The sequence below is a fragment of the Mytilus trossulus genome, chromosome 6 (genome assembly GCF_036588685.1).
Source record: "Mytilus trossulus isolate FHL-02 chromosome 6, PNRI_Mtr1.1.1.hap1, whole genome shotgun sequence".
NCBI lineage: Eukaryota > Metazoa > Mollusca > Bivalvia > Mytilida > Mytilidae > Mytilus > Mytilus trossulus.
This window is the reverse complement of record NC_086378.1, coordinates 5,545,711-5,689,889: the sequence shown is the minus strand read 5'-3', so window position 1 is coordinate 5,689,889 and position 144,179 is coordinate 5,545,711. Positions and strand designations below refer to the sequence as shown.

General features: G+C 32.0%; 7 protein-coding genes and 1 non-coding gene across 13 annotated transcripts in view; 4 read left to right on the top strand and 4 right to left on the bottom strand.

The window, feature by feature from the left end:
* The window catches only part of LOC134722285 (uncharacterized), an 11,945-nt gene extending 2,208 nt beyond the window's left edge, over nt 1-9,737 (bottom strand). The window contains exons 1-9 of the mRNA XM_063585895.1: nt 9,674-9,737; nt 7,417-7,701; nt 6,885-7,181; nt 4,399-4,710; nt 4,029-4,175; nt 3,127-3,178; nt 2,036-2,103; nt 1,602-1,653; nt 603-691 (exon numbers count right to left, since the gene is read on the bottom strand). Coding sequence (XP_063441965.1) covers nt 603-691; nt 1,602-1,653; nt 2,036-2,103; nt 3,127-3,178; nt 4,029-4,175; nt 4,399-4,710; nt 6,885-7,181; nt 7,417-7,701; nt 9,674-9,737 — 1,366 coding nt within the window. The remainder of the gene's footprint in view (nt 1-602; nt 692-1,601; nt 1,654-2,035; nt 2,104-3,126; nt 3,179-4,028; nt 4,176-4,398; nt 4,711-6,884; nt 7,182-7,416; nt 7,702-9,673) is intronic.
* Nucleotides 9,738-12,363: 2,626 nt separating this feature from the next.
* On the bottom strand, nt 12,364-12,498 carry LOC134724076 (U8 small nucleolar RNA). Its single transcript, XR_010108395.1, has one exon. It is a non-coding gene; the product is annotated as a U8 small nucleolar RNA (small nucleolar RNA).
* A 4,207-nt stretch (nt 12,499-16,705) lies between these two features.
* On the top strand, nt 16,706-19,801 carry LOC134723157 (monocarboxylate transporter 14-like). The gene is made up of 3 exons (XM_063586795.1): nt 16,706-16,965; nt 18,001-18,611; nt 19,346-19,801. The coding sequence occupies exons 1-3, from the start codon at nt 16,736-16,738 to the stop codon at nt 19,549-19,551; spliced, it is 1,047 nt and encodes a 348-aa protein (XP_063442865.1). The 5' UTR covers nt 16,706-16,735; the 3' UTR covers nt 19,552-19,801.
* An 11,571-nt stretch (nt 19,802-31,372) lies between these two features.
* On the top strand, nt 31,373-36,537 carry LOC134722284 (monocarboxylate transporter 12-B-like). The gene is made up of 6 exons (XM_063585894.1): nt 31,373-31,730; nt 32,222-32,335; nt 32,710-32,853; nt 33,912-34,185; nt 34,642-35,264; nt 36,290-36,537. Exons 1-6 carry the CDS (start codon nt 31,373-31,375, stop codon nt 36,535-36,537), a joined length of 1,761 nt encoding a protein of 586 aa, XP_063441964.1.
* Nucleotides 36,538-40,043: 3,506 nt separating this feature from the next.
* Nucleotides 40,044-60,246, top strand: LOC134720646 (transmembrane protein 145-like). Of its 5 annotated transcripts, XM_063583030.1 has the most exons (15): nt 40,044-40,316; nt 41,437-41,511; nt 43,784-43,858; nt 44,143-44,343; nt 45,407-45,497; nt 46,114-46,185; nt 47,256-47,405; nt 48,786-48,958; nt 49,388-49,560; nt 51,872-51,992; nt 55,940-55,999; nt 56,486-56,728; nt 57,745-57,777; nt 58,193-58,221; nt 59,499-59,766. In XM_063583030.1, the coding sequence occupies exons 1-14, from the start codon at nt 40,221-40,223 to the stop codon at nt 58,214-58,216; spliced, it is 1,587 nt and encodes a 528-aa protein (XP_063439100.1). In that variant the 5' UTR covers nt 40,044-40,220; the 3' UTR covers nt 58,217-58,221; nt 59,499-59,766. The 5 variants fall into 5 exon arrangements, with proteins under 5 accessions (XP_063439100.1, XP_063439097.1, XP_063439101.1 ...); XM_063583027.1 differs by lacking the exon at nt 58,193-58,221 and having other exon boundaries at nt 40,046-40,316; nt 59,499-60,246; XM_063583031.1 differs by lacking the exon at nt 57,745-57,777 and having other exon boundaries at nt 40,046-40,316.
* A 4,777-nt stretch (nt 60,247-65,023) lies between these two features.
* Nucleotides 65,024-84,829, bottom strand: LOC134720645 (cystathionine beta-synthase-like). Of its 2 annotated transcripts, none has more exons than XM_063583025.1 (16): nt 84,681-84,828; nt 82,295-82,441; nt 81,359-81,465; nt 80,364-80,498; nt 79,353-79,432; nt 76,677-76,811; nt 74,292-74,361; nt 73,769-73,860; nt 72,997-73,122; nt 72,390-72,474; nt 71,883-71,994; nt 71,424-71,504; nt 67,850-67,984; nt 67,075-67,183; nt 66,680-66,764; nt 65,024-65,982 (listed from the first exon to the last, which is right to left on the bottom strand). In XM_063583025.1, the coding sequence occupies exons 2-16, from the start codon at nt 82,432-82,434 to the stop codon at nt 65,885-65,887; spliced, it is 1,590 nt and encodes a 529-aa protein (XP_063439095.1). In that variant the 5' UTR covers nt 82,435-82,441; nt 84,681-84,828; the 3' UTR covers nt 65,024-65,884. The 2 variants fall into 2 exon arrangements, with proteins under 2 accessions (XP_063439095.1, XP_063439094.1); XM_063583024.1 differs by having other exon boundaries at nt 65,025-65,982; nt 82,295-82,444; nt 84,681-84,829.
* Nucleotides 84,830-85,033: 204 nt separating this feature from the next.
* On the top strand, nt 85,034-130,982 carry LOC134720644 (fibroblast growth factor receptor-like). Its single transcript, XM_063583023.1, has 15 exons — nt 85,034-85,119; nt 100,576-100,612; nt 108,202-108,579; nt 109,109-109,411; nt 109,957-110,250; nt 110,466-110,558; nt 112,009-112,097; nt 112,702-112,836; nt 115,914-116,076; nt 118,005-118,115; nt 121,101-121,291; nt 125,500-125,613; nt 126,530-126,641; nt 129,148-129,244; nt 129,926-130,982. Exons 1-15 carry the CDS (start codon nt 85,111-85,113, stop codon nt 130,080-130,082), a joined length of 2,283 nt encoding a protein of 760 aa, XP_063439093.1. The 5' UTR covers nt 85,034-85,110; the 3' UTR covers nt 130,083-130,982.
* Nucleotides 89,538-100,516, bottom strand: LOC134723877 (uncharacterized). Its single transcript, XM_063587416.1, has 12 exons — nt 100,354-100,516; nt 97,489-97,693; nt 96,509-96,630; nt 95,959-96,099; nt 95,081-95,222; nt 94,394-94,507; nt 93,884-93,912; nt 92,843-93,320; nt 92,354-92,489; nt 91,403-91,693; nt 90,203-90,867; nt 89,538-89,635 (listed from the first exon to the last, which is right to left on the bottom strand). The coding sequence occupies exons 1-12, from the start codon at nt 100,378-100,380 to the stop codon at nt 89,538-89,540; spliced, it is 2,448 nt and encodes an 815-aa protein (XP_063443486.1). The 5' UTR covers nt 100,381-100,516.
* Nucleotides 130,983-144,179: the final 13,197 nt, after the last annotated feature.

Sequence of the window (144,179 nt, the reverse complement as noted above, 5' to 3'; positions counted from 1 at the left end):
TGATAAAACTAGCAATGGAATAGACTAAATCATCTTTCTCGTATTAACCAATCAAAATAAGACATTTTAACCATGAAATGTAATTAACAAAATTATAGATATTCTATTACATTTTAATGTTGTGTTTCCGTTGTGTCGTTTATTTTCTCTTATATTTGAGTGTGAATTTACATTACTATAAGACGCGTCACGGTACTTTTCTATTCAAAATTCATGTATTTGGTTTTTATGTTATATTTATTATTCTCATCGGATTTTGTCTAATGCTTAGTCCGTTTCTGTGTGTGTTACATTTTAATGTTGTGTTTCCCTCAGTTTTAGTTTGATACCCCGATTTTGTTTTTTGTCCATATATTTACGAGTTTTTAACAGCGGTATACTACTGTTGCCTTTATTTATCTTACGTTTTGATTTACTGTTGTGTTTATGTAACATTTCATACCCGTTTCTGTGTGTGTTACATTTTAATGTTGTGTCGTTGTTCTCCTCTCAAATTTAATACGTTTCCCTCAGTTTTAGTTTGTTACCAAAATTTTGCTTTTTGTCATTATATTTACGAGTTTTGAATAGCGGTTTACTAATGTTGCCTTTATTTATCTTACGTTTCGATTTACTGTTGTGTTTATGTAGCATTTCATAACTCTGCCCGGGATTCTTTACACCAACATCCTCATACGCCTCAGGTACATGACTACACAAACATTGAAAAATAAATAAAGATGTTTTAAGTTGATGTTGAATGAATTAATGTTTTTATTATTTCATGGTTCTACCTCACTATATACCAGAACCATTTTTTTTAAATTACTACATTACATTTTCATTTCACAGAACCCGTGTTCCCAATTAAAAAAGTCGATTCAGTTTCTAGTTGTTTCCTAGTATATATATATATATATACTGCAGTAGAAATGTTCTGTATCTCTTCGACTTGTGTGATAATTGGTCAATTTTGGATGCAACGAACAATAAAACTATGAAAAAGATAAAACTATGAAAGAACACTCAAGCCACGTACTTAAATACATAAATAAACAATACAGTATTCTTATAGTTATATTAGAAACAATGACTCATTATAAATAATCAGATGATATTTAAAATTTTTACAGACTTTCTGGACGATTCAGTTTGTCCTTCGTATACTGAATAAAATTGAGAAAAGACATTGGGAATGTGTCAAAGCGACAACAACCCGACCATAGAGAAGACAACAGCCGAAGGGCACCAATGGGTCTTCAATGTAGCGAGAAACTCCCGCACCCGTAAGCGTCCTTCAGCTGGCCCCTTAAAAATATGTATACCAGTACATTGATAATGGACGTCAAACTAAACTCCGAATTGTTTGGGAGTTGGGACAGGAGCAAAATTGCTGCGTGGTTAAACATGTTTATTAGATCTCAACTCTCCACTATATCTCTAGCCAATGTAGAAAAGTAAACGCATAACAATACGCACATTAATGAAATATGTTTTTTTTTTAAATAATATACTGTAATAAACTTCTGATGCAATTTCAATATTATGTTTCTAATACTTTTCATTCAAATTGAAGAATAAAATATGCATATCATGTGCTCTCTTACAGTTAAGAAGCTTACCAATTAACAACTTTTTTCTTCTTTGCTTTCTTTTCTCTCTTTTCTTTCTTTTCTGAGGGAATATGAAGGAGGCATAATCAAATGAACTTATATCCAGTTGCAGAATTATCTAAGAGTATGTTTTTTTTTTCGAAAAGGTTAAAATCTTTTTACTTTTAATTTCAAATCTTTTAAGTAAAATGTTTGAAGTTAAAGCAATCCATTTAACAAAGACTTTTTTTTCTTCAATTTAATACATATCTAGTATTCTTTTGGTCCTTAATAGCTTGCTGTTCGGTGTGAGTCAAACACTTATATTGAAGGTATAATGGTTTACTTTTATAAATTGTTTCTTTGATGGAGAGTTGTCTCAATGGCACTAATACCACATTTTCTTATATCTATATTATCCATAATTCAAATACACGTATCTATATGAGTGACATTATTCATACCTTGTTTCCATTTTGAATCATCGACTTCATCATAAACTACCGTTCCATCTGCCATTACACTTCTTACTCTGTAAAAATAAATGTGGATGTCTTAGTCGCACTTCATCAATGTTTAAAAGTACAATAACAAATCTAGCAAACTCCAAAGAAAATTCATATCGGAAAAGCCTTTCTCAAAACACAAAATCGAAAGCTCAAACACATAAGACGATGGGAAAAAAACTAAAGAATACACAGACGTAATAGGTTACAATTTCACAAATAGGGGTACAGCAGTCTACAATGTGTTCAAATCTTTTAATCAATATGAAAACAAACAAACATATCAACAAGTCCAAACAAAATGGCACTCTGCTTACTTGCTCATTGTACTGCAGGAAATTGCACTCTCTATTATACAAGAAAGACCATTGGCTGATAAAAAACAATTATGATTTTATCAGTCTCCAAAATACACCCCTTAAGACTTCAAGCGGTAATTTATCAGTATTTATAAGATATTTTTATGACATATTTACACAAAGGCATTCCGTGTAAAACTGCTGAAAATGGCCAGATTTGGTCAAACATATCAATTTGGGCAAGTAAATGCCACCATAATGTCTGAATAAAAGCGTCGCGACTATATCATTTCAACCCCTATTAAATACAATGAGCATAGGTTGAAAGGCATTTATAGATTTTTCTTTAATACTATCAGGAAAAAACCGACACTCCTCTAACATCCATTATAACACTGCAACACATCAACATATCAATTAGGTTTTTCTAAAGACAGGCTCAATTTGTTTTGCTGACCACTCAAAGAGTGCAATTATTTGAGTTCTTCAACCTACATTCGACTTTGTGCAAAAAATTCCCTCCGTGACCGAATTTGTTTCGTATTTATACATTCGACACGACCAAATGGACACCAATCTTTAGCATTGGTTTTATTGTCGGATGGGAGCTGTCAAGATGACAATATTTCTATACCTAAGTCGATCAATCGGACCATATCCGTCAACGACTTGCACAATAGTATAACATAAACCACACAGTTTCATTTCATTAAAAAACTCTTTAAAAAAACGAATATACATGATACATGCCTTGTTAATCTTCTTTCTTTTTGTGTTTCTTTAATTTTGTCACGAGAAGAATCTAAATTAAAAGAAAAGGATAAAATATCAATCAAACTTACATGTTTTGGTTTATCAAATTTAAACCAACTAATTATTTTGATAGGTAATGATTTGTCTTATGAAGATTTACCAGAAACCCTTATTGACATCAAGTACAAACATTCTATAATTATGCAAGAACGAATTGCAATTTTTCTGAGGAGAAGATACAGGTTGCCTCTAATTGGATTGTTTCCTCTTACATTCACTCCTTTTCATGGTTGTTTTCAAATGAATTGCATATGCACTTTTGATGAAATATTCTTCAAACTGTAGAATAAACCGTAATAAATCGGTTAGATGCGATCATCATGAACAAATGGTACTATAATGGTCAACATCTGAGAATGTTTTGGTTATAAATAACTTGGCGACTGCACTCGCATGTTTCTTGCTGAACGATTGCCTTAGAGATAACTGATAATGTTGATACATTTAAGGGCAACCGGGTAGATATTCTCACGTACGAAAAGTCATATTTATTAATAATATAAAGAGGCAGTGATACCCATAGGCTATAAGTGGTTCTGACAAAGAGTGGACAAATCAGATAGACTATATTTGCTTCAATCACAAGTTTTTTCATGATCATCTTTAAGTAAAAGAATGAATAAATATTTACCAAAATGAAGCATTTTATCAGAGAACTAAATGAATACTTCTAAAAGTGTCACCATATCGACACACATTATCCATTTTTATTCTAACATTAATAATCATTAAATAAATGTTGGTATTCCCGTTTGTGTAGCTTAAGCATATATTTTTTTATTTCAATTGTTTATACCATTTTCTCTTATCTTAAGATAAAGCATTATTAATGTTTGTACCAGAGCTTCCACAGCGACGAATGACTATCATAGCAACCGCCAGGACGACAACACAGACCACAATTCCAGCCACAACGATGATCACAACTTGAAGTTGAAATCCAAGTGACATAAACGAACACAGTAGTGGTTCTTCTGTCGATAATCCTATTAAAAGATAGACATCATTTCATTAAGGCCAATATCAATCAAAATTATAAACTCTCTTGAAAAAGACCCCCTATGAAGTATTGTTTCAGTTGACTTTTGAATGTTCCCTAAACATATTCTTTTTCTTGCAACTCATTTCGAAAAGAAGTCGAGCAAATCTTTGTTTTTTTGAATTTCATGACTTTTAAAAAGGAATTTCTATTAAGTATTTCGAATGTACCTGAATGGACCTCTGGCGTCTTTCTACTCGAAACATCTACTGTTCCATTGACCGATCCGTAATCGTTATTGATAACATATCTGTAATCCCCTGTGTTAGATACTGTGAACACAAGAACAGTGCCCTCTACCGGTACAATTTGTTTATGAATCAAGAATGGGATGTCCAGGTCAGTTTGAGAGAATTTGCTAAGTTCAATGCCATCACGGTAGAGTTTTTGTCGTGTAGCCAATGGATATGAATAGTACGATATCATAATATCATAACTGTTCGTGGCATTTACTATGCTATGTCCGATGACTACAGGATAATCTGTAAGATAGAAAAGATTTTTCGTCGAATCACGACTACAAATAGAAATAGGTTTACAGTTACAAATTTCAACGAAACCAAGGTGCAATGGTTACTAGTAATTAAGTCAAGTACATATATAAGTTCAGTATAGTAATTTCAAATAGATATCAAAGCGAGAAGTATCAGTTTTTTAAACAAAATTGGTATCACCGTCATGCACCATACTAAACAAATTTCATGCAAAGTTGTTTTCTCCTAAATCATTATCATCTGAAGTATACATACTTTAAAGGCATAGGGCATCGATGGCCGAGAAGTCTTATCGGGGCCTTTTACAGCTGACTATGCGGTATGGGATTTGCTCATTGTTGAAGGCCGTACGGTGACCTTTAGTTGTAAATGTCTGTGTCCTTTTGTGGATAGTTGTCTCATTGGCAATCATATCACATCTTCTTTTTTATATAAGTAGTTTAAATACTATTTCAGTAGCCAGTCAACACTGAGGTTGTTAGTTCAAATCCGACAACTAGCAGGGGTTTTCGGCACCAATCTTAATTGACAAACATTGTCAGCTTTTTTTCAAATGTATTGGAAATCCTCTTGAATTGAATTTAGCACTACAGAATAAGTGCTGTAAGTGTACTAATAAGGACCAACATATCCAGTCCATTATTTCAAAATAAACTTATGTTTCTAGATAATACAGGTACATTAGAGGAAGTGCAATAGATCTTACCTTGTTAAACTTATCTCATATTAATTTACAAATAGAATAGGTCAACATTTTAGAATATAAATCTGAGAATGGAAATTGGTTATATGTCAAAGAGACAACAACCTGACCACGGGGCAGACAAAAAAAAATGATTTTTTTTTTTTAACCTAGATAACATCTAGAACATGATTCGAAACACTTAACATTTCAGTCATATGGGGTAGTTTTGCATATCACTAAGAACACATTGCAGTGGTCGGTAAAAAGTAAAATCACAACAACACTGAACTTTAAGTAAAGTCCCGAATCAAAGTTTAAATATTCTGAAAACATATCTCTTAGTCAGCAGCATTTTAACTAAACTACGCAGGGATGACAAACATTTGTGAAATTTTGAATTGTAAAAGGGTCTGTATTTTGTCCTTTTCTTTTGATATTTTAACTTTTTTTGACATACAACGTTATTTACGAATTATTATCTCTTTTCCTGCTAATTTGCGAGTTTGGTGCAGGATTTATGACAAGCAAGCTGTCATCTTAGTTTTAATTTTTATGTCATGATTAGGAAGGAAATACGAGTTAAAAATGACACTGATCATATGAAACTCGAAGTAGGAAATTGAAATTTAAAGACGGAAATTCACAGTCATGATTTCTATCAAAATAAAACATTATATTTATCAAAAGTTTAAATAATGTTAATAATAATAGTTTGATATGTTCCTTACGTCGTAACTTCAATCCCCTTCCCTTTCATGAATGTGACCTACCGAATTAGACTATTTACCGGGTTTGTAATAAAATGAGCAACACGACGGGTGTCACAAGTTGAGCCAGATTTGCTTACCCTTCCAGAGATCACCCCTAGCTTTTTTGTGGAGTTCGTGCTACTTCGTCTTTAGTTTTCTATGTTGTGCCTTGTGTATTTTTCTGTTCCGTTCATCTTTTTCTTTTTTAGCCATGGTGTTGTAAGTTTATTTTCGATGAGTATACTTATTATCTATGAGTATACTTATTATCTATGAGTTTGAATGTCCTTCTAGTATTTTTCACCCCTGTTGTACGTGTCCTTTTCATATTGCTATTTATATGCTTAATAAAAACGATTACGAAATGACGTCATAGATGAATCTTTATGTTTACTTGACATGCGAATTTAATGAATAGCTGAAACAAAATAAGATAAAAAAGCTAAATATCGCGCTTTTTTTGGGTTAAATACTTTGTACATATATTTAAATGATTCCTTTTGTCTTGATTTGATTATTTCTATACATGATAGTTCTTGTATGAGTCTGCGTATTGTTGAAGGCCGTATTATGACCTATAGTTGTAAATGTCTCTGTCATTTGGTCTCTTATGGAGAATTGTCTCATTGGCTATCATAGCAAATCATCTTTTTTATATGGATATTATTCAGCAAATAACCTAATATATTGTATACACAAATTTATATGGCTAAACCCAAATATCTTACCTTTAACCTTAAAATCAACAGAGGCAACAGAAGTCAATGTATTATTGGGATGAGTGACATTGTTCCCGACTGTGCAGTAGTACGTCCCTGTATCCTGATAGGAACAGTGTGACAACTGCAGGTAAGAAATGTTGCCGGTGATAACACCCGGGAGGTGCCGAATAACGGTTCCACGAACACGATGTTCCCAGTCATTAAACTTATACTTTGCTGGTTTACCATCCGCTTCACAACTCAATCTGATATTCTGTAATCGGTTACAGACGTAAGACGGTTGCATATGAATAGTAGGTGGGTCTGCAACAACAAAAATAAGGGTTGACTACTAATATTCAGGATGATAATGTATTTATCAGTACATCAAATGATTATTTGCCATAGGCTGAACACAAACAAATACGTTCAGGAGTTACAAAAAAAGGTTAAGTCTCATTTGATATAAAAAAGTTGAATTCCAATAAGTTTGTTTTGGCTTATTCTTCTACTAATATATGATTTAATTTGCTTAGTCAACTATCAGAAAACTTCTTACACTTTGGTTGCAGCTTTATGGTTTTATTAAACCGAGATTTTTCGTGGCTTCCTGTTGTAGTTACTTCTACCTCACACTTGTAGACATTATATTTATCCGTCTTATTTACGATAAACTGTAGAATGTGCTGCTGTACAGTGGAATATGACCGTGTGACGTTAACATACCATTTAAAAGTACTAGTCTTGTTTACCTCAACCGGATATGAACAGGTTAAATATACTGGTTTACCAACAATAACTTCTGGTGTTACTACAATCTCCGGTTGCTGTGTCGATTCTATAACTGTACAAAAAAAGCAATATTGTTTCACTTTTTGAATTAGAACTGAAATAGAGATAAATTTAGAATGTGTCAAAGAGACAATAACCGGCCCAAAAAGAAGAAACAGCCGAAGGTTATCAAAGGGCTTTCAACAAAGCAAGAAAATACCTTACTCAAGACGGGCTTCAGCTGTTTCTGGCTAAAATGATATCTAATGATCCTAACTTATAAAAAAAACATAAGAATTAAACTGTTTTTGGTTTTTTTAACATTCTTCTTGAGTATATCTTGAAATTGAATAAAACTTTGAGGAATGCAAATGATAGATCAATTATGCCCCACTTTGAAATCTAGAAATATAAAAATACAAACCCTGAAAGCTGGAACTTATAAGTCCTATCACCAAATATACCAAACACATAATTTTTTTTCAATATAATTCAATAACACATCTTATCGACGGTTTTCGTGGTCAAACTAATGAAAATACAGGAAGTTTGAAGTGAAAGGTATTATATTTAATCATACTACCGATAGTCATAGTCATAGCTATGAGAAAGAAAGGCACATTTCTTAAAATTCTCAGTTTCTATTATAATTACAGTCACCTTTAAACAATCAAATCCAGGAAATATTTCTCCTGCACTTCGATCTGAACTCTTAAAAAGTTACCAGTACAATATTCAGAAGAAAGACATTTAAAATCTTATCGACCTTTTAAACTAGTGTTTTTGACTAAAAAAAACCTTGAAATTTCTTTTAAAAATTTAATCATTTCTTTTTTTTAATTATAAACATTTTGAGATCAAACTGAAAATAATGTCTCGATTTTAGAATAAAAATCGAACTTTTGATATTTAAAAAGTCAATACTTCAAATATTTTTCCCGATTTTAAATGTAAAAATTTCAAGTTAAGTAAATATTTTAGAGATATGAAAAGTAATTATTTCAAATTCAGTGATTCTGAAAGTAAAAAGATTGACCATGGAAAAAAAGGTCAATTTCTTTTTTTTGACATTTCTCATGTAAGTAATATGCGTTCGTATCATATAGCAATACCATCAATACAACAATGAATTAAAAGGAAAACATCATATAAAAGATAAAAAGGTAATTTGGGAAGTTTGTTGTAAGATAACACGGAAATAATTCAAAAGTCATATTTATACATGGCATAGTATTTTGAGTAGATGGTAAACTATCTCCTATTGTTATAAAAGAAGTAATCACGATATACTGAAAGACAGTCTGGATTGACATGACATTTTCGTTTTTACCTGTACATGAAATAGAAGATGTGGTATGATTGCCAATGAGACAACTATCCACAAAAGACCAAAATGACACAGACATTAACAACTATAGGTTGATGATTGTTTCACAAATGATATCGGATATGTTCCTTACGTCGTAACTACAATCCCCTTCCCTTTCATGAATGTGACCTACCGAATTAGACTATTTACAGGATTGGTTATCACATAAGCAACACGACGTGTGCCACATGTGAAGCAGGATCTGCTTCCTTTCCGGAGCACCTGAGATCACCCCTAGTTTTTGGTGGGGTTCGTGTTCTTTATTCTTTAGTTTTCTATGTTTTGTAATGTGTATTATTGTTTGTCTGTTTGTCTTTTTTTTATTTTTAACCATGGCGTTGTCAGTTTGTTTTAGATTTATGAGTTTGGCTGTCCCTTTGGTATCTTTCGTCCCTCTTTTATAAGCACTGGGTCGATGTCTCTGCTGGTGGACATTTTGTTCCCGAGGACATCATCCGCCCAGTAGCAAAACTACAATTGTATGAATTTACGAAGATCAAACAGGAAACTGTCTCGGATGTCACCCGGTATAAAAAGTTCCAAAACAGACGTCACCATGGACATGGTGTTTCGTCTGATACGGCAGGTGTCCCCTAATCACCAGACATGAGAAATATCTCAAACATGACTCATTCAGATCATCGTCCTAGTGACAATAGCAATATTTCACATATACAGCCATGTTCAGTTCTCCTTGAAGACATTTTGGTTTTTGATGACACAGTACAACATCGTCGCATTTCGAAATGTGATACCAAAGGCTGCCAAACCTGTGCAATTTTAATTACAGATGCTGAATTCACTAGCAATTTGACCAAGAAGTGATATTTTACCAGACGTTACGGTGATCTGAATTGTTAATCGTTAAATGTCGTCTAAGGATTATAGTGTTACCTTTGCGGATTTGAATACGTCGGTGAAACAAAAGGAAGGCTGAACAAACGTGTGTGCGGTCATAGATCAGACATTAACCTCAATGCTAACGACATTTTATACCAGCATTTCAATCAGCCCGATCATTCCATCGTTTCTATGACAGTTCGCATTATCGAAAAGATATACCATATCTCTAACCATCCCAATCTTTCAACGACTCTCCGTAGACAAAAAGAAGACTACTGGAATAGACAATTGGGAACTGCGACACCTAATGGTTGCAATGACAAAATTGATGGTAACGGTATTGTATCTGGTCCTTCGTGTAACTCGGTGAATGTGATGAATATTTTCAACTCGACTCCTCGACGTAGACGCAGTCATGATCATCGTCATTATACATCACCTTCTCTGCATGATGTCTCTTTTAATGACTTGCTGCCATTTATACAAAAGCCGTTAGGTATTCATCACATATCCGATATCATTGTGAAACGGTGATTCCATAACGGTCAACCAAATCGTGAGGCGTCCGAAAAATTTACGAAGTGATGATTTTAACTTCACCATTTGAAATTCTTGACTTAATATCTTCCTTGTGAGCAACAACCCTCTATCAAGAAAAATTATGATAGGAAAAACAAGCACGGGAATATTATATTAATAGGGAGATATACACACCGTATACAGGAGCTGCTGGAATGTTGCTACTTAGAAATGGAAAGTTCACAATTGGAATGCTGAAATCATTTCTTTTGTCGTAAAGTTTTGTTTTCAACCTACCCTAATTGTCAATTTCTAGATGTAGGTCAAATTAGGAGGAAGACTAAAGGTGTCAAACCGCCAATTAAAAGTCCCTATCTGTTCAACCAAATTTTACAATTTTCACAGCTTTCTAAATATTTTATTTTAAGTTTAACTTCATACAAACCAGGTATATCCTGAATCTTACATGTATCAGCTATCTACATGCCAATTTTCAACAGGTGTTTAAAATCATATAAAAAAGAAAAGGTGTTCCGAATAGAGGTACCACTAAAAATAACCCCTGGTTTTCTTGAAATTTTAAATTAGTATACTATGGAGTGCATTAATCCTCAATTTTGAATGCAATCTCATAAACAAGTAAATTTTAGCTCAAAATGGTCTAAATATATTTCTGTTTCACCAAAAGTTTCATTTCTGCCAATTTGTCGGTTAGTTTGAGTAAAAAATGACATCAAATGCACTATTTTTTGTCCTAGTAGGCCTACTTTCACATACGTTCTAAATTTGAGCGAGAAATTGGTGGTTTGACACCTTAAATAATATATATGGAGCATCCTTTAGCTCTAGTTCAATGGTAAAGATGCGTTCAACATAGTCACCAAATTTAGAATTATTTAGTGAAAAAACATCATCTTGAAAGCGGAAAGTAGAGTAAAAAGAAATTGCTTACCTCTGATCTTTCTTCCTAAGAAGTTCCTATATTTCTCCACTCTCAACAGTTGATTTTTAGATATTTAAAAAGCTCGGCAAGCCTCGCGCTTTAAATAATAAAATATTACTGTCCCAAGTGGAGAAATATCGTAATACACTTGTTGCAGTGTAGGCATTTATATTTTAAAATTGTCTAAGTGAGCACACTCCGTTATTTATTCGTTCAATATGCTTTCAATAATTATAAGATTAATTGTAAATATGCAACCGCCTACCCATCTGCTCAGCAAGGCCCACCACATGCTGGATATAATCTCAATTTTTCTCTTACTCGATATTCTTCACTAAAAAAACAAATGTTTTATTTTGTTTCCAAGCTTAAGGGCATACGATACAGTAACATTGGAGGTAATGACGTTGCTAACGTAAAATGTTATTTTCGCGACGTCAAACTGTGACATATCGGAAAAAGATGCATTTTTCGACTGATTTTTATCATTCAAACTGATTTTAATTGAAAACGAGTTCATGGACCCCTATTTTTCAAAACAGCAATCTGTGTCAATTTGCAGGGAGATTATATGACCCAAATTTTATAAAACTGTAAATAGAGGATTTTTTTAAATTTTGATAAAACATGCAGCATAAAATGACGCATTTTCCTCAATTCATGAACATTTGATAAATATGAGTTATTTCTGAATAAAAAATGCATAATTTTTAATGATACTTATAAAATACAGAAATTGCTGATCATTTAACATAAAACAATTTGTGTTTATACTTTATAACAAAAAAGTTATGTTTTTCTTTCGAAAAAGAAATTACGGCAACACATCTGAATTTTGAACAAATATACAAAATTTCGACCTCATTTTACTCAAAAAGTAGCACATGAAGGTATATTTTTTATTAAATATTTGATTTAATCAGATAAAAAATAGCCTATATGCAAATTTTCACGAACTTGTAAATACAGGATCAAAACTGTATCGTATGCCCTTACATCTGTTAGTGGTTTTTCATTGTTTAATTGATGAATATATTTGCATTCATCACACCAGGAAGATGATCAGACTAGGTCCACTGAGCGTTGCAAGTCCCAGTGAACCTGTGGGTTGTAAGTCACAGGTAACTCATCGCCCATTATCATCATGTGTCTGAAGGGCCGAAGCCCCGCAGGTAAGAATTAACTCTACCTGATGACAATGTAATGAAGTTAAATGTTCAATAAGTTCTATTACCTAATGACTTTGTTTATAGGTCTAATATGGATACAAACATTTCAAATAAAAAAGCAAATGCAATTTCATTATTTGTCCTTATCAATTTTTGAAATATTGTTTTGCACAAAGTATAGTTTGTTAATAAAATTTATATCATGTAATAATATAAATAATATATATAAACTATATTTTGTTCAGCGAAAATACAAGGGAATTAATCCAATTTGTATATGGAAATTACTTTAAATTTTACTTTGGAACATTACAATAACGACTGTGAAAATGCACATATTATTATTATAATCCCAATGTTTTCATTTTCATTGTTAGTATTTTTTCATTGAAAGGTTAACAACAAAACAATAAAAAAATGTGCAGAGGTAATACTGAGTGGATTATTATCTGATTTTACTTCTATAGTCAAAATCACCAGATTTTCTCTTTATCTAGTCCGAATCTATAAAAACTTTACGACATATTGTGATAATTTTAGCATTATTATTTATAACTTTCAATTTCTATATACAAAAACATTACAGCAGTGTCTACATATTGAGTATCTTTACCTATAGATACGATATGATGTCTGTAGCAAGTCAGGAATATGACAGTTGTTATCCATTCGTTTGATGTGTTTGGACTTTTGATTTTGCCTTTTGATTTTGGACTTTCCTTTTTGAATTCTCCTCGGAGTTCAGTATTTTTGTATTTTTACTCTTTTTTATAGACCAAGTATTTTCAATCATTATTTCATTGATATAGTTGCTGATTACATGGAAGCTAATCGACCATGAGTTCCAAGTGTTGAACATTATTTGAAGGTCATCACGGGTTAGTTGAAATATCTCCTTTACAGCAATATTTCCAATTGTCGTAACCACTATCTCGTCCTCTTTTCGTCATATGATACACCTCTAAATTAGACATATCAAGGAGATTTAAAATTACATGTGTAAAACGATCAGTCTCACTTGTAGAACAGGTTCTACTGAGCCTTCAGTTGCGCCATATATCAATCCGACTTTAAGGAGTCACAGTCTTCAGTTTTCTATAATGTTTTTGGTAAAACTATTGTTTATCTTATGGTCGTTTTTTGCTTAGGCGTTGTCAGTCTTTACGTAACATTGAAGTAAAGAATTGTACATAATGAACTGCTTCTTTACTTTTTTTAATGTGCTGGTAGTGATATTTTTGTGTCATGAACTAACGTGTCATATTTTTTCCTCAAAAGTAATTTTTGTTTAAATAACAACAGAAAAATTAAATGTTCGAGAACGTAAACACCAAGTTGTCGTCGTTTAAAAAAAATATATTTGCGTTGAAATAGGAACACAGATCTGTTTACACCTCATGTACTTTTAGATTTTATTGTAAAAAGTTGTTAACTAAATATCATATCACGTAATATTAAAATACAAGTTCACTTGTGACGACAAAGATAAGCTTTACCAGTTATCATGTACATACGACACAATTTGTTAAAATAATTTACAAGTGCATGTATATGTTCCTAAAATGCTGTATCTGAAGATTTGAGGCATGTCAATAAAATTAAAACAAACATTGACGTCGTGTTCTACGTGGATGAGACGTTGTTTGGTTTGGGTTGACTGATATTTTTGATTATATAAAAACGGTCTGAACTCATTTCGAATTTCAGAATTTCAGCAATGCATATAAATTCTATCGAGAACTTCGCACTCGCATAGTTTTCTTCACATATTCAAATCTTAGTGGATTTTTTAAAATGATAGCTTAATTAACTATATAAAAATTACATGTTCTCAAGTTTCAATGGATGTTTATTCCGGACATATAAATAAGGCATTTATTTGCGAAGATAAAACTTTTAATCAAAGACGTTCCAGTCAAGCTCATGTTAGACAAAGAAGTAAAAGTAGCGCGGACACGTCAATTGTTTACAAAAATAAACATGGCCAGAGAAGCAGAAGCTTCGGTTTTATTAACACGTCGAGGTATCATCAAAACCTGAGGGATACATGGACTGAGTTGCTCTTCTCTAAGGAGTCTATTCTACTCGAAGACGACAACGTAAACAGATCAGTAAACAAAGAGGTTCCAGATGGTGGATGGGGATGGATTGTTTTATTTAGCAGTTTTATGATACAATTCCTTGTAGTTGGTAAGAATATTAACTTTATAAGCACAAAGTGCATCGTAGACGTAAACTTATTAAAACACTTTCATTGCGTTCAAAATTCTGGTATATATCATGAGTTTATTTACAACCACTGGGTCGATGCCACTGCTGGTGGCGATTTATTTCTCCGAGGGTAATGGTATCACAAGCGTAGTAGTCAGCACTTTTTGTGCAGACATGAATTGTCATTGATATGGTTATATTTATAAATTTACTGTTAACAAATTTTTGAATTTTTTGAAATACTCATGCTTTTTTTTACCTCGGGCCTATATTACCTTAGCTGTATTTGGCAAAACTTTTAGGAATTTTGGTTTTTTAAATGCTCTTAAAATTTCGTATTTTATTTAGCCTTTTTAACTTTTTTTTGGATTCGAGCGTCACTGATGAGTCTTTTGAAGACAACGAAACGTGCGTCTGGCGTATATACTTAATTTAGTGCTGGTATGTATGATGAGTTTATTTATTTCTTTAATCGATAAATACAAATCAAAATTCTCATTTGAATTGTTCGTCATATATAAGTTACTCTTAGTTATTTTCTACGACAAGTTATTTAATATCTAAGTATGCATAGTAATGCTGTTTTATTCATGTTTTTTATATTTATATGGGATATATTGTTTATATTTATTTATGTCAATTTCAGGCCTCGACGGTGCATCTGGTATCTTGTTTTTAAAATTTACCGATAGATACAAACAATCGGCTGCACTAACAGCTTGGCTTGGGTCACTAGCAACGGCATTAAGACTGTCACTAGGTATGTTACTAATTACTAATTTACCACACAGGTATTATGCATTAGACCCCATATTATTATGTTTTAATATTGAAACTTAATGTGCACGACTCCCTTAACCACTGTAAATAACGTAGAGGTTATTCAGTGGTCAGTTTAAACTAAATTTCGTTCAAAATTTCAAGTCATTAAGCAAAAGAGTTGCCAGCGATAAGTTATCTCCCATAGTGCCATTCATTACATGGTTTTAGAAGATGCCACTGCTGATGGAGGTCACTTTAGTGTTGACATGAATTATCAATAATATGATCAACGGTAGAAGTTAACTATTTACAAAACTTTGATTTATTTTCTTTCCCCAGGAATAGATTATAAAAACTTTATTTGGCAAAACCATTAAGAATTTCTGGTCCTGTTCTGGCTTTTCAACGTCGTGTTTTATTTAGCTTCATTGTACGTTTGAGATTCGAATCTTCTATAGACTAAATGCGCGTCTGGCGTACACAATTTTAATACTTGTGTTTATGCAATGTTTACCGGCTGTGTTGCTGTAGTGTTTTGTAGAGTAGAAGGACCGGTAAATATAGTGTTCTCAAAATGAGATAATACAGTAGAAGATTTATGAAAACGGCACGAGATTCAGAAATCTAGGATACAATATTAAATGAAAAATTAATCAAGTTTAAGTTTTATCATGAAATTATCAATGCAAAAAGCCTAACGAAACAAGTTGTTTATATTATTGCATTGTTTGCCTATTTTACTCATCTCGTATCAAATTACTAGTGGTGTAAGCATGGCATCTATATTTGATAACTTTTTGCTAATATAAGTATTTGATCTTTTATTTTTACAGGTCCATTAGCAAGTGGTTTAAGCAATAGATTTACAGAGAGGGTCCTCATCATGGCAAGCGGAGTTATACTTTCATTATCTATGGTGTTGACGGGACTATCACCAAATGTTATTTATGTCTTCCTAAGCTTTGGAATATTGGGAGGTTTGTTATTTTTAATGACCGTCTAATGCAAGTTTTGATTCAACGATATTAAAACAATTTTTAAAACCACACAATAGAAACAACATTGATGTGGCAAAACAGACATTTATTTCTTATCATTATTATTATTGGATGGGATTCTTTTACTTTGTTTGTAGTGTAAAACGACGACAAATTATATGTTCGGTTATTACAACGTTGCAATGTTAATCTTATATTCTGTTCACTTGCATGCTTGAGTCCAATCATGTATTATATAATCTGATGTCATTTCAGGAATCGGAAGATCATTTGCTTTCTGTCCATCCATAGTAATGTTAGGCATATACTTTGAGCAAAAACTAGGTATGGTGACTGGACTATCAGGCACTGGTTGTGATGTAGGACGGTTTGCAATGTCCCTTTTGGTACCTCTATTGTTTAGATTCTTTGATTTCCAAGGAGCCTTTATTGTAATGGGAGGGATCGCTCTACAAATTGTTGTGATGGGAGCGCTGATGAGACCACTATTTGCTGACCAAAAGATCAGTGAATCCAATAAAGGGTAATTGTTAACTTTTGGCAGAATAATATACGCTTAAAATATTGTGTTTTGATTAATATTGATCCAAAACAATTATCTTCATATCTGTATATTTAATTTATGATCATTTTCTTTTTGTTGTGGCCTGTGTTATATTTTTTGTGTGAAAAAATATTCTTATCACTTTGGACGGAGTATGATATGGACAAGTGGTACGAAAACTGCGTTTATTGTATTTGTTTTTCGAGCATCTGCAGACATAATTCCGACTTTTTGCATTGGTTATTCGTTAGAGTTTTGATAATTTTTAAAGGTAAAGACGATGAAGATTTTGTTAATAGCGTATGTCATTTGTGATGACTGCAATAGACACTTCCATTTTTTTAATGGACATTATTCGAGGAATTTCATTGTACTTTCATGCATTTTTGTTATGCTAGGTTTGTAAGCACTCTTACGAATGTGGTCAACACGTCATAAAAGTTATTTACCGGTTTTACAAAATAAAACAATTCTAAAAACAATATTTCCAACGAAACCATTCCTGAAGAGTACGGCAACCAAAAATAAAAGTAGACTACAAATGTGTTTTTGAAAAAAACGTTAATTTCATGACACAACTGGTATTTAATACTATGTTTCATAATGTTATGACCCTAGTTGGAGTCTTTGTGAATATATAGAAAACGGGCACCAAAATACATTATAACAAAAGGTATTAAAGTTCTAGTGACATCATTTTAAGGAACTTAAATTATTTGCTGTTCAAAGTAGTTCTTGCGAATTACAAATGTTTGATATATACAACATGTGCACCATTTTTATTGTCTTATGAGATACACATTCTTTTCAACTGATTTCCAATGCTCATGATTGAAACTAAAGCTGGATTTTTTTAGTAAATAGATAATGTCACTTTCGTTTTCTTTTTATCTTTGTTCCATGGACTCCATGTCCTCTATTAAAAAAGTAGATTTTGGTGTCATTATATATCTTTGTATATATTTTTATTTCAATGTGAATTTTATATGTATTTTTTTTTTTATATATTTACAGATCGCGTATCCGACCAGAATTAAATAATAAATGTTGTAATAAGTCTTCTGTTGCTGTAACAATTCCTGAGAACAGTGTAACAAACGATGACATTAAAGACGAAATTGACACATGTGATGGGGATAAAACTCCACTATTCAACTTTTCCTTACTGAAAGAAATTAGATTTGTAGGATTTTGTATAACAATGCTTCTCACTACATTGGCAGAGCAATCTGCTTTTGTCTTTCTACCAGCATTTTCTGAGGAGATTGGTGTCCTTGGGAAAATTGGATCGGAATATACCTTAGCCATTACGTCCGTTTTTATAACTTTAGCTAAGATCATAGCTGGTTTCATATATGATTGTCGACTAGTTAGACCATACCGTGTATATTTTTTTAATGCTCTTATGTTTGGTCAGGTAACAGTTTCCTTTGTGATACCGTCAGTCAAAACATTTACACAACTATCTATTGCGTGCGCATTATATGGAATGTTTTCTGGGTTGTATACGGCACAAAAATCAGTGGTTATTGTGGATATTCTAGGCAGGGACAAGCTTAAATATTCTTATGGGATTCTAATGATGTTTCAAGGGATAGGTGTTCTCTTAGGACCCCCTCTTTCTGGTATGTATAGATAACATAAAAATAAGGCATTATGAACTCCGATTGTGTTATGAATTGTATCCATACTCCGTGTACAAGATAAACATAATTTGAAATCATTGACATGACTTAAAAGTGTGTGTTATGCGGTACAAAGCATCCGTGATTAACTTAGTGACTTGAATTTTCATCGGAGTAGTGTTTTTTTGTGTGGTGTTACCTTTAACCGTATGACGAGTGTCATTTTCTTAAAAAAAACAAAAACAAGACCTGTCCTTTCCCTTTTCGTAATGATGGGCTCATACTTCGAATTATGCCTATTTCAAAACATAGGTTATAAAAAAAACTTCAGAAAAAAACTTTACAAACCCTCTACAAAACACTTAAAGGCCATACATAGCAAAATATTGGCTGAAGTTCTTGAATTTGGAGTTAAGATTGACCGACTGAGAACAAACACCCGTTGTAATGCTCATGCATATGCCATCGTACGACCTTCGACAATGAGGAAACCCAATACCATATAGAAAGATAGGAACCCAGACGAGATAAAATGTGAAACAATTCTAAAGAAAAATGGTGACGGTAGGATTTATAACAAAATAATCAACGGCTAACAGCTATAACAGACAGCAACAAACGGCAGCACTGTCAAACGTGTTTGTGAGCGCTCTAATATATCTGTAGACCATATGACGATAAGATTATTATGAGTAACAAAACTGCAAATTTTAATCGTATTTCTTGTTTTGTAGGTCTGGTGAAGGATATAAATGGGCGGTATGACGTTGCATTTTACATTGGTGGTATTTGTATGTTGGTTGGATCTATGATTATGTTAATAAACAACGTTGTTTATTACGTTAGGTCAAAGAACAATAATATACATGTAGATAAACCTGGAAATCTTCCAAAGACAATTCAAATATCTATTTTACCAACTGACAACCTAAAATCATAAAAAAACAGAAGATGAGTTTTGATGAAATTACTGAAGGTCACTAGCCACAGCCTTAAGGTCATATAAGAGTTTGAAAGTAGTTGCTATTACAACAATTATCATGCAGTTAGAAGGTTGATTAAAACGTTTGATTAAAGATGTATGCATGAAGCTTGCAATGGGCAGCGTCGCTAATATGAATAAGAGGCTACAATTTGAAGTTAAAAGGTAACAACATGGAGCCAACAATGCGAAGAGTGGTTAACTTGAGGATGAGAATACATGAACGATGTGGTATTTCATGATATACATGTATATAAATAAAATATATTTATTAAATTTATAATGAATTAATTATTCAATTTCAATCGTTATACAAACAATAGCAACTTAAAACCAAACAAGAAAGAAATCAACTGTTCAACATTTTCTGTCAAAACAAGCCAGCTGGCAATGACATTTAACACACTTCACAAGGGGTTTTAAATTGGCCCTTATTCTTCTCTTTATTTCTTATATAGATATCCAAACTTTTATATGTTACCACTCTTAAAGTAGTACTGTATGATATTAAAAGCAGCAAGAAAGCTCTGACAAATAGGAAAATATTAATTTTAAATCGTTGTTTATTGTTAAGTGGAGTGTGTCTCATCACAGTCAGTTCTGCATTTATGGAAAAGGATGAACGAACGGACGGACACACAGTGCCGAAATTTAAAAAAAAAGTAAAATCCAAAAAAATTGAACTCCGACGAAAATTTAAAAAATCCCTACTCAAATTGCAAAATCAAAAGCTCCTGACTTGGTACAGACATTTTCTCATGTAGAAAATGATGTATTAAAACTTGATATATAGCTAGCTAAACCTCTCACTAATATGATAGTCGTATAAATGTTATCATATTGCAACAATGTGTGAACAAAATAAACAGACATGATAGGTAAAAATGTCAAAATAGGGATGCAGCAGTCATCGTTGGTGTTTTATCTTAATCACTATAAAAAAACCAGATATATTAGCAAACATTGACCATTACAAAATATAGAGCCACGTCAATTGGATACCACTAAAAGAAAGACTAGCAGTAAAAATAATATTTCTCCTTGCTTTCTTTAGTTGGTAATAAAAACTAAAAGGATCATCCTACATACTACAGGCCTTCTTTCGACCCTAGGTAAAACCCTCACTAAAGTAGCTTGTCCGTTTTGGCTATGCGGGATGTACAAGTATACATTCACGTTCAGTCGGAGTGGATGCATAAGATTGAGTGCCACAATCTCTGCATGTTTAGAACCTTCGTACCAAGTCTGTTGGTCGCTATTCCAATTCTGTTTCTATCTAGATAATACCCTAGTTATTGTCAAGAAAATTTCAAATGTGTTGATTATATACAATCATTTTATAAACATCTATGACAATGGGTATGACATCTCGACTGAAACTAAAACATACAACGAAAGAGAATATTCCATCTCTGCCCAAAACAAATTGAAATGTACTATGTTTCTCAACTTTATACTATTTTTTGTAATGTGTAGTAGTCTTTCTTATTAAAGTTGGTGGTTGGACTATGTTGAGTGAATATTCGGCCTATTCGGAACGAATGTTTGGGCGTACTAATGTAACCCCTCAAAAATAGACTGTCGGATAGAAATCTCTTATACCATTCGTTTAGTGATATTGTTACGGCCAGAAATCGCCTTTAAATTGTAGCCAACAAAAGACACAAATCAATACTAAAATTTAACAATATTTATTATACAAAAGTTTACAAGAAGTATTTTACAAATATTACTGTTAACTTAACTGTCAAAATATGAGTCCACTCTTTTATCTGTATCTGTATCCGGAAATCTTTCGGAATCCAATCTGAATATTATGTTCACTACTAAGGTCACAATCCAGTATGATGTTGTTTGTAGAATAAAGTGTCAATCCAAATGCTGTGAATACTAATGTCTATCAATGTCTATGTCCAGGTTTAATTATGAGAGTTTAACTTTAGTGTCTGTATATATAGTGTTATCATGGAAAATTCTAGAACACTCTATAATGGAACATTGTGGAAAATCCTGGAAAGTTACAACGGAAGTTTCTGGAATAACGTAGAAGTTTAAATTACGCATCTTTTATAAGGATCATTCTAGAAAGTTCCAATCAATCTGTGATTGTTCCAGTGATTCCTAAACTGCACAGTTATAAGATTATTTGGTAAACAACTATCAGGCCATACAACACAAATTAGGCCAACATAAATAAACATAATAATTACAATATCATAACACCTCCCCCCTTAAAAGAAGTTTTAGTGTAACAAAAACTTATCATGAATAATATGAAAAAAAATGCATTATATATACAAAGCGATTTAATAAGCTCTAGATAAAGCATCAGCTATTACATTATCTTTACCCTTAATATGTTTTACAATTACATCATATTCCTGTAACAATAAACTCCACCTAGTCAACCTCTGATTCTTGTTTCTCATTTTATGCATGAAGGTGAGAGGATTATGATCAGTATAAACAAGAATAGGATATACAGTGGGATTCAAATATACATCAAAATGTTGAAGTGCTGACAACATTGCAAAACACTCTTTTTCAATAGTTGAATAATTTTTCTGATGTTTATCTAATTTCTTAGAAAAATATGATATAGGTTTTTCAACATTATCATCTGTCTCTTGATATAAAACAGCTCCTATTCCTACATCGCTTGCATCAACGGCAAGTTTAAATTGTTTTTCAAAGTCTGGAGTAATCAGAACTGGACTATTAATTAAAAGTGATTTGCTATTTTCAAAAGCTTTTTGACAATTTTCGCTCCAGATAAATTTAGAATCTTTCCGTAAAAGATGAGTCAATGGTTGAACAACAGTAGCAAAATTTGAACAAAATTTTCTGTAAAATCCAATCTTGCCTAAATATCTCATAAGTTGTTTTCTATTTGTAGGAGGTGGAAATTTGGAAATAGCTTCCACTTTAGCCATAATAGGTTTTACTTGACCTTGGCCAACTGTATGCCCTAAATAATCAACAGTGGCCTGACAAAATTCACTTTTACCAAGATTAACAGTCAAATTTGATTTTGACAATCTATCAAAAGTATCATACAAATGTGTTAAATGCTGTTCCCAGCTATCACTACATACAATAAGATCATCAATATAAGCATAACAACAGTCTAAATCTTTTATAACATTATTGATCATTCTTTGAAATGTAGCTGGAGCACTTTTCATGCCAAATGGCATTACAGTATATTGAAATAAGCCATCTGGTGTAACAAAAGCTGATATTTCACGAGCTCTCTGTGTCAATGGAACTTGCCAATAACCTTTCAATAAATCAAATTTGCTCACAAATTTTGCCTGACCAATGTTGTCAATACAATCATCTATCCTTGGAATCGGATAGGAATCAGATTTTGAGACTGAATTTACTTTTCTGAAATCAGTCACGAAACGAAAGGTTTTATCTGGTTTTGGCACAAGTAGACAAGGAGAGCTCCATTCACTGTTACTCGGCTCAATAATATCATTGTTAAGCATATATTTAATTTCTTTTCTCATAACTTCAAGTTTGAGTGGATTGAGCCGGTAAGGATGTTGCTTAATTGGAGAAGCATCTCCTACATCAACATCATGACAAACAGCAGTGGTTTTGTTTGGCACATCTGGAAAAAGATTTTTAAAAGAAAATACCAAAGTTTTTATTTCTTCTCTACGATCAAAAGACAGATGTGCAACTTTTGAGTCTAAATTTGACAAAATTTCTGAATTTTTCAATCTAACTGTCTCTTCCATAGATTTAGAACTAAAAGGTTGTTCAATTACATCTGGTTTGTCATGATTGTTCTCAAATTGAACAATGCCTAAAGTGGCAACTGGTTTACTATCACATACATTTGTACGCTCAAAATATGGTTTTAACATATTAATATGACACACTCTATTTTGTTTGCGCCGACCTGGAGTTTTTACAATATAATTCAAATCATTAATTTTACTCTCTATTGTATAAGGACCACAATATTTAGCCTGTAAAGGATGTCCAGGGACTGGCAAAAATACAAGTACCTTATCACCAGGCTCAAAAACTCTGTCCCTGGCATCTTTATCATACCATATTTTCATCTTGTTCTGTACATTTTTTAAATTTTTCTGAGCAATTTGACAAGCAGTAAACAATTTTTCTTTAAATCTAGATACATAGTCTAAAAGATTCAAGTCAGTATGTTCAGTAAGCCACTTTTCCTTAATCAATTTTAACGGTCCCCTTACAGTATGACCAAATACCAATTCAAAGGGACTAAATCCAAGGGATTCTTGAACAGCCTCACGGACTGCAAAAAGTAGAAAGTGAACTCCATCATCCCAGTCTCTGTCAAATTGAAGACAAAAAGTTCTAATCATGGTCTTCAATGTTTGATGAAAACGTTCTAAGGCACCTTGAGATTCTGGATGATAAGCACTTGATCTGTACTGAGCAATCCCTAACTGGTACACGACTTGCTGAAATAAACCTGACATGAAATTTGATCCCTGGTCGGACTGTATAGACTTAGGAAGTCCTACTAATGTGAAAAATTTGATCAAAGCTTTGACGATAGTAGGTGTCTTGATATTTCTGAGCGGAATAGCTTCAGGAAAGCGAGTAGATGTACACATGATTGTCAATAAATATGCATTTCCAGTCTTGGTCTTTGGTAAAGGTCCAACGCAGTCAATTAAAACTCTGCTGAAAGGTTCGTCAAAGGCTGGAATAGGCAGAAGTGGTGCTGGTGATATTTTCTGGTTAGGCTTACCAACAACCTGGCATATATGACATGACTTGCAGTATTCTGCAACATCATTTCTAAGTTTAGGCCAGTAGAAATGCTGCAAAATCTTAAGGCAAGTCTTCCTGATACCTAAGTGTCCAGCCAAGGGGGTGTCATGGGCAAGACCAATAATTTCTTGCCTATAAACTTTAGGCACCACCACTTGGTATACCACTCTCCATTCCTCCTCTGGGGTAGCATCAGGAGGCCTCCACTTCCTCATTAAAATGCCGTCTTGATGGAAATAGCATTCAGCCTCTTTGTCTGCTTCCTCCTGTGGTTGAGCCCTCTGGCTGAGCTGAAGAACCTCAGGGTCTTTATGTTGTTCTTCGAGTAAATTCTTTCGGTCTAATGAATGGCTGTTTACATCTGGCCATGGCATAATAACATTTTTGTTAACACTAGGTGGTTTTATAATGGCCTTTTCTGGTTTACTAGGATCTGCAATATCAGCTATAAAAGTGTCAGAAAAGTCCATGTAATCAAATTTGTCTTCTTTCAAATTATCATCTTGTTGTTTTCTAGCCATCGCCCTAGTAACAACACAAGCTGGATACAATTCAGCATCATCTTCAGGTGATTTAAAATCCACCACCGGTTCACTGGTAACAATTGGTTCAGCAACCACTTTGTTCCTAGCTAGATCATTTCCTAGCAATAATGTAACACCCTCAACAGGGAGATTAGGACGAACACCCACAATAACTGGTCCAGTTATCAAATCTGACTTCAGATAAATTCGATGGAGAGGAACATCTATACAACCTAACTCTACACCTTGTAACAAAACGGAGGCACCAATAGAAGTCTTCTCGGACAAAGGCAACACACCTTCTAACAATAACGACTGAGAAGCTCCAGTGTCCCGTAAAATCTTAATAGGCTGAAGAGTGGTATCATCAACAATAGCAACAAACCCATCAGACATAAAGGGTTTGTATTCCTCCATATAATCACAAAAACTGGACTTAAAAGCCTGACGCGCAGGACATTCCAATGTACTGGTAATATAAGGTGTCGTACAAGCACTGGTCTTCGGCTTATTATCTCGTTCATTCTTCTTCTGGAGTCTAAAACAATCAGCCATCAGGTGACCAATCTTCTTACAATAAGCACAAGTCAGTGACTTCTTCTCAAAAGTATCAAATTTTGGACTAGACATGTTATAACTGGACTGACTCTTATTCTGTGGAACAGGCTTACTATCAGTATGATCAGTGCTTTGATTTTTGTAATTTCCACTGGAAGTATTAACATTTTGACCCTTGAAACTTCTTTTATGTGAAAGAGTATAATTATCTGAAATAACAGCTGCATCATGTATTGACTCAACAGTTTTGTCGTCTAAATGTGTTTTTAAGTCTAAATGAACACATTGTTTGAACTCTTCTAATAACATCAATTGTCTTAGGTTATCAAAATTGTTATCTGTTTTCTTTGACGTAAGCCATTTATCAAATAGATCTTCTTTTTCCCGAGCAAATTCCACATAGGTTTGCGAATCAAACTTTTTATAAGATCTAAATTTCTGTCTATATGCTTCTGGTACTAGCTCATAGGCTTTCAAAACTTCCTGTTTCATTGTGTCAAAATCAGAACTTTTTTCTGATGGAAGTGCGGAGTATATTTCAGCTGCCTTACCCTCAAAAACACTTTGCAGCATCGTAGTCCAATACGGCTTTGGCCATTTCAAATTATTTGCAATTTTCTCAAACTGTGGAAAATATTTATCAACTGTTTTTTCACAAAATTTCGGAACCAAACGTATATTTTTTGCTGCATCAAAATAATCTGATTTCGAGTGAACTTTAGTGTTGCTTTCTTCTTTGACCATTTCAATTTTCAGTTTTTCCATCTCTAGCCTTTCTCTCATTTCTAGTTCTTTTAATTTTAATTCATCTTCTTTTATTTTTTCCCTCTCCTTCATTTCCAGTTCTTTCAATTTAAATTCATCTTCTTTTTCTTTTTTATCCATTTCCAATCTTTCCTTCATTTCCAGTTCTTTTACTCTTATTTTCTCCATCTCTTTTATTTCCAGTTCTTTTAATTTAAGTTCATGTTCTAATTCAAGTTGTTTTAATTTAAAGGCATCAACATGTTCGACCTTAAGATCAAGAGCCTCTTCACCTAAAATTTCTTCGTCAACTAATTTGTCTATAACCAAATTTTTTATAATTTGTTTTCTCATAGATACTTTAAAAACTAATTTCAGTTGTTTAGCAAGCAACACTAATTCCTCTTTCTTTAAATTATCAAAACTCTCCAGGTCTGGCGTTTTCAAAAATTTACCAGCATCAAATGCCATTTTGTAGAATTTTGTTGGCTAGTTATAATAAAAATATTAAACAAATTTTGACTAAAATATTTTTAAGATATCCCGGACGAGCCCCCAATTTCTGTTACGGCCAGAAATCGCCTTTAAATTGTAGCCAACAAAAGACACAAATCAATACTAAAATTTAACAATATTTATTATACAAAAGTTTACAAGAAGTATTTTACAAATATTACTGTTAACTTAACTGTCAAAATATGAGTCCACTCTTTTATCTGTATCTGTATCCGGAAATCTTTCGGAATCCAATCTGAATATTATGTTCACTACTAAGGTCACAATCCAGTATGATGTTGTTTGTAGAATAAAGTGTCAATCCAAATGCTGTGAATACTAATGTCTATCAATGTCTATGTCCAAGTTTAATTATGAGAGTTTAACTTTAGTGTCTGTATATATAGTGTTATCATGGAAAATTCTAGAACACTCTATAATGGAACATTGTGGAAAATCCTGGAAAGTTACAACGGAAGTTTCTGGAATAACGTAGAAGTTTAAATTACGCATCTTTTATAAGGATCATTCTAGAAAGTTCCAATCAATCTGTGATTGTTCCAGTGATTCCTAAACTGCACAGTTATAAGATTATTTGGTAAACAACTATCAGGCCATACAACACAAATTAGGCCAACATAAATAAACATAATAATTACAATATCATAACAATATTTTCTAAACTAATGTCGACGTCACACATTGGCGTATAGAAATCACAATATGGCGTGCACCAAACGTTCAGAGAAAATTGACAAAGTCGGCATACGTTAGTTGAAGGCCAGAGAACGCTAGGCAATCGTTAAACGCGCGCTGCATAAGTTTGAGGTACGTCGAAATACATAGGTATACGATTAAAGAACGCTTCAACATGTGGAAATTGTTATGAAGCATAAACATATTCCTCCAACCAAAGCATGTGTACGCAATTCGCACGTTAAACATACGCTACAAGCGCGTTTAACACGATACAGATAAGTTTGAGACACGTTTAAAGCACGGTGTATACGCTTCAAGATCTTTCGACTTTAACTAAAACGTGTGCGGATGTGTTTGTATCAAACACCCCATAATAGAACGTCTAAGAAACGACTGGGACGCGTCTCAAATACGTTAAAGAAACTTTTTTCCTTCGTAGCGTGCATTCCATATACGTTAGACAAACTTCATGCATACGCCAACATACGTTTCTTGAACGCCCGATAAATGCTAAGTTACGCTTCTCGTACGCCAAATACACGTTTAAAGCTTGTTGTGCAAATATGATTGACAGGTTAAATGCATCCAAAACTAGATATCATTGAGATGGAAGCCATCTCTGTGGGCCCCGCTGTCAATAACGTGGGGTAATAGTGATAGTACTATTTCATAGTATAATAGTGATATGACTGCATGATGTGAACTAATTGTTGACTACTCTAAGGAGTCTCATGTGTGATTTCAATCTAAGATTTTAAGTTAAAACTGATAAATATTCTCATCTTACTTTCATAGTATAATAGTGATATGACTGCATGATGTGAACTAATTGTTGACTACTCTAAGGTGACTTCTGGATGTATGGATTGATGTTTGAACAATATGTTTAAAGGTGCTGCCCAATTGATATTTGTCACATATTTTTAGAATTATGCCTTCAATATATTATGACCCACCAAGTATAAAGTATGAAATATTAACGGTTCTCGAGAGGTAGAGCGGACACAATTTGTTAAGAACAACAAACGGATGGACAGACTGACAGACTGACCTTAGACCTAGGATGCATACATTATGACACATTCTCTGGTGTTGCTTTATATATATGTTAAGTTGAAAATGTTTGTCAGGTATAAAGTATGAAATAATAACAGCTGTCCTCTCAAAATATAGTGTGGATCAAATTTGTTAGCGATGGACAGATCAACAGACAGACAGACAGACCTTTGACCTAGGAAGTGGTACATACATCATGACACACCCTCTGGTGTTGGTTAAAATGGATGTCAAGTATAATATTTGAAATCATAATGGTTCTCAAGATATAGAGCGGACACAATCTTCACCACAGGACACAGGATTGTCAACTGAAACCAAAGTTTTTTTGACGTTGACCTTTGACCTAGGAAGTTGTACATACATCATGACACGCCCTCTGGTGGTGGTTAAAATGGATGTCAAGTATAAACTTTGAAATCATAACGGTTATCTAGATTTGGAGCGGACACAATCCCACAGGATACGGGGTTGTCAACTCTAAACCAAAGTTTTTGACCTTGACCTTTGACCTAGGAAGTTGAACATACATCATGACACGCCCTCTGGTGGTTGTTAAAATGGATGTCAAGTATAAACTTTGAAATCATAACCGTTATCTAGATTTGGAGCGGACACAATCCCACAGGACATGGGGTTGTCAACTCTAAACCAAAGTTTTTGACCTTGACCTTTGACCTAGGAAGTTGTACATACATCATGACACGCCCTCTGGTGGTTGTTGAAATGGATGTCAAGTATAAACTTTGAAATCATAACGGTTATCTAGATATGGAGCGGACACGATCTTCACCACAGGACAGGGGGTTGTCAACTAAAACCAAATTTTTTGACCTTGACCTTTGACCTAGAAAGTTGTACATACAACATGACACACCCTCTGGTGTTGGTTGATAATCATGTTAAGTATTAAGTATGAAATCATAATGGTTCTCTAGATATGGAGCGGACACGAAAGTGTTACGGACGGACGGACGGACGGACAGACGGACGGACGGAAAGACGGACGGACGGACGGACGGACGGACAGACTGATCACTATAGGGCGACCCGCCTTAGTCGGCGGGGCCCTAATTACTCGCGTATTGGCAGCGTACATTTTTTTTTAGAACCGAAGTATACAAACTACATATCATTTACTATAAGTCCAAGGAATGTTACATTTCTTTTGTTTCCACTCAGTTGTTAGTATGCTGATTGCATCAAGTAAGGATTTCATCCAGTTCTGTACATAAGTACGGTAAACAGTACGGCAGTTAATTAATTTTTTCAACGCAAACAACCTTCTTAACATAGTTAAATCTACAAAAAGGACAATTTACATTTTTTTATATTTTTTATTTAAACTATCAGTATCATTGCAATTGCATAGCATATTTCTTCATCTACAACGTCACCTTTAAGCATGTATTGTCGAAATGCGCATCTGGTGCAAGAAAATTGGTACCGTTAATGTTATTACTACCACTGGGTCGATGCCTCTGCTGGTGGACTATTAGTCCCCGAGGGTATCACCAGCCCAGTAGCCAGTACTTAGGTACTGGCATGAAAATACGGATTTTTTTTGTGTTATTAAAATTTGCTGTTTCAAAATATTAGAAATTATTATGAAGTAAGGAATGTATCTCCCTCATGCAAAACTCTGATACCTTTCACGGATTTGGCTATACTTTTTGGACCTTTTGGATTATAGCTCTTCATCTTTTATTTAAGCTTTGGATTTCAAATATTTTGGCCACGAGCATCACTGAAGAGACATGTATTGTCGAAATGCGCATCTGGTGCCAAAAAATTGGTACCGTTAATGTTATTAAGGCGTTTTGATACCTGTCATCAATTTTATGGTGAAAAGAAATGTTAAAAAAATAAATATGTCAACTTGTGATACTGCTGATTTTCGTCACTGACCACTTTGTTTATTGGAATTTTTTCTCAATTAACCACATTCTTACAATATATCCAGAGTGAACAATTATATATCATTCTATCAAGAACATTGATGTTGCAAGTTTGATGTAATTACGTGCATTGTTTCACTTTTTTTTCACTTTTTTCAGTCGGATTGTCTGGTAATTTATAACAGTTATATATAATGTTTACTAGATGTGATTCAATGTTTGTTGTATTTTACTGCAGCTGTATTCGTAAAAGGATAAATAAAAATTTCGCAAAAATTCGGTTCAAAATGGTACACACGATCGTCCTCGGGCTGTAATTAAGAGAATATTTTTTTGCTCCAAAGCACTGTAAGTTTGAAATTAAGAACAAAAATTATGGCGGTGTCTCTCTTTTTTCTTTTTCTTTCTTTTGAATGTAGAGAGGTTTTATTTCATGATCCATTTCCTCTCCATTAAAAAAATATGTAATTATCAACAGACATATTAAATGTACCAGAATCTAAACATTAAGTCCTCATCGTTTGTGGAAAATATTTGTGTGCTGACCTTGAAGCATAGTTCTGTTAACTAATTTTCTTTCTTGTTCTTGGGGAATTTATTGTAAAAGGTCGCTAGTTGCTTATTGAATTACGTAATACTGTAATACAATTTTACAAAAGCTGCGTAAGGTGTGACGACAAAGGTAAGTTTTAACAGATTTTCATGTACATACAACACATTTTTTGTACATTATACAAGTATGTCACTGCATTGCTGTAAATCTTGTATCGGAAGTTTTGAGCCATGTCAATTATATTTGAACACATATCTACATCTAAGTCGCGTAATTAACAGGAAAAACATTGTTTTTTTGGGTTGACAGATACTTCTGTTTACATCAACTTTCATCCACTCATTTCATTTTCAGAGTTTATAAAATGTATATAAATTCGATCTCATAATTTTTTTCTACTTTAAAAATCCGGAACACAAGATATTTTGTGATAGATGATTAACTGTTCAAATATCAAAAACAAACTTACTTAAGTAACAATGGATATTAATTCAGGACACATAAATCATTCATACATATGCGATACTAAATCTTTCAATCAAAAGCATCCCAGTCAAAATCAAGTTAGACAACGAAGTAGAAGTAGCGCGGATACCTCAATTGTTTACAAAAGTCCTCATCAACACGGACAGAGGAGTAGAAGTTTCGATTATATAAACACATCAAAGTATCATAAAAACCTGAGGGAACATTGGACTGGGTTCCTATTCTCTAAGGAGTTCCTCCCACTCGAGGAGAACGATAACCTAAATAAATCTAAAGACAAGGAGGTACCAGATGGCGGATGGGGATGGTTTATTTTACTCAGCAGTTTTATGATACAATTTATTGTAATTGGTAAGAATATTTGTTATTAAAGCATTGAGTGCTTCGTTATCCCTGTGTTATAAAACTTTGTTAAAGATTTCATCATTTTCAAACGTCAGAAGAGTTGAGTAATTTTTTAGAAATTGTCATGATGGAAATTCAGTACCGTTCAGACTAATGGCTTGAAGTCAGTTCAATATTGTTCAGTAGCCGTTCAGTTGGTGTTTTGTTAACAACTACTGCTGAACAGTCTAAACATACACCAACACATTGCAATTGACTGCAAGCGATTTTTTTAAACTGTATACTGACTTTAATAAGTGATACGTCTCACAATTGACCGAAAGATTGGCAGGATGAATCATTCCATGTTGAACATTTTAAGAGGTGTTAAGATCAAAATGACCATTTCAATTTACAGTTAATTGTGTGATTTGTCTTATTCTATTTTAATTTTGTGTAGTATTAACTATATGTTGTTTTATTTCATACAGGCTGAACTGTTTTCATGTCTATTTCAGGGTTTGACGGTGCATCTGGTATCCTGTTTCTGAAATTCACAGATAGATATAAACAATCGGCTGCAATCACAGCTTGGCTTGGTTCACTTGCAACGGCGTTAAGACTGTCTCTAGGTATGACACTTATTACTACAACACACAACACAGGCACATAGCTTAAAATTAAATAGACAAACAGACAAACAGCACACAAGACACAACATAGAGAAAAAAGACTAAGCAACTCAAACTCAACCAAATCTGGGAGTGGTGTGCTCCAAAAGAGCTCCACATGTGGACTTTAATTTTGATTCTCATTTAGTTTACATCACACTAAATTTTATTCATGTCGCAAACTAATATCAAAAGTTACTTATATTGTTTAAACACCTGTCCTTTCATAATCTTTTATTGCTGCTTATTTTGAAGTGGTATTGTTGTCGCAAGGAGACATTACCTGCATCTCCTTTTGATCACATTAGTATTATATATTTTTTTTATTTTTACAGGTCCTTTGGCTAGTGGTTTAAGCAATAGATTTACTGAGAGGGTCCTGATTATGGCCAGTGGAGTGATACTAGCATTATCTATGGTATTGACAGGGCTCTCGCCAAATGTTATATATGTCTTCCTGAGCTTTGGCATATGTGGAGGTTTGTTATAATTGTTATCTAGGTCAACATTAGAAATATCTGTGTTTCCCCTTCCCGACTGAGCTTTACAGGATATGGGTAGCTAGGTAGGCAAATTATTTTATTCTATTCCTTGATTTTGTTTTCTATATTTGATTTGAATAAAATTCAACAGGTTGGGCTCAAGTCAGGAAAAGTGAGGTATTCTCTGTATTTAGGGTACACCACAGGTTTCTTATGTATAAAAAACAGTATACAGCGACTTCTATTTTTCATATTCAATTTAATGGCATGAAATCTACAAAATTGCACCTTTTACAAGTGATAACTAAGTGTAACTCAAAACAAAAAAAATCCTTTGTTCGCCAAGTTATGCCTTGATCATCAATTATGAGCTGACAAAAAGGTGAGTTAATCCCGTGTGTATCAAAATTCAATGAATAGAAATTTTCAGTTATGGTCAGTTACTTTTTTGGATTCGAGCGTCACTGATGAGTCTGTTGTAGACGAAACGCGCGTCTGGCGTATATACTAAATTTAGTCCTGGTATCTATAATGGGTTTATTTACACACGGAATATGCAGCTTGGTCAATTGATTCCTTAGATTTGTATGTTTTGTTTTAGTTTAAAAAAAAACAAGGCTACACTTATTGATGTTTTGTCACTCCTGAAATACTTTTCAAATAAAAGTATTTACAAATTCGATTGAGCGATTAAGTGTTACCGTGCCTTTTTGTACATTTAATGATAGAAAATCAAGTTTAGAAAAAGGAAGTCCCTGTAGACTGATTTTTTTGTTGTTTTCGTGCTGTTTTTGTTTAGTCGTGAAGAAAACATTAATTAGGGTATCGAAATTTATACTGTAAACGACATTAAATAATGTTATTTCTATGCTTAGTTGACGTGCATGTTTATTATACATTTATTTTGATATGTATTCGTCTTTATGCGATCGAATTTGAATCCGGTTGCCTTCACACGTGATTTTGTAATATGTAATTGTAGTTCTAGATTAAATTTCGCATTCGATCAGTGATAAATAAAATCAATAATCGCACATTACATTTGTCTTTTTCAGGAATCGGCAGATCATTTGCTTACTGTCCAGCCATAGTTATGTTAGGCATATACTTTAAGAAAAAACAAGGTATAGTAACTGGAATTGCAGCTTCTGGTTGTGGAGTTGGACGGTTTGCAATGTCCCTTTTGGTACCGCTGTTGTTCAGATATTTTGACTTCCGAGGAGCCTTCATTTCAATGGGAGGCATTGCTTTACAGATTGTTGTAATGGGAGCACTGATGAGACCTCTATCTGTTACAAAAACTAAAATAATCAGCGAAGGCAACAAAGGGTATTTATCATTTTGTATGTAGAATACTATACTTCTTAAAAAAAAAATTTAACATTAAAAAATTGATACTGATATTAAATTACCAGACATGATGTATAATATATACAGCTGATGTTTACTAGGAAGCTACAAACAAACAAAAGATATATGCTATTACCTTTGAGAACATGGCCTGTTGGTATGAAACGAACAAAATTAAAAAAAACAAACCATGTGATAGAATGGATATGTCAATCAACAATCTGAACGACAAATTTTGTGAAGTATCAAGAAAATACATAGTAAACATTTATCTATGAGTTTGATTGTCCTTCTGGTATATTTTGTCCCTCTTTTACCTAAAACTTTTGTCATCAATTAAACATATTATACAAAAGTTGACAAGTTGTATGTTCTTTGTAAGTAAAAAGATATTTCCATGTTCATTATATATAAATTTTATTCATATCATTACAGATCAAATGTCCGTGCAGAATTAAATAATAATGGTTGCAACTTGTCTTCTGTTGCTGTTACAATACCTGAGGACAAGATACTAAACAATGAAATCAAAGAAAAAATTATATCCGAGAAAGATACAGGTGATGAGAATAAGACTCCAATATTTAACTTTGCCTTGCTGAAAGAAATGAGATTTCTAGGCTTTTGTATAACCATGTTACTATCTTCATTGGCAGAACAGTCAGCTTTTGTATTTCTACCAGCATTTTCTGAGGAAATTGGTGTCCTTGGAAACTTTAGTTCAGAATATACCCTAGCCATTACTTCGGTTTTTAATACTTTTGCTAAAGTTTTAGCTGGTTTTGTATTTGATTGTGGATTTGTTAGACCATACCGTGTTTATCTTTATAATGCATTAATGTTTGGTCTGGTTATAGTTTCATTTGCGATACCGTCAGTCAAAACATTTACCCAACTAGCTATAGCTTGTGCATTGTATGGCATGTTTTCTGGGTCATACACGGCACAGAAATCAGTGGTTATCGTGGATATTCTAGGCAGAGATAAACTTAAATACTCTTATGGAATCCTGATGATGTTCCAAGGTATCGGTGTGTTCATTGGACCTCCTTTATCTGGTATGTATATTTAGTTCCTTTATCTCTGATGAGTAGCTTTAAGAGAGACACGCCTTTGCATTAAAATTAAGCATTCTGACAGTCAGAATAACATTATCATAGTATTTGATTCGTTACATGTCTTTCGTGTATGAATATAATTTCCAGAGTGTCCGCATTTGTGACGGATGCTATTGTCATTTGATTACTAATGCAAGACTTCCTTTTCTGTTTGTAATAATCAGAAGCGTACACGTCAATTTATGTATAATCACATCATGTGTGAGGGTATCACCAATCCAGTAACCAGTAGGTCGGTACTCGCATGACAATACGGATTTTTTTTGTATTATTTAAATTTGCTGTTAGACGAAACGCGCGTCTGGCGTATACTAAATTTAGTCCTGGTATCTATGATGAGCCTACTTACCAAATATAGAATTAATTATAAATTAAGGAATGTATCTCCCGTATGCAAAACTCTGATTCCTTTCAAGGATTTGGCTATACTGTTTGGACCGTTTGGACTATAGCTCTTTAACTTTTATATAACTTTGGATTTCAAATAGTTTGGCCACGAGCATCACTGAAGAGACATGTATTGTCGAAATGCGCATCTGGTGCAGGAAAATTGGTACCGTTAATGTTATTATACAAAGGAAACAGCAGCTGGTACAGAAATTAAAAAAAAATATTGATAAACCGCCAACAAATTACAATAAAAAGAAAACAGTGAGAAAATTCATTACGTATTGTCAGCAATAAAAGGCCAAAAAATGAAAAAAACGTGAAATAATAAAAATGAAAAGCTAAATCTGATTTATTACAAACAAAAATGGTGTAACAGACAGCAACCAACGAAAATAATTGAATTACAAGTATCTGACATGGGTCATGTACATGTTGAGTGGGGCGTGATTTAACATGCTAAGACGCCTAGAGCTCAACTATCCCCTAAACAATACGATGATGGAAAGCTAATAAATAACAAGACTGTACCTATGAATTCCAGCATCAACTTAATAATTGTATTTCTTGTATTTTAGGTTTGGTTAAAGATATAAATGGACGGTATGACGTTGCATTTTACATTGGTGGTGTTGGTATGTTAGTTGGATCAATGATTCTTTTTATAAACAATGTTGTTCATTATGTCAAGTCAAAGAACAATACTACAAAGGGAGATAAACCCGGAACACTTCCACATAACAATAGTACAAATGAAGATAAACCCGGAACACTTCAAAAGACAATACAAATATCTGTTATACCAGCTGACAACTTGATATCTTGAAAACAAAAGAGATTGTTGATGAGATTTTGTTTAAGATTACATGTCATTATCTGAAGATCATGTACGAAACAACAGGCAGTAACCATGAAAACCAAATGCCATGAAGTCAGAATTAACTAGTTTGATAAAAGATTACAGCATGGAGCTCATTATTGAAAGTGACGCTTATATGAATGAGATAAAGACAAGGGATGGTAAATGGTTAAAATATGGTCCTAATAGTTGGAAGTGTGGTTAACATGAAAATAACAAATGAAAGATGTTGTAGTTTAATTATACATTAGGTTTTTTTATTACATTTATAATAAAGTATATTAATGAATATAACGTTGTGATAGTTACAATAGCAATTTCATTACCAGAAAAAGATCACTAGCTCGACTTTTCCTGTCAACAACAGACAATTAAACCTGACAATAGAAACATTACACAAGGGGTGTTCAAGAGTCCTTTGTCCATGGATGTATACAGAAATGCAGAACTCATACCTTTATATAGTAACATTCTTCAAACATAACTGTATGAAAGTTTAAATAGATACAACAAGGAAATTCTAAGATAAAGACATTGCGAATATGCCTTTTAAAATATTGAAAACAACACGTTATTAATTTCTTGCGTCCGAAGCGCTTATCTGGATTTACCTTCATCAGGAACGCTCAAAGCCAAACATTTGAAATCCGAAGATGTATAAGTACCGAAACCGTTGAAGAGCTGTTTGTCAAAAATACCTAAAATAAATAGCCAAATTCATCTAAAGCCAACTTTGCCTGAGGGAGTTGAAACCTTAGTTTAATTGTGCATTGACTTATAAAGTTGAAAACACACTTGGATAACTCTACTTAGCTCTTCAAAATGATTTTTTTCATGGCTTTTTGAAGTCAAACCTGTCTGACTCGGCCTCAATAATTTTGTCTCTGACAATCACTGCTCTCAATCACAATGCCTTGACCGACGTTGATAAACTACACATGAAGCCTTACCTGTACAAACATTATATGAACTCATAGTGGTTATATTTCTCTAGAATGATATCACCGAGTGAGTATTTCAATTTCGTTCCCGAGGGTATCACCAGCTCAGTAGTCAGCACGTCGGTGTTGACATGAATATCAATTATATGGTAATTTTTATAAATTTCCTGTTGCAAAACTCTTAGATTTTCGAAAAGTAAGGATTTTCTTATCCTAGGAATTGGCACAACTTTTTAAAATTTGTGGTTTAGTGTTCTTCAACATTGTACTTGTTTTGCTTTACAGCTGTTTTGATCTGGGCGTCACTAATGGGTCTTATGTAGACTTAACGCGCTTTATAGCTTGTTGTTCGGTGTGAGCCAAGGCTCCGTGTTGAAGGCCGTACTTTAACCTATAATGGTTTAATTTTTGAATTGTTGTTTGGATGGAGAGTTGTCTCATTGGCACTCACACCACATCTTCCTACATCTATAAACGCGCGTCTGATTAAAAACTATAATCCTGGTACCTTTGATAACTATTGGCCTTGTTATTTGTTCGCCTTGAACTATAATCATAAAAAAGGCGAACAAATAACCAGGCCAATACAGAAATACTCACGTAATAATATGATATTAGACCAGATTATAATCACTTGTGTGGTATGAATATGGCAGTAAGTAAATTCTTTTAAACCTAATTAAAATATTAATCTTTAAACAAAACAAGCAATCCTATTTTGTATACAATACTCACTGCTAAAAATAAACACTTTAATCATAGCATTAATCACTGGCAATCAGGTCATTCATAACTCTGACAGGAAAAATGCATTTAACTATGTACCTATATCTATGAAAATGTACTTACATTTATAAAGTAGAGGTCCCATCCAAAAGTTAGCAAATGTTCATGAATGTCAAGGTTACTAAGGAAACCATAGTTTAAACATGTGGCAATGCAAGGTCTTTGTCTGTTTGTTTTGTCTACACATCGTTGTCAACATAAATGAGTTTGCATACAAGTGAGAGGTTTAGCTAGCTATAAAATCAGGTTAAATTATGAATATTATACAATTACTGTCTTTTGGTAAGGTAAATATGTGGTTTAATTGACTTTTGAAAAACTGATATTCACTTCGGCCGTTGGCCTCAGTGAATATCAGTTTTTTAAAAGTCAATAAAACTACATATTTACCTTACCAAAAGACAGTAATTGTATAATATTCATAATTTATTCTATAACAGCTAACGAGAGAAGCAATATTTTCAAATTACATATAGTGCATTCATTAACATTAAATTAAAAACTTCGTTTTCTGCAAATTTTTCACCGTTTGTTCAATCAAATCAATGAAATACTGAAAAGCAAGGAAAAGAAGAATTATGTTCATCACCTTCAACTATACGTCATATATATAAAGAAACATAAACCAATTATAAACGACAACAGATATATAATTTTATTGATACATTTAAATTGATGTATTAAGAAAATTCACTGAAGCAAATGAAATGAAAATTTAACCTTTAAATTGATACTGTACATGTAAGATTGAGTTGGATAACTGGGATGTGTGTCATTCGATTAATATTAAAACAGAAACGTTGTCAGCTAAGAACATACATGAACATAAATTCTATCGCTGATGTCAAACGTTCTGTAACATTTATTATTTCGTGTTTTTTCTTTGTTTTGCATTTACCTGCAAATTATACGAATTCCTCGTCAGTTTCTTAAACGGATTTATAATTGACAAGTTATTCGATTGGATATGTTTTCGAGAGGGGGTCAAACTTTTCAAACTTGGTTCTTAGGGGGGAGAGGTCATTATGTGGTTTTTAAAGTTTTTAAGAATGATGGGGGGGGGGGGGGGGGGGATGCCAACAAAAAAATATTAATGTGAAAAATTTGAACTGACCCCTCAGTTGATAAATAATGACCATTCCCTAAATGGAAGATACCAAGGGTTTGAATCTAAAACGCCTGAGCTAAAACAATGAGAAAATACAGATATTCAACTATAGAAAGACACCCTTGCGTTTCAAACTATTTCACATTCCTCGATTTATTTACAGTTAGACATTCGAAAAAATTACGGGGCGGGGCAGACGAAAAAAGTGAAACATACAACAATATCTATACGAAATGCTAGCGTTCAGTGACCGTGAGTTCTCCTCGGTCGGTACTTTTCGTATTTTGTGTTAATTTGAGTAGTTTTTTGGCTTCGTGTCAATCTGATGTTACCCAACTGTCCAAGTTATGGGGAGTTAAGCGCTCAAAACCATGTTTAACCCTCTACAAAGTTTATATGCTGTTCATGGTCACGAGTCACATACTTTCCGATTTGCTAGCAATATAAGAATGAGCGTGGCATATAAATAGAAACAGCTATGTTCGAAATATATCGTTAAGACTAGTTATTCAATCGGTTAAAAATGATTGATTAAAATTAGAGTAATCAATGCAGCCATCATATTCCAATATTTGATTTCAAAATAAGGAAATAAAAACTGAAACTGTTTAAATTTCATCATGGTCGGGTGACACACGATCAATTTTAAATCTAGAATATTGATCTGAGATGGAAATTGTTCATTTATAAAATATTAAAACACGTATAAAGGATTAATTTCGAACAATAGGCATGTTTTAAATGCCGGTCATAATTTATAAGCCAGTAAAAGTTATTGTGACGAATATAAGAGATCAGAGATCATGCTATGAGGAATGGAAGTCAAACTATGGCTACTGGTTTTGGGAATATTTCAATATAACTCTATTACCACTGGAAAAAGAGTGGAGGATTATGTTGTAGATGCTGGGGTGAGTACTTTAATCTCTTTGAAGCAGGATGTTGTAGTACCTTTTCCCTTTTTTCTCTGTGAATGATTAGGGTGTTTGTAGTTGTTGTTGTGCTTTTTCTGAGAATGATCAACTTGCAGATATTTTGCTTTTCTCTTTCAGCGAGTATGTTTCAGCCTGTTAGGAGAATAATATAATAGTTTCAATATTTTTTTCTCTTTCTAATACGATATTATATAACCAGATATAAAACTCATACACGCGTTTTGTCGACTTACGAACCGTGAGTGGCGCTCAAGACAGTTGGATAGCCAAACCGATATCTGGGTGTGTGTGTGTGGGGGGGGGGGGGGGGCTATTATAATTAAGATTTTTTTTATCATTTAGTTTACATCGAAATAAACATTTTTATTTGTGAGTAGAGTATTGTCTGCTAGATCGCTAGTGGCTTGTAGAAACCCCACTACATGAACTTATCCAAAGCTGCCAATGATCTGTCTTCTATACAAAATAGTTTCTAACTAGTCAATATGAAATTCTGTTTTTTTATTTCATTTTCAGAAATATGCTAAATAAAACAAGACTTTTCGTTTCAGTTTATTTTGTCAGAATTATTTACACAAGAAATTATGTGTAAAATACTTTTATTGGAAATATTTTAATTATTTAATCATTAGAATCAATAAAGGATGATTCTAACAATAATTTTATATTTAATGTCCGAGAGAAGTTCTTATAGATATGAATATTGCATGCTTGTGACTCATTTTATAAATTTCGGTGTTGTTCTCTTTTTTTAAATTCAATATTGATTTGAGATGTAAATTGTTCATTCAGAAAATATTAAAAACATGAATACATCATGGATATCGGGTTTTCCCTACTTGAGAATATGTTGCAGGCTCATTGAAGTTAGGTTCTTTTTTCTGTAAGGAGAATAATAGTTTAGTTTCTATGGGTTTTTTTTCTTTCTTTCTGACACGACTTTGTATAATCAGAAACAAAATTACCAGACCCGTATCAGATGCTATTAAACTGTTATACATCAAATAAATTGTGCCATTAGTTAGGAAACAGCCTAAAGTATCGCAAATTAATTATGTATTTATATTTAACGATTGCCGTATATTTTTTTTTACAGGACTGGAAGTTTATAACGAGATTCTGTTTTCTAGCAAGGAAAGGTACCCTCAGATATTCATTTGAATATCCAGTAGTAAGTAATATTCTGTAGTATGCCGTTGTATTGACGTTCAAAGGTTCCGTCACAAGTCATCTATTGTCGTTTTTCATTTCTTCAAATGTTGAAATTTGAGGCTCCTTATTATCGGATGGAAATAGAAAAGGTTTTCATTCCTGAACACGGAATGTGAACTTGAGAAACTTGCAGTTCGTTAAAATATAAATATGCATTTTTACTTAGATTTTAACTTATTATTGCTGCAACATTAATATTCATAAATTAGACTTGCTGTGAACAAAGATAAGTATGCATGTGATTGCGGTTTAGGAGGAAAAAAATTCAAATCAAAATCAGATCTCTCCTTGTCATGCCAATTTAAGTACAATAATTCGTTCGAACATATGGGCAACAACCGTGAAAGTTTCTCTTTTTTTGTTGAGCTCTTCAGGAGAAGACTGCGGATGAACGGACGGACGTCCCATCACTGCATACCTCGTGGTTAAAAAATCAACAGGCTTTAATGTTAAGGATTAATTTCCTTAATTTTGTTTGTATCAGAATTTATTGTTGTCTGTATCAAAGATAGTATAATTCTATTCATTCCATTATTCTTTATTAATTTGTTGTGGGTCCTATTTTTAAGGTTCATTTATTGTATGTTTTCATATCATATAACTATTTATAGTAAACATACTGTTAGACACAATTAATGTAAATTTGTAAGAAGATACAAGATGTGAAACGTAAAATTAAAAGAGAGTTGGTACAAGCAATTTTCTGCGTAGTAAGGCATTTGAACCTCCCTTTTTTGGGTACATTCAAGGTTAAAGACCACATATATCTCTGAAGATGTGAATTGCCCTAATCTAAGGGATGTTATGGTAAAGTTTAACCTAAACATATAGCTGATTACGACTACATATATAAACACTGTACTTAATCTTTGGTCTTTGTGGCACATACTTGTAATAGTTATACATAAAATATTAATAAATGTTTCTTTGTGTAACTAAACCATAATAAAATAGAGCTTAGTATGTAAAAGTTGTTTGGTCTTTTCTCCTTTATCTTTAATCTTCGCTTAAAACGGTTAAACATGGTCAGTGTGCTAATTTAAATAAGCCGATTGGCTGTTAGGTATAGAGTTTTTGTACTGAGAATATCAAATTGTACTTGCATGTTTGTGTTATGAGGATAACTTTGAAATATTTCTATTGGCGAAGAGTAACGTCATATCGTTTTTTTTTAAATTGGAAAGACAATTAATGGTTGACGAAATCAAAATGGCTGGGGTTATTCTATCATTGATGCAAAGTTGAAGTTTAAATTAGCTTACATTTGCATTTTTAGAAGAAAAGCTTTTAGATATAGGAAGATGTGGTGTGAGTGACAATGAGACAACTCTCCATCCAAATAACAATTTGAAAATAAGTAAACCATTATAGGTCAAGGTACGGCCTTCAACACGGAGCATTTGGTTACACCAAACAACAAGCAATAAAGGGCCCCAAAATTACTAGTGTAAAACCATTCAAACGGGAAAAACCAACCAATCTATATATAAAAAAAAACGAGAAACGAGAAACGAGAAACACGTATATAATTACATAAACAAACGAAAACTACTGTACATCAGATTCCTGACTTGGGACAGGTGCAAACATTTGCAGCGGGATTAAACGTTTTAATGGATCCAAACCTTCTCCCTTTTTCTGAAACAATAGCATAATATTACATCACAACATAGAAAAACACACGATAAAATATCAATTGGCAGACTTAACTCAATAAAAAAAACGTAAACTAATAAAACACGTAAATTTTGTCCACATAAACTCTTGGCACGTATTTTAAAGAATTAAAGTTATCAAAACTGGTTTCAAATGATTGGTCAATAATATTGCTAAAGAACTGTCATTAAGCATAAACTGAACAGCAAAACTTCATATGTATTTTGCTGATTGTGGTAAAGTGCCCCCCCTTTCCTCCCCATTTCCTTGTCTTGCGAAATACTGATGATAAAATTGAAATCTGGCAATCTAAAAAATAAATAATTATATATCATTGAAAGTTTAAGAAAGGTTGACAAAATCATGCACATAACATCTACAAAATATTTATCACTGAGCAGTACCAATCCAACCAATAACGCTGTGTTGAAAGATTCTAGTGCTCTAAGCCGAGAATACTAAGTAAGTATAGGTTCATGCTTCACAAGTGACACCTGCCGTGTTGATTGCGTGTAAAACTGCTGGCGATTTTTTCTCTCGATATTCTAACAAGACAACTATCTACATTTTTTCAGACTCATCCAACGCACAGTGTACTGTTGTATTTCGATGAGGATGACCAATGGCCAGCCGTGTACAAAAGTGGAAAGGTATGATGATAAACACTCTAGGAAATTTCTGTCTTTAATTAAAAAAACACATAAGGCAAAAGATGTTCATAGGCAGGAAGCAGCTTCAAATTCGCTAAAAAACAGATGTAATTACTATCTTTTGTATACACATTTGTTACTCAAATAAAGAAAGTGTGGTTGAATCATGTAAATAAGACAATATATTATTAAAGGGAAGGAGGTTTCACGATTTCTTTATTAGATATATTCCATACTAATTTCGGATTTCGATATATTGATTTATCGTAACCTTTTATGTGCAGACATGTGAGCAGAAAGTTGCCACCTTGAATCCAGCTAATAACCAAATCATTCACATGTCCGTGCTCTACAGCTGGTCAGGATGTTCGCAGATCACTAAGAATGGACAGGATGTTATTTCATGTGAAGGAGGCAGGGTTTTCAAGTCGACCCGTGAAAGATGGTGGTTCTTGGCTGTTAGTCGATGTGACCAATCTTCTGGGGTGAGTTAATATGCATTTGATCAGGCTTCAAAGGTACATTAATTTGTAATATGATCTGTCCAGTCTCAGGGATGCATTTATCTTCCATGTGAAAAGTCATCAAGAGTAAGTGTGGTTGTAGTGCGATCGGTCTTCGTGGATAAATGTATCTTCCATGTGATTAGTCCTTAGAATTGAGAGTGATTGTCATGTGATCAGTTTTTTTGAGAATGAATGCATCTTCCGTGTAAGTATTGCACAGGAGTAAGTGTGGTTGTCATATGATCAGTTTTCGAGAATAAATGTATCTTTGTGATTAGTCCTCAGAATTGAGAGTGTTTGTCATGTGATCAGTAAGTAATGAATTTGTGTAAGGTTAGCAGTCTTTATGCCCCCCCTTTATGAACTGCGATTATTTTTCTCTGAAGATATACATGATGCGATTATTTTTGCTCTAAAAATATACATGAGCAGAAAACAGGATAGGTAGAAACGTTTTGAAGTACTTTGATCCAATATCAGTTATACATGGTATAACTAAGAGTTATTTCGAATTTGCATTATCCATGACATTAAGATTACAAGTGCTCGTTGCCACCATAAGTACTTCTTGATTTATATTTTAAGTCATCCCTTTATTATTTTTCCCGTCTTTCCGTTTTATGCTTTGGTGTGTGACGGAATTGTTTCTAAAATTTCCTTCAATCTTCCTCCAGAAACTATATTTTATAGAAAGCATTTTTATTGCGTTATGATTGTATATACAACTTCTTTTTCTAGATGTAATGAACTGTCACTTGAGTAATGTAAAAAGTAATGAAAAATCAACATTTGTAGTTTAAGTCTCACAGATGTTTTCAACGTTAAGGAATTTTTTGATTGCATGGTATTTCATTTCTTTTGTCACTATAAAAATTTATGTACCACAAATTGTTAATAACAGACCAGTTTTAGTACACATAAAACTGAGAATGAAAATAGAGAATGTGTCAAAGAGACAAGAAATGGACCATAAATCAGATATATTTTTATAAAACGAATTAAATGTAAACATTACTTAACTCTTTTCAATTTTCCTTTATAGGGGGTAGGATTAAATTTTACCTACAATTTCCATATGACAAATGGTCCAGAGGATGACTTACTCAGACATGAATATTCAGCAGACGAATTTTGTAAGATTTTTACCTTAGACATGTTGTTCTTAATATGAAGATTGTTTCACATATCTTCTATGTCATTTATATATCTGTTTTGTCATGTTTCCTCTATAAGTTACCATACGATACTTTATATTCTGTTACAATTTTTTATTCCTTCTTATTTTGATTTCAACCTTTATTATGGTACAAGATTACAACGACAAATACTGTTTCATAGTGTATCTTTATAAGGCTTTGCATTGGCTGAATGTGTGATTAATCATATGATTAATGCCAGCGATTTTTATGATATTGATAGGATACTCTAGTTATCCGTGGTGTGGTACGGTTGTTATCTGTGATGTATAGCTGTTATTCATTATATACGGCTGTAATATGTGATGTTTAGCTGTTTTCCATGATATACGGCTGTTATCTGCGATGTATGGTTGTTATCTGTCATGTACGGCTGTTATCCATGATGTACTGATGTTATCATCCGTTATGTTTCACGACTGTTATCCGTGATATGAACGGATGACACTTATTGATTTTACATAATTATTGGTCGACACGAGCAATAACATTTTAAGATAACAATATACTACTATATGAATATAAATTTCTTTATAGCATATTTTCTTTTCAGATATATTACCAATAGATATTTCCTTTTTGTTGGCATATGTAGTCTTGTTTGTTTTATCCTGTATTTGTGCATGTAAGTTTATTTACTAGTAAATCGACTCATCAGCGAGAAAACACGGGTAAATAGTTATCAAAGGTACCAGGATTAAAATCCGCAATGACATAAATAAAAAGTAAACAGAATATCAAATCTAATACAAAATCTTTTCTTCTAATAACATTATGAAATAATGCCGAAAACACAGTAGCTCCTGGCAATGTATTTTTAAAAATCATGTACCAGTGTTTGATAGATTACTGGTTTTTGCTCAGTATTAAAGGTTGCACGGTGAATTATATTTGCCTTTTGCCATTTCTACAACATTTCGTACCTTCTATTTTCTGATTGGCAATCCTACGTATTTCTATATAGAAAAGCAACATCGGGCCTTGTTATGCATTGGAGAAATATAGATGATAATCAAATAAGTAGCTTTATCATGTTCGGTACATGTACTTAGTTAAAATCATAGATAGAAAATAAACTGACAACGTCATAGCTAAAAAAGAAAGAAAAAAAGACAAACAGACATCTAGTATACATATTTGAATAGGGGCCAGATGACAAACGCCTCCGGGTGCTGAAGTTTCTCGCTGCATTGAAGACCCCTTGGTGGCGTTTGGCTGTTGTCTGCTCTATTGTCGGATTGTAGTCGCTTTAACACATTCCCTATTTCCTTTCTCAATTTAAAATAATAGAACACGACACACAACATAGAAAACTAAGGACTAAGCAACACGAACCCCACCAAAAACTCGCGGTGAACCCAGGTGCTCCAAAAGGGAAAATCAGATCCTTCTCCAAGTGGGGCATCTGTCGTGTTGCTCATTTTATTACAAACCCTGTAAATAGTCTAATTCGGTATGTCATATTCGTGAAAAGGGAAGGGTTTTGTAGTTACGACATACGGAACATCTCCTATACCATCTGTGAAGCGGTTGTTCCATAACGTTCAACCAACTCGTGATTGCGTCCGTAAATTTACGAAAGGATGATTTCAACTTCACCATTTGGAAATCTTGGTATACTAGTTTCATTGTGAGCAGCAATCCTTAAAAGTCACACATCGAGGAAACATTGAATATCTATTTCTGTATTTGTAGATCTTTTAAAACAGAGACAGTTATTCCACACAACATATAAAATGTTCATGTTTGCCTTATTATTTTGGTTGATTGGATTAATGTTTGCGTCTATATCATATGGAATGTACGGTGACTCAGGGTATGAACAACCGGAAACTAAAGTAGTAGGTAGGTTGATCTATATCAGATGGCATTTACTGTGTCTATGAGTATGAACATCGATCGAGAACGAATAGTGAACATATCGAGAAAACAAATTGACCTCCCAATATTAGTCATAATTGAAATAGCTGATTCATATTTAAAAATAAGTCCTTTATTTCAGTTTTCTATTGATGCTAAAATCTACCTCAGTATTAAACTCCAATTTAAAGCTTTCATCATCAGTTCAAGCTTGCAAATACAATATCGACCTGTTTGAAGCCGGGTAATGAGGTTAAAAAATCCGGACACTGAATGCTTATTATAACTGAAATACTTGACATGCATTGCTGTTAATGTGCCTTTTTTGTTCAAACGGCATATACGGTCTAAAAATGCAGATGGTCTTATATTACTGCTTACTGCAATTATATCATCAACTTTATCTTTATTGTTTACCCTCAAATTACATTCTCTGTTTTGTAAAATTGTTTACATGGAGCCAAATGCATAGAATAAACATAAGTTGATTGAGCAGGAAACTTTTCTATGCAAAAATGTGTTAATTGTTCGGTTTCTAAGGTCTTTTATTCGGTGAGTGATATGTTTTCTCTTCTGGTGTTAGTACTAAAAAGTAAAATCACAAAAATACTGAACTCAGAGGAAAATCAATTTGGAAAGTCCATAATCACATGGCAAAATCAAAAAACAAAACGCATCAAAAACGAATGGACAAGAACTGTCATATTCCTGACTTGGTACAGGCATTTTCAAATGTAGAAAATGGTGGATTAAACCTGGTTCTATAGCGCTAACCCTCTCACTTTAATAACAGTCTCATCAAATTCCGTTACATTTACATGATGCGTTAAATAAACAGTCACAATCAATAAAATAGTCAAAATATGGGAACATCAGTCATCATCGTATAACAATTTAACAGGACACAACAACATCTACTATCTACGAACACATGGATTGATTTGAGTGTCTGACGTCAGAAAAATTATATACGTCACATAAATTTGTCGTTCAATGTGAATACAATAGTTATCAAAAGTACCTGGATTATAAACAATTTTAAATTTTACATAGGCAATGAGCGCAGACAGGGTTAAACAATCAAAAGTATGTAAGAATAAATTACAGAAATCAAACTAGTCCAAAAGTTATACATAGAAGTTATGAGAATCCAAAACTTTTAAAAGGAACAATTTAACAGGACACAAAAACCTATCCACGAACACATGGATCTACTTGAGTGTCCGACGTCAGAAAAATTATATACGTCACATAAATTTGTCGTTCAATGTGCATAAAAAAAATTTTAAAGATGATTGTTACACTGTAACCAGAAGCGTTCTATATATCCAGAGTACCAAAGTTATACTTATTTTCTGTTTTAAGGACGAATATTCAGTACAATAAGCGAGATGATATTTCTACTGATGTTAGTATTAATGGGCAAAGGTTACACTATAACCAGAGGTGTACTATCCACCCAGAGTACCATTGTTATATCAGTATTCTTCTCAGCATACACAGTCTGTTACTCGGCAGTGTTCATTTATGAAGCTAAGGTATCTTATTAAATTATAAATTGATACATTATTGAAATAAATTATAAATAAATTTCTAAGTCTCTGCTTATACAAATGTATATCTATAAATATAGAATTGAAGAGACTTGGTATGATTGAGACAACTCTCCAAGGGAGACCAAATAATATAGAAGTTAACAACCAAACGTCACCGTACCGCCTTCAGCAATGATCAAAACCTCTTCTTCTTAGATATAGTAATTAAACTCAATAGTATTACCTATAGACGCATAGTCAGCTATAAAGTTTGTAATTAGTAATTTTAACTTACAAATTAAATCTTCGTTATTGATAGAAAGCTAAACACTTCAAAGCTAAATTCACCTTATTGAGTTTTATATTTTTCATGTTTAATAGGTACTGGACTGGTTTTAGTTGTAATAAATGTTTACACATTTTGTTTTTCAGGTGTTTGACCCTGGAGAAGTTCTGTATACATACGAAAGTCCCCCTGGTTATGGATTGATATCCCTCCGTCTCATAGCATGGGTGTGGTTTTGCTATTCTGTATTTTTCACGCTGAAGAACTACAAATCAAAATCATTATTTTATTATCCGTTCTTTATATTTTACACTATATGGTAAGTCAGTATTGTAATTGCTTAATTTCATTTTTTTTACGGAGTTTAAAAGCGTTTATCCTAAAGATACTTAAATACCTGTTTCTTTACTTTTAAACCATTTTTGCTCAAGATACTTCCAAAGTGTTAATTTATTGGAAAATACAAGCAGAATACATGATAATTTATCGATTTTATTTCATATTTTTCAATAAACACATGAATTGTAACATTGAATTGCTGTTGTCCATGACGACAAGGATTCAGTTAATAAATGCATAAAAAAGCTGTACCATCTACACAAACTTTAATTATTTAGCAAGAAAGGCTTTTGATTGACTTACTTACACTGTTTTAAAGGTTTTGGTTGACACCTACGTTAGTGTTATTGACCATGTTTGAGTTAGATTTGTGGGTGAGAGAGAAAATTGTGATAGGCATTCAAAATACTCCCTCTCTGATTGGTCACCTTTATTTTATGGTGAGTGATTGTTAAAGTGTTTTAGAAGTATGCTTTGCATTTTGTACCAGGACAGAATATCATGATCATGTGCTGTTAATTGTGGCTTTACTTTGTTTACCTGCATTTTTTTATGTTGGATTTTGGTGTCAGTGGTTTATGTGATTTTTTGCAAAGTACAACTATTGTTTTTATTTTAATTTTATGAATTCCTTTAGTTCTCATAAATAGTCAAGTATTACCTTTAATGGTGATTTTTGAAACTTATAATCAAATTGACGGTAGCAATTTTCTTGCACCAGATGCGCATTTCGACAATACATGTGTCTTCAGTGATGCTCGTGGCCAAAATATTTGAAATTCAAAGCTTATATAAAAGATGAAGAGTTATCCAAAAGGTCCAAAAAGTATAGCCAAATCCGTGAAAGGAATCAGAGCTTTGCATGAGGGAGATACATTCCTTAATTTATAATAATTTCTAATATATTGTAACAGCAAATTTTTAATAACGCAAAAAATCCGAAGTACTGGCTACTGGGCTGGTGATACCCTCGGGGACTTATAGTCCACCAGCAGAGGCATCGATCCAGTTATAAAACTCATCAAAGATACCAATATTGTGATAAAGTGCGTCAGATTGTTGTGTCGTCTGTATAATACATCACATTTACAGAAAATATTAACATATCAGGGATATGTCAAGTCAACACAAAAGAGCTGACCCTAGATGGTTTTACCCTAAAGGACGAACCGTCCACCAGCAGTGATATCCACCTCATTGTTATAAAGTTTCATTAAAACTATCATTTTTATAATTTTTTACGTCAGACGGCCGTTTCGTTTACATTAGAATCAACTGTGAAACTTGATTTAAAACAGTTGGAAGTTCCAATCAAATGCGAATTTGAAGAATAAAAAAATAAATTGGAAAAGATAGACATCTTTAGGGATAAAGGCAATCTTTACCTGGGAGTATAAAAACCTAAAAGTTTTGTATAATCAACATTTTATAAACCTTAAATTGACAGAAAGTAAGTATGTTATAGATATTTCATGTCAAGAAAAAAGTGATGACTACAATGTACTGGGCTTGTTATACCCTGGGAGCGAAAACATCTATTAGCAGTGTAGATTTCACATTCATCCTATAGAATTGCCGATTTGTATTGCACATTTATCTCTAGGCTTACTTATTTGTCCGAAAGACTATCTATCAACATGGTAGAACTATATTGTGATATTTACGATTTGCATTTATATCTGGTAGATGTTCCGTTTGAGAGATTCTATTTTTCATTTTTCGACTTAAAAGTAATGAAAAAAACGCGTTATTACACTTCACTTGGCACAATGAAATTGTTATATCCTTTGAGAGTTCCAGGCTTATAACTTTGATATCTTTGAGTCAATCAATGATGTTTCTTCATAACGTCTTGCTCATAGTTTCAAAAAGGTAGGCAGTGGTAAGAAAAATATTCTATTGAAAATACCTTCAAAACCCAAAAGTAAAAGATTGTTTTGAAAATATTATTTCAAGCTTAATGTGACACTAAACAGTTATTATAATCTGTTGAACAAAACTCACGATGTTACAGTGGTTAAGATTAAAAAAAACATTTAATTTCTGAGAGAACTGATTTATATACATATTGAGTTTTGTTATTAATACCTCATATCTCCGTAAAATATTTTTACATGTATGATTGTCCAAAATTTTTTATTTTGAGACTTTTGTAGCTTTACAAGTTTTCACGTTTCATCTGTTTGTATGACGTTGTTGACATTGTAGGTTTTAATGAACGTCTTCGAAATTTGAAAGTATTTTTCTTTGCATTTAATAGAAATATCATGCTTTCAACCAATTGTTTGAAGGTTTTGGGCTAGTCCTGCTGTGATTCTGATTGCTATGTTCGAGCTGGAGTTGTGGACTAGAGAGAAAATCGTTGTTGGTGTTCAACAATTTGTAGCACTTTTCGGTCACGTGTTCTTTCTGGTGAGAATTAGGTGGTGGATTTGTAACGTGTAGCTACTAGTCTATTTACCTTATATTAGTATATAATTTACAATACTCTGTGACATTCTTTCCTAAATGTACTTCATACTATTGTGATTAATATAATTCTAAAGTTTCTTTGAGACTTGTGTATAACACTTATTCATTTTCTCTATTATAGATTTGTGATAGAAGTAGTAGTAGTAGTAGTAGTAGTAGTAGTAGAAGTAGAAATAGTGATACTTAAATATAAATGATAAATGAGCAACATTTGTAAAATAGGTTGCCATTTCACAAATAACTAGTTCCAAAGATAGAAAATATAATGAGTATTCCTCGTGTATAAAATCTTACTGATTTATCTTAGGACTGCTTTCTTCTAACATAAATATTGCTTTCCTACAAGTTGTATTTTACAATGGTGTCAGTGTGGATATATAATTTTATTAGGTAAAACTCCCACTCATTTATTAATTGGATTTTCAAAATGCTCAAATAGGTGATTTCGACACGTAATAGTGACAGCAAATGTAATCTCTCTATACTAAGATTCAATATTACAGCTACTGGTTATTTACCCTTGAAATTACCATTATTTTGAAAAGCTCAAATAAGTTAACTATTATCGTTTCAATATTTTAGGGATAAATAATGGCTCTTGTCATAAATACTCCTTTTAAACGGTTGATGCTGACTTCTAAAATAACTGAAACAATTAAAATGGAACAAAGCAGGCCTTTCTTACATTGTTAAAACTATGTATATAAATTAATAACATATCACTGTGTATTACTATTAGATCTTTAATTATAAAAATGTAAAGATGTGGTACAACTTCCCTTTTTTCTAACGTAACATTGTCACTGATGTAATCATTCTAACTTGGAAAACATTTAACTCCCTGTTTTGTCAATCATTAAGGTTCCACTAAAGTCAAAATATAGGACACTTCATTAACATCTAAACTTTTCCTGTATTTTTCAACCTATAATGAATAAAGTCATAAGCTATGAAAACATATGTTCATTTAAACATACTTAACATATACACACTGTATAAAATGTAAATAATCTTGAAATTGTTATGTTGTGGCCAAACCGGTTCTAGGGGTGAACACTAAATTTTCAAAAATATTTGGAGGCCTGCAAGACGACTCAATTTGTTTAGAATTGGTATGGACGAATACTGTTACATGTAATGCATGGCAAGCTCATTTTGATTTTTTATAAAATGTATTGATTTTCGAGTTTCAGTTAATTTCATGTATCTAAGTGAACGAATATACAGGTACAATACAGAAATTGGACAAATATGCCATTAAAACATATGAATGTGACAAATCAACGTGAGCTTGCCCTGCATTACATGTAACAGTATTCGTCCATACCAATTTTAAGCAAATTAAGTCGTCTCGCAGGCTTTCAGATTTTTTGGAAAATTTGGTGTTCACCCCAAGAACCAGTTTGGCTACAACATAACAGTTTCAAGTTTATTTACAATTTGTACAGTGTGTTTATGTAAAGTATGTTTAAATGAACATATGTTCTCATAGTTTATGACTTTGGTTGAAAAATACAGGCAAAGTTTAGATGTTTATGAAGTGTCCTACACAGCTACTTTTGCATAGGTACTATTTCTGTACTAAAAATATGTAGAACTGGAAATTTACTTTTAATATTTTGTGCTATTTCTTTACTTTAAAATTATTGTAATATTTAGGTACTTGTATTTTAAAGTACTTGGTTTGTACTAAATATTTTGGTACAGAAATAATACAATATTCCATGTTTGAAAATCATGATTTGAAGAGATTTGAAATAGAAAAACTTTCAAAATGCTGAAAATGTAACGGTAGTAACCAAAAAAATGTAGTACCTAAATTTCAAGTACAAATTAAGTACTGTAAAATACAGGTACCTAAATATTACAATAATTTTAAAGTAACAAACTAATACGGAATATTAAAAGTAAATTTCCACTACTACATATTTTTAGTACAGAAATAGTACCTATGCAAAAGTAGCTGTGTATATTTTGACTTTTAATAGTGGAACCTTAAAAAACATTAATAAACATTTTGATTAGACATATCTGTTATTTATACCAGGTTTTGGGCTAAACCAATAGTTATCTTGGTAGCCATGTTAGCTATTCCTCAGTGGATGAGAGAGAAAACTGTTCACGGTGTGGAACTGTTTTGTGTTGTTTGTGGTCATCTATTTTTTCTGGTAAGAGGAATTAACCGCAACCATTATTGCTGGATCACGAACTAACATCACAATGATTTTTATTGATATTCTTAATGTGACACATTTGTTTTCTTCATCACTTGTTTTCACACAGATGTTATGTTGATACATTTTAACACGAATATGAATATTGAAGGCCGTACTTTAACCTATAATGGTTTAATTTTTAAATTGTTATTTGGATGGAGAGTTGTCTCATTGGCACTCACACCACATCTTCCTATATCTACTAACTAGTACGTGAAATATGTTTTAGATACTAGTAGTTAGAGAAATATAACTGTTTGGTACACGTTTTAAAAGGTGCCCGATATATATACATAAATTTAGTACTTTTTCATGTTTTTCAATGTTTACTTTATTCAAAGCATCATGTTTGTACAACGAGTTTATATCAGTGTATTGGTTATATACAACAGGTAATCAATATCCAATATCTGAAGATAGTTCGAAATTGCAATATTGAGTATTTCACCCAAAATTTATGGAATGAAATTCTCAATCAAAACCAAAATTCTTTTGCATGCAAATTTACTCATTTGGACGTAATTGGATGCATAATTCATTTATATCTCAAATAGTTTGTTTCTATGTTTTTGTTGCACAGTGTTCTGTTGTTTCGTTGTTTCCTCTTATAATGTGTTTCCCTCAATTAACGTTTGCAGCTCGGATTTGTTTTCTCTCAATCGATTTGTTTTCTCTCAATTTATTTGTGACTTTTACACAGCGGTATACAACTGTTGTCTTCATTTGTTGCTATTTTGTTTAAAAATGACACTAAAGCAACACGAAGCGCTGATATATATCATTTAATTTTATAGGAATATCTTTAATCGTTGACAAATTTTCATATTCCTTGGATAGTTTTTATGTTGAAATACCCTCTTATTGAGGTAATGACCATAGAGCATATATGTAAAGGGGTCTAAAAGGAAATAATTGCCATTATTACTTTAAGCTAGTTGATGATGAGATTTAATTTGATTTATAGGTGTAAATTCATCGCAGATCTATCATATACGATGTTTTTGCTTATGACATCTTTTGGCAGAATGACCTTCTTTTAGACTTTAATATTTTATGAGAATCCTATATGTTTCTTTTTTCTTAATATCAATTGATCGCATAATTGAAGCAGGTTGATATTTTTCCTCTTTCGTAACGTCTAGTTTTCATTATGACACAAACTGTTACAAGTTAATAATTGAAAAGATATTAAGTCATTGAAGGATTTTTTTTCTGTTAATCAGTTTCAGTTTCAAGCCAAAGAAATAAACTGTGGTTGAAATCAAGGATGAGTATCAAAAATGATACGTTTGGTGAAGATACTCAATTTATTAATGACGATACTTTTTGGGAATATTCTAATCGAATTAATGATAAAAGAAAATTTAAATATTTAATGTTATTAATGAAGAAATATTTTGTGATAATTATAATCAGTATAATTTAATGAATTACAATGGAAAATGTTTTAAATTATATCTTAATTGTTTTAATTCATTCCAAGAATTATTTCCGATACATGAAGATATATTATATGTCCATATATGTAAGCGCTTAAATTCATTCTTCCGTAAAATTAATGATCAAGACTAATTGAATACTTGACAAAAACGTATTTTCTGTTATTCATAATATGTAATTGCACAGGGATGAAATTGTAATACTTATTTAAACTTTGATATTTCTTTTTAGATTTTGACTCGACCTCAAGCTGCTAATAAAAATTTTCCTTACCACGTTAGAACAACACAGGTAATATCATTTTCGTATACTTTTTTGTTCTTATTTTGTTGTTTATTGTTTGTCAAAACTTGTATTGCCACAAACATTTTAAAATGTTAAAATTAAATGACAACTAATAAAAGTCATAAAAAGAATGGACAGAAGATATCAACATTGTAAAATAGGGAAATAACTGAATATAGAGACAAAATGACGTATAATTAAGCAGCTATATATATATAGGTTGTGAAAAAGTTATCATTTTGTACAAATTATGATTTGTGCAAATTATAATTTGTATTTTGACTTTGTACAAAAACTGACGAAAATTTTCTTATAATTTGTACAAAAAATTCGTAATATAGATTTTGGTGAAAAAGCATTGATACACAGCATTGTTATTAAATAACTCATACATGTGAAGCATTTGTATAGGGATGGGGGCCAATACTCAGTTTCCGTATTATACTGTACACTCTTGATTGAATGTTTTTTGTTTGTTTGTTTTTGTTACAGATTGCTAGCTTAACTGGAACCGAAGTCGATGGATTTAATTCATATAATTATAATTCCGGATCTATTTGTTCATCCCCATCTGGTCCAGATTTATCTAACTTGTTTTTGACTTCACACTCTCGTAGTTCGGACAAATTAGTAGCGATGGGAGGTGACGATGCGAATTATGAGATGAAGAATTCCAGATCAATGTCAGAATTTGGGATACCCCCATCATCTCCGAAATACGATAATTTTAGAAGTGTAAGTAAAATTTATTCAACTTAGCACATTTGGGTTATAATGTTATTATTATATAGCAGCTTTTCATAATTTTGGAACATATAGGGGACCGGTTTTAGTTATTTATTCATGTTTAAGAAAATACCGTTACCCACTTAGCTGAACAAAAGATACGGAATGGATGTACCAGCATAACTATCCTGATAGCCTTAAAAGTGAAAGCAAACCCAACTTTGTATTAAGAGTTGCATAGTTACATGAAAATGATTTATGAAATCAGCAGTTAAAACTATGATAACTCAATAACTGATGCCAGTAGGACTTGCTACGGAAAAATGATGAAACTATGAATTTTATGCGACTGACATTCATGTGAGAGGGTTTTTTAGCTTTAAAACCAGGTTAAATCAACCATTTTCTAATCATGAAATGCCTGTACCAAGTCAGGAATATTACAGTTGTTTTCCATTCGTTTAATTAGGTTGAGCTTTTGATTTTGATAATTGTGAACGGACTTTCAATGTTTTAACTTCTGTTGAATTGTGTAATTTGTTATCAAATCTCCTGCTTTTATAAAACTTCCATAAAACTTGTAGATATTACATATATTTTGATTTCAAAAAGATGATATTTACCGAACAAAGCTGAAATATTCCCAAATTCCAATGCAATGAATAAATCCTGAATTTTGAAAATCTCATTTACATTTTAAACTTGTACTACAGTTCCTGGTTGACAAATTACGAGATTTATGTTTGCCTTTCCAAATTCTAGTAATTGGTTTTAAGATTTCTCTATATATAGGATATTTGATTATTCATGATTAATTTCAGACAGGTAAAGTATTTCAATATCGAAATACTATCAGAACAAAAATAAATTGAAGTCGGATTCAGAAGGGTACTTTATTTTCTTAAAAACAAAATGAAGAAACATGTAACCCAACAAAATCGTATAATCTATTTAAAATTGAAGAATTTGTTTGAGAAAACCAAGCATAAACTAGTTGTTTGTAATAAAATCAGATTGTATTCTAGACTACAACTGGAATATCTTCTATAACGAAGTCGGTAAGATTAAACCTTTATTATACATGTGTTCACTTATATACATTTCTGTTCTCAGATATGCCTTGTAGATTTCTTTGATCTTATGCTTATAATACATCATTGCTGGTACTAATATAAAGATAAGGAGATCTTGATAAATTACTAGTAAAACAATTTTCCGCTAGAGAACAAGGACCACAATATTACCAACTGTATGTCACCTTTCGTCTTTATCAAAAAGCAAAAACCTTATCGTATGATATGACGAAGCTGTTTCGGGTTACATAATTGATTATGTAGCATCCAAACTGAAAAAAGTATCATACTCACATCTTAACAATAAGTATAAACGGTTTATGAGACAAATTATCAGATGATGAACATCAGACATACAAATGATGACATTTTATTGATAGATCAGATATTTATTTCTTAGTTCCAGGTGAAGGAGTTATCATAATGATTGTGAGTCGTGTATGCTTTATTATGTTGGCTCTGTTTTAGATTAATTTGGCTTTGATATCATAGTTTTATACTGCTTTCAAACATATCGGCATTGTCTTCCATATTTTGTACTTGTTTTTGATTTCCTTATTCTAGTATTAGATTTTATCAATATCCATATTGCTAATCAAATTATGTATCTTTAAACCAGAACTTTATTCGATTTGTTCATATCACTAAAATACTAATAGAACTCAAAATGAAAATGACAAGATTAGATTTTTTTTCTCGGAAAGCAAGGTTTTACTGCCAATGTGTAAAGTTTTCTGCTACCTTTTATATTTTTGTTCGTGTTTATTGTTCATATTTAATGTAGTAACATATCACTTTATTTTCAATTAGTACCAATTATTAGCTACTCATCACTTACAGAATTCTATGTTTCCTATATTCTCCGCTTTTGCTACTCCACGCTTTTCAATATTTTCTCTTTTTTATTGTCAATCACTGAACCGTTTTTTGAAATTGTTGCATGTACAATTGATTCTATGACAGCTCTCTTGTGAATGTCGTTTCAAACAACTGGTTGTACATGTACAAATTAAAAGTATTCGGTCAGATTCTTTATTGTGTGTACATCTTTAATTATTTTGATTAAATAACTATGAATTGGTTAACATGATACAAAGTCGTTTTTAAAATTTGCGTGGGCATCAAATTTTCTCGAATATATGTGATAACATATGTTAAAAACAAATGCAGGTGTAAGACATATTATGTCAAATGTATAACAGAAACTATCGTTTGCTATTCAATGCCCTTGGCCTTTTAACATGTTTTTTATGCAGGGCAGAATGTAGTCTAGATATAAGACATGTTAGTATTAAAGATACACAGAATCGGTGTACCTTTAACCAATATGCTGCCAAAACTGGACAATCAAACTTTTAAGATGTAAGCATGAATATTTGTTTGGCGTCGAAAGTTACAAAACATTTACAAACTCAGATGCTTAATTTAAGAAAACAATTATTGTATCCGTGTTTAAAAAACATTTGACAAAAACGGCTCCATCCTAAATTTACAGATGCCAGTCCAATTATTGACTTCATACATTTTTGTACATCTTAATCTTACTTAAATAGAGATGTAAAGGTACACAGCGATTTTGATATACAGCTACATCCCTACTTTTAACAAATGATAGTTATAATAATTACAGGAGTTTGATATTTTTGTTGTTTTACTCTTTAAGTAACAAATGGATTTATATATATATATTTTTTTACTGTTTTCAGCGACCATCTTTTATGGCTTCTGGACTACCACCACTGTCACCGATAGTAACCACGGGTGATCAATTTATGAACTTTCCTCCATCAAGTACCCGTCGTAGTTCTGATCTCATGGATTTTCCACCGCCTAGCCCACGTCGTAATTCGAGTTTGAACTCACCACCGCCAGCCTTCGAAAAAATGTTTCATATTGGATGAAGCGATTGGATTTATTGCTTACGTCATTATGGAAAGCATGTTGTTACTTAGTTATTGTGAAATGAGATATGACAAGTGCATAACAACAATCATTTGTTGTAACCGAATGCAGGCAATTATTGCGAACCTTATTTATTTAATTTATTTGTACTGTTATTGGTTTTTTTTTATGTTTAATACTATTAGTTTCAGTTTAGTTTAATGATAAACAAATAATGTCTGAGACAACGAAATATTAATGTTATTTACCTCCTACTAAATTTTTATTGAGCATAAACTTCGAATTTTTTATTCTATTTTTGTATTCGACAATTGTACCAATTTCAAAGGAAAGTGAATGTTCCTTACTACTAATATTTTGATTCAAATGCCAATGGTTATCATTGTATGATCAAAGTTTGTTCATGAAGACCACTTAACTATTTATGTTGTCAAACATAATGACTGCGAATAGGGAATGTCCCAAAAATGATTAAGTTCTGTCCTATCCACTATACATTCTTTTTACTGTCATGTGTATCTATCATCAATTTGTTGAATAAAAGAATCCATTACTATTTTCTTATATCTTGTCGAAAACAAACGAATGTCCTAAACCAAAAGCAACGATTAAATGTAAATGTATCATTGAATTCAAAGTACAAATAGTTTCAACTGCTTTGAAATCTTTTCAACATACTTTAAATGGACTTAGTGAAAGTTGTAGAATAATTCATTAATTGGATTCTTGTACTAAGTCAGAAATTGACAGTTATTACCAAATAGCTCGTTTCTATGAATTGTTTATTATCTTTATTAAGAGGTTGAACCGTCGACAAGCGCTATCAAAGATAGAGATATCTTCAACACGTATATCCTTGTCATACTATGTGAGTAAAGGCAACAATAGTAAGTCGATGTTAAATATGGTAAATTGACCAGGAAGAGACAAATGATGTTACAATAAAAAAAAAAAAAAAAGAAAAAAAGAAGGGTAAGCAGATCCTGCTCCACATGTGGAACCCGTCGTGTTTGAATTTTCCCCGGTTATGCAGGCAACCCTCATCATGCTAATTCGCATTCTATCAAATGTAAAAATTAGTATAACTACTGATCAGAGGACTAAACTAAACTATATATAAACAACGTACCAATTTTTACGTTACAATTATTCTTTTGATCGTACCAAGATAGGATCATCATAATGTTGAGAACAAATGAATAATTTATCAGTGTAAACTGGAATGGACCCTTCCTCTTAAAAGAGTATTCATCTAAAGAAACTACATATACAGTTTTTGAGAAAAGCTGGATGTGTTAGCCAAATATCCTTTGGAAAACTCATTATTAGCTATAAGTATTTCCAATAATTTTCTTACTCAATTTTTGTGTGTTCCGTATGGAAAATGTATTTTGGGGAAAAAAAACTGATTTCCAAACAACTGCATTACAGCAAGATGTTGCATAAACATTTTGGAAGGTTTGTGCCTCTTATAACTTTCATATTCATACGTCCAAAAAACAATATATCAACCTAAAATGTTGACATCAATCATCAAAATCCCGCACTGGAATATTCTTGAGTGATTTACTGATCATGAGTGACCTTTATATTGAAACATGTATGACTACAAAACATTAACCATTAATATGAACTATGAAAATGTGGTAAGTTTAGATGCAATTTTCTCAAACTACGAACAAAATTGAACAATTTTTGTGAAAAAGAGTAATATTACGAAGGGACATTCAAAAATCATAGTTCGGAGGCAAACTTTAAATACAACGCCACGGTAAAGGTAAAAGACGACGAAAGTTTTAACAAGTCAATATAACGAAACATAAGCTAATAAAGATTATCAACTCGAATCCATTTAAACTGATGGCGATCAGATGTGCTCAGTGAGTGTAAGGAGATCCGGCCCCATTAGCTAATTCGCTATGTTGCTTACGGTAAGTATAAATTCGGAATAAATTTCGTTTGATGTCACGCAGAGGACAACCTTATGGTTATGAAATTTGGCACACATCTGTTGTCATCTGTAACGCTATTCTATGTTTAATCCTTTTGTAATGGCGTCTGTACAAATATCGGAAGGTGTGACTCATGAAAACTGTATTAATTATCGTCCATGGTTCAATAGTTTTCTTGTAAGTAGCAACTCTTTATCTAAGAATTTATAAGAAAAATACAGGCTCTGAAAAATCTTATCGACTGCGAGATATATAATCCATATGTAGGCGCCCCCTAGAATATTGCTACATAGAATGGAAAGGTCACAATTTGGAAACTGTATTTATCTTTTGTCGTGAAAGTTTGTTTTCAACCGACACTTATCGTCAATTTCTAGATTTATTTTTATTTTAAAAAAAAAGTGTAATACCACCAAATCATGGTACGTCACATCCGGTTGTATACGAAAATAGGCCTAAAAAATATTCCCTTGAATTTGACAGTTGTAATTAATCCTACATTTTACTGCAGTAAAACATTGCTTTGTCATAAACATATGTCTTGGGTATTTCAAAGCACCGTTATTTTTTTTATTTGGGGGTGGTTTCTATAGAATATTTTGTAAACAGAAAGTTCAGTGATAAATCTGGAAACGCATCACACGGTATAACTGACTCATATAAACCCTGAAACCAATTTTCAGAAGTCCTTGAAATGTAGATCCTGGAGAGATGCGACGAGAATATTCATGGGGTGGATGGACTTACAGAGGTAAAACAGCATACCCCACTTTTATAAAGCGGGGTAAGGGTATGATAATCATTTTGCTTTTTAAAGTTTCTTTCCTATATAGTTGACAAGATCAAAGGCAAAAAAAAAAGAAAAAAAAAGAAAAACTCATATAGAGCTGATCATCCCAAAATGTCTCTGCATAGGTGCCGAAATGTGTTTTTACCATGTTTAGGTAAACAAAATCAAAACCAGGTTTGAAGTGTACTTCAACTAAAATTCCAAAAGTTGTGCCAAATTAGGGCAGTAGTAGTTAACTGATGTTTAAATCCTATAAATCAATTAAGAAAGTACAAATCAAGGTAAAATTCAAACATAAACTCTAAAAGGCGACAAATGCAAAAGGAATGTTGAAAAAAGAGTGTCAACAGAGTAAATGTCTTCTGGTTAGCATGTACAGTACAACCTCTGACATCCTCTTAATTATGTCCAACCTCAAATGGTGTCAGGTGACCATTTACTGAGGTAATCAATCTTGAGATGTTGGCCATTTATTGGGGTCATGTATGATAAAAACACATGTTACCCGAGACGCTTGACCTGTAAGTTATGTCATTTTAACACTTAAATACAGTCATGAAAAGTAAAATCTCAAAAATACTGAACTCAGAGGAAAATCAATTTGGAAAGTCCACAATCACATGGCAAAATCAAATATACAATATGTATCAAAAAAGAATGGACAAGAACTGTCATATTCCTGACTTAGTACAGGCATTTTCAAATGTAGAAAATGGTGGATTAAACCTGGTTTTATAGCGCTCATGACTCACCTTTATTCTTGACTTGTTTTTGATTAGTACCCTGTGTATTAATTAAGCAACAGGGGGTATGATGATGGGCATAAAGGGCCAAAATAGTGCACATAGTTTTTATGGCCACCATTAATAAGATAGTGTTACATGTAGTACTGTATCACTCCTATGCAAATCCTTACTACATCATAATCTCACAAACAATAATGGGACATAATCTGTAAAAATAAGATTAGATAAAACAGAATATATCAAAAGCATATCACTATTGAGTTTAGACACAAACACATTCTACTGCAAATTTTTTTTTTTTGGTGACTGTGAAACGTATGTTGTGTCAATTTCTATCACTCTTCCTCATTACACTGTTTTAATGTAATGAGCACACTCCTGTTGTGAAAGAAGATACTGGAGTCGTCATTGTATTTACAAGAATGTATGTATTGGCTCAACACTTTGCTCAAGAATATGCAAATATACAAATTTGTTAAGGAAAATAAAGCAACACAAGAGTTGTGCAGAACATAATATAGAGTGATTTAATTTATGTGGCAAAAAAAGAAACGAAAGAAATGCATAAGATTTTAATTATAAATAATTAAACTATAAATCAGCAACTAATATAAACTGAAGTTAAATATTAAACAATATGCAAGAAATGTAATAAAAGTAACCCACAAGTATCAGAATGAAATGTTACCCTATGAACTGACAGTAATGACTTTTACATTATTATGATACAATTCATTTGAAAAGAAAATCTGTTGATACATTTTTTATGAATAAGTAAATAAATTCAACGAAGCAATTACAGTCTTAAATAATTAAAGAATCATTCATGCAAGCTAAGACATTATTATTAAAGTAGCATATAGAACATGGCTTCAAATATTTGATTTGTCATAGGCATTTTATAGAATTAATATTACAATGTATCACAGACAATCATGGTCATGAATAAGAAAAAAAAGTGTCATGTTTTATAACAGTAAATGTATGCTTCTAACCCAGCTAACTGATGTTGTTAGTCCATTTGCTTAAATATGTAAAATCACAGAGACCATGTTTTGTATGCAAACAAACAGTAAAACACACAAAGTGACAAACATAAACAAATGACAACTGAAAATTCAGAAATTATTGCAAGGTGTTTCTTAATGAAAATGTTATAACTGGGTGAGTATTGCAATTATAAGAACTGCCATTTTGATAACTGAAACATTTATCTGGATGCAGAATTTTTTGAAATCACAATAGTAAAACTTGCTTTTTTGTCCATCCTGAAGAATTGCAATAATACATTCACACAATAATTTCTGAATCAATGGTTCTTAATATAATATAATAAACAAATTACAACAAGTATATATATTTGGTCAATGTTTTGATTATAAACAATTTAATGTCTTAGTAATAATATACGTATTGTTATTCATTTCAAAGACAAAATACTATGTTTTAAATTTAATTTTCCATGTAAAACCTATTGCAGGATATTGTTTTTGTGAAAGATTTTGTTATAGAATTCTGATATTGTCTAATGAATGAATTATGTGATACCAATGTTAGCATGATTAACCTAGAAAGTTATGTATGTCAAATAGACCAAGATAGATATTAATACTTACTTTTAACAATTAACTAACTAACAACAACAAAATACTTAATAGCTACCAAGGAATATATTTGTAAATTAAAACAGGCCTCAACCAGTATGAGATTCATTTGGGACATTTAAATTAAAATATATAAATATTGAACTCTTCAATAATCATTAGAGAATCTTCAATAATATATAAATATAAATAAAAACTAAATGCCTATGTAAAAATAACAATCTATACTATATTTTCAAAAATACATACAGAGGCAAATTATTCTTATTAATAAAAACAATAAATTGACTGTATGTCAATAAAAAATCTAAGAAAGGATCAAATACAAGACAAGAAAAGTGTCAATTTAGTCTTGTGAAAAAGTTTGGTCCTGATAATCACAAAATGTAAAATTTTCAAAGCACTATATAGAATGTCTTTTATTTGCCTCTGTGTTGGTGTAGTTAGTGTTGGCAATATTTCATTGTGATAATACAAACAGACATTACCAATTAAAAAGTTCAATCATTATGAGAATACAAGTCAATTATCACTTATACTATGTAGAACCAAAAAAATATAATAACTTTATTGCATTTATTAACATATTTTTTTCAATTTGTTTTATAAAATACAACCTAAGGTATTTAAATTACTGTTTTAGGAGCAATACTTGTTATATCATCCACACACATGCATGTATATCATAAAATCTCCCACATGTCATCAATTTATTTCCCACAGATAAATTGCAGATGAATCAGTTCTTTTAATAAATTTCAACTTTCAAATTTCAAAATCTACATCCCAATTAAAATTTCGTTTATGTAATCTGCATTGAATTCTGCTTTGAATTAAAATTGGTCCCAGAAAAACAGTTATACAGATATCTAATATGATTAAAGAACTTACATTTTTTTTCATTTTTTAATTCAATTATATAAATTGTGCAACTTTTAAAATAAATATAAACTATTATGCTAGGAATGTAATAACTAAAGTGCACTTGTATGCACATACTGTGACATAGCCGAAACTATTTTAACAAATTAAAAATTTAAGTTCAAAGATAATAGCACTTTCACATCACTGCTCTAGCTGATAGTCACACCAATTCAATTATGATGGATGTTGTTTGGTTATAAAGTTCAAAAGGTCAATCCTTGTAGCAAGGCCAAAAATCATTTGCTTCTTGGACATCAAACTCTGGCCTTCATCTGAAATAAAAACAGAATATCATAGCTATTCATTAAACAGAAATCCAAAGATCTGATAAATTGTTGTATTCTCTTTAAGAAATCTTGCTGTTACTTTATGGAATAGGTAAACAAGGAAAAAAGAAATAAACATATATCTAAATATAGTTTGTTTTGACTTCAAAAGCCTATCGAGTCACTGAATACACCTTTATCACTTTGTTCGCCGCAATAACTGGACATTGGAAAGATTCCTGAAAGTTTTGGCCTCACAAAAGAAAATGTCTTATGCCACAATAGAAAAGTGATTGTTTCATGAAGTTTCAAGTTCAAGCAGCGCAGATTCTCAGGTCAAGTGACATAGAGCAAATTTCCAAATAAGAATAAGACGTATTAAAAAAGATCAACACAAACAACACACACTGTTCTAGAAAAATAATGTGCGTCTCATATGTTACATTTCAATGTCATCAGATCAACTAATGATTTTTTTTACGTTAAGTATTACAAAACGAAAATCCTCAACTTTTGAAATAAAAACTTATTAAGCACCACTATCAAAACATACAAAATGCTGCATTGAACAATTGTCAAGTATACAAAATTCTCAAGGTCATTAGGATTCAGGGACGTAATAAATTCTTGGAAACCAGTAATTGGAACTTTTGATGTCATTATTGGATTAGGATAAGACATAACATAAAGACATTATACTCACATTGTCTCTGGTCATGGACTACTACAACAAAATGGTCAGTGTCTAACATCCTTGATATCTGACCAAGAGTGGTACCCATCTGTACCTGTAAATTAAAGAACAACATCTTAGATATAAATAACATTTAAAAAATATCAGTATATTGTCACTTATTTTCAATTAGTAAATATCTATGAAAATTGAACAAAAAAATTAAAGTGTGTCTTTGGACAGGAATTCTCCTTGCTGAAGCTTTGCAATTTTAAAAAGTTAAAAAGGGGAATAACTCTTGAATGGTTAGTGACATATGGCCAATATTTGATATCTTTTCTGGAAGTTTTGGGTATTAGCATTGTACAAAGCTTCATAAAATTTGGATAAAGAAAACTAAAGGAGTGCAAAGATGAAAGTCTTACTTTCTTAAACTGTTTATACATAACAGCACTGACATGGTCTGATGGTTTAACCTTTGACCTGACAACCTGTGACATCATGTTACCCACAGTCAACATACCAAGAATCAATCTAAAAATACAAGAGCAATGGTCATTAATTTCTTGTAAATATACATTGACTAACAAACTTTTGATTTTAACAATACCAATGTATATTCATATGTACCTAGCTAATAATGTCTGAACTTCATCATGTTAAATACAAATGGCCAACTGTTAGTATTAGTCTAATTGAATGTTTGTTAGGATTTAATACCACTTATAGCACTCTTATCTATATCCTATATCAGTTTTTATTGGTGGGGGTAGCTAGGGTGCCAGGAGAGAGCCACGACCTTTGGCAGGAACTCTAGATTGAATTATAAAAATCCCATAAATAACATTATGACTCATACTTTTTGGAACAACTGTCTCATTAAAAGTTTTCATAAATAAGAACTAGACCCAAAAAAATTAATATGCCCTGTATCATGTATATAACTGTTTTTAAGTGAATTAAGTTAAAGTATCAAAACTCATCTATTGTATTTGAAAACCATAAAGTAGAAGTATAACAGATCCAAACATGCTTACTTTTTACAAAGCACTACTTTACACTGTAAGCTACTATTTTAAAAGTAATTCTGAAACGTTTTATCTGAGAAAAATAGGTATGCAAATATAAATTGATAGAAGTCATCAAAAAGACAAACAATGTCATATACCCCCTAGACAGGGAGTATTATAATGTTATTACCCAGCTTCATTTACTACTGGTACTTGGTCAAACCCTTCCTTGTTAAGTAGCTCTAATGTTTCCTGTATGGTAACAGTTGGTGTCACAGTCAGTGGAGCTCTTAGAGATAAACTACTCACTGGTAGATTCCACCACCTAAAAAAATAGACACAAAATTTCATACAAATAATAAAAAGAGGCTCCAACATTGTCCAATAAGACTGTTAAAATACACCTAATAATGTTTTTCATTAAACTGATACAATGCAAAAAGAACATCTGTGTGGAAGGGCTATAGTGAGGGCAAACATCAGTTCTTGCTGATTAATTATGTAGGACATAAGTGTGTACATGAACATCTGTTAATTTTCAAGAGAGAGGAAACAGGATTTTTATATTTTTTTTAAAAAAGGATTTTTGTCATAAATCCTTAAAAGATTTCATTCAAGATTTCAATCAAACAATTTATTTGAGTTTCTTGTATTACTGTTCTAGCTGTAAAACATACTATTGTAGATCTTAGTTATGCTGTCTAAACTTTCTCTCTATCTATTTCAGTTTTTACAAAAATAAACCGAAAAGGTATAATCGGCAATTACTCTAGATCTTAAACTAAACTGAAATCCTTAATTTCTGATGTGAAGTAAAAAATGTTTGTTTAATGAGTCAACAGAAACAATCACACATAATCCTGAAAAATATTCAAATTATTTGCCTTCTGTAAAAAAAACAAGTACCAGTTTTTCTGTTTATATATAATGCAACGGTCTCCATATTTTTTTGTAATTTTTTTCTACTAAGTTATAAATCCTGATCACCAGTTACCATAATATGAATAAAATAAATATAAATGGCTTTTTTGTATAAAAAAAAAACCATTGCTTTACAATGTATCCATGCAACACATGTACAACTGATGCCCCTAATTCCATATAATGATATAGATGGGCATAACTTCCAAACAGTAAAAGTGACGCCATAAAATATGAAATTAATCTGAGTTTTGTGGTAATACCCATTGTGTAGACGTTTCAAAATTTCCAGATGTACAGAAAAACAAGTTTTATTCTTTACATATACTTCTTTTAATTAAAAAGTAAGCAACTGTAAAAAAGTTTGACCTTGTGGTGTGATAGACTATAACACTGCATAAACACACTCAGTGTAACAATCTTTTCATATGTGAATTTAAGAAGAAGAAAAAAATAAGGCTAAATGGTAGTTCCCTGATAAGGAAACATTCAAAGTTGAAACTCTTCTACAAACAATAGTTTAGAAAGAACTGTAGACAGAAAAAAATCTACAGAAGAACAGATAAAATCTCAACAATAATAGTTTAGGAGGAGGCATTACAATGACGACAGTAGTTCAGAAGAAGCTATGGATAACAATTTAAACATATAAAAAGTTGGTATCCAATTTGTAATTTTTTTTATTTTTCAATAGCAAGAATGCTCAGATTACTGAAAGAAATCACTATAAGTAAGCTCATCGAGTACTAATAAAATGATGCCCTTTTGAAAATAGTTTTGTCTGCTTCTGTTTGTTTTGTGTTAGGTTGCTGTCTATAACACCTCTTTTATTTTTATTCCATTTTATAATGAAATCAACTCTTTAGATAGTTTAGGGAAACAACACCAACAACGTCAAAATGCATGTATGAACACAATTTAGATGCAGTGCAAACAAATAGAAAAGTTCATGAATCAAAACCCTGATGAGCAGTGCATTCCAATTTAAAAGTTGTGAACCAAATCCATCAAAAGCAATGCAACATAACAGAAAAGTTTATGAACCAAATCCCTGACAAGCAGTGCAACCAAATTGACAAGTCTGTGAACCAATCCATGAAGAGCAGTACATTGTATTACAAAACAGACAAGTCTGTGAACCAATCCATAAAGAACTGAGCAAATTAAAGTACATCAGTGCAACCAAATTTGATAAGCTTGTGAATTAAATCCATCCCATGACCGTTGCCTTTTTTCAGACATATAAAAATTACTACAATTACTTTTAAAAATCCTTGTTTTTATACTGCACGTATAGTATACTCTCTTTCCCCATATCATCAAAATTTGTTGGTACAAAACAAAATTTGATAAAAAAAATCTTATCAATCTGTTTATACCAGTAATCATGATATAAATGTCAGATAACAATTTATTAATAACAAAATACAATACAAGTCCACAGATTGTTTTTTTAAAACTTCTAAGCCTGGAAATCATTCAAAAGGATGAATGGACAATGAATTATCAAATTTCACCTAAACAAAAAGAAGAAATAGAGATTACAAAGGTCAAACACTTTGGAACACCCACCACTAATAAGTATATAAGTATAAGTATGGACAGGTTAAATTAAAAGGATAAGCTGTTTTTCCTGATTTTGTTTAAACAGCTGAATGAAAAAAACACAATTCAATGTTCCTAAACTACCACAAAGAGGTTATGATGATTTGTTAAATGATGAAATAGAAAACAAACTTGCTACCTTCTTTTCGTGTCAGTCCTAAAAAAATATAACAAATCTGAATATATAATTTTATTGTTTTCTTCTTGGATATTATTACATGCTGAAGGTACTAAATGTTGCTTATCTCACAAACGACCATGCATAAATGTCTTGAAGAGAATCTTATAGAAAACCATGCCAAAGTGTCTTATAGTGAATCCCACAGAATATCATGAGATTTGGTACACACAACACTTTGGCTATGGCAGTTCCACTTGTTAAGGAGGCTCGCGGGTATAAAACTTTAAGAAAAAAAATAAACATTTATTTTTCATTACAAATTTTATTAATTACCTTTAGTAGTTGTTACTTGATCATATGGTACAAAAATCATTCCAAAAAATCAATTGGTGTTGACCCTTGGTGACTTTTAAAATGTAGATATCGTTGAAAAAGCTCCAAATTATCTCCCTTTGGTACAAAAATGCCATATTTTTGCATTAAAATTGAAATATCTTTTTTAAATCATCGGTGACCTATATTTTTTATTGTTGTTTTCGAATAAGCTGTACATTAACTAAATAATTGTAAAATTTAAGCGATTTCTGTAATTTAGTTCTTTTTTTATATCGATATTACCGCTATTTCTCCTATTAGATCAACAGAAAAAAGGGACATTAACAAAAATGTATACTTCTTTTGAAGGCAGATTGTGAGCGTAAATGAACGGTGACCCCATTTTTTTATTTCATTTTTCCATTAGGTATAAGATAAAGTTCATTTATAGAAAAATATAGCGAAATCCTATATTAAATAAAAAGAATCATTTATACCCGCAAGCCCCCTTAAATGTTTTTCTTAAATTACATTGAATAGTGGAGTTATGCAGTGCCATTTTTTTCACCCCTTTGATTATGGAAAAAGTTTCAATACTTAAAACTAGAAGCTTATTAATGTAGTCAAATTTAAAAAAAAACAATAAACATGACAGACAAATACTATTAAAGCCCTACATTACAAAAAATTAAAGATGTATAATTGAATTGAATCAAGACTGTATAATCTGACTAAATATCCTGCAAAAAATAAAGATCAAATTAAAAATAAACCTGTTCAGTTAATTTGTGTGATATCTTACCATTCATCAGCAGATGGGACCTGGTTATCAATCTGTAGGAAATCTCTCTGGCTCATCCAGTCATCACTCAGAAATTTGGTCCTGAAAAATGTCAAAATGTTAGAAATGCTGATCGCATATAATAAGTGTGTAATATAAATCCTAAATTTATGATACTCCTCATGAAAAGCTATAAATATGTCAATCAGCTGCAATTTGCATGTGGATGAAAGGAATGATTAATATTTTCCATTTACAGTTTACAAGGGCAGATAATAGGCATGTATTCTGCAATTAGTTATATTAGATATTATAAGAGTTAACTCCCTTATTAAAACCATAGACAGTGTCTTTAAAAAAATAACATGAATTTAGGAACTGTTTACGTTAGCATTCATATTTTTCTTTTTGCTACTTAGGTTGAGAATCATGTCTGTTGTAATAACAACATATATCTAACAAATCAATTTTAAGACTTACATATAATTTCTGACAGAATCTGCTAAAATTACAACACATCTTTGTCCTTCTTTCAGTCCAAAATCTTTGGCTGCTTTTAAGGCACAATACATTGTTGCCCCAGAACTGCCACCTAGAAAGATAAATCAAATACTAGAAATTGAGGTGGAATGATAAATTATGTTTTTGCCCCATTTATTTGAATTAATAATATAGCAGACATTGTCGAGCTAGTATTTCCCCATTGGTAGTTCAAATTATCTGAAATTAGGAAATTCTGACAGATCTAATTTACTCTATATAAAATATCTCCCTCTCTCTGAATAATTATCTGCAATGATGTACTCACCACAAAGTAGTCCCTAGCTCCCCTCTCTGATTATTTGTCTTCACTGAGTTACTCACCACAAAGTAGTCCCTCCTCTCAAATTAATCATCTGGGCAAGATAAATGAATCTTTATCCAATGATTTACTCACCACAAAGTAGTCCGTCCTCTCTGATTATTCATCTTCAATTATTTACTCACCACAAAGTAGTCCCTCCTCTCTGATTAATCGTCTGGACATAATAAATGAATCTTTATCCAATGATTTGTACCACTTGTCCACTTGCTGAATCAAATATAAGTTAAAAATGTACTATGTAATTAGCAATGCCTATAAAACAAATATCACTACTATTTTAAGCTATTTTAAAAGGATGCAAAACAAGCATATTAAGTTCACTCAAAGTGCAGAATTTGAATTACTTTAGATTCTTTATTATTCATTGGATACCAATATTCGTGCGTAAAGGTTAACCACAAAATAAAAAAGTTCCACAAATGCCTAATTCCTTTAGGCTAGTATGCAATTCTATAAAAAAAAACTGGAATTGAATATCACTGAATGAATATGTACATGATCTAAGTTTTTCTTAATTCACAAAAATTGGTACCCATAAAAATAAGTGAATCCACACTACACAGTAATAGTCGCTAGACATCCCTCATATTAGGTACGGGCTTTGCTCATTGTTGAAAGCTGTACAGTGACCTGTAGTTGTATTAAAATTTTTGTAATATATGGTCTCTTGTGGAGATTTGTCTCATTGGCAATCATACCACATCTTCTTTTTTATATCCTATGACTTACCGATCTATCACAAACTGTTGGTATAAAGTCATATCCGGTTCCCTCAACTTCGTAACCTGTCACATCGGTTTTATTCAACTGTTCTGGTTCAGCAATAATAGAACCTTCTGGATCAACACCAATGATCTTAAACAAATACAAAGCTTATATTTAAAAAATGCATGAAGACATTTAGTTAGGAGTTGTACTTTTTAAAATAACCCTTATTTAATTCTACAGCTTACTAATTTTGAAGGTATAGTTTTATCTCTTAAGTCTTAGTTGTCAATAATTTTTTTCTTATTGATCATATGTGCAGCTGGTCACATTTCTTTACTTTTCTTTTATAGAATAAGAATATTTATTATTCCAATCAAGGGCCCTTGATGGGCAGCATAACATGTATACATAAAACAATACATCATGATTTGTAACAGAAAAAACATTTTTATAATAAGATCTAGAGTGTAAATTTATCTGCATTTTATATAGACTAAGTTGTCTTAACTTTTCGTAAAAGTAATATTCTATGGACTACAAAAATCTAATATATTGTTACTTATTTCCAAATTTCAGCTTATTTACATGCCTCTATGGAAAGTGGACTAGCGGAGTAAATTAACATCTTTGCATAGTGGATTCTTTGTATATGAAGGTTTAAAATGTTTGAAATCCTACCAAAAAAGTATTATCAAAGATTAGATTTATTCTCAAACGATGATTAAAACCGTTATCACACATTAGTTTATCTAAAAATTGTATTTTGAAGGAGTTTTAAAAAGAAATGACTCACTTTACATTTTGGACATTTCAGTTTAATTTTTCTTGCAATTCCTGTCAGTGTCCCTCCTGTTCCAGCCCCTAGTACTACCATGTCTACATTCCCTATAATAAAATAATGCTTATGTACAGTTGTGTGGATAATATAAATGCTAGTCTATCATGTCTATATAGATTGGTGTTTAACGTCAAATGACCAATGTAATGGCCTCAATGTTATTTTTTCTGGTCACTTGTTATAGTTTTTTTTATATATCTTAACATCATGAACTATTGGCAAAAATGTTTTATTTGGTACAAAAGGTATATAAACACTGGGTTTATTGTTGACAACAGTTGCCCTTCCAGTGTTCTTACTGGTTTCATTGTCTAGTCTCTTTGATAATTGATGTTTAACACATGTTGATCACAAAATACATTATCACACTTATTTCAAGGCCAGTTTTGTTCTCTTTTTTTAGTATAACCCATGACTAGACATGAGATTCATTTTCACAAATCTAAGATTAATCTATAACATGTCCTAATATACATACCATCACATGAATTCAGTATTTCTTGTGCCGTTCCATCAAAATGAGCTATAGGGTTACTAGCATTTCTGTACTGTTAAAACAAAATCACATGGGTAAGTTACCAAAAATCTAACTCATATTCATGTAAATACAATAGAATAAACAGTTTGGTTTTCACAATCTGATTGGATTTTTTCATGTTTTATACCTTTTAGGTTTATACTGTGTGCAACTAGATGGGGAATGTGTCAATGGGAAACAGATGATGCCCCTGCTTGCATATCATATAAAGTTATAAATATACATATCTGAAGAATTGTAATAAATAAGTATTATGTATAAGTTTCATAAGATTTGGTTGAGGCAAACTTAAGTTAGAGAACATGTATAAGTTTCAAAAGATTTGGTTGAGGCAAACTTAAGGTAGAGAATTGAAATGCAAAATTGCGCAATTTTTCAAGTTGTAAAGGTGCACAACTCTAGAATAGTTAAAGTGACGCCACAAAAATTCAAACTTGATCTGTGCTTTAGTGGTAATAAGCAGTGTATAAGTTGCATAACATTTGGTTTCAGCAAACTTAGTTCAGAGATTGGAATGGAAAAATTCAGTATTTTTGCATTTGTTAAAGCCTCGGTCACACCTTACCGGATTAGACGAACGGACGCCTAACGGATGAAAATAAAAGTTATCCGTTGACAAAATTGTTATCCGTTGGGAGTCCGTTGATGTAAAACGGACGCCTAACGAATGAATAACGGACATGCAACGGATATGCAACGGACGAGAAACGGAGACGTACTGGACAGAACGGATGTCGAACGTACAGCCAATGGACGAGTACCTCATAAAACGGACACCTAACGGAAGCGTAACGGATAAAACGGATAAACAAGATATACGACAAAAATTAAAGGCGACAATAATAATACATGTAAATCGCATTAATATTGAAATTGTTCTGTGTAACTGGTTTTGGTTTTTTCTTCAAAATGCAGCTAAAGGGCAGTGTCTGACCTGAATAACAGCTGCTTTATTGTGAAGATGTGCCCTGTCTCTAAGATCGATTATGAATAATAAGAATTGATAAACCTTAAGGAATCTGACATACCAATAATTGGCATTTCTGACTAGAAATTTTAAATTGGCATTATTTTTGTCCATCTGATGAGTTAAGCCTTTTCCAGCTGATTTTTATGGTTTGTTCTAATGATGTACTGTAATGATACCACTGTTCAAGGTTAGGGGAGGGTTGGGATCCCGTTAACATGTTTAACCCCGTCACATTAGGTATGTATGTGCCTGTATCAAGTCAAGAGCCTGTAATTCAGTGGTTGTCGTTTGCTTATGTGTTACATATTTGTTTTTCGTGTATTTTCTTTATATAAATAAGTCCATTAGTTTTCTTGTTTGAACTGTTTTACATTGTTATTTCGGGGTCTTTTATGGCTGACTATGCGCTATGGGCCTTCGTCATTGTTGAATGCCGTACAGTTACCTATAATTGTTAATTTCTGTGTCATTTGTGTCTCTTGTGGAGATTTGTCTCCTTGGCAATAATACCACATCTTCTTTTTTATATCGTTCATCATCCGGTGTGTCTGTTATACGTCCGGTAGAAGTCTGTTTCACATTCGTTCAACATCCATTTTATCCATTAGACGTCCGTTAGAAGTCCGTTGGTGAATTTATCTGCCAGACCTTCAACGGATGTATAACGGACACGTAACGGATACAAAACGGAAACGAAACGGACGAGTACCGTACAAAATGGACACCTAACGGACATCCAACGGACATTTTATCCGTTGGACGTCCTTTCAAAGTTTTGAACATGCTCAAAACTTTCCACCGGACAGAACGGACGTCAACGGATAAAACGTACGCTTAACGGACATGCAACGGATACGGACGGACGTCTAACGGATAACAACGGACGTCTAACGGACATGAACGGATTGAAAAAAAGTTATCCGTTAGGCGTCCGTTCGAGCTATCCGGTAAGGTGTGACCGAGGTTTAAGGGGCATAACTCTAGAACAGTCAAAGTGACACAACCAAAATTAAATCTGGATCTGTGTTTGGTGGTAATAAGCATTGTATACAAGTTTTATAATATATGGTTGAAGCAAACTTAAGTTAGAGAATGGAAACCAATATATGAGGAGTTTTACTTCATGTGTAAATATTAAATGCTTCAACATTTTGATTAATCAATGAAGTTTGATGTATAACCATGATAACAGAAAATGGAAAATGAATAAATTTCGTGGATAAACATGGTTTAACTGTTTGTCGAAGAACTTTTGTCTCTGACATACAACTACCATTGATATTCTATTGCTTCATACACCACTGAAAATATATAATTGATATACAAGATGTTATTCATAATTCTAAAATATCTACCTGGTCAAGAATATGAGAGTTTGGAATCTCTTCCATCAAACGTTTAGCCACACCAATGTGAGATTCTGGTGAATCAAAAGCTGCAGATGTAGGAGTTCTCACTATCTCAGCTCCAAAGGCTCGTAGAACATCAACCTAAACCAAAAATAAATCAAAGAGCTGAAAGCTCTGAAGAAAAATGACGCCACTGTCTCTAATATTGGGATAGTTTTTGTGCAAGTCTTGATTTTCACATACCGTAATTAGTTTAACAATGCAACATGTCTCGTGAGCATATAATTGATATTCCTATATGTGTGTGTGTGAAGTGAAGGTGACAACTGGCTGTTTTTTCTAAGACAAATGAATAGGTCAAGACTACCTGAATTGTACAAATAAATACTGTAGAAAGGCTTGTAAATTTCTCACTGGTACATAGTCTGAATCCAGGTCCGTTCACGCCCATTCACTTTCACACCTTACATGTTCGCACCCAATTTTAATTGGTTTTGTGTTTAATAACTCTGTAAGCAAGTGTTTTCTTATAAGTATAATTGTTGTCAATGTCTCAAAATAAAGTGAGACAGCATTTTCATTTTGTGTTGAATAACTCTTAATCATGTTTTGGTTAGTGTATTGCTATAACTTTTGTTTCATTGACTTGTTTCAAAATGAAGTGAGATTCTGACTATGTTTTTTTCTCTGTGTGTTGAATAAATTTTATCATGTTTTGGTTATAATAGTGGATTGCTACATTTTGGTTCCTATATTTTATTGTTTCGTTGTTTCAGATCAAAGGGACCAAGCTGTTAAAAACAATTATCTTTTGTGTTTTTCCTTTAAAATCTTCAATGTTTTACTCATACCAAGCTATAAATACATTCAGTATTTACACCAAAGCAATTTAAAACAACAATCATAATTTTCCAATTATTCAACTTGAATTTGAATTAAAATTGGGTGCGAATGAGTAGAGTGCGAACGTGCGAGGTGCGAACCTGTAGGGTGCGAAAGTGTATTGGGCGCAAACAGACCTGATACCACATAGTCTGAACCCCCTTCTCCCACAAAATATTAAGTAAATAATCTTTTTGTTACTGTTATCAAAGGTCTAATGAAACTCAGGTAAATTCAAACATTTGTCAAAGAATTCTAGTCAAACCAACACCTGGTTAAATTGGCACCTGGACAAATCGGCACCTGGTTAAATCGACACCTGATATAGTCAATTCGTCACCCATGTTAAATATATATTTTTAACAGTATTTTAAGCAAAAAGAGTAAAAATAAGAAAGGGGTTGCCAGAATTTTTTTCAGTATTTAAGCAAAAAGAGTTAAATACTAACTTTCACATTTTTTGGTGTTCATTGGATATTTTTATGCATTATTTTAACCAGTTGAGCATTTTACAGGATTGTTGGTTTAATGCTGTTTAAACTTTACTGAAAAAAACACCTTAAATTTGCTAATTATTTGGCATGAAAGTTTGATTTATTGAATGGGACTCATAGTTTTCCATTCTATTTTAATAATTGTCTAATTGTTAAAACAACAGTTGGGTAAGGGCTTCGTTGTTTACCTTTATACACAACATTATATTCACTTTGGTTTCGTTGTTTACCTAAATACACAACAACATATTCACTATGTACTTGGTAACAGTTATTAATTAATTGAATAGAAAATATTATAACAAATATTATTGGATGCCGAATTGACGTCAAATAGGTGCCGATTTGACTAGATGCCAATTCAACCAGGTGCCGACTTGACTTTTCAATTCCTCTGCGATCCAAGAAAAAACCTATTTTCCGTCATCAAAGAGAAGAAGAAACTGCTTGAAAATGATTCTGGAACGCTTCATGATTGTTAAAATAAGTTTAATTCGCTCAAAAAACAATTTTAGAACTTTCAATGTTTAAACAGGAAGTTTCAAAACCAAGTGTAAAAGAAGAAATTAACCGGTGAGAGTGGAAATCCGTACATGACAGATATCACTATAGTACGACTTTGAAAGCAATACAGTTCCATCCTTTTGTAAAACAGTCTTTAATATACCTATCACATTAATGTTTGAAGGGTCTTAAGCTTATTCAAACCATATAAGTCGGTATGAAACACCAAAACGGAATGAAAAAAAACCGATTACGTTTTGTAGTTTTCAAATTATAAACTGGTTCCCGTCAAACTATAACACTTTGTTCGAGTGTAGTGGAATACAAGGAGAAACCAGTTAGTTTGTAAAAAAGAAATATGAAACCGAGCTCGAGTGTAAACTGGTTCCTGGCTGATTACTACACAATGATCATGCATAATGATAACACAAGCAGATTCCAGTTTGTATGGAAAATAGTAAATACGAAACCAAGCGCGGTAGGCAGAGAATTGTATTGAAGTTCAGGTCACCAGTAATGGAACAATGACTGCGTCATTTTCCAAAAATTTCTTCCTACATGTGAAAGGTGAAAATAAGGTGAAAGTGATAAATATACTACTAGTATATTCATGATATTAACTAATGCAAGAAATTATTTATATTTTGTCTTTGTTCTATTTTTTACATTAAATCTATATATCTTTTAATTTCATGATTATTCAAACACAATTTGTTTTAGATAAGTCAAAATTAAGATAAAGTTCTTGTATGAGTTATATAACCCATACCAGCCATAGTCACATAACTGACAAAAGCATTACCTTTTCTCTACTCATTTTCTCTGGCATAACAATAATACATCTGTAACCTTTAACTGCAGCGGCCATTGCTAGTCCAATACCTGTAAATACATCAAAACATTCCATTTATAAAGAGACTGTCCAAGTAAACATCAGGCAAACCCTAGGATACGGGTGGCACAACATAATTTTTTTCCCACTGAATTTTTGGTTTCAATGCAATGTTTATATCATACAAAGGATATATATGTCAAAGATATTTTTGAATCAACAGTGGTTTGCTCAGAAAATAATTTTAAAGTTAACTAACAATGTAACAAAATTTTGTACAAAATGAAGAATTATCTCCCCTTTTCAATGAAATTTCAGTGCTTATAATGTATATTTTTTCACTTAATTTGTTGCAGTTAATAAAAAAAACTAAATTAAACTCTGAGAAAGAATGAATTTGTGATATGAAATAGATGAAAAAAAAATGAAAACAAAATATGTCAAGTGCCATCCCCTACCTGGTTTTTCCATGGACACCCTCTTAACAATATAAATTCTCAACCATCAAGGGAGACCATGAGGATCTTTTTTTTTTAAATACTCAAACTTAAAGATTGGCATAGTGGCAATACTGAGAAAATAAGTGTAAATTGTTGAGAGATTTTCAAAATTTGCCTTTTAACAATTAAACAAAAGAAGATACTTATCCATTTGGCTTTTAAAAATCCAGTATCAAATATTACAAGTAACAACCAGACAAATATTAAATTTTGAACAATTTCATCTACAAGCTTTTCAAAATAAGTTGTGAGGTCTTATTATCAAACCATTCAACTACTTATAAGGACATTGTTTTCTCTGCATATCTTGCAGTATGTTGTTTATGACCACTACCATTTATCTGCCACCTGTATCAGGTGTATATGTTTGACCTGTATCATGTGTATATGTTTTACCTGTATCATGTGTATATGTTTTACCTGTATCATGTGTATATGTTTTATGTATATGTTTTACCTGTATCATGTGTATATGTTTTACCTGTATTTCCTGATGTTGGTTCTATAAGAACATCTCCCTGTTTGAGAATACCCATCTTCTCAGCATCTTCAACCATTCTATAACCAATTCTATCTTTCACACTGCCTCCTGGGTTGAAAAACTCACATTTGGCCACTGAAAAAATTAAGTTTTTTTTTAAATAGATGGAAAGATAGAGTTTGGTGTCCAGCAGCAAATCAAATCATATTCACCACCTGAATCTTAAAACGTTTAAATCACTGTATTTGTTGGCACTTTTTCTAAGTCAGGAAAACAAATCTGAAGAAAGAACATTTGTAATGGTGTCCCTTGTCTCAACATGGCCTTTAATGTGGAGAAAATATCAGTGATTAATATTTGTTGAGGTTGTTCATAAGAATTTTTCGTAGTTGGAAATATTTTATTCTCAGTGGTAATTTTGGGGCCCGTATTAAATAGCATGCAGTGCTTATTTATAGTACAAAGGTAATCTGGCTACATTGAAGACCTGGTGGTGACCTTCTGATGTTGTTTTTTCTATGGTTGGGTTGTTGTCTCTTTGACACATTCCCCATTTCCATTCTCAATTTTATTAAGCATGTTATGTATGTCATGATCAAAACTTAAAAAGACACACTATAAAATACTACCTATCACAAAATTCTTTCATTTACAAAATACAATCGGAAATTGGTGTGACATAATTCCTTGATTCAAGGATAGATTGACTCTGGTCCAATCTCTGTTTGAATCACCATTGAGCCATGGTCCAGGATCCCAGACTACTTAAATGTGTACCTTTATTGGCCATGGCTTGACTACAAATTCAAATATATACTGGAATATGGATCTTCATGATGTCAATTGGATTTTTATATGTACCCATTCGTCATGTTGAAGATATGTTATAGGATTGCCAATGAGACTTTCATTCAAGTGTCCCCATTTTATTATATTTACATGGTATAAGAACTTTACTTTTGTGTCTAAAGTCAGACGGTAATACCAAAACTCACATATATCACATTGTAGCCCTTCTTTCTTTGGAATGTTGTTGAGTTTGACCAGAGGTGTGTTGCCAATCTGATGTAAAATATTTGGTAGAATCTTAGGTCTTGGTGTTCTGAAAATAAAAAAAAACATTACTCAGTAACATGTATTTGTCATGTTCATGATGTTTGTTAAGCACTATCCTATTTTTTTTCTTTCTTGCAGTAATTTTCTATAAATAGGCACTTCAAGAGACATTACAGTATACATTCATAATTAATATCACAAACTTCTATTTATCATGCAGATAGAATACTTTTACTACCAATTTTCGAAGCAAGATAGCATAGACATATTGTACCACTGAATGTTATTCTGCACTGAATGTTATTCTGCACTGAATGTTATTCTGCACTGAATGTTATTCTGCAGTCTATTCTTTCCATCTGAAGAAGTACACCATTATTGGTCAAAGTACACTTCTAAGATACAAAATTGTCATTACATTAGATAATATCTGAAACAGTTCACTAACACATAAATGTATTAAACTGAAAAGAAATTCAATTCATAACATAGAACAGAGGCAGACATGGCAGACTGCCTTAATCATGTTGTTATATGACTATTTTAAGACTTAACAAATACAACAATTATTTTACAGCAGAATGCATTGAGCATGTAGGTACATGTATAAACTTTGGTTACATGTATGTTGCTCATGTTGTTTGTTAGCTGAACCATGAAGTCATTAAGTTAAGTATACTACCCTCCTCTAGGAATAATCAACTCCTACAGACAGATAGATTGGTTATCTGTGGGATTAGTCTACTCTTAAAGGAGGATAGTATACATACCGGGGTAATAATGACTTCACAATTCAGTTAGCAAGCAAGCAAACCAAAGATATTACCTTTACCTACACACTCATTGCATTCTGCTTTAATGTGGAAATGACTTACACTTCAGCATGTATATGTGGAGACTCCTCCATAGACTTGGCCTGATGAAATGTACATTTGCTAGGCAGATCTGGGCGTTGCCACTTCCTAAAAGGACTGTCTGAGACATTCAAGTTTTCAATTTTTACGATGTCAGCCATCTTTATGCTTCTGAAAAAAAAGTTTCTGGTAAAATCATGAAATCACTGCCAGAACATTTTGTTATGTTGTTTTCCTTTGACACTGGAAACACGTGTTAAACTTTTATTGTACAAATAACAGGATTATTAATACTGTCAAGTTTGAGCAGAGTAGTTAAATATTCATTGATTTTTTTATTTTTTTATTTAAACCAAAGTCATCTCCAATTCCATGTAGACTTTAATATTCCTTGAACATGTTAAACTACATGTATTGGTCCCATCCATCCAATCTCTAAAAATAACAAATTCGGGGGCAGCAACCCAACAACAAGTTGTCTCTTTGGTCTGTAAACTTCAGGTCAGATACATGTAGAAAGTAAAAGTAACTTGAGTGTCTTGCTGTGAAATTATTATTGGCAAGTCATATTTCTGACAAAATGGTGACTAAGACTTTTGCAGACCAGATTTCTTTTGGCAATATTATCATTATTATACCTCCTTGTTGATCCTATACCACCTATGCATGTATTTAGACGACCAGCCCTACCTCATTTTAACTACATTTCAGGTTTTTTCCATTTCAACCTCTAAAAATGCATTTTAAACTTGTTAGTACAAATGTATTTTCCTGCACATTTTTTTTATGTTTGAGAAATTTGAAGATTCTGTCAGTCTTCAGTTTGATATATCTGTTTGATAGATGGTTTTTTCTACATATACATGTATAATCATAGAATTATGCATTTGATAAGAAAGAAATAGTGGTGTGCCAATGATGACAAAACTTGTGATTTTGTTCCCCCCTCCCCTAACATTTTTTGTGACTAATAAAGGCTGATTGCTCTTGCCTTTTTTGTTTTGGCTTTAAAAACAGACTGATTTAAGTAAGTCATTAGGTTTTATAGTACACAGCTCACTGAACAAAGGACGATTCAAACCCATTTCTGATTGATCGATTTTTTACCTACAGGTATTTTAGCTGTAAAAAAGGTTGTCACAGGCAAAAGGAATAAAATGTTCATATTCAGCCCTCAAAGCCTGGATGCTTGGATAAAATGCCATTCAATTCATTCATGATGGGATTCGGTCCTTCAAATTAACCTTGTAGGCTTAAATATACTAGCAGAAACAGAAATATGTTATATAACAAACAAGCTCGTCATCAGATGACCGGTATGGATTTAGACGAGTATTGAAGTGTGAAGTTGAAGCTCATTAAAAAGCATCAAAGGAATCAAATAAAATTATATGTCAAAACAGTTTTGAGCAGTTGAAACAGAATGTTCATAAGGTTGCCTGAACTAAATGAGTATATGTGTTGGCCAACATCTTAATATAATTTGTCTAAGTTCATGAAGTTATAAGTCTTTCAGAATTGTCAAGTCTTTCAAACTGGTGAGGTTGGACTTGGTTGGACAGGTCAAGGATTGGGTTGTCTGTTTGGATTTTGGAATATCTATACCATGTACATGTATATACCCTGTTATGGCATTATTGCAAAGATTTAAAAGTCCTGTGTACAAAACCACTGATGACATTTAAATTTTTTATACATGTACATGTAAATCATGTACATGTTTTAAACAAGTTAGGCTCAACATTTCTCAAGGTGTGCTTATGTAGGAGAGTGGTAATGACCTTTAGGCTTTACATGTACCATCAGGCGTCAAATGGCCAATTTCGCCTCCTGTTAGCACCAAATTGGTTAAATTTTACTTTGTTTCGTCAAAATATCTTTATTGTGATTTGTCAGATGCCTAAAATAATTGTTGTTACCGTTATTTTAGAGAAAAAAATAGCATGATTTGTCAAATTCAGCTGATTTTTTATTGTCTAGTACAGTTATAGACAATAACATTTTATCGTCTGACATGCACTAAAAATTACTGTTAACATCATTTGGCAAGAATTTATACCGTTATAGTCATGAAGGTACCCCCATTAGGCCATGCACCAGAATGTAATCTTCAAAATGTTGATGGTTTTCTGTAACTAAAGAAGAAGAAGGTAGATTTGACACAATAAATTAAAAAGGAAAAACAGAAGTCCATGTTCATGATGTTTACTGGTGGTTTAAACACCAGAAAACAGGGAATACCCTAGTCCAAATAATTTTGACATCTTGAAAGGCTTTTATATATATAATTTACTTTGACGTCGTTGATACCCTACTTTTCGTGACCTGAGCCAAACCTGTTTTATACGCACACATAAAAAATAGAACATATCATTTCATTAGTCTTTATAAAATAAGTTTTAACTACCTGATTTTGAGATTGTCTGATGTTGAAAAGTAAGCCTGTTTTACTTATTTACGTTGAAAAGAAACGAACAAATTGTTTACAGTACAGATCTATCACACGTGTGTCAAAACAAAGTTTTCCGTTAACTATTTATTGGACAAATCTGGTAGGTGTGTCAAAAGGTAAAAATTGTAATGACCTTGACCTTATTTTTGCATTTTAGCAATGTATTTGATACATTTTGGGAGGAAAACGGTTACATAAATCATATTCAGAGGGAAATATAATGTTTAAGTACAACGTTTGACTTATAAGGAAAGGTTGAAGTAAAAACTTAATCCCAGCACCCCCATATATCACATTGGAATAGTCTGGATGGAATAATCCCACCTGTCTAAAGCACTATTATGACTTGTTGATCTGGGTGAATAAAGAGCTTGAAAGATGCTGAATGATGAAGGAGGTATATTTCCGGTCTAGAATACCACATGAGACAGCTGTCTCTTCTAACACGTGACATATCAAAACGAGACTTACTTTCACTTTCGTTTGAATTACAGCGCACACAGCTAGAATATTGATCATATATTTATCGATAGTACTTCTAAGGTTTGATTGTTAAAGAAGTGTATATGTATGATTATTTAAAGTATATTTGATAAATACACACGTATGATAGGTTTGAACTGTCCTTATTTCTCTTTTGAAAGCTGTATCTTTTTAGACGAATGAGGGGGGATAGGACCTTCATTGGGACTCCAGGATCGGGTGTTTTTAAGCTCGGGATTTCGGGATTGACCTTTTCGGGATCCGGTAATTCTTTTTTCTGTTTTGGTGACGTCGGGATTTACTTTATTTATTTTCGGGACCTCGGGATTTTCGTGTTCTTAAGGTTCATCATAACCTTTTGGCTAAAATGGCCGTATTTACACCCCAAATTTTACTCTGAGTACAGACTAACCTATACACCTGCAACAGTTTTAAGGGATGGCAGGAACTAGATATATAAATTTTAAATGCATTTTATGTTTCAGAAAATTATTAACTTTTCTAGATTTTGCTATCCATTTTTTTTCGTTCCTGCAGAAGGTGCAAAAATTAACTAAGTAGTGAAAACGATTGAGAAGCTCCCCTCATATAATCAATGTTGTGATTAGTATTGATTTAAATAGACAATAGACACCTGTAAACAATAGGTGATTTAACAGGTTTACACTGTGTAACTGAGTGGACCGTATCAAATGAAACTCGAGTGTTTGTTTATTTTGCTATCTTCTGCAGAATGGAAAAAAATGCACATCAAAATGCAGGTAAGTTTTTCATTTTCCGAAACGTAGACTTCATATAACTTTTATATATCTAGTTCCTGCCATGCCTTAAAACTTTCCTAAATGTACCAGTTTGTCTGTACTCATAGTAATTTTTGAGGTGTAAACACGGCCATATTTTTCAATTCCTTATGATGAACCTTAAGCCCGGGATTTAGGGATCAGGACCCCTCCTTTCCCCCCTCACGAATGACATAGACAATTTTACATATAGACAATTGCACTGTTTCTCAATTTCACTTATAAATAAGAGAGCCCATGGATCATTTTATGATTTTCATGACACAGTCACTAGGACCATATTATATCTCTTGCATGGCATGGTCTTTATTTTTTATTACTATATATGAGACCACGTACAGACCATTTTATTCTATTTATATGATTGATGGACTTGCTATTTTTAATACTTTACATGAAACTAGGAACATTTCGTACCATAAAACATGAGACCAGGTACCCTTCCTCAAATTCTACATGAGACCATGGATTATTTTTTACCTTTTCCCAGACAGGGTCCCTATATTTAACTGCAAAACATGAGACCATGGGCCATTTAATATCTTTTACATGGCATGGTCTCTAGTTTTCACTTTTCTCATGTGACCATATTTCATTTTACATTTTTTACATGGCATGGTCTTTTTTAACATGAGACCATGGGCCATTTTGTATCTTTTACATACTAGAGTCTCTTATTTTGCTTATTAATATTTAACTAGGAACCTTTCTACTGTTGTACATTATACTGATGGACCTTTCCTACCGTTAAACATGAGACCATGAACCATTTTGTTTTTTTAACCTGGCATGGTCTCTTTATTATGCTATTAAATTGGGACCAAGGGCCATTTTACATCTTTTTTATGCCATGGTTTGTAGTTTTTACCTTTTATATAAGAGAGCATGTGCCATTTTATATCTTTTAAATGACATGCATGGACTATACTATAGTTTCTTCTTCTTCTATACATGAGACCATGGACCATTTTATATCTTTTGCATGGCACGGTCTGTTTGACTTTAGTTCTATACATGATACCATGTACCATTTTATATCTTTTACATGCTAGAGTCTCTTATTTACTACAAACATGAAACCAGGAACCTTTTCTACCGTGGTACATGAGACCATGGAACTTTCCTACCATTTGATATGAGACCCTGAACTTTTTTTACATGGCATGGTCTCTTTTCTGTTATTAGTTATTACATATGATACAATGGGGCATTTAACATCTTTTTCATGGCATGGTCTCTAGTATTTAACTTCTTTACATGGACAGATAAAATATGACAATGATTACCTGGTCTATGAATAGTCAGATGTTTCGTTTTGAAAAAATAACAACCTATCAATAAATAAGTATGAACCTTCTAAAAAATATAATATTTAAGGTAGTCCTTAGTACAGCTGATATCTTAGAAATAAGTCTTATCAATTTTTTTAACCTGCTAAGATTTTTTATGCTTAATTTATTGCATTTTGATACATGATCAATATTCTTTTACTAGGCAAAAAGTATGGCAAAGAATTTTGTTTAAATATAAGGAAACTTTTGAACACATTTGACTTCTGGATAGAAGTTCTTTTGGAAGGCATTAAAGATGATGTTTATGTTCATTTTTTAAAAGATACAAATGCTGAAGTATTTGAACATTGGATAAACATATTATAGGCTTTAAAGTTGTAAAAAACAAGTAATTGGAATAACAACAGCAATGAAGTGAGATCTGTCAATGAATGTGACTCACTGATTGCACACACTCAGCTTTTAAATTTCATTTGATTTACTTTTCTTTCATAAACACTTGTTATTTTGAGGCAGATCCCTTACTCTTAAATTCACGAGAATAGGTTTTAGTTATAGAAACTTGTAGCATTTCTGTATTGACAAAGTAATAAATTTTGTAGAAGTAAAAAAAACAAAGATTAATTTATAAGTTTTCCCATTGTTATATGCAGAAAACTTTCCAAAAAAGTATGAATGGTTTGTGTATCAAATTAGTGAACTGAATAACATATTAGAAAAAATAAAATTCTAATTGGTTCATAATATCAAAATATTTCATGTCATTTAATGTAAAAATTCAATGAAACATTGCAAAAATAAAATATATCTTAGCAACCAAGCAAGCTCAACAAATAGAAAGTTTGCCCATGTTTTTGTTCCAGAGATAAAATGTACAATGACTCAAGAAATTATTGGCTGTCATATATGATAACTGGTCCTTGATTCTCTTTAGTCCAGCATTTGATTGTTCACTGAGTTGACTGTTAACACTATTAAACTGGGGATACAAAGACAGGTTATAACCATAGCTGCAACCTGAAATAAATGAAACAGAAATATAATCATTTAAAACAGTGAGTACCAGTGTTTCAAAGTGGCATAGAAAAGTATTCACATCAAAAACATCAACAAGATGTAGAACCTATTTTGCTAATAACAAAAGCATGAAGATGTAAGATATTGCTTCTCATAAATGTGACATCAAAATTTATGTCCAATAATTGATGTGTAAATGTGAGAAGATTGAGATTCAACTTTTCCACCTAAAATTCAAATTTAAACAAATTCTTTAAAAGGTTAAGTAGTTTTTTGGTAATTTCGAATACATGAAGACATATATGAAGGATTCTAATACAACATTGTGTGTAACGTCCATTTTGATAGGATAACGTCACAAATTTACATGGCATCAATTAACAATTATTGCTATGATATGTACTGGAAAGAGCACACAATGTATTACAGATTTTTAATTGAAGATTTGATGTTGTTTTTTGTAAATTTCATTAGAATTGAGATAACATTATTGTATTTTAAGCTCCTACAGCATCAATTGGTGATTTGTTGGTTGTAAATCCAAACACATCCTCGAGAAATTGATACCCATAATAAAAAAAAATCTACAGATACATGGTATACAAGATTTTATTTGTTTTTGTCGTCCACGAAAATGATAATTGATTCAGAAACACTAATATCTTATACATCTTACTTGTATGGTTTTCCCAATGTAGTCTATCAACATAGAACTCAGTATCTTTAAAAAACTGTGGATCTCGACTGATACAATAACTATGGAGTTTGCAAGCATTATCATATATAATATATTTTGGTGCTGAAAAGAGAATCAACATGTAATTAAATGTATATTCGAAAGCTATCTCAAATTACAAAAACTTTTGAATATTTCTTTTAACTATAAACTAACTTTAAACACAACTTATATTAGACCAATAGTATGACAATTGTAAATACCCTTTTGTGAATTATTTCGGACTGAACATAACATGATACTATTTCTAATAAATTATCAACAATGTCATGAAACTGATGCTAAACTTGAGATCACTTCACAATAACTAATACCTATGCTAGCTAGATGCAAAAAAATGGCATATTTGGAAATTGCAAAAATGGTGAATCTAAATAATTTTTAGTCAATATTATGTAATTCCATTTTTTTATTTTGTTATCTTTTCTTCTTCATTTGTACTGTAAAGACATTTATGAATAACATTTCTTCAATTGTCGATTTCTTAAAAATACTTGCCAGTCTTGAATCTTGTTCGAAAAATGGTAAAAGGAACATCTGGTGACTCATTTGTTTGCATAACCTGGAAGCCATAACACACTCCTTCAATAAACATTACCGAAATTAAAATTAATCACTGATATTATTCTTTCCTTCGAAGCCCTTAAGAAAATGTTGACAATTTGAATACAACATTTAGTAAAGCATTTAATCTGTATGTAATTTATCATTTGAATTCCTTAATATTGGTTTCATACCTTGTCATTAAATGAATCAATTCAAAGTTGGAAATACATAACAAACAATCCAGATTTATAGTCATTGTATTAAACATCAGCTTCTTTTTAATCATCTTAAATGAAAACAATAAGATTTGGAATCTAAAGAATTATATTCAAAGCGGTTTTAAAAGGGGCACTAGCTGTCAAATTCATGAACACTGAATTCACTGAGTTTGAATTGTTCACTTGCAATTGAATAATTCATCATCAATGATTCTTAGCTTTTTATGACAAAATTGAACTAAAAGTGATATATTATATCACTATTTCATTTTCATTATTAATTAAACAAAAAAAATTACATTTTTTATTTTTTTATATAATTTCAGCTTGTGCCCCTTAAACTTTTAAAGCATATGATTGAAAACCATAAGCATCTTTATCTTACCATGTGGACAAAATATGGTAAAAATCCCAGGAAGAAGACTAGGGTGTCCACGATATGTTTTTGAACATGTCTCCAATTTTCTTTTGTTTCTTGTGTTCTTCTTATCTTGCTCAAACACTCCTCTGTTCCGAATTTTTGGAAGAGACGGAAAAAATGCCATTTCTTCATTTCTTATTTCCTCCTCGGATTCTTGATCAGGAATGGAGTCGACAAAGGGGTCTATAGCAATATTCCACATCTCTTTTAATAGTAGTTTCAAGCTTCCAGCTATAGATTTATTCTCCAAAACATCAAAGATAATGGGAATAAATTTATGAATTTTTTCAACCAAGATAGGGTTTTTGCGAACATCAATCTCTTTAAAAATCTCAGATAGTAGGTCTTGTACCTCTGTTGTAGGATGAATGTAACTGCATACTGGAGATGGTGAGGCAAGTGACAGAATGAGTTTTCTGTATGCTGCAATGGAACCAGGATCACATTCTATTTCTGTCAAAAGATTGGATAATGGCAAGGAGACTTCCTTTATATTTTGAAATAAATTCTCCTTTTCCTTTTTATCCAAAGGCTTCACAGTCTTTCCCCTGATATATTTCCCACCAGCAGCAAGTCTATGCAGTAATTTTCTTGTGCTCAAATCTGGTATAAATATTTTTTCATGGAAACTGAAACATTATATTTAGAAATTACAGATACAATATATTAGGTCAGTTATTTTATTATATGCACAATATAATAAGACAAAGGTAATACAATTTTGCAGTTTAAAACTATCAGTCAAATACAAAAAAGAACAAATAATAACAAAATACTAAGAGTTAGAAGTTACTAAGGACTGAAAGATTTTTTTGTCTCAATTCTACAAAATGATGTTTAAATTCAGTCATGTCTGATTTCATTTATTTCAAGCAATTGAAAAGAAACGTTATTCTAATCCCAGCACAACACCTAGCCTCAGGTTTCCTTTTTTTTAATGGATTTCAATTGTTAATTTTCTTTCGTTGTAGTTGTAACTGTTTTAACCTTTAAATGTTTATTGTATTTGTGTGTGTGTTTATTCGTCTTATCCTCAATTTTTTTTTATTCATGGACCTTATTTTCTTTTCCGTATTGTGGCACAGGTGCATTGTTTCTTTACTTTAAAATATAGATGACTACATTCCATTTTTCTCTTTTTCATGGAGTTTTGTCAATACTTACCTCGATCTATTAAGCTGTTTAACAGGTTCATCTTTTAGATCATCCCACTGCCACATTCGTCTCTGAAAAGACAGCGATGTTCCATCACAAATGAGCATTGATGGGGCTGCCCCATCATCACCTCCACAGTCTGGGCACGAAAAACCTTCTGTAAAATCTATATCAAGGAGACTCAGGAAATGCAACCATGCATGCCGCAGATGTTGGTATGAAAACACATCTCTAATTGCTGAATTTCGGTAATTAATATGAAGATCACAGAATCTTTCATAAAATGTATGTAAAGGACTCCTGAAATTAAATGGTTTACCATGTTAAGTTTCAGCATAGAAGAATTTTACATGCCACAAAACTATCTTCTTTAACTTTACATGTATTGATATAACACAGCCTGTTTGTTTTTTTCATTAAAAAATATTGGTCCTATCAATTACCCCATAAAGTTGTATATTGTTAAACAATTTATATGTTTCCACTTTCAACTATTTTATCTTCCATAAAATTTTAGGCTAAACACACACATTGATGTGGACAGACCAAATTAACAGAACAGACCGAAATCTTAAAGAAAATAATAAAATCATCATCATGCCATAGTTCATTTTATCATATCAAGTATCATTGAGTATCAATGTTTTTTTTACAAATGAAATAGAATTCACAAATGGGAATATAATAATTTACCTTGATATATTTAGAAAAATTAGCATATAATTAATTATCATTTGCTTGTTCCCACTTTTAATTATTCAAAAAATTGTTGAAAATAAATTGTCCTTTCTCATATTTGGATTTTGCCGTGAGTCAATGAAAAGAACTTAAGTAAAATATCAAATTAGAATGACTTTAAAGCAGAAGTATGAGACAAAGTATCATTTTTTAGAAATACAATCAAGATTTATAACTAGAGCACTAAATAACAAAGCACCCAAGACAAAATATTCATATTACCTTCCATGTAAAAAACCATGCATGTACCTCAGGAGAACATCATATCCTACTAAATATCTACCACAATTCAATAAGCAGATTGATTGTCCCTCAAAAAATGAGATGCTGTCACAAAATGTACAGGGTCGATAGTAAGCTGGAAGAGAATATTAAAAAGTTAAATAAATACCGTTCATGGAACTTTTGATTTGATTTTCATTTTATTTGCAGTATTATATTTTACAGAACTGTGCCAAAACATGAATATATGTGAAAAAAATAAATGATTGTTATGTTGCTATTTGTATAAGTTTAAATCTGAACATCATTTCACTGCCATAATAAAACATTAAAAAATCAATACACTAGTCTACCTACTACTCACATATCTTCAAGAAAACAAACTACCACCAAATTTATGTTAATTTTTCTGTATTATTTCTGATTCACACAATCCAATTAATTACTTTAAGGAGTTCAGTACAGACACACAATAGAGAATAGAATCACCTTTAGCATAACTAATGTCTGTATTGGTTATAATTGGCACACTTTCGTATGCAACCCAACCATTTTCAATGGGATCAGCACTGTTGAGTTCATTGCCACAATGCCTGCACATAGCCTCTTCAGGAATAAGTTCGGATACATTACTTTTTATATTCTTCAATCGATGAAGTGCCTCTGCCAATTCATCATTTAAATTGTATGGAATGCGTTTGTAAGACAACAATTTCGGCTTGTAGCCTTTGCTCTGCTCATGTTCTTCAGTAAGATCTTCTATAAAGTTTCTTATATTTATGTTATCTTCAAAATTTCCAGATTGCTTCAGACGAGTTATTAAATTTGAATGTTGGCAATTTATTTTTTTGCATGTCAAACAGCTGAATCTATGGTTCTTCCACTCCACTAACCCAAATCGCTTCAACTCTTCAGAATAACAGCACAAAATGTTGGTGTCCGTGATTTCATAAATCATATTCCTTGTCTATAATGACAAAAAAGAAGTAAATTTAAGTTAATTTCATGACTAAACCTAAAATTACTTGTATTGTTCTTTAAATATAGAAGATTTAGTGATTGCAATATAATTTTTTGGCTTACATGCTACATTAATAATGAAAATAAATAAGATATTTATTTATTTCCAATGATCGGGTTCACACTAATGGCATGCTATTTAACATATGGTAAATTTTGACAAACCAAAAAACATTATACATAATTAAGAAAAGGATAGTTTAAGTGATTGTAAGCAGGAGTGTTTAACTGACAGAAACTTCGTACCATGAGGCATCCATATACAAAGTATAAAGCATCCAGGTACTCCATTTTCTAAAATATAAAGCTTTTAAGAAGTTAGCTAACGCAGCCGCCGGATCACTATCCCTATTTCATCTTTCTGCGACAAAAAGTCACAGGCTCAACAAAAATGGAAACAGGGAATGTGTCAAAGAGACAAGAACCTGACTATAATGTATACTTATAACTTAAAAGTGTGTACTACATAAAGGAGGGTACTATTATGATATAAAATTATCTAAAAAATACCTGATAGGTGTCATGATCTTGTTCTTGTTCTGAAAAAAAATCAACCAGTTATTTTCTTGTTAAATGGTAAGAATACTATAATTGTTTCTTTCATCAACTGAGTTAAATCTATATTACAAATTATAAAAGTTTCAGGGTTAAAACTTTGAATGGAAGACATAGATGCTAACTGATGTGCATATCATGCTTATTGGGATATTAAAAAAAACATTCTGTGAGTATTGATGGTAATAGATAGTCCCCTACCAGGTTAAAAATTAACTGTATTAGAACAAAAAATTATATCTTGATCTATAACTTCTCATGGTGGGAACTTAATAACAAATATCAAGTCATTATCTTCAAGATTGACCAAAAAAGTGTTGAAAAATTATTATTTGAGTGAACTGCCAAGTCCAAGGACTATAACTCTGCATAAAATCATTAGACAAACAAAATTTAAACTTGTTATGATAAAACAATATACCAATTATCAGATCAATTTCTAAAACATCATGTTGTCTAACTTACCAGATCTGCAGTTCATATCAGGTGTAGGCACAATAGAATTATCAAGGTCATATTTTTCAAACAGTTTTCGGGAAGCTCTTAGGTGTAAACAATCAGGATACTGTTCCAAAAAATCTGAAATATAGTATTGAATCTATTCACTCTATCTCAAGTCTCACATTATATAAAAAAAAATAAAAAAATAAAGATATAAAAGACAAAAATACTTCATAAGGTTTTCAGAACTCTTACATTACTACAAGGAAAAGATGTGTTTCATAATATGATTTTTTTAAGAATAAAAAAGTAATCTTTTTATTATTGTAAAAAAAAAAATAGGTTATAATTGCTTTGTGTAATATCTGCCCAAATATTTCCCCAACTCTACCATATGTAATCCACCCAGACCACAGTTGAAAAAATGTGTGTAGTAATGTGATTATTCCAGATTTTGATGCCATTTATGTTACCAATTGATCGTGGCAGGCAAGACATTGCAATGTCACATCTTGCTAATCAAATAGCCCAAACAGCATTTCTCTTCAATACATATGGGATAACTATTTCAATTTTTTGGTGAAATTCAAGTAAGAAGGGTCTATCCTAAAAGGAATATTTAGATGAATCTTATTTAAACATTGTCACTTTATTTTCAATGAAAAGCTCTGACAAACATACAAAGTATTTATTTGGTGTAGCCTTAATTACCTTCTTCAGAAGTGTTAATATAAGAATCTAAGAGGGACACTTGTCTTGATGTCACAGCATTACAGCTACACCAGTGAACCCAACAAAACTGGTCATTTTCAAAAGATACAGGTTTCCTCTCAATTAGTATCCACTTATCCTTCTGTAAAAGACAACATATGAACATCAGCATAACCAGATGTAAAAAGAAAGAAAGAATTACACAAATGATGTGTATTAAAACATTTAATAAGTTTTATCATCAATACCAGGACACCATTTGCAAATTCAAATCAAAAAGACATCTTTTATGTTAAGGTATTTTGCATCCAATCTTTTATGGTAGTATTCTTTAAAAAGGCACAAAAATATAAATATACTGTAGTCAGATCATTAAGGATTGGATATTTTGGTATCAATATTGATTTACTCATAGAGTCTTTGCCTCAGAGATAAACATATGAGGCCTATGTAAGTCTTGTCTGATTTAAAATTTTATTTCAGTTGTATGTTTTAGAGTTCAGCATGACGTCAATTTCATTGAACTAGTACACATTTTTGCAGGATTTTCTTGCTGCGTTGAAGACCCATTGGAAACCTTTGGCAGTTGTCTGCTTTTTGGGTTGTTGTCTCTTTGACATATTCCTAATTTCCATTCTCAATTTTAATGCATACTGTAATGAATAGGTCTTCCCTATTCCCCATTATGTGAGAAAATAACTAAATTGATAAATAGGCACAGAATAATACAACCACATCATTTCAACAAGGAAAATTCATCAAGTTTATGGTAAAAGCAAGTATTGTGATTTCTGGTATATGAAAACAGGTAGAAACCCTTTTTTATTAACTATATATATTTGTTCTATTTCTAAAGAAATCAGAAAATGCAATGTAACCTGTAGTTTTTGCTTTTCAACTGAAAAGTCTTTTGCAACTAGTACATTTCCTGGTCCATTTACACCTGGAAATATGGAAATCCCCTTATCCAATTTTAAGGACTGCACGTATAATTCAACTGGACTAAGGAAGGTACCATTCTGAAATAAAGTAGATTATAATTACAACAAAGGTGAAGTATTCCAAATGATTCACCATACAAAATCAGAAGACACATGCTTAAATATGATATTTTATCTTTCAGTCTCTGTTGTTTTTTTTTTATTATCTACAGCCTTCTTTTGTTTTCTACATCTAAGCTTTCTATTTTGTTTACTTTATTTGAATATGATTAGTACATGTGTATATCATATTCTGTACAAAACAGTGTTATTGCAATAAGTTGTAAGTGTTTACACAGTACACAGATGCCACATTTGCAATATTTTTCCATGTTAAGGAACATTTATACTTAGTTTCAAGTTCATGTGACTTATATGGACTTATACTTATGCATGCCCAGCAAACTATTTCAACAAAACAGCATATGACATGTATGATGATGTGTACCTTATTTCCTTCAGAAAACCCTGGTTCAGATGTTTCATAGTTATTGCCAACATCTTGTCTGCTTGATAAAGTCTCTCTTGCAGGTTCTGCCAACTCTGAACTTACATTCAGTGTGGGTTGTCCTTGATGTAATAAAAAAAATTCAAACAAAATAAAATAAAATTTGGAATAAGGATATTTGTTGATATGAATAATAAACAGATGTTCCAAGAGTGCATGTAATTCAGTGGTTGTTGTTTGTTTAAGTGTTACATATTTGTTTTTCGCTCATTTTTTTACATAAATAAGGTATGGGCTTTGTTCATTATTGAAGGCCGTATGGTGACCTATAATTGTTAATGTCTGTGTCATTTTGGTCTTTTGTGGATAGTTGTCTCATTGGCAATCATACCACATCTTCTTTTTTATATGATATGCCCAGCATGTTTTCTAAGAATAAAGTAAAATAACTTCGAGCTCTAACTTCTGAATGTCATGTCAGAAATTTATAAAAAGCTAAAGGGAGGTTATCTTAGAAATGTAAAATCTAAAATTTATGAAAAGTGAAAGTGAGGTTCTAACATCAATAGATATATGCAATTCACCAAAGTTTTGTGCAAATTGAGTGAAGCAATTTCGAGTTAACGTATGACATGTTGAAGACATTGGTTTACTAAAATATGCCCAGTAAACAGCGTATAAAAAAAACCAGACATAGACGACAACAAAAAATTGATATCATATAAAAATTTGTGTCAAGGATCATTGTTTTAAATTTCGAAAGGATTCATTAACTAGAAATAAGTCATTATATGAAAATCATGTACCTACATATGTCGAAGACAGTGAACAAAGGCAGCAGCATACCATCATAATTGCAAAAAAAACCTTATTGAAATCTGACAAAAAAATTGTTATGATAATTTAAACAACAGATACGTGACCCCTTTAGGGTCCAGCAAGGATTAAACTGGCAACATAAATATTAATAGTCAGGATACCTTGGTGGTCTGTCTGTATGGTATTGATCCTGTTATAGCACACAGTAGGCTGTCCTGGAGGAATTGAAGGCTGAATGGGAACATCATAGCGAAATTCATTCTTCTTAACACATATTTTTTCATATGGCTTAAGACTTCTTTTTTTTAATTTAATTGTCTTTTGCAGGAATCTCTCAGTTGGATCTTGATTAGGATCTGACATTGCCTACAAAAACAATAAATACATTATCAACTAATGTTAAGTGAAAAACTTCCAAGTTTTCTTTTAATAAGTTGTTGCCACATTCAGCTTCTAAGAGATTGGCTATGCTTTGATAAGGTCCATAGTATCTCATTGACATAAAAGTAGAAGACCATGTCTAGTTATAAGGTACATGGTCAATAGCTTGACTAGTCTCATGCCAGTGACTAGTAACAATAAACTTGGGTCTTTTATTACCATATCATATTTTAAAGGTAATGTTGTATTATTAACCTAGTATCTAAAATGAAATCATCCTCTTATAAAGCCCATGGTCTCTTAGTAACCTAACTAAAATGAAACTGTATCCTTATATAAGGCCCATGGTCTCTTCTTGACTTATCGTTAATAGCACCATTTCCTATCATAAAGGCCATGGTCTCTTCTTGACTTATAGTTAATAACACCATTTCCTATCATAAAGGCAATGGTCTCTTATTGCCTTTCTGAAATGATACCATATATTTGTTGTAAAGCCATGGTCTCTTCCTAACCTTTCTTTAATGAGACCATATAATATTTTAAAAGCCATAAAGACAAAACTTGATAAAATAAGTCCATATTCTATTATAAAATCTAGTCCTAAACATGCATAAAATATTTGCCACTTGACATTAAGCAACCAACAATCAATAAATCATATTAAAAAGGCCATGGTCTCTTCTTTACTTGTCTAATACAAGACCATATAATATTTAAAAGGCCATGGTCTCTTACATGTATTACCTTTCTTAAATGATACCATATCATATTTTAAAGCCATGGTCTCTTACTTTACCTATATAAAATGAGATCAAATTCTAATATAAAGCACATGGTCTCATCTTTACTTATCTAAAACCAGACCATATCATATTTTTAAGGCCATGGTCTCTTATAAGCAACTGAATATTAGACCACATCCTAATATAAAGGCCATGGTCTCTTGTAACTTATCTCAATGTTAACATATCTGTAATAAATCCCATGGTCTCTAATTAACGTATCTAAAATGAGACCATATCATATTAAAAGACCATGGTCTCTTAGATCCAGCCCAAAAAAAGACCATATCCTTATATAAATGCCATGGTCTCTTGTAACTTATCTCAAGGATAACATATCTGTAATAAATCCCATGGTCTATAATTAACCTATCTAAAATGAGACCATAACATATTTTAAAGCCATGACTACCTTTCTGAAATGAAACAATATACATGTATGTTATAAAGCCATGGTCTCTTCCTTTACCTATATAAAATGAGAACATACTATAATATAAAGCACACGGTCACTTCTTTACTTATCTAATACCTAACCATATCATATTTTAAAGACCATGGTCTCTTATTACATGTAACCTATAAAAAATGAGACCATATCATATTTTAACGGCCATGGTCTCTTCTTATCGCTCTTAAATGATACAATATACGTTATAAAGCCATGGTCCCTTCCTTTACCTATATATATATAACGAGAGGTATATTCTAATATAAAGCACATAGTTTCTTATTAGCTCATAGATCTATTAAATACCAGACCATATCATATTTTAAAGACCATGGTCTCTTATTCCCTTACTTAAATGATACCATATCATATTTCAAAGGCCATGGTCTCTTAGATCCAGCTTAAAATAAATGTCAAGGTCTCTTATTACCTTTCTTAAATGATACAATATATGTTATAAAGTCATGGTCTCTTCCTAATCTATATGAAATGTGATCATTTTCTAAAATAAAGCACATGGTCTCGTCTTCATTTGTCTTATACCAGGCTTAATCATATTTTAAAGGTCATGGTCTCTTGTAAGCAACTAAATATAAGACCATATCCTACTATAAATGCCATGGTCTCTTTAACTTATCTCAAATGTCACAATATCTCTAATAAATCCCATGGTCTCTTGTTAACCAATCTAAAATGAGATCATATCATATTTTAAAGGATACAATATATGTTAAAAAACCATGGTTTCTTCCTTTACTTATATAATAATAAAATGAGACCAAATTCTAATATAAAGCACCTGGTCTCTTCTTTACTTAACTCATACCAGACCATAGCATTTATAAAAGACAATGGTCTCTTGTTACCTTTCTTAAATGACACCATATTATGTTGTAAAGGCCATGGATCGGAATAACCAGTCTAAAATAAGACCATAGCATACATGTATTTTAAAGGCCATGGTCTGTATTACCTATCTAAAATGAGACCATACCATATTTTAAAGGCCATGGTCTCCTGTTAACCATGGATACTAAATTAGTTAATACCTCCTCTATTACAAAGGCCATGGTCTCTTATTAATCATTATAAAATAATACTATATCATAAGATAAAGGCAATGGTCTCTTATATTAACCAATATAATATAAGACAATATTATATTTAAAGCCATGGTCTCCTAAGTCTTATAACCTTTATTAAATAATAGTATATCGATTATACAGGCCATAGTTTATTATTACCTTTACTTAATGATACCATATCAAATATCTCCTGCGTAAGGCGTCAAAGAAAATAATATAATAGCCTCTCAATGATGTCATAAATACACCAACCCTACCTATAGAAAAGTTTTTGGGCAATAGAAATATTTGACTTAAAATGATTATTGATTTAATATAACCTACGTTGCTGGTAAATAAATCGTCACTCATTTAGCAAAACCATCACTTTCTAACTGTCACATATTAGTTTTACAGTGTAAAATATATATTCATGAAATTCGTATATTCCTTGTGAACGCCATCTTGTACAAAGTGAAAGTAGCAAGCCTCCATTTCGATATGTCACGTGTTAAAGAGACAGCTGTCTCATGCCACTTTTTCCACCGGAAATATACCTCGATGAAGATGTTGCTATTGAGTTTGTGTTTGTTTCTTGTTAAAGGTAAAACTCGATAACATTATATTATTTACGTGAATGCAAAACTAATTTTATTAAAGAAAATCAATATATTGAACTGCTATCTTCCTATCAAGAAAAATGCAAAAAAAGTTATAGCCTTAATTTATTTTATTAAAATTTTATGTTTCATTTCGCTGCTGGATAACTCGGACTAAAACAAAGTCGGACTATAACAAAATCGGACTATAACTAACTCGGACTATAACAAACTCGGCCTACCATTATTCATATGCAGAAATATATTGAACCAACTCGGACTACGATAAGAAGATTGTTTTTTTTTACTGTAATAAAAAAAATATCTTATATATTAAAATTAAATACGAATTTATGAGATTATAATGAATATTTTTGAAAAAAAAGATCGTATATAGAAATGATTAATATTTGTTACCACTGTGTATCATCGCCACCGGAAATTGGGTACTAACGAAGCGGAGAGAAATAAAAAAAAAAGTAAACAAGTTAAGAATTCATTCAATTTAAAGCATTTCCACTCATTTGATGAGGGTGCCGCTTAAGGATTGATTTTCTGATATATAATTCTTTAAATTATTAGGCCGATAAGTACAAAATTAATACAAGATTTTGTTGATACTCCAAAACTTGCCACTTAGTACCAGAAAATTTCGAGGTCTATCGTCCTCTGTCGCCCCATTCTCAAGATATTGAACTGTTTTTCATTATTTTTCCAGGCATATTTTTAGATTATTATAGTGTGGCATCATATTTACTGAATTTTGTTGTCAAAAAGATATAGACCATAAAAATAAAGTCTAGGGTACGGCAACTTGCTCGTGTTGACAAATTTACTGTATGGCAACTTGTTTTCAACTGTATGGCAACTTGCTAATTTTAGAATAGTTATTTACCGTCCTTTCAAAGAAAATAAAGTATTAAGTTCAACTATCTAAGGGGGGTACCTTTTTATGTTAAACTGTTTTTGTCCTCTTTATGGTAAGAGAATCGTCCGTAGATTTGATTTCCAATAGTAATAATGGTGAAATATAATCTCTTTTTTTTTGTGTAACCATGGCAACATAAAAACAATATAAACAATGAGCAAAGCCAATACCGCCTAATCAGCTATAAAAGGCCCCGAAATGACAATATAAATCAATTCAAGCGAGAAAACTAATGGCCTTATTTATGTTATAAAAATAAACAAAAAACTAATATGTAACACATGAATAAACGACAAACACTGAGTCACAGGCTCCTTATATCATGTTCTCAAATCTAGATATCATCTCCTATTTAGAAAAATATACATGTGAAAAAAAATGAACCTATTATGTGTTGCTCTCCCAGCTACAAAATGTATCCAAAACCAATTGGATATTTAGTTCCTAATTTCGTGTAATAACAGGTACTTGTGTGATTAGATAGGTGTCAACAGTACATGTGCCAGTTGTTTGTTTAACCTACGGTGATTAAAAAGGTGTCAACTAAACACGTGGCATGATGTCATAATCAATTAAGATATGCATATAATAACAATTTATTCTGAGGGGACATTATATTTATTACAATTAATACTACAAAGACAAATCAGTGGTAAATTTTCAATATATGAATATCAAAAAGATTTTTTTTTGTGTTTTTATGTTTAAATATATCTTGTAAACGTATTTTTTTCATCCCCTTCAAAAATGTTCAAAAATAAATTCTTTAATAAATTGAAGATAAAAATTCATTTTAAATTAAGAATTGAAAATTAATTTCCAATAACAACAACAACCAACATTATACTTATATTCTTCTAGTAGTCCGAGTTTGGTATAGTCCGATCTTGTTATAGTCCGATTTTGTTATAGGCCGAGATATCATGGATTCTTTCATTTGATATCACTATCAGATATATATATATGGGAACAGTATATGGAACCTCATTTAAAGTCCAGATATTTGAAAAGCTTTTTAAGGATCTACATATCGCTGTCCAAACCAAAAAACATTATTCAAGAGATTATTTATTGTGGGTCTCTGATAGTGATACATGTATATACACCTTAAATTAATATCTCTATTTAGTCCAATCCGAGAATAACAGTAATTTATGCAACTTCCTGTTTGGGTCATCAGTAATGAGCTGAGGGAGGAAAAACTTTAGAAAGCGATCATCAAGAAACTTTGATAGAGTATGATCCACTTTTTCAAAATTAAAATTGAAGTAAAAAAATATTTTGTTTGAAGTATTGACGGTAGTTTAAACAGGTCTCATTAAAAAGTATCATGCATGGCAAATTGTCTAACAGGGTCCCGATAGCAACAACTGGATGAAAAAGTTGTGTTATTTTAGAACTTATCCGGAATGGAATAAATAGCAATTAAGGTGTATTGAGGTATGAGCGTAATAAGGAATAGACGTTTTTTGTAAGCGTGACACAAGTCAAATTGTTGTACTGTAAAAACAAAAATGAAGTGTAGCGGGACACAGGAAATTAAAAAAAATGAGAATTGCTTCCGTACATTTGGGTAAGTCATGTATTAAGTGTGATACGTGAATCTGTCCTGACAAAACAGTAAGAGGTATCCGGGATCAGAAACCCCCAATGAGACCCCCTTTATTTGGATTTGGACAATATATGCAAAAGGAGAAAAAAGTATGTACATTGTATATTAGAGTGATAAACATGTTAAAATGTGTAGGAACTCTGGACAGTCATGGGCACTTGTCCCTATCCATGGGGAGGTCACTTGTCTTCAATCTCACTAATGGTTAGAAGTATTAAATTTTCTTTGGGGGTTAAATGATGGATATAACCTTTTTACAACTTGGAACGAGTGAAAAACAATGATATTCAAATTGTAAGACATAAAAAGGTGCATTACCACAAAAGGAAGGTTGGATTGATTTTTGGGATGGTGATCCACTTCTGTGTTAGTGTATGGATCTCTCTGACATTGTACATTATTGTACCACAAGGTTCCAAATCACAAATGGAAGTCTTGGATTAGGGGGTCATTGCAGGAATAATGGACTAAAAGGCCAAAAACTAGCATTTTTCTAGTTTTCAGACTATAATCATGATAATTATAACTTGTGTTTACTGTAGGTGAATGCATCTTGCTGAAATTGCACTACAAGGTTCCATACTACAAAGGAAGGGCTGGGATTGAGTTTAAGGGAAATTGCTCCATGGGGGATTTTTTTCACATTTTTTTTATGGGGTTAATTTTTTTCAAATTTGAAATTTTTGCCCAGTAGATTTGTAAGATCTTTGACCTCATTTATTTTTTTGTCAGAAACCTAAATTATGTCAAAATTTAAGCACAATCCAAATTCAGACAGTGTCTAGCAGAATTTGCCCAAACTGTTCAGGGTTTTGATCTCTGCAGTCTTATCAGGCTGCATTCAGCGAAACATTTTATTAAGACATATTATACAAGACAACAAAATAAAAATCAAGACTAACATTTACATTTATAAAAAATGTATACAGGCAAACAGACCTGGATTCACATTACCCTCACACTAGTTAGCCAGAACCCTTAATAAATACATGTATATATCCCTAACCTAAAAAAACTCTTTACAATTGCATATTCAGAGCCCTAACAATAAAGTACAGTATTAGTGTTAGGAATTCGCCAGAAGATTAACCAATTTTCTAAAAAAAAATTTATGAATGAGTTAAGATTTTTGTGGCCAATCAACATAATCAATGTAAATGAAGTCATGAAATAATAGTCTCTTACATATTAGAAGAAGCTTAGTGACGTCAGAAATGAAGAAAATGCACTAAGTTTAAAGTGCTCAAGGCTTTTATAATCGTAGTATTCAGACCGGCGTTTTACGTTTCCGCAAATTGGCATTACTTTTCCGCGAAAAAAAGATGACGTTTCCGGAAAAAAAAGTTTACGTTTCCGCAAAAAAATATCTTTCTTTTCCGGAAAAAAGTAACTATTCCGGAAAAAATAAATTATTACTTTTCCGCAAATAATTAAGGAATACCTATTGATCGAAAGCAAAGCTATAATAAAAAATTAATATGTATTAAGTTAAAGGTCATCATAACATGTAAGTAAAATACATCATTAAAATGTGTGAAAACGTATGTTCAAAAAGATCTTGATATGAGGTCATAAGTCAGTTCTGGCAGAATATTTGTAGCCAACACGTCGTAAAAAGTCCATATAAGCACATTCACCGTTTACAAATTTTGTATTTTGTTGAGGAAGGAAGGCCATCTTCACCTTTTCATATTTCCGAACGGGTGCTTTTACAGTTAGAGTTCTCATCTTTATGTAAGATGTTGTCTTCAGTTTCAATAACACATCGACAAAGACAAATATGGTAGGATGGCTAGCGTAAAACTGCTCGTTCAGGTAGGCACGAAAAGACTCGACACCATTCGTTGTTCTCTTTTCCTCGGGGTGAGGGGTGATGCCCAATGGTTGGTGGAAATCTCATTTATATAAAATTCCAATATATAATCGGCAGACCTCATGCATTTATCGTCAGATTGAGCATCGGCAATTAATTCAACAAAGCATTCTTAAATCATGTCAGTTGGCAAGTAAGCCAAACCAAAGATTTCTCAATGAAGTTTAACTCATCCATACCCGAGTCAGTAGTTATATCTAGTAAATTGTAGCTATACTGAGATCAGAACATTTTCTTTATTAGAAAGAAAAAATAAATAATTTATCATACATGTACATTCAAATGTTTTTAATTTACCAGGTAAATTTGCGGAAAAGTGATAAATACAAATTGCGGAAACGTATATTTCAAATTTGCGGAAACGTAGTATTGGGACTTTGAAAAATTAGCGGAAAAGCAATACGCCCATTCAGACAGTATGCTTTGATTATATTTTTCAATTTATTATCATTTTTCATGTTTTGGGGGAGCCTGCAACTTTAAGGATATAGCATTCCTATATTTCATCAGCTGCAGCGTCCACAAACATTCACTTTATGGTTAAAAAAAATTTCGAAAATTTTATTACTTTCTTAAACTATCCTAGATTTCTACTAAAGTTGGGCAGAAGCTTGTTTATAATCATAGTATAGTATCCAGAAGTAAATTATAAAAAAAATCCTGTTTATCTAAAGTTTACATGTTTTACTTAAAAATGGACTTATTTTTTTTGCCAGTTAACATTACATTCACTATGGGGTTAAAAAAGGTTTAGAAATAATAATAACTTTCTTAAACTATCAGTGATTAGTATGAAACTTGTTTATGATAAAAACTCAGTATCTAGAAGGAACTTTTGTAAAAATTAATTTCCTATTTTCCCATATATTATGTATTAATGGACTTCCAGTAAAAATTAACAAACCTCATACACATGTTTAACCCTGCCACATTTTTGCCCCCTGTTCCAAGTCAGGAGCCTCTGGCCTTTGTTAGTCTTTTATTTTTTATTTTAGTTTCTTGTGTATAATTTGGAGTTTAGTATGGCGTTCATTATCACTGATCTAGTATATATATTTGTTAAGGGGCCAGCTGAAGGACACCTCTGGTTGCAGGAATTTCTTGCTGCATTAATGACCTATTGGTGACCTTCTGCTGTTGTCTGTTCTATGGTCGGGTTGTTGTCTCTGACTCATTCGCCATTTCCATTCTCAGTTTTATTGCATTATACTTTTTGCAGTTAAAAATTAAAATTGAGATTAAAAAATGTTGCAATTTTGGGAGAAAATTGACTGTTTCATATGATTTTGTCTGGCATAGAAAAAATATAACAGTTTTCCTCAGTTTGCACAGATTATAAGCTTGATTTAACTTCCTTAAAAACCAGTTCTTACTTGCAATATTGCAATGACTTGATGGATTATTTTTTTTTAAACAAAAAAGATGTCCTAGTTGTTGTGACTGTTGTCATCTGAGTAAACAATTTTTCATCTGCAGGTGCAACATGTAATTTACAGATCTCTTTACAATACACAAAAAAAAATGCAGTACTGGTGGCTACATATAAATTCACAGATGTTTTGGGATCAGAAAGCATGCCCAGGTCTATTGACACACTTTTTGACCCTAAAACAATTATTTTATCTCCTACAGCACAATTTATACAAAATAACATTAATGGATTATGCAATAAGTAGGTTAGGAATTACAAGGTAGATGTAATATAGGGTGATTATACCTTAAAAGAAATGTTAGGATTGATTCTGGTAGTTGTCGACCTAAATGTAACTGTCATGACTGTGAAGGGCTTTGGATCCAAAAACAAACCATTTTTCATGTTTCAGGACATTACCTTGTCTATGCGTGTATGGATTTCTATGAAACTGTATCACAAGGTTCCATACCTCTAAAGGAAGGTTGAGATTTATTTGAGATTATTAGATTACTTATGTCTTGACCAATTTCAATGGTGTTAATTTCTGTCTTGAATTCTTTGGATTCATTCATTTTAAGTCTGAATTTAACCATTTTTTTAGATTTTTAAGCCCCATTTTTTAATTGGTCCATATTGAGATGCAATAGGTCCAAAATTAGACTTTTTTTTATTTAATAAAATAAAATGAATTACTGTGATTCTTCATGTTCTTTGAAATGCTGTATATATTAAGATTTTTAATTTTCTCCTGATTTCAAGTTGGTCCTTTTCATCATGCTCATTGAGGTCCAAAGGGTCTAAAAATAAACACTCCAAATTAAGAGCTGTAATTATAACCATGATACAAAGCTGGAATGTTGTGTCCACACTTGCCCTAGTTGTTCATGGTTTGACCCCTGTTATGCCTGACCAGAGCATTTATTTTTACATATTGTATTGATATAAGCATATCATAAAAGAAATGATGAGAAATACATTATTTATCAGAGAAGAAAATCAATGTAGAATATAACACTGTATTATAAAGACTGAAAGAGGTCCCTGAGGAATTCTTTTACAGCTTTAATTTCCTGCCTGCATATCGACAGCAATCATGATAATCTATAGGAATACAAATTATCTCTACTGCATTTTCAGTCATGTAATTTTTCATAAATTCATAGAAATTCTTTGGCTTTAATCCTTTGTTGTTAAAGTAAAAATGAGTAATGTATGTTGCTAAAAAACCTTTCCATCAAATTTTAGTTTACACTAATGGGTATATGTTACATGTTGTACATTCATGATAATACAGATAGATACTCTCACATTGTATGTAAATTGCATGTTTCATGAAAAATAGTTTGATATGAACTGTATAATAGACTAAGGTTTTAACATTTTATTATAAAGGCTCTGCAAAGTAAAACAAAGAAAATATCTTTTTTTTTTTTTGAAAAGTTGTACATGTAAAACACTTACAGTAAACAATTATTTTACAAATGCATTGTCCAAGGCCCTAAAAACAATGAAAGACATATCTTATTTAGTTCCATAATAAAGGTATACATTTTTTCCAGTGAGATTTTGGAATTCTTATATGAGTATACATGTACATGATGTATACCAATTGCATTATTGTTAAAGGCTACCATTAGAAACCTGATATAAGTTACATTTGTATTTTTAGTTCTTATTTGACCAATTTGTTTTTTTACAACATAAAAAAAAATGTATTAGTTGTAATGTCATGAATCTTATTAATGAGTAAACACATTTTATTTGCAGGTGCTACATGTGACCTTATTAATTCAGAAAATGTGAACCAAGCTGCCTTAGTAGGTAAAAATGTTACGCTGTCATGTGCTTTAAAACAAAATGGTGAAGACATATTGCACAACAATCACCAACCTAAAAAATATAATGTAACTTGGAAACACACCCCTGTACACTCTCAGAAATCCGTAAATATTCTAGAAGTGCAGATAGACTCTGGTTTCCATCCTCATCTGGTTCATACAGCTGATGGAAACAAGTATTTCATCTCAGCAAAGGATGGATCACTGATAGTACTAGATATTGACCTCACTGATGCTGGACTGTATACCTGTTTGGTGCAAGGGGACTCACTGTTGAAAAATTCAACTTCAGATTTGTTTGTGTTGTGTAAGTTTTTAATTTGTATAAGAATAATATATACTTGAACAAATAAAAGAATCATAAAAGAACAAAGGAGTTGGTAAGACAAATAAAAATAGATAACACCATCATAAAAAGGAATAGACCTTAAAAGAAAACCAACCACAGAAAAAAATAAAATTTGATCAATATAAAAGTGAATTGAGTTAAGGAAGAAAAAACAGTATTGCTTTATTATACCCCCTGGTTTGAAAAAGTGGGTGTATACTGTTTATTTCTATCTGTCTGTTCGTCCATCCTACAGTTTATCCATCCATTCATTTGTCAGTCTTTCAGTCTGTATGTCCATCTGTCCCATGAACTACATCACTGTGATTTTTGAAATTTTGTTTCAGGGTTTATATAAGTTAGCTATACTGTGTACTGCGTTTTCAGATTCATCACTTAACAACTTCAAGTTTAACATCAAGTATTTGGGCAGGGGTATCATCAGTGAGTAGTAGGTTACTGTGTTTCACTTGTTTTAACTTAAATTACTATGATTATTTTTAAACAGTGCCACCACAGTGCCGCAACCTCATACCATCCTTCACTTACCATAATGGGGATGTCAACCAGGAAACATTGTTTGATTGTTCTGTACATTACCATGGTAACAAGCCTCCTATAATACTTTGGAAACATGACAAACAGGAACTGAATACTGGCACAGATTACCATAACAACACTTTTGCCATGGCAACCTTATCCTTTAAGCCAGATAAGAAGTATGATGGTTATAGATTCCTATGTTTGGTGGAGTATCCGAGTGCTAAGTTTTTAACGGCATGTCAAACTAAGCCACCATTACAGATTTATTGTAAGTTGGACATTTTACTGGGGAATTATAATTATACTACTGCTAGTTAGTGTGTGTCTGTACATATTTTTTTCCAACTATGTAATCAAATTTCGTCAAATTTTATAAAAAATTACAAGTTAAAGCTCATAGAAATTTGATATGTAGCTTTATATGAAGGTACTATACTGTGTTAAGCTTTTTGAGATTAACCTTATCTTTCTATCTATATATTCTTACACACCATGCATGTCATTCTTGTAATATCATTTATTGGCCATATTAAAATTAAAATTATCATCACATTTTTCTCAGGGACCACAATGAACTTGAAGGCTTCTCAAAATTTAAATCCAATTTCATCTGAGTGTTGTACAATTATTGTTTTGTCTGTTGGTGGGATTTCACATCCATCACTTAACTTTTTTATAACAAATATTTTCTTCATATTCAATTTAAGAACCTGTACATTTAAACAAAATTAACAAATATTTTCTTCATATTCAATTTAAGAACCTGTATATTTAAACAAAATTAACAAATATTATCTTTATATTCAATTTTAGTTCCTGTACATTTAAACAAAATGATAATAAAACCTCAAGCCGAGAAATATGTTTATAATTCTGGGAAAAGCATCAACCTGGACTGCCAAGCAAGTGGAAATCCCCATCCTAAATATAGATGGACATTTACACCAAAGGGAGATAATTCTGCAGAAATAACATTGTCTACAGAACCAAGATACACAATAACTGATGCAGATGAGAGAAATGAAGGAACATACAACTGTACAGTGACCAACAACATTAATGGAACTTTGTTTATTGATACTCAGACAAAATATATCAAAATAAATGGTAAGATATTCTGTTATTTAAAAAATAAAGAAATTTGGGTGTATAGTGCAAAAAATGCTTATTATCATGATTATTGATCATAATTTAAAAAATCCATGACCCCTGTACATGTGATTACCAGGTTACTTTGTGAAACATTTAACTCCAATTAGTTTCAGTGTAACATATATTTACTCTAAGACAAATGAAATTTGATTTCAGTTTTATTTTTGTAGATGAAAATAATTCTGATGGAGAATATAGATTTGTTATTATACAGTCAAGTCAGGAAGATAACACTACACCAAATCCAACATCTTCAGCTGGTAGTAAGTTTGACCAAGTATACTGTAGACCAACTCATCTATCAATAGATTTATATAACAACAACATTGATTACTGCAATTGTTTCAAGCTTGATTTTTTTCTTTGTTAGAATACTGTAAATTCAGAAATTATCGAGTGCATTGATTATTGCAATTTTGTCATTTTGGACTGAAATGGGATTTTTAATTTTTGCGAAAGTGAGAACAATCCTATTTAATTCATACAAATGATTAAGAGATAACTGTATTGTATTTGAAGCTTTAAGGACGTCCATCGGTAGTTTTACTGTCGCAAATTTAGTTTACCTGGCGACGCGGAGCGGAGACAGGTAAACGGGTATTTGCGACAGTAAAACTACCGATGGACGTCCGAAAAGCTTCAAATACAATACAGTTATCTCTATTCTAATGCAAAACAAGTTCATAATTAAATTTCAATCATAATTTCAGTGTAAAATCTTCATTTAAGAAAATTCCGCGAAAAGATGTTATCTTCTTTGGTCCCTACACTAGGTGACGTCATAGGTATGCTAATGGCATCAAACATAAACACTGGGCGTTTTCTGGCTTATGTGCCGCTTCAGAATGTAATAAAATTTGATAAAAAGAAGATTTTTAAGCGCAACAAGTGAGTTTTTCGTTTATTATTGTAGAAATAACATGTCAATACATTCCGAAATTCAAAATGTCGGCTTCCTTAGTTACAGACAAGGAGATAGAGAATTTTACGCTTGCTGTCATCCAATCAGAACAATTGTTACAAAATAATTGCATTAGAATTGCAATTATAACCCTGTCAAAATTTTGACCATAATAAAAAAATCTTAATTTACAGTACATCGAAGTAATGTTTACTTTTACTGGTGTTTATATAAGTAAATTTATTCATTCTGAAAATTTGTTTTTACTACCACTTAAATTCTTAAGGTTTAGGAGGCCAAAAGATGCTTGTACAAAACCAACTTGTATAATTATAACCCCTGACTGATTAAAGTCAAATTTGGAGGGTTAAATACCAAACATTTTATCTAAGAAAATATAATGTAAGATTTATAGTACATCTATATACAAATTTATTTACCTAAATGAGGAGCATTTGTACCTTATAGATTCGTGTAGTGTTTTATTATAAAATTATAAGATCCAAAAACATGAAAGGTGACATACATTTTAAATAAATAAAAATTAAAATAACACACCAAAGAAATCTTAATCATCTTTTGTTTCCTGCTATCACCATATAGCATTAGCTTTGGAACAGTAAGATGTGCATGATAAAATAAGATGTAGTATGAATGCCAATGAGTCAGCACTCTTTTAGAAACCAAAGGACGTACAAAATTATGGTGCTGTCAATTATATTTGGATGAGTTTCTAATTTTGTGTATTTTTATGCTATTGGTGCAGTTACATGTGTGATATTTGATGTCATTCTAATATTGTGTTATTTCAGTATCCCCATATGCTATTGGTGCAGTTATATGTGCAGTATTGGCTGTAATTCTAATCTTGGTGTTTGTCATCCTGGGAATGAAGTTTAGAGTAAGTTTATAGTACAGTTTTGTGATCCAATTGATATTTCTCTATTTCTACATAAACTTTCCTTTTTAATGCACCTGTAGAGTCAAGTGTTGGCTTTTGCCAATACATTGTGTCCATCATCAGCTGCAAGTCTTCTATAAATCATTTTAATAAAATCATTTCATCTGAAAACTACTTTCTCATCATTCTTTATGAGTTCTTCCTTGAAATTTTACTTTATCCTAAAAACCAAAATAGTTGCTATTGTGAAAGAATAGGACAGGTTGGTAAAATGTATACAAAAATCTTAAAAATAAAGAATGAGAACAAAACTGAAGAATAAACAAAACATACTCTACCAAAATTAAAGGATGAACCCAGGTGCTGTTGAAGAGTAAATAGTTCTGACTAGTTTAGCACTACCAAACAATGTTTATATATTCCTTCAAACATGACTATAAGCTTCACATGTATGCATAACTTTTATGAAAGTTTAATTGTTTTAAACATTTTGTGAGTGGCACAACACATAAAAAATACATGTAGTTATTATTTGTTGTCATTCACGTATTTTATATAAACTTTTATGTAATGACACTTCTAATAGTTGTATTCTCTTCTGTAGGATCAATGCTTCCTCATGCAGATGAGGGACAAACGAACTCATACAAGATTGACCCGAGATCATGATGAGAACATGGATGACCAGGAAATAGAACTATTAGATGACAGTGTCCAGTCCAGTGTTCATACTGATGAGGTGAGAGCTATAATTTGACTGGATTTATGGTATATTATAGATTGAAGTAAGGATTCATCATTACACTCAAAAATTACAGTAATCAAAGTACTATAATTTAAAATGAGTATAAATTTATGAAATTTTGTCTCATATAAATAACTTTCAGTACAATTTATTTATTTCGATCAATTGGCTTCTTATAACAGAAGTTCTTCTATAAATGTCTTCTCATTTAGATGTGTTCAATAGTCTAAGACAATATACAGAAGAAAAATCTGATTTTTTCATGCTTCAACTCCTGTATCTCATTTAATAAGGAGTTAAGGCTTTAACTTTTTCGTTGTTGATTTTTCCAGAGCTTTGGACCGGCCATGGCAAGGGATAATGAGTTTCAAGATGTTTTATATGAATATTCTTAATATTATAGAAATTATTTTACATTTTTAGCTCACCTGGCATAGCCATGTGAGCTTATGCCATCACTTGGCGTCCGTCATCGTCCGTCGTCGTCGTCTGTTGTCGTCGTCGTCTGTCGTCGTCGTAAACTTTTTCAAGAATCTTCTCCTCTGAAACTACTTGGCCAAATACTTCCAAACTTTAACTGAATGTTCCTTAGGGTATCTAGTTTATAAATTGTATCCAAAGTTTTGATCCATCAACAAACATGGTCGCCATGGCTAAAAATAGAACATAGGGGTCAAATGCAGTTTTTGGCTTATATCTCAAAAACGAAAGCATTTAGAGCAAATCTGACAGAGGTAAAAATATTCATTAGGTCAAGATCTATCAGCCCTGAAATTTTCAGATGAATCTAACAATCCATTGTTGGGTTGCTGCCACTTAATTGGTAATTTTAAGGAAATTTTGCAGTTTTGGTTTATTATCTTGAATATTATTGAAGATAAAGATAAACTGTAAACAGCAAAAATGTTCAGCAAAGTAAGATCTACAAAAAAGTTAACATGACCAATATTGTCAATTGACCGCTTAAGGAGTTTTATATTGCTATCACGTTGACGTCGTCGTCTGCGTCGTCTGCGTCGTCGTCGTCGTCGTTGTTGTCGTCGTCGTCGTCGTCGTCGTCCGAATACTTTTAGTTTTCGCACTCTAACTTTAGTAAAAGTGAATAGAAATCTATGAAATTTTAACACAAGGTTTATGACCATAAAAGGAAGGTTGGTATTGATTTTGGGAGTTTTGGTCCCAACATTTTAGGAATTAGGGGCCAAAAAGGGCCCAAATAAGCATTTTCTTGGTTTTCGCACTATAACTTTAGTTTAAGTTAATAGAAATCTATGAAATTTTGACACAAGGTTTATGACCACAAAAGAAAGGTTGGGATTGATTTTGGGAGTTTTGGTTTCAACAGTTTAGGAATTAGGAGCCAAAAAAGGGCCCAAATAAGCATTATTCTTGGTTTTTGCACAATAACTTTAGTTTAAGTAAATAGAAATCAATGAAATTTAAACACAATGTTTATGACCACAAAAGGAAGATTGGTATTGATTTTGGGAGTTAAGGTCCCAACAGTTTAGGAATTAGGGGCAAAAAAGGGACCCAAATAAGCATTTTTCTTGGTTTTCGCACCATAACGTTAGTATAAGTAAATAGAAATCTATGAAATTTAAACACAAGGTTTATGACCATAAAAGGAAGGTTGGTATTGATTTTGGGAGTTTTGGTCCCAACAGTTTAGGAATAAGGGGCCCAAAGGGTCCAAAATTAAACTTTGTTTGATTTCATCAAAAATTGAATAATCGGGATTCTTTGATATGCCGAATCTAACTGTGTATGTAGATTCTTAATTTTTGGTCCCGTTTTCAAATTGGTCTACATTAAGGTCCAAAGGGTCCAAAATAAAACTTAGTTTGATTTTGACAAAAATTGAATCGGTTGGGTTCTTTGATATGCTGAATCTAAAAATGTACTTAGATTTTTGATTATAGGCCCAGTTTTCATGTTGGTCCAAATCGGGGTCCAAAATTAAACTTGGTTTGATTTCATCAAAAATTGAATAAATGGGGTTCTTTAATATGCCAAATCTAACTGTGTATGTAGATTCTTCATTTTTTGTCCTGTTTTCAAATTGGTCTACATTAAAGTCCAAAGGGTCCAAAATTAAACTTAGTTTGATTTTAACAAAAATTGAATTCTAGGGCCTCTTTGATATGCTGAATCTAAACATGTACTTAGATTTTTGATTATGGGCCCAGTTTTCAAGTTGGTCCAAATCAGGATCTAAAATTATTATATTAAGTATTGTGCAATAGCAAGTCTTTTCAATTGCACAGTATTGTGCAATGGCAAGAAATATCTAATTTCACATTATTGTGAAATAGCAAATTTTTTTTTTAATTAGAGTTATCTTTCTTTGTCCAGAATCAACTTAAATCTTTGTTATATACAATATACAATGTATATTCACTTTTTACTACCAACTGATAAATTTAAATAATCTTTACCATTCAGTGATAACAAGCAGTTTTTTTACATCTTAATATTTTATGATGTATTTAAATGAGTAGTTATTGTTGCAAACTCCATTAGAATATTTTAATTGAGATTAGTTTTGGAATAAGGGAAAGGGGGATGTGATTAAAAAATTGGGTTCAATTTTTCTCATTTGAAATTTCATAAATAAAAAGAAAATTTCTTCAAACATTTTTTTGAGAGGATTAATATTCAACAGCATAGTGAATTGCTCTAAGAGAAAACAAAAAATTTAAGTTCATTAGAACACATTCATTCTGTGTCAGAAACCTATGCTGTGTCAACTATTTAATCACAATCCAAATTTAGAGCTGAATCCAGCTTGAATGTTGTGTCCATACTTGCCCCAACCCTTCAGGGTTCAACCTCTGCGGTCGTATAAAGCTACGCCCTGCGGAGCATCTGGTTGGTTATTATCTTGAATATTATTGAATATAAAGATAAACTGTAAACAGCAGAAATGTTTGGCAAAGTTAGATCTACAAATAATCAATATGATCAACATTTAAATGGCATTTTAAAGCAAAAATAATAATTGTGAAAGGTTTAAGCAAAACGTTTCAGGTGAGCGAATCAGGCTCTTGAGAGCCTCTTGTTTATTTTAGCCACAGTATGGTAGATTGAAGTTATACTGGGAGATTCCCAGGAAAGACATTCGTTTAGTAGAAGAGATAGCTGCAGGGAGTTTTGTAGAAGTATGGAAAGGGAAAATGAAGAAATATCCTAACAGTAGTGAGATTCAGAAAGTGGCTATAAAGAAACTAATAGGTAAAATATGATATGAATGAAAATGTACATAAATGCACATATATATTATACTGGTTTGATAGATAGTGAGGTTGCATCTGTCCAACAATTTTCTATAGGTTCCTTGTATATTATATATTCTTTTTATGACTAATTTATGGGACTTATGTTTTCTGGTCTGTGCATATGTCAGTCTGTCCAGCTTCAGGTTAAAGTTTTTGGTAGGGGTAATTTTTTATGAAGTTGAAGTCCAATCAACCTGAAAATTAGTACACATGTTTCCTATGATATGATCTTTCTACTTTTAATGCCAAACTAAATATTTCTCCCCATTTTCATAGTCCACTGAACATAGAAAATGATAGCCCAGAGGGTACATCCTTGTACTGGGGACACATTCTTGTTTAAACTTGAACTGGCTACTACCAAGATACAATGAAAAACATCTAAAAATAATAAAGCTTTTATGTTTATTTTGATGTGAACTTTAAAAAATTAGCCAAAATATCAAATGGACTTCATTGTTCACTGACTATCAAAATTGTGTAAATAGGGAAAGAGGGACGAAAAATACCAGAGGGACAGTCAAACTCAGAATGTTGTTCTCCATATGCTTTTTAGCTCACCTGGCCCAAAGGGCCAAGTGAGCTTTTCTCATCACTTGGCGTCCGTCGTCTGTCGTCGTCCGTCGTCGTCGTCCTGTGTCCGGCGTTAACTTTTACAAAAATCTTCTCCTCTGAAACTACTGGGCCAAATTTAACCAAACTTGGCCACAATCATCATTGAGGTATCTAGTTTGAAATTTGTGTCCGGTGACCTTGCCAACCAACCAAGATGGCCGCCATGGCTAAAAATAGAACATAGGGTTAAAATGCAGTTTTTGGCTTATAACTCAAAAACCAAAGCATTTAGAGCAAATCTGACATGGGGTAAAATTATTTATCAGGTTAAGATCTATCTGCCTTGAAATTTTCAGATGAATCTGACATTCCGTTGTTAGGTTGCTGCCCCTGAATCAGTAATTTTAAGGAAATTTTGCTGTTTTTGGTTATTATCTTGAATATTATTATAGATAGAGAAAAACTGTAAACAGCAATAATGTTCAGCAAAGTAAGATCTACAAATAAGTCAACATGACCAAAATGGTCAGTTGACCACTGTAGGAGTTATTGCCCTTTATAGTCAATTTTTAACCATTTTACGTAAATCTTAGTTATCTTTTAGAAAAATCTTCTCCTCTGAAACTACTGGGCCAAATTAATTGAAACTTGGCCACAATCATCTTTGGGGTATCTAGTATAAAAAATTGTGTCCGGTAACTTGGCCAACCAACCAAGATGGCGGCCATGGCTAAAAATAGAACATGGGAGTAAAATGCAGTTTTTGGCTTATAACCCAAAAAACAAAGCATTAAGAGCAAATCTGACAGAGTTGAAATTGTTGATCAGGTCAAGATCTATCTGCCCAGGAATTTTCAGATGAATTGGATCATCGGTTGTTAGGTTGCTGCCCCTAAATTGGTAATTTTGAGGAAATTTTGCTGTTTTTTTGTTATTATCTTGAATATTATTATAGATAGAGATAAACTGTAAACAGCAATAATGTACAGTAAAGTAAGAACTAAAAATGAGTCAACATGACCAAAATAGTCAATTGACCCCCCTGAGGAGTTATTGCCCTTCATAGTCATTTTTTAACAATTTTCACAAAATTTGTAGATTTTCACTAACATTTTCCACAGAAACTACTGTTATAGATAGAGATAATTGTAAGCAGCAAAAATGTTTAGTAAAGTAAGATCTTCAAACACATCACCATCACAAAAACACAATTTTGTCATGAATTCATTTGTGTACAATGTTTAATATTAACATAGACCAAGGTGAGCGACACAGGCTCTTTAGAGCCTCTAGTTATAGTATTGAGTACATGTATTGATTCCTTCACAGAAAATGCTACAGAGCAAGAAAGAAAATTTTTCCTGGGAGAGATGGAAGTACAGAAAATGTTACAACCTCATCCTAATGTTATCCTTCTGATTGGTTGTTATACCTTCCATGGTAAGTTCTCCACCAATAGAAATACAGAAAATGTCACAACTGATCATAATGTATAATCCTCCTTATTGGTTCTCATACTTTCCATTGTAAAATCCTAGATAAATTTGTTGTTAATTTTTTTTTTTTTTTTTTAAATAATAACTTGAAAATTTGTTGATGTTATTAAAACAACTTTTGATAAAGGATTTGATTAGTATTCTGGATTTTTACTAAACTTGGACAGAAGCTTCTTACAATCAAAACATAGTATTGAAAGGAATATTTCCATTGATTTTTCTCGAAACCCTTTAATACCAATTATTGTGGATGAAAGCTAGAAAATTGTTTTTCTTGGATACTTAATTTCATGAATACATGTATAACAAACTTGAAATCTTTGTATTAGGCTGAACACTTACATATGTGGTTCACCCTTGACCAAAATAGTCCACAAAATGAGTACCCAAAAAACTATAATGAAGTCACCGTATCATTCTTACAAGACGTCCTTCAAACGCTTTGAGTACATACCCGTGATAGAATATGAATATATTGCTTGGGCTGTTCTGATTGTACTCCAATGTCATATGCTTTTTATACGACCGCAAAATTTGAAAAATTTTTCGTCGTATATTGCTATCATACTGTCGTTGTCGTCGTCGTCATCGTCCGAATACTTTTAGTTTTCGCACTCTAACTTTAGTAAAAGTGAATGGAAATCTATGAAATTTTAACACAAGGTTTATGACCACAAAAGGAAGGTTGGTATTGATTTTGGGAGTTTTGGTCCCAACATTTTAGGAATTAGGGGCCAAAAAGGGCCCAAATAAGCATTTTCTTGGTTTTCGCACTATAACTTTAGTTTAAGCTAATAGAAATCTATGAAATTTTGACACAAGGTTTATGACTACAAAAGAAATGTTGGGATTGATTTTGGGAGTTTTGGTTTCAACAGTTTAGGAATTAGGGGCCAAAAAAGGGCCCAAACAAGCATTTTGCTTGGTTTTTGCACCATAACGTTAGTATAAGTAAATAGAAATCTATGAAATTTAAACACAAGGTTTATGACCATAAAAGGAAGGTTGGTATTGATTTTGGGAGATTTGGTCCCAACAGTTTAGAAATAAGGGGCCCAAAGGGTCCAAAATTAAACTTTGTTTGATTTCATCAAAATTGAATAATTGGGGTTCTTTGATATATATGCTGAATCTAACTGTGTATGTAAATTCTTAACTTTTGGTCCCGTTTTCAAATTGGTTTACATTTAGGTCCAAAGGGTCCAAAATTAAACTTAGTTTGATTTTGAAAAAAAATGAATCGGTTGGGTTCTTTGATACGCTGAATCTAAAAATGTACTTAGATTCTTGATTGTTGGCCCCGTTTTCAAGTTGGTCCAAATCGGGGTCCAAAATTAAACTTTGTTTGATTTCATCAAAAATTTAATATATGGGGTTCTTTGATATGCCAAATCTAACTGTGTATGTAGATTCTTCATTTTTGGTCCTGTTTTCAAATTGGTCTACATTAAAGTCCAAAGGGTCCAAAATTAAACTTAGTTTGATTTTAACAAAAATTGAAATCTTGGGGTTCTTTGATATGCTGAATCCAAACATGTTCTTAGATTTTTGATTATGGGCCCAGTTTTCAAGTTGGTCCAAATCAGGATATAAATTATTATATTAAGTATTGCGCAATAGCAAGTCTTTTCAATTGCACAGTATTGCGCAATGGCAAGAAATAACTCATTGCACAATATTGTGAAATAGCAAATTTTTTTTTAATTAGAGTTATCTTTCTTTGTCCAGAATAGTTTGCAAGAAATATCTAATTTCACAATATTGTGCAATAGCAAGATTTTTTTTTAATTGGAGTTATCTTTCTTTGTCCAGAATCAACAAGAAATATCTAATTTTATAATATTGTGCAATAGCAAGAATTTTTTTTAATTGGAGTTATCTTTCTTTGTCCAGAATCAACAAGAAATATCTTAATTTCACAATATTGTGCAATAGCAAGAATATTTTTTAATTGGAGTTATCTTTCTTTGTCCAAAATCAACTTAAATCTTTGTTATATACAATATACAATGTATATTCACTTTTTACTACCAACTGATAAATTAAAATAATCTTTACCATTCAGTGATAAGAAGCAGTTTTTTTTACATCTTAATATATTATGATGTATTTAAATGAGTAGTTATTGTTGCAAACTCCATTAGAAATTTTAATTGAGATTAGTTTTGGAATAAGGGAAAGGGGGATGTGATTAAAAAAATTGGGTTCAATTTTTCTCATTTGAAATTTCATAAATAAAAAGAAAATTTCTTCAAACATTTTTTTGAGAGGATTAATATTCAACAGCATAGTGAATTGCTCTAAGAGAAAACAAAAATTTTAAGTTCATTAGAACACATTCATTCTGTGTCAGAAACCTATGCTGTGTCAACTATTTAATCACAATCCAAATTTAGAGCTGAATCCAGCTTGAATGTTGTGTCCATACTTGCCCCAACCGTTCAGGGTTCAACCTCTGCGGTCGTATAAAGCTTCGCCCTGCGGAGCATCTGGTTTATGGATGAACTACCCAACATCATAGAACCATGACGTCATGATATGAACTTTTACGGTAAAATTCACGCCTGTGAAACAGAAATCATCACAACAAGGAAAGGTAAACAAGCGATGCAAAAATGTGTAATATAAGCCATTGTTTGTATACATTTAAGACAAATGATTAAAGTTATCATTTACAATCATCCAAACCTATCTAAATACATTATTGTTAATAGTGTTAGCATGTCACTTATTCAGTTTGCTACATTCTTTTACGTCAATTTAATAGTGAGTTTATTTATGGTAAAAAAAGGGCCAAGCCATGGTAAAATCACGATATATTCAAGCCCCCATGAATTTTTTCTTAATTATACCAGTCTTTCAAAGCATCTTTAAAACTGACCCCTCGATACCCTGATCTGCCTTTCTTACATGCTATATTATATTACAGAGCCATGGTTGTTAATGTTAGAGTATGCACAAGAGGGTACTCTATACGAGTATCTACAGTACAGCCGTCCAGGAGCACAAACAGTGCAGATCTCATCTAATTCAGTACATCATAAAAACATTAATTCACATCGACTGCTAGCTTTAGCTGCACAAGTAGTTAATGGATTGATGCATCTACAAAAGTTTAAGGTAATGTAGATCTCTGATAATTAGTGAAATTGACATTGATGAAACTGTAACCCTGTGCTGAGGATACCCATTAACAAAAATAATATCGGTCAGACATGATAAAGGGGAGATAATTAGATTTATTTACTTTAATTTTGCAATATGTGGTAAAATGTATAAGGTATATGCAACTCTTTCTAAGTAGCTAGACAAATTTTGATAAGATTTAACACAGTCGTAAAACACAACCTGAGGATGTGCAGGAGTATAGTTCTTGTCCTATATGTTAAAGGGGAGATAATAGACTTACTCTAATATTACTCTATGGTAAATTCCGACTCATAAACCAGGGCATATTTGGTATAAATTAAAGGACATGCTTGATAATAAATCTTTGCACTGACAGCCACCCCATATGGAAGCTGATTTACAAATTTATATTTTCAACATCAGGGGTTTATTTGTGAAGTTGTAAGAATCTATCTATACTTTGGCAAAAAGTTTAACTGATTTGAAAGTAAGAAAATCAACCATTTGACTGCTAAATCAATAACTTATAAAAGGGTAAATTGTGAGATTAGGGGTTGAAGTCATAAAACTTTGCTCAGTGCTCGGAGCACAAAAATCATGCTTGAAACATGAATTAGGTAATTACAGACCAATTACACTATTAAATGTTGATGTTAAAATTATTGCATATACATTAGCCCAAAGATTAAAACCTGTGATGTCAAAAATTATCCACAGTGACCAAAATGGATACATTAAAAACCGTTATATAGGTTTTAATATACGTCAGATACAAGACATTATAGATCATGCAGAAAAGTTAAAAATAGATGGAGCTATACTTTTTCTAGATTTTTCCAAAGCCTTTGATTCCCTAGAGTGGGAATTCATGTATCAATCACTAACAAAATTTGGTATAGAAAATTCTATGTTAAGATGGGTCAAAACCTTGTATGCAGATATCAAGGCATGTATTTCTAATAATGGATGGATTTCAAGCCCGCTGAATATTTTTAGAGGAATTCGACAAGGATGTCCTTTAAGCGCCATTTTATTCGTCTTTGCAGTCGAAATATTAGCCTGTAGAATAAGAAACGACAATAATCTTAAGGGAATAAATATAAAGTTAGATGGAAAAACGCACAGCCTAATAATAAGCCAGTTAGCTGATGATACTACATTGTTTCTCTGCTCTAAAGATGAAATCTCTCAGTCATTTAATATAATTGAAGTATTTGGTTCTCTATCAGGACTTATTTTAAATCGAAGTAAAACTGAAGGATTAGGTTTCGGAAAATTAAAACATATTCAAGACAATTTTGAGAATATTAACTGGAGCAAAGAGACTGTTAAAAGCCTTGGCATTCACTTTGGATATAATAAATCTCAATGTATGAATTTAAACATAGAAAAACAACTTCAAAAATCTGAAAAAATTCTTAACTCATGGAAAAAAAGAAAGCTAACAATGATCGGAAAAGTAACTGTCGTGAAATCTCTAGTTATACCAAATATAACATATTTATCTTCTGTAACTGATATCGACAAAGATTCACTATTTAAATTTAAAAAAATGATTTATGAATTCATTTGGGACCATAAAAAAGAAAAAATTAAAAGAAAAACAATTAACATGAAAAAAACTGAGGGAGGACTTGGAATGATAGATATTGACAAGTTTATTGATGCAATAAAAATTAAATGGGTAAAAAGATTAATAGAAGGTGAACAGTCAAATTGGAAAATTATTCCCACATTATACTTTAATCAATATGGATCAAATTTTTTAATATTTCACATGAATCTGGATAATTTAAAATCAATAAATATCAAAAACAACAAAATCCCTAAATTTTACTTTGAAATACTTAAAACCTGGGTAAAATATGGAGGTGGTCAAACTAATAAACCAGAAAACTTTAGAACCATTAGACAACGAATTATATGGGGTAACAAATACATAAAGTTAAATGGGCACAGTTTAGTTTTTAATCATTGGATAAAAGACAACATAATCTATGTAAATGACATAATTGATGACAGAGGAAGAATATCAAAAGAAAAAATACTCAATAAGTTAAAATGTAAAAGAAATTGGATTGCAGAAATAATACAAATAAGAAAGAGCATACCAAATCATTGGAAAGATATATTACAAAAACAAAACTCATTAAAAACTATTGTTAATTGTAAAAAACAACTATGTTTAAAACAAGGCGCAATTATATCTGATTTACAAAAAATTGATAATAAAGATATTTATGTCATCTTATCTAATGTAAATAAAGATATTCCTATAGGGTTTACAAAATGGCGGAAAGAACTAAATATAGATAAAATTCAACCAAAAATTAAATACACATTAAATTTTATTTTTAATTATTTAGAAGACAATAAATTAAAAATGGTTCGATGGAAATTATTACATTATATACTACCTGTAGGTACACATCTTTTCACATGGAAAATTAAAAACACCAATCTGTGTTCAGTGTGTGGGATACCAGATACTTATCAACACAATTTCATGGAATGTACTTATTTTAAAGTTTTTTGGAATAAAATTTGTATTTTATTAAATAAGCTTCATATTGGTGAGCATATAGTTACTTTAAAACACTTAGTAGTAGGATACAAAATAGAAGAGGACTCATTAAATGATATTAATTATCTCTTGACAGTCATCCTATTCACTCTACACAAATGCAATTGTATTTCAAATAATAAAATAAATCAAGTTAATGTTTATGAAATATTTAAACAAGAATTTAAATACAGATATCATCTGATGGAGTATAGAAATAAAACAATAAGTAAGATGCTTAAAAATATTCAAAATTATATGTAATTGAAATGTATACAATTGTGTGGTGTGATAATCAATAGCTATGCTAGATTTTATATTGTACATGTATGTTGTAGTTGTAGTTGTTGGTTTTTCATTTTTTGTATGTAAAAACAAACCAAACAAGACACTTTTTTTTAGTAATATATAAAACTAAAATGATTATAATTCAACACTGATTTGTTAAATTTACACCGAATATCATCAAGTAATATATTGTGTGTATGTTCACTTTGTTGGTATCAAATCACATGTTAAAATCCTTATTCTTTCTATTATATTTCCAGAAACATCTAATCTTTTTCACTTTAGATACATTTATTTTATTTCTATGACAAAATTGTTAACGAATAGTAAATAACACTTACCAAACAAGTTTTATCTAATCCAAAAATTTATTTTCACAACAAACATGTGCTTCCTTTTGCACTAGCTTTCGGACAATGATTTGTAACTAATCCAGCACAAAAGGTCAAGTACAATTAACTGGGTCAAAGATGTAAACACGGGACGATGAACACAAATTCGGAAGGCAAAATGATGTTCCGTAAACACGTGATTTATACTATGAAATTTTATTGTTAATATGTATACACTGTATTTAAAAGAATGTGTATGTGATATATATAATTAACACTTTAATACTTTAGTATACTTTACTGAACTTTTCCCTGGAAATTCAGTAACTAATTACAGGGATACTCGGGCTAACGCTGTAATCCGAGTAAATTGTTAAAGCAGCAGATATATAATAAAAGATATTTACTTTGAAAAAAAAAAAAAAAAAAAAAAAAGAAACATGAAATCCAGCATTTTGATTGGTTGATTCTTGAGTCTGAGTACAAAAAACGTGCTCGAAATTTTTATGACCACAAGGCCAGGTCAGGAAGATTTTAAAGGATTTTTGTGAGAAAATAAAATGATTCCAAAATGTCCAGTCTGTCATATACCAAGTTTCTAGAACCATGGAAAACACAAAAAAACAAAAAATCAAATAACCGTGTTTCACAATAGTTGTACCAAGTATGAAAAGGGCTACACATTATGGGTAATGGTTCCATTCATCATAAAAACATCACATGTATGCAGTAATGAAACACATAATGATGGTTCCAAACTGAATAGGAATGATAAGTTGATTATTTAAAGAATATTAACACAAGTTTTACTTTCTGACTGATTGTGGACTCACATAGCAGGTGACTCGTTCATAGCAAGAGATATTTACCCTACCTACACACCCTATCAAAATGCTTTGGGAGTTTTTACTATTTCCTGCAGTTTTCATTATTCCCTGATATGTATGTCTGAATTGTTTCCTGAGATTTGAACATATGTTAACTTCTCTTACCTCTTATTTCCATTTCCATTTCAGTTGATATACTATCGTCTGAAATCCAGTAATATTTTGGTAGGACGTGGAGGGATCTGTAAACTAACAGGATTTGGATTCCCTCATGAAATCACAGAGAGAAATCAGTATGAGAATGTAAGTTACAGTCTTCAGTCAAAACACAGTCATGAGTCTTCAACAAAGAGGGAAAATGTGGACTAATTCAGTGAAGATGGATGTCATACTAAACTCCAAAATATACAAATGAACTTCAACTAAAATTAAAAAACATACAAGACTAAAAAAGGCCAGAGGCTCCTGACTTGGGAGACTCAAAAATGTGGCGGGGTTAAACATGTTAGCCTCTAGCCAAATTAGAATAAAGAAACACAGCAATACACACAGTAAAACTCAGTTTAAAAGATGTCTAGAGTCAGTTGTCAGAATTTGTAAAAAAGAAACTAAATATAAGCAAAAGTGAAATTGATACATAAATTAACAAAAGACTACTAGCAGTTACTGACATGCCAGCTGCAGACATCAATTTAACTGATTGAAAAATTATGTCCTCATCATAAGAAAAGCAAGTATAGTTCCTCCTGTTTGGTGTTTAGTATCATAGTTATCATACCATCATAAAATATATGAGTAGAACATAACCAGTATCATGCCAACAACTGGTTTTAAAATAAATGTGTTTATTTCCAATGCAAAGATCCTATGAGTAAATTAATTCTACTTCTACCAGTCATGGCCATCATCAATAAGTTGATTATTTTGCCACTTTTGGATGTACATTTAAAATTTTGACAAGAGATAAGTATTAATTGATAAGAATTTGTGCTATACATCATATATACAGTGAATTTAAAAAAATCTTGGAGTTGATCTAGTTCATCTCATGTAAGTCTTGAAGCATTCAAGACTACCTGCATTGGTGGCAGTATGTGGTAGGGCATTCCAGTCTCGTATCGTCTTAAATTAATATTAATACCAAAATATGCCATTTTTAATGACCAGACAACAAGAATTCATTTGAACTGTTCTGACCGGTATGTTGCATGTTTTACAGGATACTTTACCTGTTGAGTGGATGTCACCTGAATCATTGAAGGAACAAATATATAATTATAGAACAGATATCTGGTCATATGGGGTGTTATTGTGGGAAATCATTCATTTTGGTAAGTATAGGAGAACAAATATATAATTATAGAACAGATATCTGGTCATATGGGGTGTTATTGTGGGAAATCATTCATTTTGGTAAGTATAGGAGAACAAATATATAATTATAGAACAGATATCTGGTCATATGGGGTGTTATTGTGGGAAATCATTCATTTTGGTAAGTATAGGAGAACAAATATATAATTATAGAACAGATATCTGGTCATATGGGGTGTTATTGTGGGAAATCATTCATTTTGGTAAGTATAGGAGAACAAACATATAATTATAGAACAGATATCTGGTAATATGGGGTGTTATTGTGGGAAATCATTCATTTTGGTAAGTATAGGAGAACAAATATATAATTATAGAACAGATATCTGGTAATATGGGGTGTTATTGTGGGAAATCATTCATTTTGGTAAGTATTGAGGGAACAGATATATAATTATAGAACAGATATCTGGTCATATGGGGTGTTATTGTGTGAAATCATTCATTTTGGTAAGTATTGAGGGAACAGATATATAATTATAGAACAGATATCTGGTCATATGGGGTGTCATTGTGGGAAATCATTCATTTTGGTAAGTATAGCAGAACAAATATATAATTATAGAACAGATATCTGGTAATATGGGGTGTTATTGTGGGAAATCATTCATTTTGGTAAGTATAGGAGAACAAATATATAATTATAGAACAGATATCTGGTCATACGGGGTGTTATTGTGGGAAATCATTCATTTTGGTAATTATTGAGGGAACAGATATATAATTATAGAACAGATATCTGGTAATATGGGGTGTTATTGTGGGAAATCATTCATTTTGGTAAGTATAGGAGAACAAATATATAATTATAGAACAGATATCTGGTCATATGGGGTGTTATTGTGTGAAATCATTCATTTTGGTAAGTATTGAGGGAACAGATATATAATTATAGAACAGATATCTGGTCATATGGGGTGTCATTGTGGGAAATCATTCATTTTGGTAAGTATAGCAGAACAAATATATAATTATAGAACAGATATCTGGTAATATGGGGTGTTATTGTGGGAAATCATTCATTTTGGTAAGTATAGGAGAACAAATATATAATTATAGAACAGATATCTGGTAATATGGGGTGTTATTGTGGGAAATCATTCATTTTGGTAAGTATAGGAGAACAAATATATAATTATAGAACAGATATCTGGTAATATGGGGTGTTATTGTGGGAAATCATTCATTTTGGTAAGTATTGAGGGAACAGATATATAAGTATAGAACAGATATCTGGTCATATGGGGTGTTATTGTGGGAAATCATTCATTTTGGTAAGTATAGGAGAACAAATATATAATTATAGAACAGATATCTGGTAATATGGGGTGTTATTGTGGGAAATCATTCATTTTGGTAAGTATAGCAGAACAAATATATAATTATAGAACAGATATCTGGTAATATGGGGTGTTATTGTGGGAAATCATTCATTTTGGTAAGTATAGGAGAACAAATATATAATTATAGAACAGATATCTGGTCATATGGGGTGTTATTGTGTGAAATCATTCATTTTGGTAAGTATTGAGGGAACAGATATATGATTATAGAACAGATATCTGGTCATATGGGGTGTCATTGTGGGAAATCATTCATTTTGGTAAGTATAGCAGAACAAATATATAATTATAGAACAGATATCTGGTAATATGGGGTGTTATTGTGGGAAATCATTCATTTTGGTAAGTATTGAGGGAACAGATATATAATTATAGAACAGATATCTGGTCATATGGGGTGTTATTGTGGGAAATCATTCATTTTGGTAAGTATAGGAGAACAAATATATAATTATAGAACAGATATCTGGTCATATGGGGTGTTATTGTGGGAAATCATTCAATTTGGTAAGTATAGGAGAACAAATATATAATTATAGAACAGATATCTGGTCATATGGGATGTTATTGTGGGAAATCATTCATTTTGGTAAGTTACCACAAAAGCTTTTAGCTGTTTTAAAAAAAAACACCATTACATTATGTAAAATCATGTATTAAAGCGATTCAAATATTTTTTATTTATTTATCAGCTTCAATTGATGAATTTTGGACTTGATTGTGTATATATATATTTAATTTGACTGATTAAAACAGTTGTGCCAATTGCTTATTCTGGATATAATTATTATCAAGGCAGGATCATATTTAACTATAAGTATTGTTTTGCTCCTTGTGCCCTTAATGCTTAATATAAAAGTGTGAATTTTCAAATTTAGTCTCTATTTTAATTTTGTTTTATTTTGTTTTTTTATTTTATTATTGGGATTCTAACTCATTGACTCATTCACTACATCTAATTTTATTTATATTGTTTATATAATTCTTATATATTATATATATACATCCTGATGACGGTGCCCTAGGCACCAAAACATGTCGATCAATAAATTTCTGCAGCAGTCCCTAAAGTGTTGTTGTTATAAGACTCTCTGCTATTTATATAATTGTTATATTTTAGGTTTATCTCCATATTTGAATCTTGATAGAGAAGAGGTAGAAGATGATATTTTGTCAGGGAAACGCCTTGAACGACCACCACATTGTAGTGAAGACTTGTAAGTATTTCAATATAAAGGTGTACAAATTGATGCTTGCTGTACAGCACAGAATGGGCAAAATTGTTATGATGTTAATATTCTGTTCTCTGCCATTTTGTCACATGCCATTGCTATGTTGCTACACATTGACAGTAGTTTATTAAGATGGTAATTTCCAGTATATCACATATTGTAGCAGCTTTCATATTGAAGAGTTTCCAAATTAGCAAGCTATCTTACAAACTTGAAAAATGCAGTGATTGTCATATCTTTGTTCCAAACATAGTAAATATAAATATAGATTCTACCACTGCATCGAGTGTAATACCATATTTAACTGTCGAGAGTGCATAAAGATCGTATTACACAAGATTTGGTGGTGGAATCTCTATTTATTGGATTTTAACCAATGAAGTACTAAGGTCAAACGAACCACATGTTGATTAAATTTTTTTTATACAATAGGTGCAGAAAGAGATAAATTGACGAAGAATTAGAGAAATACAGTTATCTCCCTTTTCAAACTATCTTGATAACTTGAAACATGTAGGGATTGTCATATCTTCATTCATAACAATCTGTCAGCAATTTATTAAAACAGTTGTCTCCCTTGTCAAATTATCTTGAAAATGATGTATCCTTGACCATTTTAATCCCTATTTATAAGTAGGTGATCTGGTTTACATTTATTTATTATAGGTATCAGTTAATGTTAGACTGTTGGCAAGAAGATCCAGTAAAGAGAATAGAATACCCTGATATTTTACAAGTTTTGTCCAACCTGGCAGCTGATCATTCATTACATATACTTCTAGACAGTTTACCTGACACATGTAAATTTACACAAGCTGTATAGTAGTTGTTTCATGTGTATACCTGTCAGACACATGTGAATTTACACCAATTTGTTTTATTCCATTTGTATACTACCTGATAAATGATTTAATACAAATGACATTTAGTACCAAAATTTGTACAAATTTATCAGAAACTTTGAATTTGTTTATATTATAGATTTTATTATACTCTAGTCACTTATACTTGATTTTTGACAGAATTCAGATATGCAGTGTATCTCTTCTTTACATGTCAGCCTGATAACAATTTAATGTGCAGACATACAATTACTAAATATTTCTTACAAGTTCTTGAATTCCAAAGAGGTAGAGTACAGTTAAGGGCATGCAATACAGTTACAGGGGAGGTAATGACGTTGATAACATAAATTGTTATTTTAGCGACGTCAAACTGTGACATATCGGGGAAAAATGAATTTTTGACTGATTTTTATCATTCAGACTGATTTAACTTATAAAACATGTTCATCGACCCCTCTTTTTAAAATGTCATTTGGTTTGATTACGTATGAAGAATATTTGTACAATGTACGAACTTTCATGAAAAAGTCGATGATGCAATTTTTTTTAATTTTATAAATATACAGAAAAAATAATGTTTTTTCGACATTCTTGATAATTTGATAAATTTTAGTGATTTCTAAACAAATATTTCATAATATTTTTCACAAAATACAGCTTATGTTTATCTTTTAAAACAAAAAAGTTATGCATTTCTGTGGGAAGGAAAAATATGTCCCCCAAAAAAAGAATATTGAGCAAATATCGGAAACTTCAACCACATCTTACTCAATAAGTAGCACATGAAAGAATATTTTTATTACAAATTTGATTTATGCAGGTAAAATATAGCCTATATATCTTAAATGGAAAAATTCTCACCATCAGAAATAAACTGTTGGATATGCCCTTAAGGTCAAGTAACAGTAAATGGGCTATGTCACAGATTTCAGTAAAATTTTGCATACAACTATGGCTCGATGAACTTCAACTGAAAATCGAAATAATAATGCATTTATCTTATTTATCATTTGAAATATTACTGATTGAAATCTCACAAAATGGGTGAACATTTGAATAGAAAGCACATACAATCGACGAAAACCCTTCTAAAATTTGTCTTAAAATCGCAAAATCTCTAATTCTACTCCATAGATTTTTCTTAAAAAAACTATATGTTGTTGATACATAAATTTCCGTTATAATGATGCAAAATAATGATAGGGTCACCGACTTCGTTTTTATGGTATTCATCATTCAAAGTTGCGTTTTTTGTCAAAAATCCAACAAAACATCGAAATAATCAGAACGTTATCGCATTGCAGGCCTTAAAACGTTGATTTTTGAGGTTTTTCACTACGAACAAGGTAACAAATTGATAATTAGACAAAAAACGAAGTCGGTGACCCCATGATTATTTTATATCATTAAAACAGAAATTTATGTGTCAACAATATATAGTTTTTTAAGAAAAATCTATGGAGTAGAATTAGAGATTTGGCGATTTTAAGACAAATTTTAGAAGGTTTTTTGCCGATTTTATGTGCTTTCTATACAAATATTCATCCATATTAAAAGAAATCAATCTACAATTTTCCAGATAATAAAAGAGATAAATGTATTATTTTTTCGATTTTCAGTTGTAGTTCAAAGAGCCAAGGTTGTATGCAAATATTTAGCAAAATCTGCGATATAGCCCATTTACTGTTCCTTGACCTTAAAGGGATAGTTATAATGTTTACCCCAGTTGTGTGTATTCCTAATATCAAATGTTAAAGATTTTTCAGTTGGGACTTCAATAAATAATTATTATTCCATATTGAAATAAATTGATGAAAATTTACCCAAAAAGTAACAGTGTGCAACGATTAACAATTTGAGCCTTTCTTGAGTTATCTCCCATCTTGTAATGTCATTGACTTATGAAAGCAAAATGTCAATTAGTATTTATCTTGAACCTTAAAGTGTCCACTACATATATTGTTGGTGTTAGTTAGTGAAATTTTTAGTATATCATGCACATATCATGTTATTTGTTATAGAATGTCTAGTTTTAATCAACATGTCCTAAAAGAATTGTTATCTGTTGTGACAGTGATACCAACTGTTTTTATATTGTTTGTTTTTATTCTTTTTTATTTTGTATTTTTGTGTAAAAACTTTACATTTTAAGTTATCTTTGAGCACCAAGTCATTTTGCTGTATGAAATCAATCATGTCCAGAATTTGTAAAAACTTTGCAGCAAGTATTAAAACTATAACTTCAGACATGGTTAAGGATGTACTCAAGTGAAGAAAAACAAGAATGTGTCCATAGTACACGGATGCCCCACTCACACTATCATTTTCTGTGTTCAGTGGACCATGTAATTGGGGTCAAAACTATAATTTGGCATTAAAATTAGAAAGATCATATCATGGGGAACATGTGTACTAAGTTTCCAATTGATTGGACTTCAACTTCATCAAAAACTACCTCGACCAAAAACTTTAAAAATAAAATTGAGAATGGAAATGGGGAATGTGTCAAAGAGACAACAACCCGACCAAATAAAAAACAACAGCAGAAGGTCACCAACAGGTCTTCAATGCAGCGAGAAATTCCCTCACCCGGAGGCGTCCTTCAGCTGGCCCCTAAACAAATATATACTAGTTCAGTGATAATGAACTCCATAATAATTTAACCTGAAGCGGGACGAACGGACGTACAGATGGACGCACAGACGAACGAACGAACGAACTGAGGCACAGACCAGAAAACATAATGCCCTCTACTATCGTAGGTGGGGCATAAAAAATCAAGAATTCAAAATTGATACTATCGGTTGGAATGTCAACATATATTTGTTCCACCTAACGAAGACTTGTGTCCTTTTATTGTAAAAAATTTCTAATGTACCCTTTATTTTGTTAATAGGGTTGAAGAGATAGCTTTTATATTGTTATTATTTTATTTTTTTTATTTTGTTCTTGATGATTTGTTTATTGATTTGTTATTACTATAGCTACATACACAATTCCATTTTTTTATAAATTTTATAAATTCTTTAATGTTTATGTTGTGAATATGTTGTTAAGTTTATGTTGTAATCTCAAAATAAACGCTTTTTGAAAAATCTTTTTTTTTCTTTATTGCCAGATAAAAAAAAGATCTAACGCAAAAAAATGTGTGATGTTCTGATTCTCCAGCACATAGAAATGACAAAATATAAAATATTCACAGTAAAACAGGATTTTTTAAAGACAAGACTGTAAATGACTGAGATAACATACACATTGAACAATAATCTAGAACAATATACACCACCTAAAACTTATGTATTACAACATGAAACTAGAATGTGTCCCCAATACACAGATGCCCCATCCGCACTATCATTTTCTTTGTTCAGTGGACTGTGAAAATGGGGAGAAATTTCTAATTTGTCATTAAAATAAGAAAGATCATATCATAGGGAACATGTGTACTAAGTTTCAAAAGAGGAAAGATACCAAAGAAACAGTCAAACTCATAAATCTTAAACAGACTGACAACGCCATGGCTAAGAATGAAAAAGACAAACAAACAAACAATAATACACATGACACAACAGTGAAAACTAAAGAATAAACAACACGAACCCCACCAAAAACTAAGGGGTGATTTCAGGTGCTCCAGAAGGGTAAGTAGATCCTGCTCCACATGTGGAGCCTGCGTGTTGCTTATTGGATTTCAACTTCATTAAAAATTACCTCAACCAAAAACTTTAACCAAAATTTTAACCTGAAGCAGGATGGACGTACAAATGAACAGACAGACGAATGAACAGATAGACAGAAGCACAGACCAGAAAACATATAAATGCCAATAAATGGGGCATCATAAATTGGGCACACCAAATAAAACAAGTAGAAATTATTTTAAAACAGTCATTTTTATCTGATGAGGAAATAATTGTTTAATACTTTTTTCGAAAATGTACTGTCACAATTTTACAACTGTAGGAAATACTTGAACTTTGACAGTTGTTTGATTCAAACTAAAAGCAAAAAAAAACTTGAAGCACATGACAAAAAACAATTGAAATCACGAGATTGTACTTAGAAAGGGAATTTTTCAATTATGGTATATAAAAGTCAAGTACTGAGTACAGACATGTCAAAAAAATTATCAATGAAGAATTAAAAGATTAATTTCTTATCTGAAGAGCTTATTGTGGTTGTACCATTCATTTGTATCGCCACCTATTATACATTGTAGAAGGGGGCCCATATTTTCTGTTCAGTTAGTCTGTCCCTGTAAAACATCACAGATAAACAAGTAGAGTAATGTGAAAAGGACAGATTTTGCTTAATTTATATAAAAAAAAGCAAAGAGCACATGTTTTCTTCATACAACATGAACTTGTATTATTTTTTTTTTCTTTCATATTTTACATTTGGAAATTTCATTTACTTGACTTATAGTAACCATTTTTTATCTCACCTGATCAATTGGTGTCCTTTATCTTTGTCATAGTCTGTTTAATTTTACAAGAATCTTCTCCTCTGAAACTACTAGGCCAAATTTAACCAGACTTGGCCACAATCATTATTGGGGTTGTGTCTGATGAACCTTCCTGCCAACCAAAATAAGGGGTAAATGCAGTTTTTGGCTTATATCTCTGAAACTAAAGCATTTAAAGGAAATTTGACATAGGGGTTAAAATGTTTAATTAAGTTTAGATCTATCTGCCTTTAAATTTTCAGAAGAATCAGACAGCTTGTTGTTGGATTGCTACCCCTGAATGAGTAATTTTAAATAATTTTTGCAGATTTTTTACTCATTTATGGGATGTATTATGGTAAAGCTCTGTCTTCTGTCCGTCCGTCTGTTCATTCGTCAACATGCCAGACATTAACTCAAAAATGTTTTAACCAATTAGCATAAAACTTTGGTGAATTGTTTATATTTATATTGACGTGAGCTGTTTTCGTTTTTGTCTAGCATATGACTTTGTCCCAGATAGCTCGACATAGGGATAGGGATCCGGTGGTGGCATAAGCTAACTTCGTAAAAGCTTTATATTTTGGAGGGTGGAAGACTTGGATGCTTCATACTTTGTATATAGATCATGCATTAAGTTACGATGTTTCTGTCTGTCTCATGTTCAGTGGCTACTTGAGAAAAAGTAAAGATTTTTTTGTAATGCTTATTTCTCTCTTATGAGAAATAAGATAACTATATTTGGTATGTGCATACCTTGCCTGTCAGATGGTTTTCACTAGACCTCGACCTCATTTCATGGATCAGTGAACAAGGTTAAGTTTTTGTGGTCAAGTCTGTATCTCAGATACTATAAGCAATAGGTCTAGTATATTCAGAGTATGGAAGGAATGTAAGGTGCACATGTCCAACTGTCAGGTGTCATCTGACCTTGACCTCATTTTCATGGTTCAGTGGTTATAGTTTAGATTTTTGTATTTTGGTCTAGGTTTTTTTAATGCTGTTTGCAATAGGTCAACTATATTTGGTGTATGGAATGATTGTTAGGTGTACTTGTCTAGCTGGCAGGTGTAATATGACCTTGGCCTTATTTTCATGGTTCAGTGGTCAAGGTAAGTTTTTGAGAATGGTCTTTTTGTCTAATAGAATATGGAAGAGGTCGACTATATTTATTGAATGGAAATGTTTTATGATGTTTATTTCAGTCTTGCAGGTTTTATTTGACCTTGACCTCATTTTCACATTTTCAAAGTATTATAAGCAATAAGTCAACTAAATTTGTTGTTTGGAAGGATTGTAAGTTGTATGTCTCAAGGTCTAGCATGGTTCAATTGACCATGACCGTATTTCCATGGGTAATTAGTCAATGTTTAGTTTTCTTGGTTAAGTATGTTTCTTTGAAACTGTCAGCAATAGGTCAACTATATATTTAGTGCATTGAATGATTGAATGATTGTAAGATGAACATGTATTTCTTGTTTGGTTTATATGACCTTGACCTCATTTTCTTGGATCATGTTATTATATATAATAAGTTTATGTGATACTTGTAATTCATCTATATATTTAGGACTATCAACATAATATCATATTCTTAAAAAATGATGTTTACGGTTAAAGTATGATGCAACTGCATAGTCTATAAAAATCCAACAGAGTCTACGTAAAGATACCAATAATACACATAAAATTGAGAATGGAAATGGGGAATATGCCAAAGAGACAACAACCCGACCATGGAGCAGACAACAGCAGAAGGTCACCAACAGGTCTTCAATGTTTGCTTATCTCAAGATATTTTGTTAACTAATTAGCAGAAGTCCATTTCAAGAATGGCATGTGAACATCTCCGTCTGACGGGTCCACCTTTCACTGGCCACCTTTTAGTTTGTATGCGCCCGTTTACGGAACCTATTATTGTGTACGGCGTTGTCCGCCCGGTGGTCGTTGATGTGTCCGAGAAAATACATGTTGCTGAAAAACGCTTTCATCAATTTTCCTGAAACTTTGGTGAATTGTTAACTTCACGTAAGCTCACTTTCGATATTCATAAATCATAGTTTAAACTTTTCTGAGGTATGAGATTTTATTCATAAAATATGTGGAAATTCTCCAGTTTTCTGACTATCGAGGAACTCAAAAACGTTTTGAAAAATGTTCATAAAACTTTGGTTAGTTGTTTGTAGTGTATATGTATTGACATACGTTTTCTTCCGGTTTTTAAAAGTTTTTATGGTACTCTTTTGTTGGTTTGAGAACATTTCATTCAAGGGGAAATTCCATTTAGGTTAAAAGAGGGACGAAAGACACCAAAGGGACAGTCAAACTCGTAAATCTAAAACAAACTGACAACGCCATGGCTAAAAATGAAAAAGACAAACAGAAAAACAATAGTACAAATGACACAACATAGAAAACTAAAGAATAAACAACACGAACCCCACCAAAAACTAGGGGTGATCTCAGGTGCTCCGGAAGGGTAAGCAAATCTTGCTCCACATGCGGCACCCTTCGTGTTGCTTATGTGATTACAAATCCGGTAAATAGTCTAATTCGGTAGGTCAAATTCATGAAAGGGAAGGGGATTGTAGCTACGACGTAAGGAACATATCCGATATCATTTGTGAAACGGGTATTCCATAACGGTCAACCAACTCGTGATGGCGTCCGTAAAATTTACGAAGGGATGATTTCAACTTCACCATTTGGAACTCTTGGTTTAATAGCTTCCTTGTGAGCAGTAACCCTCTATCAAGAAAATCATGATAGGAAATGCAAGCACGGGAATATCGTATCAATTGGGAGATATATACCCCGTATGCAGGTGCTGCTGGAATGTTGCTACTTAGAAATGGAAAGTTCACAATTGGAAAGCTGAAATCATCTCTTTTGTCGTAAAGTTTTGTCTTCAACCGACCCTCATTGTCAATTTCTAGATGTAAGTCAAGATATGAAGCCGATTTAACTGTATCTGTAGTATCCTTTATCTCCAATTCGATGGGATAGATGCGATCCACAAAGTCACCAAATTTTGAATTGTTTAGTGAAAGAACGTCATCTATATAGCGGAAAGTAGAGTTAAAGGATATTGCTAACTTCTTATCTTTCTTCCTAAGAAGTTCCTGCATGAAGTCAGCCTCATAATAATAAAGAAACAAGTCAGCAAGTAGAGGGGCACAGTTTGTTCCCATTGGGATGCCGACAGTCTGTTGAAAAACACGTCCTCCGAACGTAACAAATATGTTGTCAATCAAGAAATCAAGCATCTTGATAATATCGGTTTCAGAGAATTTTTTGTTTGAATCAGAATGGTTCTTTACAAAGTATGATTTATCCCTCCCTAAGACAAGATACTTGTATCTACGTTGGCCATTCTTTTTTATGAAGCAAAGTAATACCAACTCTTTTAATTTGTCTTTTAGTTTGGAATGTGGAATACTTGTGTAAAGAGTAGAAAAGTCAAATGTTTTAATACTGTTACAAGATGAAAGAGAGTTAGATTGTATGTACTCTAAAAGATCTTTGGAATTTTTAAGTATCCACATCTGATTCACGCCACCTCTAGAATAGGCAGTTTCACAATAACTTTGAAGCCCGTCTTTGATTGCTGATAAAATGGATGTTAATAATTTAGAAAGGGGTTTTGTGGAGCACTTGGAAGACCCAGCAATATACCGTTGTTTGTAAGGACACTTATGTAGTTTAGGTATCCAATACAGTGATGGAAGATCCAGTTCTTCATCTTTGGTTGAAATACCAAAGGAACAAAGAACAGACCGATGATTATCCAGGATTTCCTCTTTGGTAAGTGTCGTGAGGGTATATGTTGGGTTCCAAGTGAATTGTCTATACCTAATTCGTTTATCAAGCAATTAATGTAATGACTTTTACAGATAAAAACGATGTTATTTGGGGCTTTGTCTGCGGGGACAACAACATATTCATCATGGAGGTCAGATAGGTGTTTAGCAACATTTGGATCTTTGAAGATTGACGTAGCATGGGCATTGATGGACCCATTCAGTTTCTTAATTCTGATTTGTATTAACGACCTCACTGCCTTAATCCATTCGGATAGAGTGTCTACGTCTTCCTTCTCGCGCTTAGCCCATTGCCTGGCATAATCCTCGACTGAATCCATCAAAATTTTAAAGTTGTGTTTCCAATTGATGGATTTAGGCTCACGATATTTCGGACCTTTCGATAACACGTTTCGTAGAGAAGTGTTATTAACAATGTTAAGGTCACCGGTAATAACGTGGCCAGCAGGATTATATGTGAATTGGGAACTAGCACAAGTGCAATCAGGAGGTTTAGACTTGAAGTCGTCAATATCGAGATCCTGCAAAACGCGTTTGTAATTGAAAATTTTAGTTGCAATAGGTTTGGTATAGGTATAAGAAATTATTGGTACAGACTGGTCTTTGAAATAAGGAGGTATTTTCGATTGAACTAATTTATGATGAAGGATATTGCCTAGGTTGACGCCATCGAGACCTTTGTTGGCAAAGGAAAGATTTAGAAAAGATCTTTTCTCTTTTTCATCTTTTCCAATGCGAACTGGCTTGAAGAGTTTAAACTTATTATTCTAAAATTGTATACTACCCCTACCTTTACTTTTTGCCTACTTCAGAATTCATTTTTCACTACAATAGTATGTTTTTATACTGGTAACAGGCCCAAGTTATGTAAAACTATGTATTCGACATATTCTATAGTTAAGGCCATTGTATATACACTACATGGATTGACCAGATTAGATCCCTATATATACTAATCTATTATATATTATACATAGATGTTTATGTCTCTGATTTGATTTATGAAGGTCTGAATTATGTCGACCCTTTTTAACACTATCATAATACAACTATTGGACTTGAATTTGTCCGAATAAAGTTTTCATGCGCGTAGCTACGTTTACGTCAAAACGCCCGGGCGTACACTTGAATTTTGAAAATAAAACAAATAATCGACATAGAATAAGAAAAACTGGTCAACAGCACATCAGCCGTATGCTTCTTTTTTCAATGGATGGTAATTTTGAATAAAAAGGGAGTAAATTTACTCAAATAGATCATTTAATATATTTGTTCAACTCTTTGTAAAAGTCTGAATCTACTATGAATTCTACGTACTTTACTTATATTTAAAGCAATTCACTATTTGCTCAGATTCAATATGCTGTTTGTATTTTTGTCGAGCCTGTCATCTATGTCCCAAAAGCGAGACAAAGCGGCCTCAATATTTAGGTTCCGAAGGTGGATAAAGTCTTTTGAATGACTCTCCGTGAAATTTTACGAAAGCTGGACAGAAACTGTATGATCAAAAGAGTATTCAGAGCAATATAATAATGCAATTATATCTGTAATTTTCCTGCATTTTAAGGACAAAATGTATTTCTTTCTGCAATTAATAAGTGGTCACAGTTAGGGCTTACATTTTGTTATTTCTCAATTACATTACTACTTGTCGAACCTTCATCGAATTTTATGAAAATGCCGAAGAAGCTTTTTCTATGACTTATGTCTAAAGCTAAAATTTTGAAAGCATTTGCCTTCATTCATTTTCTGTTCTTTTCTGATAGACAGATAGCCGGAATCTTCCTTACGCAATTAATTATTTTACATGCTCAATTTATAAACCTTCATAGATTTTCGTGAAATATTCCAGATCAAGAAAAAATATCAAAAGAAAATTTAAGATTTTTTTTTAAATCTCTTTAAAGGAACGATATATTGATTCATTATTTGTGGGAAGAAATCCTAGGTGTTCCATAATTTTTTCATATTGCACCTCTTAGATTTTTTTTTCGTGTTTATTAAAAGGTGCTTTTGTCGATTGTATGCTCACTCACTGCACCCTTTAAACTTATTTAAAAGTAATATTGGTTTGGACGTTTTCTCTAAAACCAATGACCATTAGGTTAGCTTCCAGGTTAACACGATGATTATAAAGTTAACATATTACAAAAAATAATCCAAAAACAAATAAACCATTTAGATTCAAAAGTATGTTGCTATCAATGATTTTTTACTGTCATGAATCATAACAGTATCTCATTCTCGATAGCTTTCGGGGGCTTCGTCCCTTTCGAACCCACTACCAGCAGCTGCTTTATCATTGAGCGGTTGGGACCCCACTTATCCCTCGCCAAGGTTCGGGCGTACACGTAAAAATGACCCAGCTACGCCACTGGTTTTTCATTTGTATACGTTTTTTACGATTGTGAATTCAGGGAATAAAGCAGATGTTACACGTCCCTGTTCCATTATAAACAATTTTTGTCAACACAGGCTTGCTCTGTTTGATGGGATGAAAGAATGACAAGCAAACAAATATTTAAGAATTGAAAACTGTCATTTATTATTAAAATGACGAAGAAGCAACACAATGAAAAACATGTATAATGAAATCAATAAATCATATTTATAAACAACATATATGGTTATAATGACAAAACCTTATTGACCCATCCCATCAAAGATGGGGTTACATTCGCCCATCATAGATGGTGTTACATTCGAAAATAAACACTCACATATAGTTTAACCAAATAAAACATGAATACACAATACCCATTGTTAAACAAAATTAAGATATTTCAATTTAAATTGGTTCAAACATAATGAAAAAATCCGAATTAGCTATCCAGGGAGGGATGGTGGGTATAACTTTTAGTTCCAAAATTTCCTGCCACTACTAACTGCAGCTGAAGCGCCTTCTGAGATCATATAACATGATCAGGGGAAGGAATAACTTGGTATTTGCGTTTCTACCCAATAAGGACAAAGAGTTATGCCGCTTTCCATAGTACCGCCTAGTTTGCCAAAAAATCATTTTTAATAAAAATTAGCATTTTTGTCAACACAGGCTTGCTCTGTTTGATGGGATGAAAGAATGACAAGCAAACAAATATTTAAGAATTGAAAACTGTCATTTATTATTAAAATGACGAAGAAGCAATGCAACACAATGAAAAACATGTATAATGAAATCAATAAATCATATTTATAAACAACATATATGGTTATAATGACAAAACCTTATTGACCCATCCCATCAAAGATGGGGTTACATTCGCCACAATATTGTTACCCAAAGCCTTCCTTGTAACAATATCCCCCATCCAAGCCAGTGATAAAAATTTCTAAAAGCAAAAAATCCTAACTACCAAAAATAAGAAAAACAAAAATATCAAAAAAGAAATCACAAATCTGAATAAAGCTACTTCTATCTATGAGTATCCATTCTGTAAACTAAACGCTAACTATCCCATGATTATAATGTATTAACAGATACAAAAAAAAATTAAAATTAAAAGCTGCAGGAGGCCCCTGTCCCCATGACAACCAAAGCCAAATTTTACATTTATTTACATTGAAAATTCTAATTTTATTCTATCTTATTTATTTTTATGATTATTCGTATACTAGTATATACACTTTGACTGCTTAGTTTAACTTCTTGAAAGATAACATCATTACCACCATAGTTTATTACAGTGCGTAAAGTTAATCAACCTTAATCAACCTCTTTACGAGATTCCTTAAATTTTATGACACAGGTCGACCAGAGTTCACCCCATCGTCAGCTGCAATGGCAAAAGGGGATGATTCATTACTGTTAGGTTTATAATCTCTGAGAAATTGGAAAAATGACATCAAATTGCATGACCATGGGTGCAAACCTAAATACTTCATTTTTATTATGTGTTAAATTATCATTGAAAGTAATGGTAGCAAATTATTGTATTTTGGTAAATATCTCAACTTAATTATACGAAGAACAAAATAAAACAAATCCAAAAAATAATAGAAAAAAAAAAAAAAAAAAAAAAAAAAAAAAAAGACAAAAAGGAAAATACAAAAACAACAAAAACAAAATAATAACCATACACACTATACAAAATATGACCGCAAGTCTGTAAAGAAGATTAAAAATACAGAGGCCCATGTCCCCATTACATTTCGTAATCACAGTTACCCAACATAGATACAATTAAAAATGAGTATCAACTATACTGTCAAAACAAAGTTATTACACTCTTATGCATGTAATGAAAATACACTTCATACGTAAAAACATTTACTTATTAAAACAATATCATACGTTTGAGGAAAAATCACGCAAAACACAAACTAAACAAAAACAAAAATTCAGAATTTCTTTCCCTTTTGTACTCATACCAGAATAATATTAAACAAAAAAAATAAAAATAAAACCAAAACTAAATCTAAACATGATTACCCGTTTATGGCACAGTGGCAAGAACAAGGAACCCTTCAACGTATTTCATGAAAACAACCGCGTTGTGTCGCATCAGAGGTCCATAACCCCATGATACAACATCAAAACACATAAAACAGATTTAGATGTTAAGAACTGGTATCCGAATATATTTTTTGTACGCATCTGAATGCCATCTCCCCATTACCTGAATGTTATCACTTGAAATGCCCATCATAGCTGCTGAACTCGCTGCCCCAATCCTAAAGCTATGTCCCTTATACACCGCGGTGTCACATCCAGCCCATTGTAACGAAAGTTGTAACTGGCGTGTAAAATACTGCCTAGGAATAGGTTTACCATCCATAAAACAAAATAAATGACCATTTTGAATCCCCCTCATCTTGCAATATTCCCATACCGCATGCACTGGACATAAATCTACATTTTAAACATTACAGTTAATTTGAAATTTATGACAAGATAGAATCGCCGTTCTCGTTTTTGGATTGTTGGCAATCCCTCCTGCTGTGGTCTCCACCACAAACCTGGCAGGTGTGCTCGTATCTACAAATTCTTGCCGTGCAGCCTGATTCATTGTTGAAAGCATAACAAAACCTTTTCTGTTGAGGGGCTGGAGCCGGCAGGCTTTGTGTAAGAAAGGGCTATTTCATGGCATTGGTTTTCCCAATAAGACCAATAGCTAACGCCTCATTGAATAGTTCCCCATTTACTCCATCCCATGGTAAGTGTAAAGGGTCTACTTCCCTCCACTGCCTATATGCTTGATCATAAAAGAATGCAGCCTAAATTCCAGCTTTTTCTGCCAAGTTTGCAATGATAGCCGCATATTTCATCAGCTTCGGGGATTCAGTAGGGTATTTTTCAAAATAAATTGCCCCATAAATGCGAAAAGCTTCATGCCACTGTGCCATTGACTCAATTTTTGCCTTACTACTACTATTTTTAACAAATGTTAAACAATCATCCTTCTCTACCGGAACATACTTAACAACTCTGGATTTGGATTTTAATAAATCCTTCAGATTAATGAATTTGTTAGACCAAATATCAGCTTTCAGTTTTGGTTCCACACCCAAAGCCAGTGGGCGTGATAAACCCTGGCCTCCTAACTCGTTTGAAAATGTACCTGTGTTTGGATTGCCCTGTAGAAGATGGTTCACCACCTGTTGACTCGGAGATTCTTCAGTTGGCATGAAACACTGTTGGCCGCTTCTGCTAATAACATTTGAGCAGGACGGATGACTGCTCTCGGATGATTGGTTATCAATAATATTTGTTGAGTGAGACTGGGATGGTGTCGTCATTTCTGTTGTATTACATGTAGTGGTATCATCTTGCCTTGGTGGACAAATGGAATTAACACCTTGGTGTGTTGGTA

Bases quoted from the DNA above. Each gene is read 5' to 3' on its own strand.
- LOC134723157 (XM_063586795.1), top strand. From the start codon at position 16,736: ATGTTAGGCATATACTTTGAGCAAAAACTAGGTATGGTGACTGGACTA. The intron at 16,966-18,000 runs GTAATTGTTAAC...ATATATTTACAG, and splicing joins ATCAGTGAATCCAATAAAGG to ATCGCGTATCCGACCAGAAT. The intron at 18,612-19,345 runs GTATGTATAGAT...CTTGTTTTGTAG, and splicing joins CTTAGGACCCCCTCTTTCTG to GTCTGGTGAAGGATATAAAT.
- LOC134720644 (XM_063583023.1), top strand. The intron at 108,580-109,108 runs GTAAGTTTTTAA...ATTTTTAAACAG, and splicing joins TTCAGATTTGTTTGTGTTGT to TGCCACCACAGTGCCGCAAC. The intron at 110,559-112,008 runs GTAAGTTTGACC...GTGTTATTTCAG, and splicing joins TCCAACATCTTCAGCTGGTA to TATCCCCATATGCTATTGGT.
- LOC134720646 (XM_063583027.1), top strand. From the start codon at position 40,221: ATGGAAGTCAAACTATGGCTACTGGTTTTGGGAATATTTCAATATAAC. The intron at 43,859-44,142 runs GTATGATGATAA...TTTTATGTGCAG, and splicing joins CCGTGTACAAAAGTGGAAAG to ACATGTGAGCAGAAAGTTGC. The intron at 47,406-48,785 runs GTAGGTTGATCT...TTCTGTTTTAAG, and splicing joins ACCGGAAACTAAAGTAGTAG to GACGAATATTCAGTACAATA.
- LOC134723877 (XM_063587416.1), bottom strand. From the start codon at position 100,380: ATGAGTGACGATTTATTTACCAGCAAC. The intron at 97,694-100,353 runs GTAGGTTATATT...TTGTTTTTGTAG, and splicing joins ACGATTTATTTACCAGCAAC to GCAATGTCAGATCCTAATCA. The intron at 92,490-92,842 runs GTGATTCTATTC...ATTCTCTTCCAG, and splicing joins AGACATTAGTTATGCTAAAG to CTTACTATCGACCCTGTACA.
- LOC134722284 (XM_063585894.1), top strand. From the start codon at position 31,373: ATGGATATTAATTCAGGACACATAAATCATTCATACATATGCGATACT. The intron at 31,731-32,221 runs GTAAGAATATTT...TGTCTATTTCAG, and splicing joins GATACAATTTATTGTAATTG to GGTTTGACGGTGCATCTGGT. The intron at 34,186-34,641 runs GTATTTATCATT...ATATCATTACAG, and splicing joins ATCAGCGAAGGCAACAAAGG to ATCAAATGTCCGTGCAGAAT.
- LOC134720645 (XM_063583024.1), bottom strand. From the start codon at position 82,434: ATGGCTGACATCGTAAAAATTGAAAACTTGAATGTCTCAGACAGTCCT. The intron at 73,861-74,291 runs GTATGTATATTA...ATTTTATTATAG, and splicing joins AATACTGAATTCATGTGATG to GGAATGTAGACATGGTAGTA. The intron at 72,475-72,996 runs GTAAGTCATAGG...TATTTGATTCAG, and splicing joins CAACAGTTTGTGATAGATCG to CAAGTGGACAAGTGGTACAA.